The following is a 144179-nucleotide window of genomic DNA, read 5'->3' on the forward strand; positions in this document are numbered from 1 at the left end:
AATACTGTAAGGCCATGCTCAGCAGTGTATAGTTTAATGATGAAATTGAGTTTGTAATAGGGATAGGTTGCAAGCACATTCCTTTAAGGAACTACAGGAAGTATAGTTATTAAAGTTATTTATTCCTACAGAAGAAAGAAGGAGAAAAATAATCAGTTAAAAATGTCTATATTATTCAACGTATAACTTAAGAACATCTAACAATAAAAATTATTTTTGACATATCTTTAATAAACACCATCATGGTAACCGTTGCTATGGCGTATACCAAGAAGGTTGCTTACAGGAAGGAACCTAAGTTTACAAGCCCTGGAGCATGGGGAGAGGTCTCTAGTATTTTCAGTATTAGATAATTCCAAACCTCCTGATTATGGAATCAGTTTGAAAGCAAAAGAGAAACTATCTTAGAAACCATTAGATTTAAGTGCTTAGATACTTATAAGTGTAATAAGTTCAAAATGGCGGAGTCTTATCGACAAATAGGGTTAGCTTTTAGGCTCAAATGTGGCGTAAAACCATAAGTTGTGCCCGCATCGAATCTGCGAACCAGGAGCGTCATGCTGGAATTGTATGGTGTAATTTATAAGAAATGGCGATTTATTTAATCTTACAACCATACATAACTTTCCTAAAAACCTACAAAAAAGTTTTCTTTTCTTTTCTATTCTTTCCAATTGCTACCATTCCAGCGTGCTTCGTTAACGTCATCCACATTCATAACTCTTTTCAACTTATAATCATATAATATTATTACATACATAAAATCACGCCTCTTTCCCGCGGAGGGGTAGGCAGAGACTACATCTTTCCACTTGCCACGATCTCTGCATACTTCCTTCGCTTCATCCACATTCGGGTACTCTTGACCTGAACCTTTGCCAGGACAGTGCCGGGTACTACACGGCTTTTTTTCCTACGTGGCCTTTCAGTCTTTTTGACTGTCGGCTCTGTCTACCCCGCAAGGGTAAATACCTGCATAGAAAAAATAAATTATCTGTTTATAACTTGTACTGAGCTTGAACTCTTCAAAGTTTCTTGTTTCACTAAGAACTTGTTGCTTTGAAGGAATGCTAAATGCGTCGCGGTATAAATTGGTTTAATCTGTGACTTTTGATTTCTTTCTTTATCATGCAAATTATTTTAAGCTTTTAAATGGAAAGTCCTTTTTTTACCAGTATAACATGACCTGTAATCCTTGGGCTTTGACCCTGTACTTGGTAAGCTGGATGTAATCTATTGGCTTATGTAATTAAAAATGAAATAATTTCCGATGGTACTTAAAGATTGCAGAAGAGGTTTATTTATCACTAGCTGGGCCCGCGACTTCGTCCGCGTGGAATAGTTATTTTAGGCATCTTGAAGCCCTCAAGGATTTCCCAATTTCTCCCGTTTTTTTTTCACATTTTCCAATATTTCTTCGCTCCTAATAGTTGATATAACTGTTTTAGTGCATTATCTATCAGTTTTTCAAAAATGTTTGGCTCTGTCTACCCTGCAAGGGATATCGATGTGACTATATGTCTGTATGTATGTATTTTAACACTAACTTAAAATGCTTTTAGCATTATAATGGGTTTCGAACATTTAATATAAACAGAAGCATTATTTACTTCTCATTTGTGGTTAATTTATTTATACTAATTAAAATAGTTTCCAACAGTTACTGGCGTCATATTTTTTTGTCGAATATGAATATAATCCCTGTTGAGCATCGCAATTTTAAAATAATATGGTACATTAAAACTATGCACTAAATATAATTTCCTCAGTGCAATTTTTCGTCAGCCAATTACCACCGCACTATGGCGGACGCTAATTAACTATTAATTCCTCAATAATTTCAACGCCATATACCACCACGTTTTAATTTAATAGGAAATTACGTAATTTAGTGCGGAAAATCTTGTTTTACGGTTCAATTTTTTTTTTCACCTTAAAAAAAGAAAAAGGATTTTAATTTTCACAATTTTCCATGCGATAACTCTGCTATTAAATGTTTTTTTTTTAAGATTTACTGTGGAAGCGTTTCGCTTAAGTATAACACTGAAAGAGTCTGTTGGAGTGGGAAGGCCTAGACTCTAGACGATCGTATCTTGATCAAATCGGAGACGTTCTAGCAAAAGGTCAGGTCAAGAGTACCTACCCGAAAACGACGAGCGAAAGGAGTGTGCAGGGATCGCAAGTGGAAAGATGTGGTCTCTGCCTACCCCTCCGGGAAAGAGGCGTGATTTTTGTATGTATAACAGTGATATTGGATTTGATAACTCAGTTTTGAAAATCTAGTAATATTGAGTCTGAGTTATTTGCAGGAGAACCTGACTTGACTGGATATCTTAAATAATATCCCATGATTACACGTACAATATATAAATACGTTTAGTAGGTTACTCAAATACGCTTCAAAGGTTGTACGGCATCTGTAATTTGACACACATACACACACACACACATAAATTGATCTAGTTACCCAGTGAATCTGATATCTAGCCTCGTGTTTTCATTAACTAAATATAGACTTTTGTCTATGGTTTTCTTCGCGTAAAACATTAAAATCTAACTTTTAGGGTTTATACGGAATTATTTAACTCCTGTTCCTATAGGATAGGTGGTTAATACTACTTTTTATACTTTTTAGAAAGGTGAAAATTTTGTCAAGACAGAGATATACATGAGTTACACTTTTATTCCCAAAATGAGAACTGATCCCGTGTATATTTTTTAACGAAAATGTGCACGAGAAAATGTTGTACGATACGACACGACACGACACGACACGACACGACATGACACGAAACGATACAATTTATCTATATTGCCCATAAAAAACATATGCAGTAGAAACATACATTATGAATGTGTTGAGCAAAGGCGGACTTATCGCTAAGCAATCTCTTCCAGCCAACCTTATGATAGGTAAGTTCTTTTTAATATATGATCTACATACATGTAGTGATAGTCTTTACTATACCCGTAGTTATCTCTTGAGGGGTAGACAGTATCAACAGTCACGAAAACACTGAAAGGCCACATTCAGCTGTATGGTTTTATGATGGAATTAAGATTCAAATTGTGACATGTTGCTAACCCATCGCCTATAAGTGGAATCCCAAGTTAAAATATAAATTTCTTGAAAATTATTTTAAATGAAAGTCAAACTAAAAAAAAAAATCAGTTCAAAGAGCTTTATAATATGCATTTTTTAAAGTCTAAGCAATTTTTCACAGTTATAAAGACACTTAATTTCTGCGTCCCAGACGGCTAGAACAATGCGAGTGTAATGGAACTTAGACTTCTATATTAAAATACATAAATTCCCGAGTACTATCATAAAGAGCTGAAATTGGGCGATTTAAAATAATCTAGTCGCAAATATTTTTCGACTGATATTGAAATTGTGTTTTCTAAGAATTTAGGTGTGACACTGGCCGAAAAATTTTTTGGAGAATTTGGAATAAACGAAAACAGATTTTATTTTAAATTAAGAATCATACATATATAATAAAAAAGCAGAATTTTATATAAATGAAGCTATAAAGCTGAACGTGGCGTTTCAGTCTTTTCGAGACTGTTGGCTTTGTCCACCTCGCAAGGGGTAAAGTCGTGACTGTATTTATATATATTCAACGCAAAAGGAATTTTTCAATTCGAACCAGTAGTTCCTGAGTTTAGCGCGTTTAAACAAACAAACAAACTCTTCAGCTTTATAATATTAGTAAAGGTATCTTTCCTTCGAACCGTCTCGTGTCTCGGATCTCATGTTTGCTCGCTTTACGCCTGGAAATCTAAATTCCAATCAATCGAGATTATATGTTGAACATTTTAACATATGCCTTCCCAATCTACGTTTATTACTTGTAACCTGAATATTATTGAGGAATACATACATACATATGGTCACGTCTATATCCCTTGTGGGGTAGACAGAGTCAACAGTCTTGAAAAGACTGAACGGCCACGTTCAGCTATTTGGCTTTATGATAGAATTGAGATTCAAATAGTGACAGGTTGCTAGCCCATCGCCTAAAAAAGAATCCCGAATTTGTAAGTCTATCCCTTAGTATATTATTGGGGAATATATGAAATTTGTAAGCTTGGCTTAAGCACAATAAAATTCCTTTTTAACTCCCGACGGATAAAGTGAAAGGCGACTAAGGGCCTATAAGCTTCGGATTCTTTTTTTAGGCGATGCGCTAGCAACCCGTCACTATTTGAATCCCAATTCTATCATTAAGCCAAACAGCTGACCGTGGCCTATCAGTCTTTTCAAGACCGTTCACTCTGTCTACACCGCAAGGGATATAGACGTGTTTATATGTATGTATCAAAAAATGCGATCACCTCGCCAGCGTTCTAGTTATTTAACCTGATAAAAATAACAATATTGCAAACCGGAAAGTGTTATTTTCAAACTTTCGGTCTTAATTCGTAAAACAAACACGTTGGCGTGACGACTGGGCATTACTAGGCTAGATTGCGGTGAATTATGTCCCAAAAGCAGGCTAGGACAACGACCTATTATTGCAATAGATAAAACACAAGGTAATTATGACTATTAAATAAGAAAATAACGAATGTCTGCTGATCAAGATGTAGGTACGTACATACATAATATAGATACAATCACGTATGTATATATCCCTTGCGGGGTAGATAGAGTCTTAATTCGTAAAACAAACATGTTGGCGTGACGACTGGGCATTACTAGGCTAGATTGCAGTGAATTATGTCCCAAAAGCAGGCTTGAACAACGACATATTATTGCAATAGATAAAACATAAGATACGAGTATGACTAATATAAGTAATAAAGATATTACAAACAAACAAACAAGGAAATAACGAATGGCTGTTGTTCAAGATGTACATACATACATACATACATTATATAGATATACCTAATTACGTCTATACCCCTTGCGGGGTAGACAGATCCAATAAACTTAAAAAAAACTGATAGGCCACGTTCAGCTGTTTGTATCTAAGTATGATAGAATTGAGATTCAAATAGTGACGGGTTGCTAGCCCATCGCCTAAAAGAAGAATCCCAAGTTTACAAGCCTTTCCCTTAGTCTTACGACATCCATGGGAAAGAGACCGGCACCAATAGAATAGGACCACTCCGGTCCTATTCTTTTTTCTATTGGTGCCGGGAACCACACGGCTTAACAATAACCAAACTATTAAAGACTATGGTGCAATTCACACTAAGTAATAACTTCAGATAAGCAATAAACATTTTATTTGCTATAAGTGCATTGACCCTGTCTAGGGGTTGAACCCCGAAAATACATTAGTCATTCAAACTATTGAACTCAAATACTTAGATATTTTACTTAAGTAAGTACACAAAAGGGTCCTTCTAGACAATTTTCGGTCCGTAATAAATTTAGGTAGCGATTTACTAAACCAAACCAAGGCTAAGTAAGACTAAGGGGTAGGCTCAGAAACTTGGGATTCTTTTTTAGGCGATGGGCTAGCAACCTGTCACTATTTGAATCTCAATTCTATCATTAAGCCAAATAGCTGAACGTGGCCATTCAGTCTTTTCAAGACTGTTGGCTCAACATACAAACATATATATATATATATATATATATATATATATATATATATATATATATGTGTTTTTCTGTTTGATTCAATAAATTATTCTTATTTAGGAATATATATTATTATATTTGTTTTTAATATTTTCTTATAATAATAATGTGGTCTCTACAAAATTATATCTCAATGGGGCATACCAACAGCAAGCTGAATATACTGTAAAAAAGGTAATTTTTATGCTTCGTAAAACCACATTTACGCTATGTTTAATGACTGGGAGTTGATGACTATGTTGACACATAATGTTTTCTTTATTAATTACAGTACAGATTAGATATTGTTTATACCTAGTTGGAGTTAAATATGAAGTTATTATAACAGTAAATGTTTGTATAATAGATATATTATGTAAAGCAGAATAAATGCTGTTGAAATGAGAGCGTTATGGATTATGATCGGTGTGAAATTGAGTGACCGGATAAGGAACAGCGTGATAAGGGAATGTTGTTTTGTGAAGACGTCCTGGCAAAAGGACAGGTCAAGAAACCGCTACCTAACCCTACTCTGCCTACTCCTCCGGGAAAAAGGCGTTTTTTATGTATTCTATTTTTTATTTTAAATTACTTTGCCATAATATTACATATCTATTTAACAAATAAATTATTGTGTTTGACTCGTCTTATTGTGTACACATGAGAGCAATAATTCAAGTAATATTCGTCAATGGTGCCGTGTGGTTCCCTGGCCCAATACAAAAAAGAATCACTCCATCTCTTTCCCATGAATGTCGTAAAAGGCGACTAAGGGACATGCTAACAAACTTGGGATTCCTTTTCTAAGTCGATGGGCTAGCTACCTGTCTCTATTTGAATCTCAATTCTATCATTAAGCCAAATAGCTGAACGTGACCTCAGTATATTCAAGACTGTTGGCTCTGTCTACCCCACAAGGGATAAAGATGTGACCATATGTATGTATGTATGTAATATTCGTCAAAGCATACTCGATACTATTGATGTTGATGATGCCGACTATAAACCTTTCAAAATCAGTTTATGACTCCTGGGTTCGGATATTAGTTTAGGAGATAGGTAGAATAACAGTCGCTCGGTGACCACAGATCATTGTAACATGATTCGAAACGTCCAAATAAAGGTACTTAGGTACGTCACGTGCGCGTTTAATACCTGTAGTATTTATAAATAGTACATACATACATACATATGGTCACGTCTATATCCCTTGCGGGGTAGACAGAGCCAAAAGTCTTGTAAAGACTGAAGGGCCACGTTCAGCTTTTTGGCTTAATGATCGAATTGAGATTCAAATAGTGACAGGTTGCTAGCCCATCGCCTAAAAAAGAATCCCAAGTTTGTAAGCATATCCCTTAGTCGCCATTTACGACATCCATGGGAAAGAGATGGAGTGGTCCTATTCTTTTTTGTATTGGTGCCGGGAACCACACGGCACTATTATTGCACGGCCCGGTTATTATAAATATGTAGTATTTATAAATAGTACTAGCTAAATAGTTGTTTTGCCGTATAAATATCTTTTAAGTTATTTATAGTTAAAAAAAAATGTTAAGAGTGGACAACCCTTATCACTAAGGGGTATGAAAAATAGATGTTGGCCAATTCTCAGACCTACTCAAAATGCTCACAAATTTTCATAAGAATCGGTACAGCCATTTCGTGGGGGTACGGGAACAAACATTGTGAGAATTTATATAAAAGATAATGCAACTTGAATATTTAAAATAAGTTTAGGAGATGTTGATTCTAACCGTGTGGTTCCCGGCGCTTTAGGACAGGACCACTCGAAAGTTTGTTAGATCTGTCTACCCCGTTATATATTTATTTATGTAAGGCAATAGTAAAGGGAAAGAATTTGAATAAATAAATCCTAAAATAAGATATTTTATTGCCATAACAGATATAACTATCAAATTCTTCGTTTTTTGTAGGTCGCGTTTTATTCGTTGCTTATTATAGATGGCGATATTTCCACGCGGACGAAGTTGCAGTTCAAAGCTCAAAGTCTGAAACAAGAAACACCGATCCGGTCGCCTAGGTGCTTATTATTAAGACCTCATAATATATGCGTATGCACAACTTTAAAATGAGCTCACTATAAATATTAATCAAAAAAACAATTTACCATAAACTGAGAACAGGTGAAATTTTAAACTTTCATGAATATTTACGCTGAAATTAGTATTAAGAAAACTTTGACAGTCTTAGTCTCGAACAGTTTAAAATCCTTCTCAACGTCCTTTTTGGTCTTAAAACGAAAGTAATAGGGTTCAAATTGCAATTTGAAATGGCGTCACAGTTTCAACCGTCTACGTAATATTCGAGAATTCAATTTCAGATATGCTGAAACTTACCAATTTCATTCGGATATTTTAATTCCGCCTCCAAAATTGAGAGTTGAAATTTTAGTTTAATGTTATTTTCTATTGCTTCTAATAGAACATATAACATACATACATAATAATCACGTCTATATACCTTGCGGGGTAGACAGAGCCGATAGTCTTAAAAATACTAATAGGCCACGTTCAGCTGCTTGGCTTAATGATATTCAAATAGTGACAGGTTGCTAGCCTGTCGCCTAAAAGAAGAATACCAAGTTTACAAGCCTATCCCTTTTGCGACATCCATGGGAAAGAGATGGAGTGTTCTTATTCTTTTTCCTATTGGTGCCGGGAACCACAGGGTACATACATAACATTACACGCATTACCACATATTTTATAACATTAAATACATTCATATATAAATCACGCCTCTTTCCTTCATCATCCGTCATAGTGAGAAAGCCTTCCAAAAACTCAATGAAAACGCCTTCTAGAAAAAGTAGTAAAAAGGTATGAGAGCTAATGACTAATAAACTTGGGATTCTTCTTGTAATTGGCTACCAACCTATCCTCATTTAAAGCTCAATTCGATCATTGAGCTACAAATGAGTACAGCTTGAATACAGCTGAACGTGGCTTTTTAGTATGTTTGCTCAGTCTTTCCCCCAAGGGATATACATAGATATGACTATATGTATGTACGTATAGCAAACAGTCAATCAAGACAATACAAAATCCTTAAATAAGGACAAATTCGCTTAATTCATGCACAACTACCCTAATCTAAAGCCAGGTATACATTGTCACAGCAAATGTTTGCCGATATAACATCTCAAGCGGCGCTCGCACTACCAGGCGACGCCGTGTATGTGAACAACGGCCGTGTATGTACCGGCCCTACACTATTTGTCATGTCCCCTGCCTGACCTAGTTGCATATCTTTCAACTAAGATCCAGTGGGGTCCCATTGTAAGCGAGAATAACAGTCATTGCTAACGACCTCTGTGGCGCAGCGGTAGTACGCTTGTCTGTGACACCGGAGGTCCCGGGTTCGAATCCCGGCCAGTGCATGATGAGAAAAGAACTTTTTCTGATTGGCCTGGGTCTTGGATGATTATCTATATAAATATTAATTATTCATTATAATATCGTTGAGTAAGTTCTATCTCGTTACACTACACATATCCTAAACTTTCTTCGAGGCTAACTCATTCACGTAACTCAGTAACTTAAAAAAATATTTTTTACATTTTACCTATTTATTATAATGGACCAAAAAATTTATAAAACTTACGTTTCTTGTATGTGAGAATATCATAATAACTTTATTATTAACCCCCTTTCATAATAACTTTATTATTATTTAATTATTTATTTTGATAGGTTTTTAATATGCAATTCAATATTCTGTCAAATTTTTTTAAGCGTCCACCTGTTACCGTTATTAATAATAAGCAAAAAAAATTTAATATTCACACCGAAATTTCTTTTTTATTCTAGTATTGTGATAGCAGCAACGGCAATACATAATTTGTGAAAGTTTCAGCTTTCTAGCCATCACGGTTTATGAGATACAGCCTGATACAGACAGACAGCGAAGGCTTTGGTAATAGGGTCCCGTTTTTACCATTTGGGTGCGGAACAGGACCACTCCATCTCTTTCCCATTGATGTCGTATCTAAGGGATAGGCTTGTAAACTTGGGATTCTCCTTTAAGGCGATGGCTGGTAACCTGTCACTATTTGAATCTCTATCATTAAGCCAAATAGCTCAATTCAGTGTTTCAGGACTGTTGGCCCTGTCTACCCCGCAAGGGATATAGACGTGATTATATGTATGTATGTATGTATGTAACCCTAAAAATATACAGGTCGCTAACACTCGCGCCCTACCTTTACCTCCTTACTTCAAATCTGCGAACACTTAGCTAAATACAACGCAAACTGAAAATGTTCAACTCACAAGGTTTTTACACGGAAACTCGAGTTAAGCTCACCTCTCTTGGATTTCCACGAATCAGCTGGAAATTCTAAAGTTCTTTAAGTGAAATCGCTAGGCTTCAACGGCATTTTGAAGGTGCATGTTCATTTATTTACTAAGTTCAGTTATTTTTGTATTGAAATTCAATAGTAAGCTTCCGAGCTGAACGTAGACTTTCAGTTTTTTACAATACTTGTCATTTAAAGGGATTTAACTAAGAAGGTAATAAAGTATGATTATAAAGTCAAATTGCGAGATAATAAGTTAGGTTAGGTAGTATAAAAACCTAACTCGCCCAATGTAGGATCCATGGTTGAAGGCATACCCCGGGCTCCTCTCCAGAGTGGTGAGGATGCAACCGGGACTAAAGCCAAGAGGAAGAGAGAAGAGTCATGTAAAGCTAAGTTCGCACTGAGAAAAAAATATACTTTTAATTCATCCATTTCTTCAAACAATTTATTAACTCCAGTGGCAAATTTACTACATACATACCATACATATGTATGGTATGTATGTAGTGTATGGTCGACATAGTGTATGGACCAGTATATGGTCTAATTGGCTTAATGATAGAATTGTGATTCAAATACTGACAGGTTGCTAGCCCATCGCTTAAAAGAAGAATCCCAATTTTATAAGAACTACACGCAAATTAATAATTCCAAGTCAAAATTACTTTGTTCACTCATATATCAAGTCTACATCGACAAAGCCATTTTTAAATTAAACTTTAAATTTTACTTTTTTTAAAACCAATTACGGACAGGTAGGTATAGAACGTTATCCATTTATTTATATACTCTGAGTATATCCACACGTTTCAAAGAGATCGTTTGATGTTAGCGAGCCAATCAAATTTAATTACTTGCGAAACTGGAGCGTAATTTTTATTGAAGAATTAAGCGGTAACAATGATAACGAATTAAATAGATTGTAAACTGCGGGGTTTGCTTTCATGAAGGCGCATTTATTTTAATTTCGACTCAATGGGGAAAAAAATCACCTTTTCTTGTGTAATTAGTCATGTACACAATGCACATAATATAAAAAAATGCCACTGTAATGAAGGAAAAATATTTATACATTATTCCAATCAATTAAATAAACAATCTGTAATCTACCCTATATTAGTTTACGTACAGACAGTGCTGTATAAATTTACAGATATGTCTTCTTTTTTACAAAGTGATGTACATTTACACTTATAATCACGTCTTTATATCTGACGGGATAAACGAAGTCAACAGTCTCGAAAGATCGAGATGTGACTCAAAATAATATGTGACCGTTTTAATTAAATAAAAATATTGATCAAGGATGTAAAACGCAATGTCGTGTCTATTTTTTATTTGGTCAATGACATCGTTGAGGTCGGTTGAGGTAAATTGCTGAAAGTTGGACGCACTGAATCTTCAAAGGGACTTGGTACCTGTTTCAGACAATTTTACCCGACTACCCCAAAAAAGAGTGTTATGGTTTTGAGGATATTTAGCTCGTTTCAGCTTGGTCTATGAAACTCCGAATCGGCTTTTTTGATAATTAAATATATTATTGTCTGATATTTTAAGAATATAACATACATATACATTCAGTCAGAAAAGTATCGGGAATGGATTATTTATTTATGGTTCCAAATTCAAATTTTTGTTTTTTTTGTTGTTGTTAGATTGGCACAACTGTTTTCCATTTTGGCGCGGAGTTTGAGTTGCATCTGTTGTTTACATTAAATACAGTGCTATTTTTAGTTATATCATATCTAGTGTGTATTGCTAATTTCATAATGGATAAAAACATCGAACAAAGAGTTTGTCTTAAATTTTGCATTGCCAATGGAATATCGTGTTCGGAGTCACTGAAAATGTTACAGAAGGCTTACGGTGAATCGACTTTATCAAAAACTCGTGCTTATGAGTGGTACAAAGCGTTCAAAAGCGGTCGAGATGTGATGGAAGATTTGCCTCGCTCTGGTAGGCCATCAACGTCTGCAACTGAAGTTAACATCGCAAAAGTGAAGGAAATAGTGACTGAAAATCCTCATTCAACTTTGAGAGAGATAGCCACCGAACTTTCTGTATCTCACGAGTCGATCCGTACCATTTTAACTAATAATTTGGGTATGAAACATGTTGCCGCTCGGCTAGTCCCAAAAGAGCTGAATTTTTTTGAGGACATGCTAGAACGAGTCAATTCCGACCCAACATTCATGAAACGCATTGTTACTGGTGACGAGACGTGGGTTTACGAGTTTGACATGCAAACTAGTCAACAAGCTTCGGAGTGGCGCCTTCCAACTGAACCGAAACCGAAAAAACCACGCCAAAGTCGTTCAAAAGTCAAAGTCATGTTGACTGTTTTCTTTGACTATCGCGGTGTTGTGCACTCGGAATTCTTGCCGGAAGGTCAAACGGTAAATAAGGAATATTATTTGAGTGTTATGCGGCGTTTAAGAGAGCAAATCCGACGAAAAAGGCCAGATTTGTGGAAAGAAAATTCTTGGATTTTGCACCATGATAATGCACCTTCGCACAAGGCCATCATTGTGAACGAATTTTTAACCAAACACTCATTAAATACCATCGAGCAACCACCATATTCACCAGATATGGCTCCAGCCGACTTTTTTCTTTTTCCTAAACTCAAATTACCACTTCGTGGCACCCGTTTTCAATCGGTAGAAGACATAAAAGAGAATTCGTGGCGAGAACTGACCTCAATTCCGGAAACAGCGTTTAAAAAATGTTTTGATGATTGGATTATTCGTTGGAGTAAGTGTATCGTTTCTAAAGGAGTATATTTTGAAGGTGATAAAATAAATTTGGATGAATAACAAACAGTTTGTGTATTATTGATCTTTTCCTGCTACTTTCTTGACAGAGTAGTATGTATATAGTCACGTCTATGTCCCTTGCGGGTTAGATACTACCAACAGTCTTGAAAAATCTGATAGACCACGTTTAGCTGTTTGGGTTAATAATGGAATTGAGATTCAAATAGTGACAGGTTGCTAGCCCATCGCCTAAAGAAGAATCACAAAATTATTAGACATTCCTTTAGTTCATACATACGTACATATAATCACGTATATCCCTTGCGGGGTAGACAGAGCCATTCCTTTAATGGTCTTTTTGGTAATAATAAATTATCCTTAAAATTCAACCCATGCATGATTATAAAAAAAAGAAAATAAAGTAATTTTCAACAACTCTCCTAAATGATATCTAATTGAATTGCCATAAGCTGACGATAAATCTCGTCCATTTAATAATGAGAGTTCTAGAACATTCGGAATATATTCAGTTTTATCTGAATGTAACAAACGACTGGCTTTACTATAGATTCACCCTGATTTAGGGGCGTGAGATAACCAAATATACCCCAATGGTAAAGATTGAGAAAATTTCATCGTATGTATACTTACCTACTTGTGCAATTTTCATTCGCAAAATATTATATTCTGTATATTCTTTATAAGGGCTTTATAAGGGCTTTATAAGGTTTAGTTTTTTTAGGCGATGAGCTAGCAACCTGTCACTATTTGAATCTCAATTTCATCATTAAGCCAAACAGCTGAACGTTGCATACCAGTCATTTGAAGACTGTTGGCTCTGTGTACCCCACAAGAGATATACAAGTGATTATATGTTATATATATATGTACAAAAAAAATACTTTATTTATTATTATTATTCATACCACACAGACGAAGCGCAACTTCGAATAGTATAATTACAATCATTTTTAAATTACAAAGCAAAGGATCTTCTGAAGTGTTATTCGGATTGGAAATTCCAAGATTCCAGAGTCACAATGTCTCAATGAAACACGCGCGAGTAGGGTTCCTTACCATTAAAATTTTCAACAGAATTATCCCATCCTACTTCTTATTATGTGCCGTGTGGTTCTGACACTTTAGAATAGGACCATTCCATAACTTCACTACTGATGCCGTATAAGGCGACTGAGGCTAATTAACTTGGGATTCTTCTTGTAGATTAGAGGCGGTTTTTCACAAAACTTATACGTTACTAAAATTTATTAATTTGTATAAAAAAATATTTTATTACTATTTTTTTAATTTTATTTCTATTACAGAAACCTACTCAGTTATATCATATAAACTTGTTAAAACTTTCTTAACGTATTCAGTCTTGACACTTACTTATATATATATATATATATACCCATATATATTTTAAAGAGAACCCAAAAAACATATTCCCCCCGTTAACTATGTAATAAATGACCCAACCCTTGAACCCTTCATTCAAAAGAGGTTATCGACATTTAATACTGTCTTCCGCCTTTGAAAATCCAAAGAACAATGACCTGTTCCATAGTCTGAAATACAAGAAATTTAATTATTTCGTTATGAATTTAATATTAAGATCGTCAAAGACTGAATGTTTTTGACGTTCAACGTCTTATTCCTAACGTTAACTTTTTAATTAAACCTTTGATAATTTCACATAATTTACTTATTGAATAGGATATTAGAAACATATATACATAGATAAAGTCACGTCTATATCCCTTGCAAGGTAGACAGAGCCAACTGTCTTGAGAAGACTGAAAGGTATGATGGAATTGAGATTCAAATAGTGACAGATTACTATCACATCGCCTGCAAGAGGAATCACAAGTTTATAAGCATATCCCTTAGTTGCCTTTTACGACATTCATTGAGAAGAGATAAAGTGGTCCCATTCTTTTCCTTATTGGTGCCGGGAACCACACGGCAATTTGAAATTGACGCGGACGAAAATGTAGTTAAGAAATTCGATAGCTTTCTAAGTAAAACCTAATGGGTTATTAGTGAACGCCTACTATTTAGACCAATTTCAGCGCAATTTGTTCAGTAGTTTCCTGTAACATCAGTACAGTAACCTTTGCCATTTATGTACTAGTTAGTTGTGTCACGAACTTGTATGTTTATTTGTACGCTTATATCTCTGTAACATAAATAAGATGGTATATCACGGGCGGCCGTGACTCGCAATAACTACATTAATATGGCGTCTCGTGACGTGCGTGGAATTTAAATTTTGCCATAGGGACCTTAAGTGTGCTGCTCTGCATGGCAAAATTTCCATTTTTTTCATTCATTCATTCATAATCATAATCATTTGTTCCTTGAATATGGTTTCAATATAGGTCTTAAGTATTTAAGTACAGTTTCTGTAAACACATATTCCACCTTTGAAGGCGTCGGAATTACCTATATATTTTAAATAAGCAGCGTATAAAAAAAGGCTCTGTCCAATTATGATCATTTTGTAAATATTTCAACTAGCTGTGCCCGCGACTTCGTGCGCGTGGAATAGTTTGGGCATCATGGAAGCCTTCAAGGATGAATAATTTTCCCCGTTTTTTTTTCACATTTTCTAATATTTCTTTGCTCTTTATAGTTACAGCGTGATGTTATATAGCCTAAAGCCGTCCTCGATAAATGTAGTTCCTCAGTTTAGCGCGTTCAAACAAACAAACTCTTCAGCTTGTATAGATAATAATAATAATAAATACCTATGTCAAATTATAATATTATATATAAAAAAAAATCAGCTTTTTTTCCCGAAGACATATTATGGTTATCGCACCATCAATCTCCTGGCGCAAGTCCTGATGCATCCTCACCTCTGTGCGCAGGAGTCCTTGGTGAGCCTAAAGACCATGTCACTAGATTGGTTTCCAATAGAAAAAAGAAAAGGACCACCTTATCTCTTTCCCATGGATGTCATAAAAGGCGACTAATGGATAGGCTTATAAACTTCGGTTCCCTCTTTTAGGTGACGGACTAGCTACCTGTCACTATTTGAATTTCAATTCTATCATAAAGTCAAATAGCTGACCTTGGCTTTACAGTGTTTTGATGACTGTTGGCTCTGTCTACCCCGCAAGGGATATAGACGTAACTATATGTAATTTTATGTTATGCAACAGCATTTCTATCTCAGAAAAGATACAATAGTGGACGCCGCGATAGACCATTCGATCACCAACGCTTTCTTAATTTATTTTATTCTAAAAGGAGAGATATTATAATAATACATACATACATACAGTCACGTCTATATCCCTTTTAGGGATAAACAGAGCCAACAGTCTTGAAAAGACTGATAGGCCACGTTCAGCTATTTGGCTTAATGATAGAATTAAGATTCAAATAGTGACAGGTTGCTAGCTCATCGCCTAAAAAAGAATCTCAATTTTGTAAGACATCCATGGGAAAGAGATGGAGTGGTCCTACTCTTTTTTGTATTGGTGCCGGGAACCACACGGCACAATATAATATTATAATAATAGACAGTTACAATAGGTATTTCTAGCACAGTTCCGGGACAAAACGACAATAAAACACACACGACGCCATCATTATAAAGACAAAAAGGTTTCCATTTGACCGGAGGAAAACGTGTGATAATAATAACCTTCAATATTAATTGAAACCCACATTCTTTGGCACATTTGGTACCTTTTCACCTTTCCCGAGTCATTTGCGGGTTCACACCTTCGTCAGGATTCCAGTTGGGATGCGACCAATGTATTTTGGCCTGTACATTTTATACCAATGACTGTTGGAACTGTTTGAGTTTCAATACACGAACATACACCATGGAAACTCGATATTTTAATATTATTTATTCCAAATAAATTACAATGGTCTTATTCCAACTGGAATCGTGGTGTGACCCGAAAATGACAAAGAAAGGTAAAAAGGACAAGACAGTTGGCTCTGTCTACCCCGCAAGGGATATTGACGTGATTATAATGTATGTATGTATGTTTATTTCAAATCACGTTTTATGACTATTGATAAATATTATTGAAATGGAGTGGTCACATGACTCTTTCCCAAGGATGTTGCAAAAGGCGACTAAGGGACTTAGTCTGTCCAAAAAGCCTCCTTAAAGTTGCTGCGTGATGTTATGTAGCCAAAAGCCTTCCTCGATAAATGGTGTATTCAAAACAAAAAGAATTTTTCAATTCGAACCAGTTGTTCCTGAGATTAGCGCGTTCAAACAAACAAACAAACTCTTTAGCTTTATAATATACATACATACATACATATGATCACGTCTTTATCCCTTACGGGGTAGACAGAGCCAACAGTCTTGAAAAGACGGAAAGGCCACGTTCAGCTGTTTGGCTTAATGATAGAATTGAAATTCAAATAGTGACGGGTTGCCAGCCCATCGCCTAAAAGAAGAATCCCAAGTTTATAAGCCTATCCCTTAGTCGCCTTTTACGACATCCATGGGAACGAGATGGAGTGGTCCTATTCTTTTTTTTTTATTGGTGCCGGGAACCGCACGGCTTCATAATATTATAGTATAGATAACAGTCCATTGTAATCTGGTGTCGTTTCTCGATCGCCGGCGCCGGCCTACTGAATACAACACAATGAAATTCAATTAATCAATATATTTGGGTGCGCTGTTACAATCCAATTTTGAGATTTCATATCCAAATATTCGGTTCAGAGTTTAATTTATCAGGTATCTTTTGTGCCCTTTGCCCGGGCGCTGCTAGCGAGTGGTTTTGATGGGATTATAATATATGTTATATAATATATATATATGTTCCGTGTGGTTCCCGGCACCAATACAAAAAAGAATAGGACCACTCCATCTCTTTCCCATGGATGTCGTAAAAGGCGACTAAGGGATAGGCTTACAAACTTGAGATTCTTTTTTTAGGCGATAGGCTAGCAACTTGTCACTATTCGAATCTCAATTCTATCTTAAAGCCAAATAGCTGAACGTGGCCTATCAGTCCGCTCAGGACTGTTGGCTCTGTCTACCCCGCAAGGGATATAGACGTGATTATATGTATGTATGTATGTATGTATGTTTGTATATATTATTATCTATCAGTAAAAGACCGATTGAAATTTGAGTTATGAATCTTTTCCAGACTGTTGGTTCTGTCTACCCCGCAAGGGATATAGACGCGACTAAGCCTATCCCTTAGTCGTCTTTTACTACATCCATGGGAATGATGCGTAGTGGTTCCATTCCAAAGTGTAAGAAACTACACGACTTTTTATGTAGGTAAATAAATAAATAATTTGTTAAGAAATTACCTACATTACCACACTACGAAATACCTAAAATAAATTCCATTCACCATCACAAAGATATTCGGACTTAGGGCGGGCACAAAAGAATATTGAGTTTAAAAAGCTAAGCAAAATGTCTGCCCCTGAGGCGTTCGGTTAACGAGGCTCCCATTCTGCGATTAGGGAATTCAGCTAGAGTAACGAGCGTCTGGATACATTTTTTTTTGCATTTCTATAATGCCGTGTGGTTCCCGGCACCGATACAAAAAAGAATAGGACCACTCCGTCTCTTTCCCATGGATGTCGTAAAAGACGACTAAGGGATAGGCTTACAAACTTGGGATTCTTTTTAAGGCGATGGGTTAACAACTTGTCACTGTTTGGATCTCAATTCTATCATTAAGCTAAATAGCTGAACGTGGCCATTCAGTCTTTTCAAGACTGTTGGCTCTGTTTACCCCGCAAGGGATTTAGACGTGACCATATGTATGTATGTATAATGCCAGGGCTTGGATGGAATACTATCAACCATTGTGACCCCTCTAAAATAGAGTAATAAAGATGTAGTTACAGGAATAGAAAAGGGTATGTTAAGATGGTTTGGTCATGTGGAGAATATGAGTGAAAGCAGGTTGACTAAGCAGACATACAAGGAGAGTGTGGAGGGAAAGGTCGGAGTGGGAAGACCAAGACGAACGTATCTTGATCAAATTAAGGACGTCCTGGTAAAGGGTCAGGTCAAGAGTACCCGAAACCGCCGAGCATTGCATGAAGAGAGTCATGAATGTGGATGAAGCGAAGGAAGTATGCAGAGATCGTGGCAAGTGGAACGATGTAGCCTCTGGGGAAAGAGGCGTGATTTTGTGTTATGTTATGTTAAAATAGAGTAAAGAAAAATGGCGAAGCAAAATGAGGAGGGAACATCTGCCGCCTTCACAGCCACGATTATGTGAAGACCACGACCGCCCAAGAGTCACACGTGACGTGAGAATGACTTCTGAAATTCTGGAATAGAATTTGACGGCCTCTGTGGCTCAGCGGTACTACGCTTGTCTGTGACACCGGAGGTCCCGGGTTCGAATCCCGGTCAGGGCATGATGAGAAAAGAACTTTTTCTGATTGTCCTGGGTCTTGGATGTTTATCTATATAAGTATCTATCTATATATATAAAACTCTTCCGTTACTGAGTGACTGACTGACAGACAACGCACAGTCGAAACTACTGGTCGTAGACAGCTGAAATTTGGAATGTAGGTTCCTTGGGATATGTAGGGGAGCACTAAGAAAGGATTTTTGGAAATTCAACCCCCAAGGGGGGGAAAAGGGGTAAAAACGTTTCTATGAAAAATCTTATTCCTTGGGTTTATAAACTTGAAACTTGGCATGAACACGTACATAGGCAAGTAAATATGTTTGACATTATAAGTTTTTTCATCTATCTATCTATATATATAAAACTCTTCCGTTACTGAGTGACTGACTGACAGACAACGCACAGTCGAAACTACTGGTCGTAGACAGCTGAAATTTGGAATGTAGGTTCCTTGGGATATGTAGAGGAGCACTAAGAAAGGATTTTTGGAAATTCAACCCCCAAGGGGGGGAAAAGGGGTAAAAACGTTTCTATGAAAAATCTTATTCCTTGGGTTTATAAACTTGAAACTTGGCATGAACACGTACATAGGCAAGTAAATATGTTTGACATTATAAGTTTTTTCAAACTACCCTCCAATCGTGATTTAGGGGGTGCGATTGGGTGACTGATTTATTAACGCACAGCCGAAACCGCTCGGTATAGGAGTCTGAGATTTTGAACAGAGGTTCCTTTAGTAACATAAGTGAGCACTAAGAAGGGATTTTTGAAATGTCAACCCCCAAGGGGGGGAAACGGGATAAACTGAGCCGGGGCTGCGGGAAAGTTCTAACGAGATACCGTGGCCCCGGAACGCAAAGGGCAACTGAAGGAACGAGGTGGGTTTTAGTCAGTAAAAGTCTGACACTCCCTTCCGTTCCACCCAGAGCGGGAGAGGTCATTTGATGATTTCCCATCCTTAAAAAAAAAGACTTTGTATGACAACTTTCAGTCGTCTCTTTAACATACATAATAACATACATAATTATGTACATACATGCATAACATTAATAACATCACGCCTTTAAATCCCTATTTTGTGTTAACACTACCCATACAAACAGCTACGAAATTTGTCCGCATCCATTTTCACCTAAATTCTTAACGTTAATGAGATTTACTTTTTATTATCAGGTCAACCTAATAGCCTCACATGTACGTATAACTTCGTAAGAATTTTCTTTCAACTCCTAACCGTTGAGGAGTTGTACCTTCCATCATCAGCTCATTCACATGGGATGATGACTATCAGACGCAAATACTTAAACAGAAGGAAATCCTGTAAGGCCTCTTCGTCCTATAAATCCTGTTTTTTTTTTCTTTTGAGACGATGATTTTGTCTCGCTTTACTTTTTCTATATAGATTTGTATGTATACTAATATTATAAAGAGGAACAATCTATTTTTTTATATGTTTGTTTGTTTACACATGTAATCGATAAACTCCGAAACTACTGAATCGATTTCAAACATTCACCATTAGAAAGCTACATCATCCCTGAGTAACACAGGCTATATTTCATTCCAGTTGTAACAAGATTTCAGCCTGTGGAAGAAAAAGCCCTGTCGAGATCATTAAAAAACGCTATATATAACCGAATTACACGTGGGCGAAGCCGCGGGCGGAAAGCTAGTTTATTATAAAATATAGTATCGTTGAGTTAGTATCTCGTAACACAAGTTTAGAACTTACTTCGAGGCTAACTCAATCAGTGTAATTTGTCCCGTATATATTTATTTATTTATTTATTTATTAATAGAAACTTATAGGGATTTTCGTATTCATGTTACTAAAAGAGCCTTAAATATGGAAGTGAAAGGTTCAAGAAATAGGGAAAGACCAAAAACGAGATGGATGGACGGCGTAAAGGATAGTATGAGGAGAAAGGGAGTGACCAGTGAGATGGCAATTGACAGAAGTAATTGGCAAAAACTAACATACTGTGCCGACCCCGCGTAGAAAGTGGGAAAAGGTAACGACGAAGAAGAAGAAGAAGGGATTTTCGTATCATGCATACAGAGTCGCGGGTGAATTATAGTGTCATTGTATTTTATCTAGGTACATACATACATATGGTCACGTCTATATTCCTTCGCGGGGTAGACAGAGCTAACAGCCTTGAAAAGACTGAATGGCCACGCACAGATATTTGGCTTAATGATAGAATTGAGATTTAAATAGTGACAGGTTGCTAACCCAACGCTTAAAAAAGAATCCCAAGTTTGTAAGCGTATCCTTTAGTCGCCTTTTACGGCATCCATGAGAAAGAGATTGAGTGGTATTTTTTCTGTATTGCTATTCCTATTCTTTTTTGTATTGCTGGCGGGAACCACACGGCATCTAGGTACAATTAAAGGTAAATTTATTTCAAGCTAGTAACTTACCAAACGTTCACTATTTGGAAGCAACTCGGAGCTAGTGATGAGACTCGTCTGAATTATCGGCATATGGCATCGATAAAACAAAAAAGAATAGGACCACTCCATTTCTTTCCCATGGATGTCGTAAAAGGCGACTAAGGGATAGGCTTATAAACTTGGGATCCTACTTTTAGACAATGGGCTAGCGATCTGTCACTATTGGAAACTCAATTCTATCATCAAGCCAAACAGCTGAGCGTGGCCTATCAATCGTTTCCAGACTTCTGGCTCTGTCTACCCCACAAGGAGTATAGACGTATATATGTATGTATTTATGAAAATATATTTTTTTAACATTTGGTTTAAACATGGAAAAGATAATACCTACATTCTTATATACTTGCTATGTTTACTTCCCAGCTAATAGATATTATAAATGCGGAAGTATGTTTATTTGTTGCTACTACACGCCATATCTACTTAACCGATTTTCTCGAAATTTTGCTAATATATATAATTAAAAGTCTGAAGATGGACATATTTATTATCCTAGTAAATTTAGTTCCCGTGGGATTTGCGAATTTGGTTTTGCGTAGGCGCCGTGTGGTTCCCGACACCAATATAAAAAATAATAGTACCACTCCATTTCTTTCTCACGAACTCGTAAAAGGGGACTAAGCGATAAACTTGTAGCTCTCCTATTAGGCGATGGGCTAGCAACCTGTCACCATTTGAATCTCAATTCTACCATTAATCCTAACTCAGCTGAACATGGCCTATCAGTCTGGCTCTGCTCACCACGAAAACGATACAGACGTGATCATATGAATGAATATCGATACTCAACTGGACATCACTAGTTTAAGAACGGGGGAACCTCTATCGATACATCACCGACGACCGTGACGACCACTGTCTTAAGACGTTCCCAACTGGAAATAGACAGATTTACAGGGAATTCAGACAGTTTATATATTGAAACGATGTTGAAAACTGGGTTCATATTGTAATAAAAGTAATTGTAAGAAATATCAATATATAAAAAGTATAATTATAAATTGTCTTGGATATTTCTAAAAAAACTACTTACATAACGATACCTTATGTTTCTCATATCTATACTAATATTATAAACTGAGTTTGTTTGTTTGTTTGAACGCGCTAATCTCAGAAACTACTCGTTCGTATTGAAAAATATTTTTTGCGTTGAATAGACCATTTATCGAGGAAGGCTTTAAGCTGATAACATCACGCTGTGACTATTAGGAGCAAAGAAATAATGGAAAATGTGAAAACAAAAACCGGGAAAATTATTCCTCCTGGAGGGCTTCAATGAGGCCCAAAATAACTATTCCACGCGGACGAAGTTGCGGGCACAGCTAGTTTATTGATAAAACATGTATGTAATCAATGTACCTCTGAATAGAGGCTGCATTTAGTGTAAATAGTTTTTTTTTTTCGAAAAGTTTTTATTCAAAACCGAATTCAATATAGCTAATCCATGGATCTGCGAAAAAAAAGTGTAGATTAAATCAATGGATAGTTCGTTAAAAACTTGATGGAATTGGTTTTTAGATATTGGTGACGGCCAAAAATTTATCCTAATATTGTTGAGAGAGAACATACAAAAAATCACGCCTTTTTCCCAGAGGAGTAGGCAGAGACTACATGGTACTTATATACAAGGTAAAAATATACATATAACCACGTATTTAACCCTTACGGGGTAGACAGAGCCAACAGTCTTGAAAAGACTGGAAGGCCACGTTCAGGTATATGGCTTAATGATTCAATTGCAATTTAAATTGTATCCCTTGATCCTCTTTTAAAATCTGCAGGATTGTGTGGTTCCCAGTACCAATAGAGAAATAATAGGACCACTCCATCTCTTTCTTACCCATGAATGCCGTAAAATGCTACTAAGGGATATGCGAAATAGGGATTATTCTTTGGGCGATGAGCTAGCAACCTGTCACTATTTGAATCTCAATTCTATCATTAAGCCAAACGGCTGAACGTGGCCTATCAGTCTTTTAAGACTGCCGGCTCTCTCTGCCCCGCAGGGGATATAGACGTGATTATATGTACCTATGTAAGATTTTACACACTATATTTTTTCTTCGCTTCTAGTCCAGAATATGGTCGCTTGCAAATGTGAAAATAAATGAGGTAAGAAATCTGAGCAATAACTTCTAACAGTCGCTTAAAAAGGTAACCAAATAATTAATTATACAAAAAGCATTTGCTACACAGTTCTCGGCCCGAAAACTAACCTAAATAAATATTGTGATTAATTCACCCCCAAAACTATTTTATCGCGTCAAATTATTCAAACTCCTAACAGTCTCGTGACTAATAGGGTGTTAAACCACAGCCTTAGGTTAAAGAAAAGATGAGATATAGAATAGATTTATTTTCAAAATTGGAAACAAGGTATCACTTATTGACGTCACATCACTTTAATCTTACTACCGCTTCCGAAGCGCATGTGTAGAAGAAGCGACGGAACAAACTACACTGTAGAAAAACTATTGTTAGCAGATATATTTTTCGTAGCCTATATAAGGGCTTGCCAGCAGGGTTCGCCCTTTTTTGCCGCGCGACCGTCAAGCCGTCAACACGTCATCTTGGTGATATTTTTCCGTTTTATACCAATTCTATGCTTTCGTTCTTGTGATTTATAATTTAATTAAATAAATTCAATTGTTATTATTAAATAGTCTCGAAATATAATTTTTTTTAATTAAAATATCCCTTCTGTGCTAAAATCAGAAGTGGGATAGGCCTTTAGCCCACAGCTGTCTATTTTAGTTAACAAGAACGAAAGCATAATTTTTACAGTTTTGTATCTTTTTACTGTGTGTATTTTGTGTTCAGTGATTTTATTTGTCAGTTGTGTTAAACCGTAATTATTATGGCCGGCTCCAAACGTAAACATTCAAAAAGTAGGTCGCGTAGACATAAGTCACGTTCTAAAAGTAGGTCACGTTCGTTGCGCCGGAGGCTTTCACGTAGTCCTCCTCGGAATGTACCTTTGCCGGAGACGAGCAGTAGTGATGGTTTAAATGCAATAAAACAAAGTTTAAATGTTATTATGTCACGGTTGGATGCGTTGGAAAATAATAATCCGTCTCGTACTACCCTCGCTTGTAAAGAAAATGTCGTAAATTCTAACGAATCCGAATCACGTGGCAATAGCTATGACCGTGTTAACTTGCGCAGTGCCCCCGTAGATACACAACGACACTCTTCCCTGGTTGACTGTGACGACAATACGTCACATGTCGACAGCACTCTGTCGACGGCGCAAGCGCTGGTTGACGCCATCAAAACATTGGCCCCCCCACGTACACATTATTACGTATCGAATTTTGATCCTGCTATACATGATATAGAGTCTTGGTTTGAAGAGGTGGATCGGGCTAAACTCGCTAACAATTGGGATGATCGTGAATGCTTATCGCGCGTGGCCGGTTGTTTAAAAGGCGATGCAAAAGCCTGGTTAAACGAGTGGGGTTCAAATGACCGGTCCTGGTCCAATTTCAAGCTAGATTTTCGATCTCTGTGTCCAAATAAATTAGACTACGCTAATATTTTATTTGACATAATGAATACTACATCGGATAAGTATAGTACGTATGCCAATATGCGCGTCGCACTTTGCTTAGATTAAGAATAGTAAAAGGTTTAAGTGAAGAATTAATTACACAAATAACCATTCGAGGTATAACTGATGCACAAGTGCGCGCTGCAGCGGCTAACGCCAATCCGAGTCCAGAAAATTTGGTCTCGTTTTTATCTATTTATGTGAAACCTGGCCGCGGTAAACCAGATACTAAGCCTCAATTTAATAGAAAACGTGAATATTCTGACAATCCAAACAATAAATTCTCAACCTTCCAATGTAGTTTATGTGGCCAGGCGGGACATAAAAGTTATCGGTGTTATAAGAAACCGCGTCAATTTGATAATGATTCACCTACATCTACCGCCATTTTGTGTACATTTTGTAAAAAGCCCGGTCATACTCAAGATAAGTGTTTTGCTAAAGAAAGATCAGAGTCATGCAATTAACGAAATGTCAATCTCTGTTCAGAGTTATCCCAAAGTTCGTTGGAAACAAATAAAATGCAAGATGTACCTAGTTTCGGCACTGTAAGGTATTCCTATAGATGTACTTATCGACAGCGGAACTATGAACGTATCTGTTACCATATCGCAAGTACTAAAATATTTTTCGTGCGCCATAAAACCAACCAAGTGTATACTAAAAGGTATTAGCAACCAAGAAATACCTGCAACTGCGTATGTTACTTTAACTATCGAATTTGATGAGATCTCTATAGAAGCTGATCTCGTGGTGGTTCCGTCGACGTGTATGAATACCACTATTATTATCGGTACGGATGTTTTGAACAGAGATGGAATAACATTACGATCTCGGAATAGACAATATTTGACTAGAACCCATTCATCCATGAGAAGATACGTGGCCGCGGTTAGTGAGACACCTCAAGTAAATACACCCCTTCAAGGTAATGTTCGCGATTATCTAATGGAGGTAATTAAAACATATTCAAACTTTTTATTACTGGTACAGCTACTACAACTGTAACTACAGGTAAGTTACACATTAACCTTACCAGTAATACCCCGGATTTGCTTAGCGATGTTTTGAAAACTCACACGGAAGCAGGTTTTTGTTAAACTTAAAAAGTATTTCTCCTTGACAACTGAAGTTGAGTACTTGGGTTGTGAATCAGTCGAGGTCAGGTTAGACCGAGCCCTAATAAAGTCAAAGCTTTAATAGATTCGCCAACTCCAGAAATTGTGAAGCAAGTCAGGCGATAACTAACTAATAACTATCCTACCAAAACGACACTAATCAGGTGAGCTCAGTCAGGAGTTTAATTTAAATGGGGTGCTGAACAAGAAGTGGTTCGTAAGGAACTTGTCGCTATTCTCACATAATCTTAAACCTGCTGAGCATAGAAGTGAACTACAGGAAGAACCTGTGGTCAGAAATGGTATGGAAGTTACAACTCATTCTCAATATTACAAAACATAAAACTAGGCAAACTTCCGCGCTTAATTAACTTTTAGGCATAGAGGCTGTTACTCCTGTCATAAGGTCATTATCATATGACGTCGTGCACAATGACTCTAATAAAAATAGAGGAGCGCGTCGTGAACTAAGTAGGTCTCAGGCTAATGATTTACTTCAATCACATCGTGCCTGACAGGATTCCTATGTCAACCGTCAAAGAGAGGCGCCAAAGCAATACAAACGCTCACCGCGTTATCTTGTAATTTTTATTAAGTTCTCAGTCAACAGGCAAAATGGACTCTGGAATGCGTGGTCCTTATAAAGTAACACGTGTTCTACCTGGTGGAAGGTACGAGCTGCGACTCTGTCTGGGTCGTATGGAAAGCCACCCAAGCTGCCGCAGAGTATATGGTGCCATGGCGAGGCGAGTGGTGCCCCGAATCTTGTGCTGCCTTCTTTGACAATGAGTTCAACAGAATATACCTGTTTCCTACAAAGCAATCATAGCCGTTTTTGTCATATTAGGTTCTTTTGGGGTCCCTTTAACTTACTCCCTTTAAATTCTTGCAAGTCATGACATTTTTCCCTTTCAGTTTTTGACAAATTTACTGACAAACACACTGACTGATGAATTGTAGAAGTATGATGAATAACGTTATGATTGTGGGAATAAAGCAGGTAGTAAGGGAGCCTTAACGGACAGACGTAGAGTTACGTGGTCCTGGACAGACGTAGAGTTACGTGGTCCTTTCCTCTCCCTGTGGACAGACGTAGAGTTACGTGGTCCTGGACAGACGTAGAGTTACGTGGTCCTTTCCTCTCCCTGTGGACAGACGTAGAGTTACGTGGTCCTCTCTTCTCTATATGGACAGACGTAGAGTTACGTGGTCCTGGACAGACGTAGAGTTACGTGGTCCTTTGACATTGACAGACGTAGAGCTACGTGGTCAAATGTTATTTTCCCTTTGGCTTACAGACATAGTGCTATGTGGTCTGCCAAAGTATCAGTTATGTAGACAGACGTAGTGCTACGAGGTCTACATAACTAAAACTAACTGGTCGTGTGAACAGACGTAGAGCTACGTGGTTCACAGGGCTAATATATCTTTCTAGCTATTGTGGTACTGCCTACTAAACGATTCGGCGACTATGTGATCAGACGTAGAGCTACGTGGATCACGAGACCGCTTGTTTTTATAGTTCGTGCAGTGCCACAATACTACAATTTATTTCATTGTTACTATGCGTATATAGTTGCCTTGAATGTTACAGAGTTTCTAAATCCTGTTCGTTACTTTCAGATAATGATATTGATGACGACAGGATTGATCTACCAGCAGGAACCTCACGTGATGACTTAGGTCCCCAAGGTATCTAAGCACAAGTGGTCGAGGACGACCTACGTCAGGAGAGGCCGTGTTAGCAGATATATTTTTCGTAGCCTATATAAGGGCTTGCCAGCAGGGTTCGCCCTTTTTTGCCGCGCGACCGTCAAGCCGTCAACACGTCATCTTGGTGATATTTTTCCGTTTTATACCAATTCTATGCTTTCGTTCTTGTGATTTATAATTTAATTAAATAAATTCAATTGTTATTATTAAATAGTCTCGAAATATAATTTTTTTTAATTAAAATATCCCTTCTGTGCTAAAACTATATATTCTTTGTATCACGTAACAATATAAATGCAAAAGTATATTTGTTTGTTTGTTCACGCGTTATCTACTGAAGTAAATATTCTTGAAATTTCACGTATATATAAATAATAGTCTGGAGAAGGACATAGGATACTTTTCATACATACATACATACATATAGTCCCTTACGGGTATATCCCTTACGGGGTAGACAGAGCCAATAGTTCCGAAAAGACTGAATGGCCACGTTCAGCTGCTCGGCTTAATGATGGAATTGAGATCCAAATAGTGATAGGATGCTAGCCCATCGCCTAAAAAAATAATCACAAGTATGTAAGCCTATCCCTTAGTCGTCTTTTACGACATCCATGGGAAAAAATGGAGTGGTCCTATTCTTTTTTGTATGTGCTACACGGCACGCCTACGGTTTTTACCGGTATACTTTTCATCCCGGTAAAAACTAAAGTTCCCGTGAGATTTGCGCAAAACCTGTATTCTTTTATAAGTGGCGCTAAATTCGCGCGGACGAATCGAGTAAAAGTTAGTCAAACAAAATTCGCTGGCAGTTTCGCCTAATGCAACTATTACCATGATCCAATGTGTTAGGTTCCCCCGCAAAGTTTGCGAAGGTCAGTTGGGAGTCGCTTGGAGTAAAACCTGGAATACCAGGTCCAGGATCATGACCAGTGGTGTACCCTCTCCTCAAGGTAAAAGTGTGACCAGGACTAACGCCGGGAGGAAGAAGAGGAACGTTTGCTATACCACATTAATTCTTACTTGTATTGCCCAATTTGAGAAAACGGCATGTGTTAATATAAAATATATGTAAACAATGTATAATTTTATAATATCTATAGATAAAACAATATATAAAAATAAATATAATTAAAACTATAACATGTGGATTTCGGCTTCTTGGATTTCGTAAAAGGCGATTAAAGGATAGGCTTTTAAATTTAGAATTTTTCATGTAGGCAATAGAATAGAACTAGCAACCTGTCACTATTTAAATTTTAATTCTATCATCATAGCTGTAACTTTCAGTCAATTCGAGACTGTTAGCTCTGTCTTCCCCGCAAGGAATAGAGACGTGTAGTGACGTTTGTATATACTATATGGCTTTCAGTCTTATATTATTCCGATTTCTGTAATTGAAACAAGGGCACCAATTTTCCTCAATTTGTTTCATAGCAATAAAAACCATCTATTTTGTTAACGATGTTTATCTTTTAATTAATTAGAGATACGTTTTATTAATTAAAGATTGTTATCGCACGATATCGACTTTTAAATTGATTAGATTCGAATTTCCATAACAAACATATCGTATTCTCTTTACGGGCAGTTTGTAAAAGTCAATGCCATCAAAAAACATACATACATAATCACGCCTCTTTCCCGGAGGGGTAGGCAGAGACTACCTCTTTCCACTTGCCACGATCTCTGCACACTTCCTTCGCTTCATCCACATTCATAACACTCTTTATGCAAGCTCGGCGGTTTCGGGTACTCTTGACCTAATCCTTTACCAGGACGTCCTTAATTTGATCAAGATACGTTCGTCTAAGTCAAAAACATCCTGTTAAAAACCCAAGTCTCGCAGCTCAGTCTTTCTTCCGTAAAAAGTTGTGAGATCCATGTAATACCAAGTCGGTTAATCTATTTAGTCTCTACTTAAAGGACCTTCTGTCATAAGTTATAACATAACTTATCATGCCATTATTAAAAAAAAGTTGGTGTAGAAACCTGTCTCTGAATCTCAATTCCATCCAAAGATGCCATTTTTACCCATACTTTGTACCTCATTGCCTTTGTTTTTTCCTGTTTTTGTATTTTTCTTTTTCTTATGGTGCAAAAAAGAGTCCATCTATTTATCTATACTTTTGGCTATCTTTTCCATGGTTGTCGTAAAAGGCGACTAAGGTATAAGCTTATAATCTTGGTATTTGTCTTGTAGGCAATGGGCTTGCACCATCTGAATCTCTCATAAAGCCATTCAGCTAGACGTGGCCTTTCAGTCTTTTCAAAACTGTTGCCTCTGTCAACCCCGCAAGGGATATAGACGGGACTTAATCTATGTATGTTCTAATAAAATTTTGGAATTCCAACGCACTTACAAACATAGAAGTCAAATTTAAGCTCTCAAATATTCGACTCGAATCCACCTGACTCCATCTTGGAAATTGTAACGTGTCTACATGCAAATAGAATTCTGAACTAGGCCAAGCTCCTATTGGAACTTGATGCCTTGTAATTGAATTGAAGGAATTCAGAACATGAATTAATAATTCAGTTGGTGCTACTAGTCTTAACGGAGTTAGCAATAGAGAAGCTATTGATTTTAGGCCTTTCTGGCGTCAAATGCACGTCTTTACTTTACAAGACCTTGGGATCAAACTCCGCTCAAGTTCCGCTTCGGAATCTCAATGCCATCAATGTACCATTTACCTGCCGTGTGGTTCTCGGTACCAATAAAAAATAAAGAATAAGACCACTCCTCTTCTTTCCCATGGATTTCGTAAAAGGCGGTTAAGGGATAAACTTGGGATTCTTCTGTTAGACGATGGGCTAGCTATCTGTCACTGTTTGAATCTCAATTCTATCATCAAGCCAAATAGCTTAACGTGGCCTATTAGTCTTTTCAAGACTGTTGGCTCTGTCTACCCCGCAAGGGATATAGACGTGACCATATGTATGTATGTCTACCCCGAACATCGATTAGCATTCAAACTAATATATGTAACTCAGAAAAAAGTCTGCGGCGACTTTAGTAACGACACCTTTGACGTCGCCTTTCCATACCCTGCCTTTGATCGACAAAGAAATGTTAATTTTACTAGTTAACTAAAATTTTAAAAGTAAACGGACCAGTCTGTTTTCAATCTAAACATAGTTACTGAGAAAACACTAACATCCCTTTTTTTAAAACCAGCCATTTCTTTGCAAGAACATCTGGCGATGTCTGAGAGTTCCCAGAGATCTTACTACGTATCTTAAACGATTTTCGCAAATAGTTATTAAACTAGCTAGTCCCGGCAAATGTTGTTTTGCCATGTAAATAATTGTAAAGTAATTTCTACATACATATGGTCACGTCTATATCCCTTGCGGGGTTGACAGAGCCAACAGTCTTGAAAAGACTGAATGGCCACGTTCAGCTATTTGGCTTAATGATAGAATTGAGATTCGAATAGTGACAGGTTGCTAGCCCATCGCCTAGAAAAGAATCCCAAGTTTGTAAGCCTATCCCTTAGTCGCCTTTTACGACATCCATGGGAAAGAGATGGAGTGGTGCTATTTTTTTTTTGTACTGGTGCCGGGAACCACACGGCAAAAATTTTAACGGAAGTAATTTCTGTTTTTCTTAGGGGCGGACAAGCCTTATCACTAAGGGGTATGGAAAATAGATGTTGGCCGATTCTCAGACCTACTCAATATGCTCACAAAATTTCATGAGAAGCAGTCAAGCCGTTTCGGAAGAGTACGGGAACGAACATTGTGACAAGAGAATTTATACATAATATAAGATAAAACATTATACATCAATACAAAACACAGCCTTATCGCAAATTAATTTTTCTCTAGGCTTCTCAATAGACTTGCAAAATATTAAGACAGGACGACTTTCCGTGTGGTTCCCAGCACTTTAGAATAGGTCCACTCCAATACTTTCCCATGGATGTCGTACGAAAAAATGCGACTAAAGCTTATCAACTTGGGATTCTTCTTTAAGGTTAGGCGATGGGCTAGCAACTTGTCACTATTCGTATCTCAATTCCGACATCAAGCCATATTGCTTAACGTGTTTTTTTAGTTTGCGGAACTGTTGACTCTATCTACCCCGTAAGGGATGGAGACGTGATTATATTTGTACGTATGTACGAACGAAAGACGTCAACGTTTCATAGTAAGGGCGTTTACGTTAAGAAAGTATTCTTTTTAAGTGCCAGTGTACCCAAAACTTGTGATGTCAGTTTCAGATAAGTGGCAAGTTTATTTATGGTACTTTCAAGGTTATTTTTAATAAGCAAAGTTTTATTAACTATGAAACTACATTGTTTACTGGTTTTCTTGGTCAAGTTTCAAGATTTAATTGTTTTAGTGAAGCGTTCCTTCACTTTGATAGATTGGAAAACTTACGAAATGTACTAAAAATAAGTACTTATGATGATTTTATACAAAAATCTGTTTCTAGCAGAGCAATCTTCAATTACGAATATCTGTTATCATCTTCATTATCTAAACTTTGAAGACAACTGCTCTTTGTGCCATTAAAATATTCAAAAAGGCGGTTGAACAGACTCATATTAAATTGTTTACTAATTAAATTTACGGGACTCGTGAAAAGTTGAATGTTACAAGACGACCCAAAAACTTTGTTTACTTGGATGACCTAGTGATAGACGGGAGGAACTTGAGTTGATGATACACTTACCACCCCAAGAAAAGAACTAACACATGCTCTTCGCCATTTTAATCTAGACTAATTTTAATAAAGACTGTGTAGTAGTCTTGAAAATATTGAAAGGCCCCGATAAGAAAGGCTTTGCCTACATAATTACATACATACATACATATGGTCACGTCTATATCCCTTGCAGGGTAGACAGAGCCAAGAGTCTTGAAAAGACTGAATGGCCACGTTCAGCTATTTGGCTTAATGATAGAATTGAGATTCAATTAGTGACAGGTTGCTAGCCCATCGCCTAATAAAGAATTCAATGTTTGTAAGCATATCCCTTAGTCGCCTCTTACGACATCCATGGGAAAGAGATGGAGTGGTCCTATTCTTTTTTGTATTGGTGCCGGGAACCACACGGCACACGTAATTACATGTATGTACGTATGTTACATTATCAAAGCAAAAAAAAAACCATTGACAAATCACAACAAAAAATTGGCAACAAAACACATTCATCTACTGAAATATGGATATTTTGGACAAAACAAAAGGCACTCAAATAATCCATCATCGGGATTTAAAAAAAAACCGGCCAAGTGCGAATCGGACTCGCGCAAGAAGGGTTCCGTACAAGAGTTTTTTGTAAAACATGTTTAATAAAACACTACCTGATCATTAAATCGATCAAAAAATTGCTTAAAAATTTCGTTCGTTGTATGCGAGTTGATATTTATATACATACATATAATCACGTATATATCCGGAGCGGGGTAGACAGAGCCAACAGTCTTGAAGACTGATAGACCACGTTCAGCTGTTTGGCTTAATGATAGAATTGAGATTCAAATAGTGACAGGTTGCTAGCCCATCGCCTAACAGGAGAATACAAAGTTTAGAATCCTATCCCTTAGTCTTTTTCAACATCCATGAAAACGAGATGGAAAGTAAATAATTACTTTATTGTTATTTAATTATTTAATTTGAAATGTACGTACGGTACAAGTAAATATTCTGTAAAATTTTTAAGAGTCTTCCTTCGTTATTTACATTGACCATAAAAAAACATGTTTATTGTCTATGAACCCCTTAATATTTAATATTTTTAGTATTTAGTAATTATTTGTTGAAAAAGCGACAACGGTAATACACAATTTGTGAAAATATCAGCTTTCTAGCTATAACGGTTTATGAGAAACGGCCTGGTGCCAGACAGACAGACAGCGGAAGCTTAATTATAGGATCTCGTTTTTACCTTTTAGGTAAAAGATAAACCTTACCTAAAAGGTAAAAACGAGATTTTACCTAACTGATTCTGACTTTACCTAAATGGTTCCTTAATCTTTTAGGTAAAGGTGCCTTGTGCTTCCCGGTACAAATAGGAAAAAGAATAGGACTACTCCATCTCTTTCCCGTGGATGTCGTAAAAGGCAATAGGCTAGCAACCAACAAACAACTATATGAATCTCAATTCTATCATTAAGCCAAGCAGCCGAACGTGGCGTATTAGTCTTTTAGGACTGTCGACTCTGTCTACCACGCAAGGGATATAGACTTGATTATATGTATAGAACCCTAAAAAAAATGTCAAGCCCAAACTGAATGGTTGATTGAGCTGATTGTGCCGTGTTTAATTATTTGGGAGGCGTTCAAAGCCAAGCGAGATCTAATATTCATCTGTGTATGAATATTGAATACTGCTATTTCGAATGCTATGTATTTACATGATGGTGTAAGTCAAAAGAGGATTGGTCGATTCGAGATAAAAATACAATGCCTTTAACGTAAATAAATAATTATTTTTTTATCATGTTATTTTAATTAATTTATTTATATGCTAGAGACCGCCCGCGGGAACTCTGGAATAAAAAGTAGCCTGTATATTATTTTGAGTCTTCAGTAATCGCTTCAGTAGTTTTTGCGTGAAAGAATAACAAACATCCAAACTAAAATCCTGACATACTGACAAACTTTCGCATTAATAATATTAGTAGGTTATAAATATACATCAAGGAAAAAGTAAGAATAGAACTTTAACTAAATAATATCTGTTATGACATAAAAATATACATACTCACGGGCCGTGTGGTTCCCGGCACTAATAACAATAAGAATAGGACCACGACATCTCTTTCCAATGGATTTCGTAAAAGGCAACTAAGGAATTAGCTTATTAGCTTGGGATTCTTCTTTTAGGCGATGGGCTAGCTACCTCTTACTATATGAATCTCAATTGTATCATTAAACTAAACAGCTGAACGTGGCCTTTCAGACTTTTCAAGACTGTTGACTCTGTCTACCCCCCAAGGGATATAGACGTTATTAAATGTATGTATGTATATATCTCTTCTACAACCGCATCACAGTTCCAAGCAAGGTAAGATCATAAGCGGTTGACTGTGTACTATAAGCGTAAGTTTATGCCTTAGACCACACGGAATAGAATTCAATAACCTCTATGCAACAGGGGGAAATCTCAACAATTCCTTCTGCATAACTCGTTGCGTTTAAAAGCAGTTGTCGAATGTACGACTTGCATTGCGACAGAAGTATGCTGGAATTCCTGGCCGAATTACGATTATACTGATTTTTCTGAACGAAGAAAGAATGCGGTGTAGTTCTTTAAAAGGCTTAAGGATTTAATTCGGCGTTTTATTACCGCAATTCAAAATTCAAAACTTTATTCATTGTTATGAGACGTTTCTATATCTATACCAATATTGTAAAGAGTTTGTTTGTTTTTTTTTTTGAACGCGCTAATCTCAGGAACTACTGGTTCGAATTGAAAAATTCTTTTTGTGTTGAATAGACCATTTATCGAGGACTTTTATCGAGCCTTTATACCATCACGCTGCAACTTTTAGGAGCGAAGAACTAATGGAAAATGTGAAAAAAAAACGGGGAAAATTATTCATCCTTGTGGGCTTCAATGATGCCCAAAATAATTATTACACGCGGACGAAGTCGCGGGCACAGCTAGTCACTTAATAATTGTCCTAGCTTTTGGTTTCACAACATTGGTTGGCATCAAATAATTCTGTTACTCATTTAAAATCACTTTCTCTCTCTTCTTAGTTAATCAAGGGAAATCCTTATGCACTAATTCGTCACCCGGAGGGGTAGACAGAGACTACATATTACACTTGCTGCCACTGATTGGCGCAGGTACCATAACATTAAATCCATACATACATATGGTCACGTCTATATCCCTTGCGGGGTAGACAGAGCCAACAGTCTTGAAAAGACTGAATGGCCACATTCAGCTATTTGGCTTAATGATAGGATTGTGATTCAAATAGTGACAGGTTGCTAGCCCATCGCCTAAAAAAGAATCCCAAGTTTGTAAGCCTATCCCTTAGTCGCCTTTTACGACATCCACGGCAAAGAGATGGAGTGGTCCTATTCTTTTTTGTATTGGTGCCGGGAACAACACGGCACATAAAATCATCACGTAACATAAAATCACTCCTCTTTTCTAAACGGGTAGGCACCACATAACAGTAACAGCGGATTCCCCTTAATTCCCACAGGAAAACGGACCAAATCACAAGTAAACATAGATTCCACTACACAACATACGCTCCTTTGTAATGCACTTCCCTTGAGAATTCAAAAGCGGGAATGTCTCCTCAATTTATTGTCAGCGTAATCTCTTATAAACCGCGACTTTTCTATTACTCCATCTAAACATGCAGACTGCCGGATACCCAGGGATTATCGGCACTATCCCGGTTTTTCCCGGGGTGGGAAGCAACGAAAGATTTATTGCAATGAGGGTAGCGAAGTGGATGTACTGATATGTAATTTACGAGCCGAATCCTGGGCTTTCAGAATTCCTTTAACGATTGGTGTGTGGAGCAGTTTCAGCCTGGGGATTTAGAAGTCATTAGCTTTATCCGCAGGTCGGGTGGCCTAATTATTGCAATTTTTTTGTCTAATTGACCTTTTTTTGGGTGTGATTGTAAGTAGAAAAGGTTTTGAAGATATTTTTGACAATCACACAATTTCTTATTGGAAATTAAATTGACATTGATGAACGTGGAAATCGTTATGAATATGGATGACTTATGCAGGGACTGCTGCAAGTGGGAATATGTAGTCTCTGCCTACCCATCCGGGGAAGAGACGTGATTATATGTACATAAGTATGTTGATAAACGCAAATAAATGGTGGAAAAGAAGAAATTTCCAAATAACGTGAGCTTTTATCATCAATCATCCTGGCAATAATCTTCTCCTAAAGAAAGAATCTTCTCATACATATGTACATACATACATATAATCACGTCAATATCCCTTGCGGGGTAGACAGGGCCTACAGTCTTGCAAAGACTGATGGGCCACGTTCAGCTTTTTGGCTTTAAGATAGGATTGAGATTCAAATAGTGACAGGTTGCTAGCCCATCGCCTAAAAGAAGAATCCTAAGTTTATAAGCCTACCCCTTAGTCGGCTTTTACGACATCCATGGGAAAGAGATGGAGTGGTCCTATTCTTTTTTTGTATTGGTGCCGGGAACCACACGGCACGGCAATTCCAGATCTGGAATTCGCCTATGTCTTAAGAGAGGAACCTTAACAATTTGTAGCGGTGAGTGAATGCTGATTCGAGCTTGACCGCCACAAAAGAAAGATCTTCCAGGCTTGGTGTTGTGCCTGGGGAAACTCTCTGACCATATCGAATTATGGATCAATCCGTGAAATCTTTAATACCGCGATGTGAATGGCTGGTGGCGTATGACGTTTGAGATGTCGCGACAGATTCTTCGCTGCTATTGGCTGAGCGCATCGTATTCTTGCTGTGATTGGGTGATGGCGTGTGACGTAAGTGAAGTCGCCACCGTATATGTCGCCTATAACCACGATCCTGCTTCCGTAGCATAGCACGCGCGACGCAGTTTTTATCGCGCGAAGAATTATCGCTAAGTATAACGCTTTTTGTCAGCGATAGTTATACGCGATAAAATTAAAAGAATTCTCACAAACCAACACACAAAATCAAAAAGTATCTATAATGATGTCAGTTATTAAATTTAAAATAGAAGAAAATAAAATAAATTCCCAAACACGACAGTAAAATGAAAAGACGACCCAATAAAACACATCCAGAACACAGCAAACGTAAAACGGAATTCGTTTCAAAAGGTAAACATGTAGTTTTCAGTGGATTACCGAAGATTTAGTTTTCCGGTCTCCACAATGTATGTTTGCATGCGAAATAAATGGCATTCTTTCGTGTCTCGAGAAATAACTGTTATGATGTTTAAAATGGTGTGTTCCTCTTGGATCTTTACTTGTTATCCTTACCTACATATAATAAAAAAATACTGTCTGTACTTGAAAAAAAATGCCTAAATATCAATATAGGGATCTATGTAATATCAAAACAAGCCAAAAATATGATTATTAGAATTTCTGTCTGTCTGTATGTTTGTGCTCGCAAATGGCGGAATCTATTGCTCCGATTTAATTGCGGTTTTTCAGATGTATTAGGCTTGGTCAAATGACATAACAAAACTAGTGTACACATTAAATCTATAACAGCTTTTTTACCAAAATGCCATCAAAACAGATTGAGGTCAAACACACACTAAATAATTTTAAATGGAGCGTTTAGGTAGGTAGATACGTAACGATGTGCAATGCCTACCTGGCTTCAGTCAGTGGTAAGTAAAAATCCAAGTGTAGTTCACGGTGTTTATTGTTCAATACATAATTACACTGGTAACACAAGTACATACAGTTGAAACATAGAAAGTCAGAAGGAGAATAAAAGAAGTTCACAACACACAAGAAAAAGCGAAGGAACAAGTGTTAGAAGCGCAAAGGGAACATGCCAAAATTGTGGTATAAATTCGGTCGGTGTATTTATTTTGTTCTGCCGGTACAAACGTTGTTTCTTATTAACAATTTACACATTTCTATTGTTTAAAGTAATATTTCGAACGAGAAACCTTTTGTCTTTAGTTTCTTTCATAGTTTTGTTACATTTTCTTTGGAAATAAGTATACTGTTGTGTTATTATTTTACGTAGTTTATGTTTTTAAAAGAGTTCATTATTAATATTATTTAACATAGTTTATTATTGATAAATTATTTATGTGCGCAAAGAATACAGGTATTAATTACCCTATATCTATACTTATATTATAAAGCTGAAGAGTTTGTTTGTTTGAACGCGCTAATCTCAGGAATTACTGGTTCGAATTGAAAAATTCTTTTGTGTTGAATAGACCATTTACCGAAGAAGGCTTTAGGCTATATAACACCACGCTGCAACTATTAGGAGCGAAGAAATAATGGAGAATGTGAAAAAAATAATCGGGGAAAATTATTCACCCTTGAGGTCTTAAATAATGCAAAAATAACTATTCCACGCGGACGAAGTCGCGGGCACAGCTAGTACCCTAATACCACGGGAACTAATCGTATAGCTTTTACCACGATGAAAAGAATATATGCGTGATATTATAAAAAAATTACCCGTGAACAGGTAACAAACAAACATACAAACTTACCATCGCATTTATAACAGTATAGTTGGAATGGGTTAGTCTCAATTCGAAAAAAGAGAAAAAAATTAATCCTTTTTTTAGAAACAAAATTTAAACCAACCTATCGTCGTGGTAAAATTTCTAGGTATTTCTAGGTAGGTTTTCTAGGTACACCAAAAAATTTCCTTTCACTATTTGTATATGATTTTGACTCGAAAATTGAATTCCGTGGCTCAGCCGCAGTAGTATCCTGTTAAAAATCCGCCACAAATCCAGGCGTTCAGTATTCTATCGCTAGACCTAGGTATCAGGGGTGAGACGTGCCTTGAAATATGGATCAAAGTATCAACGTTCCATATTTATTGTTTCGTGAAAAAAGATTTAGTGATAGGTACCTATGGGAAAAACCTGGTTAAGTGTTAGTCGGAATCGCGCACGAAGTGTTCCATTTTTATTTGTATATTCACGTTTTTTACCTCTTTATGGGGGGTGTAGGGGGTACTTATAGCCTATATCCTGATCTAGACCACTTCTTTGGAGAGGAACCAGAAATACTCATAAAAATTACCACTATGTGCCGTGTGGTTCCAGGCACCAATACAAAAAAGAATAGGACCACTCCATCTCATTCCCATGGAAGTCGTAAAAGGCGACTAAGGGATAAGCTTACAAACTTGGGATTCTTTTTTCGGCGATGGGCGAGCAACCTGTCACTATTTGAATCTCAATTTTATCATTAAGCCGAATAGCTGAACGTGGCCATTCAGTCTTTTCAAGACTGTTGGCTCTGTCTACCCCGCAAGGGATATAGACGTGACCATATGTATGTATGTATGAGCACTATCTTGAATTGGGTAAGTCAGGTTTTTGCACGAAGCGACTCCGATATTACGAGTAGGTACCTCCTTTTTTTTGCAGGAGAACTCAACTCATATTGGATCATGATTACATATTGCCTGCGGATTTTCAATTCAGCTCTTAGTGTTTAATGATTCCCTGTAAACTTATCAAATATAATAAAGTAGGTATAAAAGTGCCTTGTGGTTTCCGGCACAAATATAAAAAAGAATAGGATCACTACATCTCCCTTGTCATTTACAAAAAATAGACTTTTGTACATATTATAGTTTTTTTTTTGTTATGGTGTTTTGTATGTGTTAATAAATACTTTTTACTTTTTTTACGTAACTATCTCTTTACCATGGATTTCGTAAAAGGCGACTAAGGAACAGGTTTATAAACTTGAAATTCATCATTTTGGCTTTCATTTTTTTCAAAACTGTTGGACGTCTGTCTACCCCGGCAGGGATAAAGACGTGATGTTCGTATGTAAGTATAAAAGTATGAATTAAACTGGCAACCCTAGAAGTTTATCGGACGTGTAGCATGTCTGCAAACCATCGTTTATTTTCCAAGGGCGTGCCGACTGCGTCGTGACACTAACTAGAAAAATATTATCGACTTCAGTTATCTAATAAAACGGTACAGATAGAAATACTTGTATCAATAAAATAAAAAAATAAAAAATTAGATTTTATATACATGAGTCAGCAACACTGATTTATAATAATTTAATTGATTTACAATAATTGTAATAATCTATCTTCACCGTTAATACGACACTAACAAGAAAAATATTATCGACTTCTGTTATCCAATAAAACGGTACAGATTAAAAATACTTGTATCAATAAAATAAAATAAAATATTTGATTTTATATACATGAGTCAGCAACACTAATACTTATAATTTGATTGATTTATAATAATTGTAATAATTTATCTTCACCTTTAATATTAATCATTATAATTGATTATATGACGTTTAAATATAATTTTATTTAAATAGTTGCAAGTATTTTGTTTTAACTAAAAAAGAGGAGCGTCACAAAAGTGTCTCAAAATATCACAAAATTGTGAATAGTGAGCAAAAACAATGTCTACTCAGTAAGAGATAAAGACGTTATACACTATTAATGTATATTTTGTAAAACAAAAATTAAAATAACTCCCAAATAATACCGTTTTTGATGCCTAAATCGTAAGAATACGTCGTACTGGAAATCCCACGCCGAAAGGTATATCACTACATAGTATAAAACAAAGTCGCTATTTTAGTCTGTTTGTCTGTATGCTTAAATCTTTAAAATTACGCAACGGATTTTGATGCGGTTTTTTGTAACAGGTAGAGGTGATTCAAGAGGAAGGTTTTTATGTATAATAACATTTATAATTTTGCACCCATGCGAAACCGGGGCGGGTCGCTAGTATATATATATATATACAGCGTGATCCTTGCCAAGTCAACATATACAGCAAGTATTCAGACGGCATGTACCGCCGCAAACGTACGTGCGCCCCGCGTCATAACCAAGATTATACGGAAAATATTGCTGGGTTATTTGGCTCGGAGTAAGCGGTATCTAGATTTTTGTAGTGCAATTTTAATACCTGTACATACATACATACATATGGTCACGTCTTTATCCCTTGCGGGCAAGACAGAGCTAATAGTCTTGAAAATACTGAATGGCCACGTTCAGCTATTTGGCTCAATGATAGAATTGAGATTCAAATAGTAACAAGTTGCTAGCCCATATCCCCTAAAAAAGAATCCCAAGTTTGTAAGCCTATCCCTTAGTCGCCTTTTACGACATCCATGGGAAAGAGATGGAGTGGTACTATTCTTTTTTGTATTTGTACCGGGAACCACACGGCACATTTATTATTTTTATACTGAAGCTTGCAGATGTCCATATTGCGGTGCCTTAAATACATTTTCAGGGAATAGCGATGTATTGCGTACAGATGTGAAGAAAACTGTTTGTCTTCAATGGATTTTATTACGTTTTGCAGACAAAATCTGAATTAAACCGATAATCAAAAGACCAAAGTTGTTGATCATAAAATCTGGAGAGGGCTAAAACATCTGTTAAGATTTTTGGAATGTTGTGATACGCGCGTTAAAGTAGCGGCTTTATACTCGTAAACGACTGTCTTTTCTTTTTCGGTATTTAAAACTTTTTCTATAAAATTCACACTCTTTGTAGACAACCTAATTCGTTAACAGCATCAACATAACATATAATAACGTCTATATCCCTTGCGAGTTAGACAGAGCCAACAGTCATCAAAAGACTGAAAGGCCACGTTCAGCTGTTTGGCTTAATGATAGAATTGAGATTAAAATAGTGACAGGTTGCTAGCCCATCGCCTAAAAGGAGAGTCTCAAGTTTATGAGTTTATCCCTTAGTCGCCTTTTACGACATCCATGAGAACGAGACGGAGTGGTCCTATCCTTTTCTTTTCATTGATGCCGGGAACCACACGTCACGGAAATAATTATGAAACAAAATTATTGAAACAATTTTCTGGCTCGCCATTACCCGCGGTTGGCGCATGTGTTCCCCCCGCGAATTAGATTCGTGTAGCTGTGTTACTGTGAACTAACGTGTCTGTCTGTATGTTTCTCAATTACGAGCGAATATCATACTACGTGTAGTGTAGGTACCTACATACGTGATGTTGAATCGTCATTTATCACTGTGAAATTTCGGCTATTGTTCAAAATTGTACAGCTCTGAAATTCTAGGTTTGGTTTTGATATATTTCACCGTCTGCGGTTCGTCCTGATGGCGGGATGGTGGAATTATTCGACTCGATGTGTACGTCGAGACAAAATAAAAAAAAAAAAATATTCATTATTATAGGATTTTACCGTGTGGTTCCCGGCACCAATACAAAAAAAAAAAGAATAAGACCACTCTATCTCTTTCCCATGGATGTCGTAAGAGGCGACTAAGGGATATGGTTACACACTGTAGATTCTTTTTTAGGCGATTGGCTATCAATTAGACGCATGAAATATCTCTCTTCTTCCTCCTGGGTTTAGTCCCGGTTGCATCTTCACCTCTCTGGAGAGGAGCCCGGGGTATGCCTTTGACCATGGATCCTATAATGGATGAACATCAAACATCTGAACTTAAAAAAAGGGAACATGTTTCAAATTGAAGTAGGTAAGTTGAATGAACTAATGCTTAGCCGCTTTGTAAACTTGTAATTACTGAAATGAAGTGGCATGCACTATGACGCATCATTATGCTCTGATGAGATTTTAGTTAACATCATGTAGGCTTTTATTTTGAGAATACTTTGAGTTTCTATAGGATGGATTAATGGGTTGTATTATAAAACTATTTGCTGCTGCCTTGAGGTTGAATCATTGGCTATTTATTAAGAAAAAAGTTCATTTAATCCTCATTCATGATGATAATGACATGTCTTGGCACATATTTTGTTTATCTTTATCTCATTTTCTTAAAAAAATATCCTGTTTTATTTGCACAATAAAATTATGGATGGATGTCGTAAAAGGCAACTTAGGAATAGGCTTATAAACTTGGGATTCTACTTCTAGGCGACGAGCGAGCAACCTGTCACTATTTGAATCTCAATTCTATCGTTAAGCATAATAGCTCAAATGTAGCCTATCAGCCTATTCAAGACTGTTAACTCTGTCTACCCCGCAAGGGATATAGACGTGATTATATGTAGGTATGTATGTATGCACAAAAATGAAATGAAAGCAAATGCAGAAAATTTACCGTGAGTTTACGCGATCCTATGTCAAATGTTAACAAAATGCGTTGGCCATAATAGAATTCTGAGGGTGAGAACCGACACTGTTAAAAGCCCTTGCCAAACCGCTAATGGACATAACGCGCGAATTCCCAGACTCGCTTTTACGTTCATTTAAAAGGTTAGACTCCAGCTCTAAATTGAATGAATGAATCGAATTTTCTTTAGTGGGTAAACGTAATATTATAACTAACATTGCATTGAGTGTACTAAAGTAAAAGGCGACTGAGGGATAGGGTAATAAACTTTGGATTCTTGTTGTAGGTGATAGACTATCAACCTGTCACTATTTAAATCTTAATTCTATCTTAAAGCCAAATAGCTGAACGTAGCCTATAGGTCTCTTCGAGACTGTTGGCTCTGTCTACCCCGCAAGGGATATAGACATAATTATATGTATGTATGTAAAAAGTTAGTTTTCAATACCGTGTGGTTTCCATCACTAAAGAATAGGACCATATCTTTGCCATGCATGTCGTAAAAAGCGACTAAAGAATAGGCTAACAAGCTAGGGATTGTTTTTGTCGGCGATAGTCTATCGACCTGTGACTATTTGAATCTCAATTCTATAATTAAACCATACAGCTGAATGTAGCCCTTCAGTCTTTTCAAGACGGTTACCTTTGTTTACCCCGAAAGGTATATAGACGTGATTATATGTATTTATGTACGCAGTTTAATTAATTAATTAAAATCTATAACAAACAACTACGACATTTAAATGCAAAACGTGGTATCTCATTAGTATTTTAATAGAAAACTATTCCAGTTAGACTCTAAAGACCTAGATCCTCAGACTAGATACAGTTAGCAAACACAAACAAACAAACAAACATAACAAAGATATAAACATTAACAGAAATTCGGTTGCTTAAAGCGAAGTTTTGATTAAACAATAATGAATGTGGATGGCTGCCTTAGTTTTAGTATCGCGCATTGATATATGCTTTGATAGACTGCAAATGTGAAAGAAAAATATAGAGAGTGTTAACCAACCACTTGCCAAAAACATTAATGTTTAATGATCATATTGGAACTGAAAAGGTAAAAAATGTAACAAATACAAGAACTGAAGAGAGCTAAAAACTAAAACATCTGATTTTGAAAATACCACAAATCTGACAATATCAACGGAAATTCTGTTAACTTGGAATACATTAATTAATCCGGCACTATTGGAAAAAAAAATAGGACCACTCCATCTCTTTCCCATGGATGTCGTAAAAGGCGACTAAGGGATAGGCTTACAAGCTTGGTATTCTTTATTTTAGGCGATTGGTTTGCAACCTGTCGCTATTTGAATCTCAATTCTATCGTTAAGCCAAATAGCTGAACGTGGCCGTTCAGTCTTGTCAAGACTGTTGGCTCTACCCCGCAAGGGATATAGACGTGACCATATGTATGTAGTACATGACATGAGAGTTTTTGATGACTTTCTTAACCCCTAAGAGAGTACCTGTATCAAATTGCAGGTACCCATCACAGCTAATCTTCCGGCAATTAAAAAAAACAGGGTCAGGTCAAAAGTACCCGAAACCGCCGAGCTTGCATGAAGAGAGTTATGAATGTGGATGAAGCGAAGGAAATATGCAGAGATCGTGGCAAGTGGAAAGAGATTGTCTCTGCCTACCCCTCCGGGAAAGAGGCGTGATTTTATGTATGTATGTATGTATTAAAAAAAACAAATGACATTTGCAATTAAAAAAAAACCCCTAAGAGATAAAAGGGTGTGATCTACAAGTGATTACGTCTATGGCACGGCCCAAGTTCCGCTTAAGGTGCGGCAACTTGTTCCGTAGTGTTGATGAATCGCATCTGAGTTACCTCCTTCCTTAGGATAATGCACACATTTAAGCTGCAAGTTAGTTACCGCTGATAATGCAATGTCGAATCATACCCGCCTTATGCATCTTATGTGTGCCGTGTGGTTCCCGGCACCAATACAAAATGAATAGGACCACTCCATCTCTTTCCCATGGATGTCGTAAAAGGCGACTAAGGGATAGGCTTACAAACTTTTCTTTTTTAGGCGATGGGCTAGCAACCTATTACTATTTGAATATCAATTCTATCATAAAGCCAAATAGCTGAACGTGGCTATTAAGTCTTTTCAAGACTGTTGGCTCTGTCTACCCCGCAAGGGACATAAACGTGATTATATGTACATACATATAAGATGCATAAGATGCATACATACATATGTATGCATCTTATGCAAATCGGCACCTAACTGTATAATGCTTTAGGATACACAGAAATCTGAATATTATTCAGCTGTTCAAAGCCTGTGTTCGACTATTCAAATTTCAATGACATACATACATAGGTACATATAATCAGGTCTAAATCCCTTGCGGACAAAGCCAACAGTATTGAAAATACTGATAGGCCACGTTCAGTTTGGCTTACTTTATAAGAATTGAGATTCATATAAAGTGACACGTTGTTAGCCCGTCAACTAAAAGAAGAATCCCAAAATAAGCTATCTCTTGGCTTTTACGACAATGACATATCTTCAATTATAGGAGGCTATTGCCGTTATATGTTCCAATAGAACGGATGAGTTAGGATTGCATCCAAATCGGTTGAAGATTTTTAAAATATATTTTTTTAAATTATCATCCATGTGCAGACACGGGCTGTCTACTTTTTATGAAAACAATTGATTATCATTAAAATATATTAATGACATTAATAAAATTAAAATAAATAAAATGATACATAACTTATTATATTTAAATTGAATAGTATCAGAATAGTAATATAGTTTTAGTTGTAATTATAATTAGATTAAATAAGTGATACCTTGTATCAAATTTTGAAAATAAATCTATTCCATTCTATTCTAATAGTTACTAGGAAACTTATATATAAATAAATGGTATCCCACCCACCCACGTCTCACACGAATCTGTTTAACCGACATTAAAAAGGAGTAAATCTAAAGTAAACACTAAAAATAAAAAGTGGAATGAGGTAGTCTCTGCCTACCCCTCCGGGAAAGAGGCGTGATTTTATGTATGTATGTAAAAAGGAGGAGTTTCTCAATTCGAAATTTTTGGTTTTAAAAGGTTTCGTGTAACTTTGCCTTAATACGAAGAGCCGCAGTTTAATATTATTAACCCTTCTGCCAAATGTTCCCTGTTTCACGCCAAAACGCTATTATGGACAATTATGCACCATTCAAAGTAAGTGGTATCGCCTCTGAATGGGTTAGACAAATCGGTTCGTAAAACGATATAATTTTATGAATTCGATAATATTGTATGAAATAAGATGATTTGGGGTGAATTGCATGAAAACCTTAGTTATAAGTATAATCTTATGATTCTCTTATGTTAGGTTACAACGGTATAAATTTTATGGGAATTTAAAAGGAAAATGAGACCACTCCATCTCTTTTCCATAGATATCGTAAAAGGCGACTAAGTTATTGGCTTATAAAGTTGGTATTCTTCTTTTAGGCGATGGACTAGCAATCTGTCACTCTTTGAATCTCAATTCTATTATTACCTAAGTCAAAGAGCTGAACGTGACCTATCAGTCTTTCAAGACTGTAAGCTCTCTACACCGCAAGGAATATAGACGTAATTTTATGTATGTATGTATGTGCCAGGTTTCCTGCCGATCGCCTAAATGAAGAATTCGAAGTTAATATCCCTATTTCAAATTACAACTTACAATTTCATTTGGAAAGGAATTAAGTGGTCCTATATTTTTTACTATACATACATATAATCACGTCCATATCCCTTGTGGCGGGGTAGACAGAGCCAACAGTCTTAAAAGGACTGATAGGCCACGTTTAGCTGTTTGGCTTAATGATAGAATTGAGATTCAAATAGTGACAGGTTGCTAGTCTGTCGCTTAAAAGAAGAATACCAAGTTTATAAGCCTTTCCCTTAGTCGCCTTTTACGACATCCATGGGAAAGAGATGGAGTGGTCCTATTCTTTCTTTTCTATATATGCCGGGAACCACACGACGCTATTTAACTAAACACTTAGGCTAGTAATTTAACTAACTAAATTCAAACTTTCCTTACATAATCTGTGCGCTATATGCCATCAGTATAGCGACCGCAAGACTCCAATTGTATACAGTCCTCTGTCGACATAAATTCAGGGGATTTCGGATAAAGCCAGGTGTAAACGAGGTTAACCCGAGTTCGGGTGTAATAAGGTCCCGCGTTCGATTCGGTTGGCCATAATTTTATTTGTGAACTCGATACAAAGGAAAGTTTGTAACTTTTCTTATTTGCCGTGTGGTTCCCGGCACCAATACAAAAATGAATTGGACCACTCCATCTCTTTACTATGGATGTCGTAAAAGGCGACTAAGGGATAGGCTTAAAAACTTGGGATTCGTTTTCTGTCACTATTTGAATCTCAATTCTATCATTAAGCCAATTAGCTGAACGTGGTCATTCGGTCTTTTCAAGACCGTTGGCACTGTCTACCTAGCAAGGGATATAGACGTGACCAGGTGTATGTTTTCTTATTTCATATTTAAACTACATACATATAATCATGTCTATATCAATTGCGGGGTAGACAGAGCTTCAGTCTGACTGATAAGCCACGGTCAGCTGTTTGGCTTAATGATATAATTGAGATTCAAATATTTACAGGTTGCTAGCCTTTCGCCTTAAAGAACAATCCTAAGTTAGAAAGCCTATCTCTTAGTCACCTTTTACGACATCCATGCAACGTCAACTTCACAATTATCCGAATTTAGAATAGAAATAGCTGAACGTTGATAGAGTCGTTAATAGAGCCAAATAGCTGAACGTGGCCATTCAGTCTTTTCAAGACTGTTGGCTCTGCCTACCCCGCAAGGAATATAGACTTGACCATATGTATGTATGTAGAATAGAAATGTGGACGAGAGAATACATTGTTTCATTTGTGTTCTGAACTGTCAATTCTCGACATCAATCAGCCTAGAACCGACCCTTGATCACGTCTCTGTTAACAATTCAACGATTTGATTGTCATGTTTGATGTTATAATTACTTCTAGACAATCTGTTGTTTCATCTGTTTCTTGTCAGCAGCCCCCCTAGAATAGGGGGTAGGTAAATATCATACAAATATAAATATATACGGGACAAATTACACAGATTGAGTTAGCCTCGAAGTAAGTTCGCGACTTGTGTTACGAGATACTAACTCAACGATACTACATTTTTATAATAAATACTTATATAGATAAACATCCAAGACCCAGCCTAATCAGAAAAAAGTTCTTTTCTCATCAATTCGGGATTCGAACCCGGGACCTCCGGTGTCACAGACCACACAGCGTTAACGCTGCGCCACAGAGGCCGTCATGTTTGATGTTATACTAGTAATTACTTCTAGACAATCCGTTGTTTCATCTGTTTTTTGTCAGCAGCCCCCCTAGAATAGGGGGTGAATATCATACAAGTAAAAGATACTAATAACATTTTGTGAGGAGTTAAGAAAGGGTGCCCTGAGCAATTGGCAAATTATGAATGAAAAGCCACGTTTAGTTGTATGCCTTTACATACATACATACATAAAAAATCACGCCTCTTTCCCGGAGGGGTAGGCAGAGACTACCTCTCTTCATGCAAGCTCGGCGGTTTCGGGTACTTTTGACCTGAGCCTTTACCAGAACGTCCTTAATTTGATCAAGATACGTTCGTCTAGGTATGCCTTTATGATGGAATTAATGGAGAAAGTGACAGGTTATTAGGAAAGCTTATATGAATATTAATTAATCTTATCTTATATATAAAATTCTCGTGTCACAATGTTCGTTCCCGTGTATACTCCTACGAAACGGCTTGGCCGATTCTCATGAAATTTTGTAAGCATATTGGTTTTCCAACCTTGACATTTTTTTAAACTAGATTTTACTTTAAAATTATTTGCATGGCAAAACAACGTTTGCCGGGACAGCTAGTTGTTAATTGAAAGTATTATCGAACAACAATTTTAAAATAAAATGAAAACAAGCGAAGATGCGGACAATGGCTTAGTCTAGTTATATTTAGAGATACAAAATTAACGTGTTCCGGAACGCCACTCCTTCACATTTTCTTCATTTATTAAAAAAAATAACTCAACAGTTAATCCTAAGGACGTCGTTGGTAGGAAATATAAGAAATTGCACAGATATAGAATTGATGTAGACCCTACAAATGTAAATAATGAATGTTGAGATTGAGATTGTTTAAATTCAAATGTGGTAAACATTCTATACTTATATCTTTTACGATTGTAATGCTAATATGGTAGCGAAAAAAGAACATAATGTTTATTTTCCGTGAAGATTGTAAAAAAAATGATGTAGTGAAATGCTTATAAACTGAATATACAATCATAAAGCTAATAGTAACGTTTGACGAGTGAATTTGGGCTCCATCTGCCCCAAAAGTATTAAAAAAATGCACTGTTTTATTTTTTCTGCATCACGCATTTTAATATAATACATTAAAATGCGTGATGCGCAGAAAGGCACATATTCAAATCCCATCTAGACCATGTACCAATAACTATTCTCGAGGTTATATTCATTAGTTTGAACTCTAACCGATGCTCTAACGGAGAGGCAAAACATCGTGAGGAAACCTGCACATTTAGGCAACTAGATGTGCAACCATGATCAATCCAATACGGGTCAAGTTTAGAAACAAACACGTGTAAAAACCTGTCCCAATTCAGTATCCATTGTCAAGGCATATCGCGGGCTCCTCTCCAGAGTGATACGAGTAAGTATGTAACCGGGTCTTAAGCCCGGAGTAAAAAGACGGTATCTACCTATGTCCATGTCTGTGAAAGATTGTGTTTTTCATCACAATAATACTCTTTTTTTGTGTTATTTTTCGTCCAATCTTCTAAGTGAGATTACAAACATTGACGTAAAGTTTCCATTTGTATTCAGTGGGACGTTAGGAGAAATATATTTTGTCGCCTTTTTGGCTGTTCACTTGGATCGTTGAACTCACATAATTTCATTATAGACCGTTTCCGTTGGTATTTTCTGTTTATTTATGTATATTGTTTATTTATTGTAGTTTCTATGTATGTACCTATATTAAAATTATTTTAATTATATTTTGGATTGGTATAAATACATATATTTATTTTGTTTGACCCCGCATAAAGTTCTCTGTCAGTCGCGTTTGTTGACTGGTAGATAATGCTTATGGCATTAAGTCCACCAATTGTGCTATACATTTGTATTTTGTGCAATGAAGTTTAAATAAACAACATAAATATTTCGTGATGAAATATAAGCCCATGGTCTAATGGACCATGTATGAAAGGCTGTAACCCAACTTATATTATACATACATACATACTCACATAGATCACGCCTCTTTCCCGGGTAGGCAGAGACCACATAATTCCACTTGCCACGATCCCTGCATACTTATTTCGCTTCATCCACATTCATAACTCTCTTCTTGCAAGCTCGTCGGTTTCGGGTGCTCTTGACCTTTTGCTAGAACATCTCCGATTTGATCAAGTTACGTTCGTCTAGGTCTTCCCACTCCAACACTCACTTCACACTTCCTTTGTATATTTGCTTATACTAAAAAGTAAGTTTAATTGATTGTTTGTTGTCTTTTCACGCGTTATCTACCTAGGACTAATGACTTGACTAATAAACTTGAGATTCTTCTGATAGGGTATGGGTTAGCAAGCTGTCTCTGCTGTGGTATTTGAATCTCATTCTATCATTTAGCCAAACAGCTTTCAGTATTTTCAAGACTGTCTACCCCACAATGCATATAAACGTGACTATACGTACATATAAGAGTTGTACAATGTTAAACCAAGTAAAAGAAAAATCTGAAACCATTTCAAACTGGTCGGTGATCGAACCCAGAAAATTGAACTCAGAGGACAACACTTTATCACCGCGCCAAAAAGGCCAATAATTCCATTTGGATTCCTTGTGATTTGTATATTTTTCCCGCTAGAAATCTATTTTTCTGAAGAACGTTATCCAATGTATTTTTCCTCATAATTTCTTTTTAAAAATACATTTCTTCATATAGATTGTTAGCATAGTAACAGTCATTTCTGCTACAGATCTAAGGTCTATTAATCAACGGCAAATTTGCTGTGAACAAACGGAGTATCCGTACACAAATATATAATTACGTGTACATTTCTATTTTGGTTTATTATCTTGACGTTTAGATAAAACATCGCAGGTCAGGGTTGTTAACTTACTAAATTTTACAATCAGAATTCCTTTTTCAGTTCTTCTTTAATAAATAACAATAATACATCTTAATACTACTTCTTGTAGCTTGAATTCCCTTTTTTTCAATGTGACACCAAAAAGCGCGGCTAACTCAAACGTCAAAAAGCAAAATCAGTGTTGCCAACACATGACAATAAAATACAATTTTTTTTTATAATGTTAACAGAGTGATGGGAGAATAATTTAAAAATCCATTGAATAACCGTGTGGTTCCCGGCACCAATACAAAAGAGAATTGGACCACTCCATCTCTTTCCCATGGATGTCGTAAAAGGCGACTAAGGTATACGCTTACAAACTTGGGATTCTTTTTTTAGGCGATGGGCTAGTAACCTGTCACTATTTGAATCTCAATTCTATCATCAAGCCAAATAGCTGAGCGTGGCCTATCAGTCTTTTCAAGACTGTTGGCTCTGTCTACCCCGCAAGGAATTTGTTCAACCTTTATAAGGACTTCTTGAGAGTTTGGCGATGTTTGAAATGTCCCATAATACCTAATGAATAAAAATTTTGAATTTTGAATTGAATTGATCCATTTCGAATCGGTTTAAGGAGTGGGCGGTTTTCGATTCTACTGAATGTGCAGTAAACAAAAGGGGAATTATAGGGGATTGGGTTAGTTCAGTCAATTATTACGCCTACAGTCTTCCTAAAGGTGCGCTTCCATTGTCTCATACTGAATTTTCGTATGTATATCCTTGATCCTAAATTATAGTAATCACTGTAAGTAAGTACTACTGTTTTATATTTGTAATGTACTCCTTTAGTGAACAATAAAGCATTTACTTAGTTATGGAGTTGAGTATGGAACACTATAATTTACATAGGTACATACATACTTAAAATCAAGCCTCTTTCCCGGAGGGGTAGGCAGAGACTACCTCTTTCCACTTGCCACGATCTCTGCATATTTCCTATTATTTAACACTTTAATTTAAGAAAATCATTATGGAGATTCTATAGTTACGAATTCCAAGTTCCAAAACACAATCTCAATGTTAATTAGTTCACTCAATATCCGCCCGATTTCGCCCCAATGTGGCGCTAGTGTGAAATGTAAGAGTGCTCAATGACGTTTCTTGCATTGACATTGACATTGTATATTGTCATTGTGAGTCGAGAGTAAGCCTGCTGTTAATTGATTTTGATCTAAGAGACAGACGAACAGACTACAGACGACAGAACAGACGACAGTGCTTAAAGAATAAAATAGAATAGAATAGATTTACTTTAAAAATTGGATACAAGGTATCACTTATTATACACTACACTTATAAAACCCAAGAGTAAGAAGCAGGAACCAAAAGTATCTGCGATTCCCATCAAATACATACATACAAACATACATATAATCACGTCTATGTCCCTTGCGGGGTAGACAGAGCCAACAGTTTTGAAAAGACTGATAGGCCACGTTCAGCTATTTGGCTTTAATATAGATTTGAGATTCAAATAGAAACAGGTTGCTAGCCCATCGCCTTAAAGAAGAATCCCAAGTTTATAAGCTTACCCTTTAAAACCCATCAAATGGTTCTCAAAACTCGCAATAAATTCAGATGTTTTCGGTGTCAACGGAATTAGCCCTTTACCGCAGCAGAGCTCGAAGCGCGGAATTGCAGGCGAATTGGTGACTGAAGCCACAAAGTCTATAAATAATTTTCAATTTATACCATTCCCTGAAATGAATTGAAATGCTGAAAATAATGTTTTTTAATGTAGACAATGTGCATTCGTCCACGATTTAGATTTAAGAGATCTATATTTGTAAATTGACGTCCTATGAAAATGCTGCAGTGTAGTTTGTTCCGCCGCTTCTTCTACACATGCGCTTTGGAAGCGGTAGTAGTTATAATTAGATTTAAGTTATGTGACGTCAATAAGTGATACCTTGTATCCAATTTTGAAAATAAATCTATTCTATTCTAATGCTTGTCTGAGTTCTGAGTTCTTTACATTCAGATCATTGATGGCATTAGTCGATCAAGGTTGTAAGGTTACTAAATATATATTTAGATTATAGCAATAAGCCTATTCATATATAGAAATTCAGTATTAAGACCTAAATAGCAATCAGGTTTTAGTTCCAGGAACCCTAATTAGTGGACCTTTGTCCAGGTTATATAAAAATAAATTAGAAACGGTACCCCACCAGGGATATATACGTGATTATAGAAAAAAAATTACATACATACATACATATGATCACGTCTATATCCCTTGCAGGGTGACAGGGTGACTGATAGGCCACGCTCAGCTATTTGGCTTTAAGATAGAATTGAGATTCAAATAGTGACAGGTTGCTAGCATAGTTTAAAAGCCTACCCCTCAGTGGCCTTTGAACATACATGGGCGAGAGATGGAGTGATACTGTTATTTTACTATTGGTGCCGGGAACCACACGGCATAAAAAAAATTACAAATTAAAAAAACAGAATGAACTAGTCGAGTCAATTATTGCGGCCACAATCGGTCGCTTGTGGGACAAATAAAGACAAATCGTCGACTGACTCCGGCTTGTTCCCCGTCGGGACGCCCGTACTACTGTCGCGAAAGCGTTTGCATCTTACATACATACATATGGTCACGTCTATATCCCTTGCGGGGTAGACTATGAGAAAAGAACTTTTTCTGATTGGCCTGGGTCTTGGATGTCTATTTATATAAATATTTGTTATAAAATATAGTATCGTTGAGATCTCGTAACACAAGTCTCGAACTTACTTCGAGGCTAACTCAATATGTATAATTTGTCCTGTATATATTTATTTACATATATAACATTCTTATTACTACGTCTTGCACTACACTACAACAGGTATCAGACCCCATACGCTTGTAAGGTACCGGAGAGACACAAGCTTAAGTTTCTAAGTGGCCAAAGCCGCGGGCGGAGGCTAGTGACTAATAACTATGATCCAAACGCTTTCGATTGAATGATCAGATGAGATGCCGTGTGGTTCCCGGCACCAATAGAAAAAAAAATAGGACCACTCCATCTCTTTCCCATGGATGTCGTAAAAGGCGACTAGGGGATAGGCTTAAAAACTTGGGATTCTTTTTGGCGATGGGTTCGCAACCTGTCATTATTAGATTCTCAATTCTATCTAAAGCCAAATAACTGAACGTGGCGTGGCGTGATCAGTCTTTTCAAGACTGTTGACTCTGTCTACCTCGCAAGGAATATAGACGTGGTTACATGTATGTATGTAAGCAAACTAATAAACCTAAATCAGAATAGAAGAAAAGGCAGGATTCTAACTTGTGCCTCACGCATTTTTATAGGACTCCTTAACTTCTCTACCACCCTTTATCAAGATATTGTTACGAATATCATCACTAATGGAATGAATATCGATAGAAGCCGATAGTAAGAATCCGCACAATGCCGCTAGATTGAAATGCTGCAAGTTAAACTTTTCCTGTTTACTCTCACATTTTTATATTTTTTTTTCCTCTCTATTCGGAGACTATTGTACGGTTCTATTTATTGTGAAGTCTCCGCGGCATCTATCGACTTTGAACTAAAATATTGTCATATCTTAAGATGCTTTGAGATCAACCCCTCTTTGTCAGATTCCGCAAAGGAGGTTCCGTGTTCTAAATATATTTCTTTGGTGATAATGTTTTGTGTAAGCGAATATTACGTTCTACGAAATCTTTACTAATATTATAAAGCTGAAGAGTTTGTTTGTTTATTTGAACGCGCTAATCTCAGGAACTACTGGTTCGAGTTGAAAAAATATTTTTGCGTTGAATAGACCATTTATCGAGGAAGGCTTTAGGCTATATAACATCACGCTGCAACTATAAGGAGCAAAGAAATAATGGAAAATGTGAAAAAACGGGGAAAATTCATCCTTGAGATCTTCAATGTTGCCCAAAATTACTATTCCACGCGGACGAAGTTGCGGGCACAGCTAGTAAAATAATTAAACAAAGTTTGTTTGTCGCGTATTCATTTTAAAGGTTTCTGGTGGACTCTCTTGATATGTAATAGCTTCGGTAGTCGAATCGATAAAATACCCGGTTAAAAATCGGCTTAATGATAGAATTGAGATTCAAACAGTGACAGGTTGCTAGCCCATCGCCTAAAAAAAGAACACCCAAGTTTGCAAGCCTATCCCTTAGTCGCCTTTTACCACATCCATTGGAAAGAGACGGAGTGGTCCTATTCTTTTTTGTATTGGTGCCAGGAACCGCACGGCACGAAATAATTTGTAAGCCTACATATATTTCTTAAGCCTACATACATTTCTTAAGCCTACATACATTTCTTACATACATACATACATACATATGATCACGTCTATATCCCTTGCGGGGTAGACAGAGCCAACAGTCTTGAAAAGACTGAATGGCCACGTTCAGCTATTTGGCTTAATGATAGAACCGAGATTCAAATAGTGACAGGTTGCTAGCCCATCGCCTAAAAGAGGAATCCTAAGTTAATAAGCCTATCCCTTAGTCGCCTTTTACGACATCCATGGGAAAGAGATGGAGTGGCCCTATTCTTTTTTGTATTGGTGCCAGGAACCGCACGGCACGAAATAATTTTTAAGCCTACATATATTTCTTAAGCCTACATACATTTCTTCTGCTTCTAAATGTGACACATATAATATTCCATTTTTCTGCACTACAAGAAGGGATCTATCGGATATTCGTGGGTATTGAGGCGGACCAACCATCGCGGCCAGCTGCCGTTAGAAGGAAATTCCCAGACGCATATCCGAGGATCCTAAACGTTAGGTTGCGACTAAGGTGTTGAGCGGAGCGAGACTACACCGAAAACTTTATGGGATAAGTCCGCCATTGCTAGTGATTTGTTTATTTTATAACTTTGTACTATTTTCTTGTTACTGTGTAAATTTCTATGCAATAAAGATATTACAAACAAACAAACAAACTTACATACATACATATAATCACGTCTATATCCCTTGCGGGGTAGATAGAGTCATCAGTCTTGAAAATAATGATAGGCCACGTTCAGCTGTTTGGCTTACTGATAGAATTGAGATTCAAATAGTGACAGGTTGCTAGCCCATCGGCTAAAAAAGAATTCAAGTTTGTAAGCCTATCCCTTAGGCGCCTTACTTACATGCATACATACATATAATCACGTCTTTATCCCTTGCGGGGTAGACAGACACTAAGGGAATAGACATATTTGTAAAGTGCAGTATTGCCATGATCCAAAATGTTGTAAGATCATGATTATCATCCAAGATTCCTCTTGCATCCTTAGCGATCTTCGTTTCACAGGTAGGAGTACCTTTTTACTACGCTTTTATTAGCTTGGGTTGTATGTATGTATGTATGTAACGGAATCTTTGAGCTTAATTTTCACTGATTTCTAAACGTCTGATCAACTTGGAACTTTGCACACGTATCAAGGACCGATGACAATGCAATATTTTGATAAGAGTTTCTCATTATCCTTATTAAAACTGCCAGGATTAATAAATTCATTTTTAGATCCTTCATATGAGAGTAAGAGAGACAGAGATAGCACCAGTGCCAGTAATCTCCATACAAGAAACCAAGAAGTTCTGACGTATAATGAGTCAAAAAGAGATGTAATATTAAACTAGAATTGAGGAGGAAGGAATTGAGATTCAAATAGTGACAGGTTGCTTGCCAATCACAGAAAAAATGACTCTCCAAATATAAAAAAAATATAGAAATATCGAAAAGCAGTCCTTGGACTTCAAAACAAATGCGTAGAGAGTGCGGCACACACAAAAATGAGATAAAGAATGTTAACTTATTCATCCGCCTATTCATCCGCTTATTCAGCCTCACTATGTCCACACCCTAACCCCGGTCGTCGAGTTAAATCTCCCCATATTCTACATAGGAAATCGACTTTTGAACCTAACTGGAACTTCGCTATATTTTTGTCACAACCGCTGAAAATAGAGGGACTTTAAAAGCTCCGGCTATGGACTCGGGCCGAATTGACCTTTGTAGCGTTGGAGTTTGCTAGTGCTAAAATGGCACAGATTTATTTTTGACCCACCGCAAAAAAAGGGGGTTTTCGAGTTCACCTATCAGCCTTTTTTGGGCCTGTTGGCTCTGTCTACCCCGCAAGCGATATCGTCGTGACTAAAGTTATGTATGTATATTTTAGTGTGAATGATAATTTTCAATTTTCCGGAACAGTTATTTATTATTTATTTATTTTCATTTAAAAATTTATTGCACAAAAGTCGTCGTAGGATATCGTAAAAGGCGACTAAGGGCTTATAAACTTAGATTCTTCTTTTAGGCGATGGGCTAGCAACCTGTCACTATTTGAATCTCAATTCTATCATTAAGCCAAATAGCTGAACGTGGCCATTTAGTCTTCAAGACTGTTGGCTCTGTCTACCCCGCATGGGATATAGACGTGACCATATGCATGTATGTATGTTGTACAAAACAAAAACGTGCCAAATGGCGCTTTAATGCCGTTTGGCATTCTCTACTAGCGAACCAGCTGACCGAACAGAAAACAGTTATATGATGAACTAGCTGTGCCCGCGACTGCGTCCGCGTGGAATAGTTATTATGGGCATGATTGAAGCCCTCAAGGATGAATAATTTTCCCCGTTTTTTTACATTTTCCGTTATTTCTTTGCTCCTTATAGTTGCAGCATGATGTTATGTAAGTATAGCCTAAAGCCTTCCTCGACAAATGGTCTATTCAACGGAAAAATAATTTTTCAATTCAAACCAGTAGTTATTGAGATAAGCGCGTTCAAACAAACAAACGCTTCAGCTTTATAATATTAGTATAGATTATGTAAGACAATACTTATAACAGTCAATACAATTCTTTTCAATTTGTTGTTAAAAATTTCCAATTTCAATTCATCTCGAACACGTTCTAAACTTTAATTCCGCAAGATTCTTCAGTGGATTTGTCGCGAGCATTTTATAATATGTCGCTATAAAAATGCGCTGTCATATTTCTAGAAATATGACGGAAACTTGTTGGAATTTCAGTATACGAACACGACTGTAGATGTAATATCTAGTTTCTGAAATATTATATTGTGACATTGATTTTATTTATAATGTATTTTGTATGTATTTTATATATATGTATCTTATATGTATTTATGTATTTTGTTTGTAATGAAAAGACTGATAGGCCACGTTCAGCTGTTTGGCTTAATTATAGACTTAAGATTTATAATATGACAAGTTGCTAGCCGCATTGCTAATCTCAATTCTATCACTAAGCCAAACAGCTGAGCGTGGCCTATCAGTCTTTTCAAGACTGGTGGCTCTGTCTACCCCGCTAGGGATATAGACGGGATCATGTGTATGTGTGTATGTATGCTAGCCCATCGCCTATAAAAAGGATTCCAAGTTTATAAGCATCCCTTAGTCGCCTATTACTACATTTATGGGTAAGAGATGGAGTGGTCCTATTTTTTTACTTGATTTTTTTTTGTTATACTCTTACAGATTTAAACTTTCGCGTTCCATTTTACTCTTCTTCCTCCTGGCTTTAGTCCCGGTTGCATCCTCACCTCTCTGGAGAGAAGCCCGGAGTATGCTTTTGACCATGGATCCTGGATTGGGTGAGTCAGGTTTTTGCATTATACTATAGATAACTAATATACATAGGTATTTAACATATACTTACGTAAGGTCCTTTATTTAACTCCAAACGTTACAATTATTTTAAAGAGACCTATTGATTCTCAGCTTACAAACCACACATATACAAGCTCAACATACATACAAACATATGGTCACGTCACTAGTGACAGGTTGCTAGCCCATCGCTTAAAAAAGAATCCCAAGTTTGTAAGCCTATCCCTTAGTCGCCTTTTACGACATCCATGGGAAAGAGATGGCGTGGTCTTATTCTTTTTTGTATTGGTGCCGGGAACCACACGACACACAAGCTCAAACAAGAATTATTACAAGCTATAAAGGCAAGATTAAGCTAAACTCAGGTGCGACCGTCTCTGACGTTTGACCAATGACAAGCCGCCGCAGTCGATTACGCTAAATCGCCATTTTGACGCAGCCGCCATCTTGTCTACGACATCACTCACACAGGCAAACGCATTACTCATTCTGCCACGTCCATTGATATTAATACTGTCCGTTTATACATCAATTAAGGAAGTAACATGTGATGGCTCTTGCAATGTTATATTTCGTATGTGTGCCAAAATATATGTATATCACTTAACAATGATTTATGCTGTTTGTTTAATATTTATTTATCTACAACTGTCACAATAATTGCGTTTTGTTATCGAATTAGGGGTTTAACATTCTCTATTATATTTCACATTTACATACAATTAGTCACGTCTATATGTATTGCTGGGAAGACAGAGCCAGCAGTCTTTCAAGGTTAGCAGGCCACGTTCAGCTGTTAGGCTTAACGATAGAATTGATATTAAAATTGTGACAGATTGTCAGCCTATTGCCTAAGTTTATAAGCCTATCCCTTAGTCGCCTTTTACGACACCCATGGGAAAGATGGATCCATTTTAAAATGCCGGAAACGACACGGCACCTACATTACCTACCACATAAATCAACTATCACCCTAACGGTACAGAAATCTTTGAATAGAATAACCATAATAAAATCCAGTAATATTTTATTCTACAAGGCAGTATGTATAAAATATATTTCATTTTCACGAGGTTTGACCCTCAACCAAAAAAAAAAGAATTTCTATTGCAATCACCAAACAATAAAATACATAACGACCAAAACGAAACAATATTTGGCCGCGGAATGGCCCGGAATGGCTAGAAATGGCCCAAAATGGCCAGGAATGGCCGGTGTAGGCTGTACCGCCTGAATGCCCATAACGTGTTGCGATACGGCCATCCAGCCCATCAACGCAACATGTCACAAACTATCTCGTAAAATGTATCTAGCTGGGCTTAGCGGGACACACGGTCCTGAAGGATGAAGAGCGTATGATAGTTCATACGCTCTTCATTCTTCATACACCTCACGTGGGTCTTGCCCTAAGATAACCCCAAACTCATACATTTATTCATATAATCACGTCTATATCCCGTGCGGGGAAGACGAAGCCAACAGTCTCGAAAGTCTCTAAGCCTGATAGACCACGTTTAGCTTTTCGGCGTAATGATAGAATTGAGATTCAAATAGTGACAGATTGCTAGTCGATCGCCTAAAAGAAGAATCCCAAGTTTTTAAACCTATCTCTTAGTCATCATTTACAACATCCATAGGAAAGATGGAGTGATCCTATTCTTTTTTTCTATTGAAGCCGGGAACCACACGGCTGAAACTTATCACTAATTCTCAATTCCATCATGCCATGCAGCTGAACATGACTTTATAGTCTTGTAACTATTACACCTGTTTTCCTCGTAAGAAATAAATCTTAACTAATATTATAAAGCTGAAGAGTTTGTTTGTTTGAACGCGCTAATCTCAGGAACTACTGGTTCGAATGGAAAAGTTTTTTTTGCGTTTAATAGACAATTTATCGAGGAAGGCTTTAGGCTATATAACATCACGCTGCAACTGTACCTTAAGAGCAAAGAAATAATGGAATATGTAAAAAAAACGGGGAAAATTATTTATACGTAATGATGCCCAAAATTCCACGCGGATGAAGTCGCAGGAAAAGCTACTATTTGATAATGGGTGTGTTTTTGTTAAAATCTCCTCAATCGAAATAATTTATTTGTTTCCCTTCCAGCAAGTTGGCACTTCTTGTCTGTCCGTATGTTCGTTGCTAGCTGACTGCAGTATACTTTTACGAGCCAGTCCTTAGGAATGTTATTAAGACGAGCGACATACGAGCAGATATTTCGCGCTCATTATTATATAGTATAATATAGTGAAGGGACCTTCTCTGACTTATAATGTATATAAAATCAGCGACGGCCTCTGTGGCGCAGCGGTAGTGCGCTTGTCTGTGACACCGGAGGTCCCGGGTTCCATTCCCAGCCAGGGCATGATGAGAAACGAATTTTCTCTGATTGGTCTGGGTCTTAGATGTTTATGTATCTAAGTATTTATTATAAAATATAGTATCGTTGAGTTAGTATCTCGACACACAAGTTTCAAACTTACATCGAGGCTTACTCAATCTGTGAAATTTGTCCCGTATATGTTTATTTTATTTATCTGTGTAAAAAAAATAGGACCACTCATTTCTTAATAAATTCGGCGACTAAGGGATTCTTCTTCTAGGCTAGCAACCTGTCACTATTTGAATATCAATTCCATCATTAAGCCATACAGCTGAACGTGACCTTTGAGTCTTTGAGACTGTTAGGTTTATCTACTACGTTTTGGATAAAGACTTCATGTATTTATAACTGTATATATGTTTCTTTTGGGTTATGTTATTAGCTAGAGATTAACCGGTAGTGTATTTGTATCAAAAGGCACCTGTTTATGAGTTGTCAATCAATAGTCTTAAATAAATTATTCAACGGATGTATCAACAGATTTCAATAATACATCAACAGTGCCTGCCTACCCCTCCGGGAAAGAGGCGTGAGTTTATGTATGTATGTATGTATCAATAGTGCCGTGTGGTTCCCGGCACCAATAGAAAAAAGAATAGGACCACTCCATCTCTCTCCCATGGATATCGTAAAAGACAACAAAGGGGTAGGCTTATTAAACTTAAGATTCTTCTTTTAGGCGATGGGTTAGCAACCTGTCACTATTTGAATCTCAATGCTATCTTAAAGCCAAATAGCTGAACGTGGCCTGTCAGTCTTTTCAAAACTGTTGGCTCTGTCTACCCCGCAAGGGTTATAGACGTGATTATATGTATGTATGTAAGTATGTATCAACAGTTTCTTCGTTCAATGCATTCGATATTTCAGATTTACTGCAAATGGCGGAACCCGGGGGAACGGGAGTAATGTTGCCATATAATATTTTTTGAGATCCACCGAGAAATTCCCGGAGCATGTCAAGTGTTTTATTGAGAGGAAAGTTGGATTTGTAGCACTGGCTTTATTATATTGGATTACATAGCTCTTGTCTATACTATATTGTCTTGTCTATTGTAGGCAACCTTCTTGTTATACGCCATAGCAACGGTTGCCATGATGTTGTTTATTAGTGAGATGTCAAAAATATTTTTTATTGTTAAAAATTCTGAATTTATATGTTGAATAATATAGTGATTTTAAACCGATTATTTATCTCCTCTTTTCTCCTTCTTTCTTCTGTAGGAATAAATAACTTTAATAACTATACTTCCTACATCTATATAGAACAGGACCACTCCATCTCGTTCCCATGGATGTCGTAAAAGGCGACTAAGATATAGGCTCGTGAACTTGGGATTCTTTTTTAGGCGATGGGCTAGCGACCTGCCACTATTTGAATCTCAATGCTATCATTGAGCCAAACTGCTGAACGTGGCCAATCAGTCTTTTCAAGACTGTTGGCTCTGTTTACCCCGCAAGGGATAGAGACGTGATTATATGTAAGTATGTATGTATGTCTATATTAATTTTTTTATTTACAGCGATCCGCCCATGCTTCACGCTGGTAAAATTTATAGAAAAAAAATATAATAAATATACAAGGTATATATACTTACATAAAGACGAGGCAAATAAATAAACACATTGTTTGTCCCTCACGGGATAGGCAGATCGAAACATCGAACCATTCTGCCGGCTGCTCATCCGGCACAGAAACATTTGTCGAAGTTAAGTTTCAGAACCATCTCGAAAAGAGAAGAAGGCCACGTTGAGCTGAGATTCAAATAGTGACAGGTTGCCAGCCCATCGCCTAAAAGAAGAATCCCAAGTTTATGAGCATATCCTGGCAAAGGGTTAGGTCAAGAGTACCCACCCGAAACCACCAAGCTTGCATGAAGAGAGTTATGAATGTGGATGAAGCGAAAGAAGTATGCAGAGATCGTGGCAAGTGGAAAGATGCAGTCTCTGCTTACCTTTCGGGAAAAAGGCGTGATTTTATGTATGTACCTATCTATGTTTATAAGCATATTCCTTGATAGACTTTTACAATCATAACTATAAGGTAAGCAGTTTTATGTATTTTAGGACAAATTACATAGATTGAATTAGCCTCGAAATTTCGTTCGAGACTTGTGTTACGAGATACTAACTCAACGATACTATATTTTATAATAAATACTTATGTAGATGAACATCCAAGACCAAGGCCAATCTGAAAAGGTTCGTTTCTCATCATGCCCTGGCCGGAATTCTAACCCGAGACCTCCAGTGTCACAGACAAGCGTACTACCGCTGCGCCTCAGAGGCCGTTTCTTTGCTACAACACAAGACGCTTGCAGTAAATAATACTTACAAAATGTCTATTTACCTACCTCCTTAGATCTCACTATCTTTGCTAAGTTTTATTGTGGAGACAGTCGTTAAGAATTCACAACAATACTTCAATTTACGTCCAGCCATTAAGTATTTTAAAAGTAATTTACATGAAAACAAGTTGCTGTTTTGTATAATACAGATATGACTACTACTTCGTGTTCAATCAGGCAAATAAATAAATACATACATTTAATCACGTCTGTATCCCTTGCGGGGTAGATAGAGCCAACAGACTTGAAATACTGAAACGCCACGTTCAGCTGTTTGGCTCAATGATAGAATTGAGATTCAAATAGTTAGCGGTTGTCGACATCCATGGGATAGAGTTGGAGTGGTCCCATTCTTTTTCTATGGGTGCCGGGATCCACACGGCACGATACGATACGATACGATCATATTTTTTTTTTATTCTTGCTTGATAACCAGTTACTAGATTGTAATTTACTTCTGCTTTACAATGAAAATTCTCTAAGCACTAATTGACACATAGTGTGTTATATCTCATGGACTTAGGTATAGACTATTTAAATGCTAATCAGCGAGATGGCTGAACAAGACATCGCTTTTAACTGACTGATCAATACCTGGTAACCAGGTTACCGAGGCCAAACAGCAGACCTAATGAATATCTACAGATAATATATGTGCTTACACGAATGAAAAATAGATTTAATTGTAAAATCTACTCGTATACTAATATTATAAAGCTGAACAGTTTGTTTGTTTGAACGCGCTAATCTCAAGAGTTACTGGTTTGAATTGAAAAATTATTTTTGTGTTGAATAAACCATTTGTCGAGGAAGGCTTAAGGCTATAACATCACGCTGCAACTGTTAGGAGCGAAGAAATATTGGAAAATATGAAAATCGGGGAAAATTATTCATCCTTGAAAAAAATCTATTCCACGCGGACGAAGTCACGGGCACAGCTCGTCTATAATATAGGTACTTAACATACACGAATGAAAAAAAGATTTATAAATATAATTCAAGTCATATCTTAACATTATAAGAACAAATTTCACTCTTGAATTACATTACAAACAAAATTTACAACAAACAAACAAATTTAACATGCATACGTATTTTCACGTCTATATCCCGTGCGGGGTAGAAAGAGCCAACATTATCGAAAACACTCTCAGCTGTAGGTATGGCTCAAGATGCAATTGAGATTCAAATAATGACGGTTGCTAGTCAACGTCTACGATTACTACTACTACGCCAATTAAGCCTTTTACGATCCTATTTTAAAGAGAGTCAATGCTTTAAAAAAATATGCTTAGATTAAAAATATATTTTTATTTTGGTGCTTGGTAATAAAGTTAACTCTTCAAAGATTACTCGTATGTCAATTTTATAGACCCGTTAAGTTTATAGGTGCACTTTTATAAATTAAATTATCGAATAACCGGAGCTTTCTCATCGCTTTTCATCAAAAGGAAAAATAAAAAACAGAAAATAAATCTCCAGCTCCCGTAGCATGACACGCGCATTATGTGTATGTACATACATACATACATACGATCACGTCTATATCCCTTGTGGGGTAGACAGAGCCAACAGTCTTGAAAAGACTGATAGGCCACGTTCAGCTGTTTGGCTTAATGATAGAATTGAGATTCAAATAGTGACGGGTTGCTAGCCCATCGCCTAAAAAAAGAATCCCAAGTTTGTAAGCCTATCCCTTAGTCGCCTTTTCCGACATCTATATGTAAGAGATGGTGTGATCCTTTTCTTTTTTTGTACTGGTGCCGGGAACCACATACATATACATATATGTACGATTTTTTCCATTAAGTTACAGATATTTTATTATCATAAGCCGTTTCAAAGGAGTACGGAAACGAACATTGTGACACTAGAATTTTATATAATAAGGTTTTATGAGTATGTATAACGTATAGATTAGTAAACAATAACAATATTTTAAACCTCATCCGATCTCATACTAAATGATTTTAGTTCCACAGAGCAAGCCGATGCGTTCACTGCTCTGTGCAGCTTCTAAAGGCTGGCCTGTGTCAAGTGACTCCAGTCTAGTGCTCTCCTGACTTCCACTTAACCGTACTTAGAGGCTACATTAAAAAATCTAGATTTTTTTTTCATCAGTGAAAATGCTTCTAACCTAAGCTTTTTGTCTACATACATACATACATATAATAACGTTTATATCCCTTGAGGGGTAGACAGAGCCTAGCAATAATTTATTATCTAAAAGATATACAATATCTAAATAACCTAAACTTAACACATACATACATACATAAAATCACGCCTCTTTCCCGGAGGGGTAGGCAGAGACTACCTCTTTCCACTTGCCACGATCTCTGCATACTTCTTTCGCTTCGTCCACATTCATAACTCTCTTCATACAAGCTCGGCGGTTTCGGGTACTTTTGACCTGACCCTTTACCAGGACGTCCTTAATTTGATCAAGATACGTTCGTCTAGGTCTTCCCACTCCGACCTTTCCCTCCACACTCTCCTTGTATATCTGCTTAGTCAACCTGCTTTCATTCATCCTCTCCACATGACCGAACCATCTTAACATACCCTTTTCTATTCCTGTAACTACATCTTCTTTCACATCACAACATTCCCTTATCACGCTGTTCCTTATCCTGTCACTCAATTTCACACCCATCATACTCCTTAACGCTCTCATTTCCACTGCATTTATTCTGCTTTCATGCTTCTTTTGCCATACCCAACTTTCACTCCCATACATTAATGTCGGGACCAACACTAAAAACACACCTAAACTTAAACTACTTATAAAAAAAAGATTACAAACTAATATAAAATTAACAAATTGTTCAGTCCCTGCATAACAACAACCTTCGGGAAAGTGCCCAGAAAGCTGGCAGCATTGCCATTTTGAATATTTGTTATTAATTTGAATAATTGTTAGGACTGGCATATTTTTTAAATCTTCTTCTTCTTCAGCCCATATTCATCCACTGCTGGATACAGGCCTCTAGTAATGCGCGCCATTCTCCATAGTTTTGTGCTTTTCTCATCCGCCTCCTTCCAGCAATCTTGACCAGATCGTCCGTCCATCTGACCCACGGTTTACCCACATTTCGGCGACCAGTTCTGGGTCTCCACACCAGTACCACTCTGCCCCAGCTTTGGGCTACTTCCTGAGCAATGTCGGTAACTTCGGATTTCCGATTTTTAAATCAAAATCACTACATAAGTAGTATAAAACAAAGTCGCTATTTTAGTCTGTTTGTCTGTATGCTTAAATCTTTAAAATTACGCAACGGAATTTGATGCGGTTTAATATTGTATATTGTAATATTGTAATAGGTAGAGTGATTCAAGAGGAAGGTTTTTATGTATAATTTAATAACATTTATAATTTTGCACCCGTGGGAAGCCGGGGTGGGTCGCTAGTCTTTAAATAAATAAAAACAATATATGAGAGAGAAAAAAAGATGAGGCATTAAGGGAAACGATATTTTCTTAAGGTATTAATTTGTTAAGTAAATAATATTTCCAATTTCGACACTTAATCTTAATCTTGTTAATAAGGATATGTGTGCCATGTTTTTCCCGGCACCAAAAGAAAAAATAATAGGACCACTCCATCTCTCCCCCATGGATGTCGCAAAAGGTGACTAAGGGGTAGGCTTGTAGGCGATGGGCTAGCAACCTATTTGAATCTCAATTCTATCTTAAAGCCAAATAGCTGAACGTGGCCTATCAGTCTTTTCAACACTGTTGGCTCTGTCTACTCCGCAAGGCATATAGACGTGATTATATGTATGTATGTATGTTAGTAAGTATATTGTGGATCAATAATGGTATCACCCATAACAATTCACGCAGACGAAACCGCATGCAATAGATAGATAAAACTCTTTATTGCACCATAAGAGAAAACATACAATAACTATTTAATACAATAACTAGTTAATACAGAATAACCCGACCACAACGTCGTAGTTTAGAGCAAGGTAAGTATAAACCGTTTTAAAAGATTCAGGTTGCGTCACTCCAGTTAAAAGCTGGCATGTCAAGTGACTCCGTAGTGCCCTCCCAGCGACCGAGCACTTAGTCGTATTTTACAGTTGCTGCGTTACACAAAGATGTTTGTTACCATTGACTTTATATACAATATAGACTTAAAATTTAGTCATTTGACACTTCATTGAATGACTTAGATAATAGGATAGCCGTGTGGTTCCCGGCACTCATAGAATAAAAGATTAAGATCACACCATCTCTTATATATGGATGTCGGAAAAGCCGACTAAAAATAGGCGAACTAGGGATTCTTCCTTTAGGCGACGGGCTAGCAACCTGTCACTATTTGAATCTCAATTCTATCACTAAACCAAACAGCTGAGCGTGGTTCTATGTCTACCCCGCTAGGAATATAGACGTTATCATATGTATGTATGTATGTATAAAAAACGTAGAATTTAAGCCATCTGCAAAACACTGACGAAATAAGCACCATCAACAAATAGCAACGAATCAAACACTACCTACATAAAGCGAAAAATAAAATCATGATTTTATGTATGTATGCATGTGTTTGTAGACGGCCTCTGTGGCTCAGCGGTAGTACGCTTGTCTGTGACACCGGAGGTCCCGGGTTCGAATCCCGGTCAAGGCATGATGAGAAAAGAACTTTTTCTGATTGTCCTGGGTCTTGGATGTTTATCTATATAAGTATTTATTATAAAAATATAGTATCGTTGAGTTAGTATCTCGTAACACAAGTTTCGAACTTACTTCGAGGCTAACTCAATCAGTGTAATTTGTCCCATATATATTTATTTATTTATTGTTTGTATATGGTAAGTGTTATTATTTTTAACCGATTGAAAAACAAAGAGGTTTTCTTACTCACTTCACTTCAATTATTTGTATTTTTTATATATTTTATTCATTTATGTACACAAAATTATATACAGGAGCATTTATTACAGTAATTCTAGTACAAAGGTGTAAGTAATTACAAAAACTTTTTTTTATTAAATATCATTCGTTATCTATAATTATATTAATCAACGCACGTTCCCCTTACCCTAAAAACGTTAATTGGAATGCCTGCGGATTTGAAGATTCAAATGTAAGGCGATATGTTTGTTAGATCCGGTGCCAAGCTTAATTGTTTGTATGTAATTAAAAGGAAAACATTCCTTACGATTTGTTTGTACTGTTTCATGCATAATTTTGTTTGTGAAAATATACATAACGTACAAACATAATAATCACGTCTACATCCCTTGCGGGGTAGACAGAGCTTTGAATAGAGTGAAAAGCCACGTTCAGCTGTTTGCCTTTATGATATAGGTAATTGAGAAATAACGTCTATATCCCATGCGGGGTAGAAAGAGCCAACAGTCTTGAAAAGACTGATAGACCACGTTCAGCTGTTTACATTTATGATATAATTGAGAAATAACATACATATAATCACGTCTATATCCCATGCGGGGTAGACAGAGCCAACAGTCTTGAAAAGACTGAAAGGCCACGTTCAGCTGTTTGGCTTAATAATATAATTGAGAAATAACATACATATAATCACGTCTATATCCCATGCGGGGTAGATAAAGCCAACGGTCTTGAAAAGACTGAAAGGCCACGTTCAGCTTTTTGCCTTTATGGTATAATTGAGAAGTAACATGCATAAAATCACTTCTATATCCCTTGCGGGGCAGATAGGGCTAACATTCTTGAAAAGACCACGTTATTGTAGCAGAGATTTCGACAAGTGGAAAGACGTAGTCTCTGTCTACCCCTCAGGGTAAATGTATGTGTGTAAAGACAGCACACATAACACCGGATATCAAACTGGAAGTCCCGGGCAAAAGTTAGCAAGTACTATATCTTTAATGGACGCCATTTTACAAACCGGAAATGGGATAGTGCTACATGGACGCGGCGGGGTTTGCGGCCAGCTACACTTCCGGTGTACGATGTAACACTAATATAGGGTTCGTTTTAATACAATTTAAATACTGTTTTTTTTTTCTTACATACATATTATCACGTCTATATCCTTTGCAGGCTATACAGAGCCAGTCTTGAAAAGACTGATGGGCCACGTTCAGCTATTTGGTTTAATGATAGAATTGAGATACAAATATGTAGAGACAGATTGCTAGCCCATCGCCTAAAAAAGAATCCCAAGTTTGTAAGCCTATCCCTTAGTCGCCTTTTACGACATTCATAGGAAAGAGATGAAGTGGTCCTGTTCTTTATTGTATTGGTGCCGGGAACCACACGGCTATAAGTACTAAGTTATAAGTACTAATAATGATACAGCTTTACCTGAAAAAATCGCATCAGTCAAAAACAGACGAAAAGTCAAAATCGCGCAAGCTAAGATTTCACGGATTTCAGCGTTTATACAACCTCCGACACAACATCGTCTGCCGCGCGGTTCCCCAGGCATAACACCTAGCCTGGCGGAAGATCTTCCCTTTGGTGGCGGTCGAACATCAACAGTCCGTGAAATTTCACGATGAACGACAATATACACAAGCGAAGCTACAGGCAAAAGCTAGTGTTTAATGAAAACATAAAAAAAGCTGTCCTGTGTAAGTGCCGTGTGGTTCCCGGCACCAATACAAAAAAGAATAGGACCACACCATCTCTTTCCCGTGGATGTCGTAAAAGACGACTAAGGGATGGGCTTACAAACTTGAGGTTCTGTCCTGAACCTGTCACTATTCGAATCTCAATTCTATCTTAAAGCCAAATAGCTGAACGTGGCCTATCAGTCCGCTCAGGACTGTTGGCTCTGTCTACCCCGCAAGGGACAAAGACGTGATTATATGTATGTACGAGTATGTAGGTATGTATAAAAAAAAGCTCATAATATTTTAGTTCCACCCTCGCCCGTACCGGTGATCATCGAAGCTCATGCACTTAGCATTAACAGCTTTTATCGTGATGAGAGTAATGCGGTAAACCCCCGCATGCATTGATAATCAGGCTGCGATGTTTTTTGTAAGATAGTGGTTTAATTTAAAACCTAAATATATAAATGAGCGGCCGTATTAAATGCCGTGTGGTTCCCGGCACCAATATAAAAAAGCTCGTTCCCATGGATGTCGTAAAAGGAATAGGCTTATAAGCATGGGATTCCTCTTTTAGGCGATGCGCTAGCAACATGCCACTGTTTGAATCTCAGTTCTATCATTTAGCCTATTAGCTGAACGTGGCCTATCAGCTTTTCAAGACTGCTGGCTCTGTCTACCCTGGAAGGGATATAGATGTGATCATCTAATTAATGAATATATAAATGTCGCTTGGTAATGATGAAGCCTAAACCTCTGGGTCGAGATTTGAAATTTACTATACAAATAAGTTTCCTTATCTGGCGTTAAAAGAGAGAATTTAATTTTTTTTTAAATGTGGTATGGACACACTTGGCCAGTTTTTTTTTTTATTTTTATGCTGTTTGTACAAATCTATATATATAAAACTCTTCCGTTACTGAGTGACTGACTGACAGACAACGCACAGTCGAAACTACTGGTCATAGACAGCTGAAATTTGGAATGTAGGTTCCTTGGGATATGTAGGGGAGCACTAAGAAAGGATTTTTGGAAATTCAACCCCCAAGGGGGGGAAAAGGGGTAAAAACGTTTCTATGAAAAATCTTATTCCTTGGGTTTATAAACTTGAAACTTGGCATGAACACGTACATAGGCAAGTAAATATGTTTGACATTATAAGTTTTTTCAAACTACCCTCCAATCGTGATTTAGGGGGTGCGATTGGGTGACTGATTTATTAACGCACAGCCGAAACCGCTCGGTATAGGAGTCTGAGATTTTGAACAGAGGTTCCTTTAGTAACATAAGTGAGCACTAAGAAGGGATTTTTGAAATGTCAACCCCCAAGGGGGGGAAACGGGATAAACTGAGCCGGGGCTGCGGGAAAGTTCTAACGAGATACCGTGGCCCCGGAACGCAAAGGGCAACTGAAGGAACGAGGTGGGTTTTAGTCAGTAAAAGTCTGACACTCCCTTCCGTTCCACCCAGAGCGGGAGAGGTCATTTGATGATTTCTCATCCTTAAAAAAAAAGACTTTGTATGACAACTTTCAGTCGTCTCTTTAACATACATAATAACATACATAATTATGTACATACATGCATAACATTAATAACATCACGCCTTTAAATCCCTATTTTGTGTTAACACTACCCATACAAACAGCTAAAAGGAAACAAGTGAAGAGACGAAATTTGTCCGCATCCATTTTCACCTAAATTCTTAACGTTAATGAGATTTACTTTTTATTATCAGGTCAACCTAATAGCCTCACATGTACGTATAACTTCGTAAGAATTTTCTTTCAACTCCTAACCGTTGAGGAGTTGTACCTTCCATCATCAGCTCATTCACATGGGATGATGACTATCAGACGCAAATACTTAAACAGAAGGAAATCCTGTAAGGCCTCTTCGTCCTATAAATCCTGTTTTTTTTTCTTTTGAGACGATGATTTTGTCTCGCTTTACTTTTTCTATATAGATTTGTATGTATACTAATATTATAAAGAGGAACAATCTATTTTTTTATATGTTTGTTTGTTTACACATGTAATCGATAAACTCCGAAACTACTGAATCGATTTCAAACATTCACCATTAGAAAGCTACATCATCCCTGAGTAACACAGGCTATATTTAATTCCAGTTGTAACAAGATTTCAGCCTGTGAAAGAAAAAGCCCTGTCGAGATCATTAAAAAACGCTATATATAACCGAATTACACGTGGGCGAAGCCGCGGGCGGAAAGCTAGTAATAAATAATAAATAAATATATACGAGACAAATTACACAGATCGAGTTAACCTCGAAGTTAGTTCGAAACTTGTGTTACGAGATACTAACTTAACGATACTATATTTTATTTTATAATAAATACTTATATAGATAAACAATCTGAGAAAGTTAGTTTCTCGTCATGCCCTGACCGGGATTCGAACCCGGGACCCGGAGGTCCCGGGTTCAGGTCACAGGCAAGCGTAGCACCGCTGAGCCACAGGCAATCGATACATTTTGGGCAAAATCTATATTATTATGATACATAGTGCCGAGTGGTTCCCGGCACCAATTCAAAAAAGAATAGGACCACTCCATCTCTTTGCCATGGATGTCGGAAAAGGCGACACAAACTTGTGATTCTTTTTTAAGCCATGGGCTAGCAAACTGTCACTATTTGAAACTCAATTCTATCATTAAGCCAAATAGCTGAAAGTGGCCATTCAGTCTTTTGAAGACTGGTGGCTTTGTCTACCCCGCAAGGGATATAGACGTGACCATATGTATGTATGTATGTAATGATACCGAACTGTTTGTAAAAGCCGACAGGAAGTTAGGGCGCCAGGAAACCGCACGCCGCAGCTTCCAAGCTCTTCCCGATTTCCGGATTAGGGAGCTTCCAATGTGCCAAAGGTCGTTTGTATATCTTTGAAAACTTTTTCCCGAATATCTTAAATATATATAAAATTCCCGTGTCACAATGTTCATTTCCGTACTCCTCCGAAACGGCTTGACCGATTCTCATGAAATTTTGTGAGCATATTGAGTAGGTCTGAGAATCGACTAACATCTAATTTTCATACCCCTAAATGTTAAGGGTTGTCCACGCTTAATTTTTTTTTAACTACAAATTACTTAAAAATTATTTATATGGCAAAACAACGTTTGCCGGGACAGCTAGTATTATATAAAGTTCTCGTGTCACAATGTTCGTTCCCGTACTCCTCCGAAACGGCTTGACCATTTCTCATGGAATTTTGTGAGCATATTGAGTAGGTCTGAAAATTGGCCAACATCTTTTTTTATAACACTAAGTGATAAGGGTTGTCCACCCTTTACAATTTCTTTTTAACTAGAAATTAATTAAAAAAATATTTAAATGGCAAAACAACGTTTGCCGGGACAGCTAGTATCTTTACATCAAGCTATTAGCTTTTACTCGCAACTTCACCTGCGCTAATTTAGCGTCACCCACAATGTAGGTGTCGAACATTCAACCATGAAAAAGATATGGAGTGGTTTCTTTTCTAGAAAGTAAGACTAAACAAACCAACATGTTATTTAGCAGTTATAAATTTATTGCCGTGTGGTTCCCGGCACCAATAGAAAAGAATAGGACCACTCCATCTCTCTCCCATGGATGTCGTAAAAGGCGACTAAGGGGTAGGCTTATAAACTTGGGATTCTTATTTTAGGCGATGGGCTAGCAACCTGTCACTATTTGAATCTCAATTCTATCTTAAAGCCCAATAGCTGAACGTGGCCTATCAGTCTTTTCAAGACTGTTGGCTCTGTCTACCCCGCAAGGGATATAGACGTGATTATATGTATGTATGTATGTATAAATTTAAAAACATCATTTTACTGTGATGACGGACTACGAACACAGTACATCGTGGCCCAACTCACGCTTAACCATTTAAAACATGATCCGCAAAGCGGGCAATACAAAATAATTAAAAGAGTTTTGAAAATCAACTTAGTTATATTCAATGCACAGTCCTGAGTTGTCATTATAAAAGACACATTTTCTTGAATTTCTTGGCCTTTCTCCATTATCACTGTGACCATGACATAAAAAAATTACGCTGGATTAGATTAAAAATGATGAACACAAGAAGAAAATTAATATAGATCATTTATGCCAGTTTTTGTTCTTATAAAATAATGTTTCAATTGATTATTTTCTTACAGTATTTTTTGCGCGTCTTAATAAAAAATAACTAACTCTTCTAGTAAATGAATTATTTACGGTGTTCATTTAAGCTAGCTGTTTAATATTAGAAATTTTTATTTTAGCAGGCTTATAAACTTGGAATTCTTCTGGCACTTCTGAATCTCGATTGCATTTTTAAGCAATCAAGCTAAGCGTGGCCTTCAAGTCTTATGACTAAAACGACTCTATCTAAAATATAATTCAGCTGTTCTAAATCTAAAATATAAGGGATAGTAATTTGATAAACATGTATTGGAAGAGATATCCTCCGAAAAAGGCAGTCTGTGAGAGAGATGTTTATGAGAAAGAGAGGCTAAGCGACTAATGAAATAGAAAGAAATATGCATAAGAAAATAAAAGAATTTCTTATATTCAACACCACTAAATTCTTCTGGAATAGACATACATACATACATACATATGATCACGTCTATATCCCTTGCGGGGTAGACAGAGCCAACAGTCTTGAAAAGACTGAATGGCCACGTTCAGCTATTTGGCTTAATGATAGAACCGAGATTCAAATAGTGACAGGTTGCTAGCCCATCGCCTAAAAGAGGAATCCTAAGTTTATAAGCCTATCCCTTAGTCGCCTTTTACGACATCCATGGGAAAGAGATGGAGTGGTCCTATTCTTTTTTGTAATAGTGCCGGGAACCACACGGCACTATTACAAAATAGAATTGGAATAGAATTTCCAATTATTTAAGACATCACAATCGCAAGATTTTTTTTTAAAGAAATTTCTTACCAAAATGTTCAGACCAGTATAAGTAGATAGTAGTCAATGGTTGGTCGCAGACGTGCCGGCGTCACATGAGTTTAATGTCCGCAGATATGAAATAACTTTATTGCTGAACACAGCCAACGTCGCTGTTTAATAGATACGTTCCACATTTTATAATTTGTCATAGTTGACATAAAAACGATCGTAATTTACACTCGTCCATTTATTATTTAATTAATCTGCTTTTCTTTAGGAACTTATAAAATGCATAATCAAATGTCCGTAGATATGAAATAACTTTATTGCTGAACACAGCCAACGTCGCTGTTTAATAGATACGTTCCACATTTTATAATTTGTCATACGAGTAGTTGACATAAAAACGATCGTAATTTACACTCGTCCATTTACTATTCAATTAATCTGCTTTTCTTTAGGAACGTATAAAATGCATAATCAAATGTCCGTAGATATGAAATAACTTTATTGCTGAACACAGCCAACGTCGCTGTTTAATAGATACGTTCCACATTTTATAATTTGTCATACGAGTAGTTGACATAAAAACGATCGTAATTTACACTCGTCCATTTACTATTCAATTAATCTGCTTTTCTTTAGGAACGTATAAAATGCATAATCAAATGTCCGTAGATATGAAATAACTTTATTGCTGAACACAGCCAACGTCGCTGTTTAATAGATACGTTCCACATTTTATAATTTGTCATAGTTGACATAAAAACGATCGTAATTTACACTAGTCCGTTTACTATTCAATTAATCTGCATTTCTATAGGAACTTATAAAATTCATAATCAAAGACATGGTAACAAGGGATACATACATAAAATTACACCACTTTCCCGGAGAGGTAGGCAGAGCCTACATCTTTCCATTTGCAGGAAGGCAGCAGAAGTATGCAGGGATCATGTCCCTGCATACTTCTTTCGCTTCATCCACATAGATATAATAAGTCTCTTCATGCAATCACGTTGTTTCAGGTACTAGGTACGTTATATGCTAGACTAACTTACATACAAACATACATATGCTCACGTCTATATCCCTTGTGGGGTAGACATAGCCAACAGTCTTGAAAAGACTGATAGGCCACGCTCAGCTATTTGGCTTATTGATATTCAATTTTTTTTTAAATTGAGATTCAAATAGTGACAGATTGCCAAAATCAGAAAAGAATCCCAAATTTGTAAGCCTATGCCTTAATCGCCTTATACGACATCCATTGGAAAGAGATGGAGTGGTTCTATTCTTTTTTTGTATTGGTGCCGGGAACCACACGGCACCACTTGTATCAACGTGAATAAAATATCAATGAACCCAACACCCTCCCGTTTATACACATGAGCGGCTTACGCATCGAAGCCCATATAATATCCGATATTTTTAGGGCGAAAGAAATGTACCACGCTACATTGCCGACATGACTCGATGTTTTTACATAAATTGTTTTAATAATAATGCCGTGCGGTTCCCGGCACCAATTCAGTCTTTCTCATGGATGTCGTAAAAGGCGACTAAAGGATAGGCTTATAAACTTGGGATACCTCTTGTAGGCGATGGACTTTCAATCTGTAGTGATATGAATCTTAATGCTATCATCAAGCTAAACAGCTGAACGTGGCTTATCAGTATTTTCAAGACTGTTGGCTCTGTCCACCCCGCAACGGATATAGACGTGATTATATGTATGTATGTAATACAACGCAAACGTTATCGTAACATGTGGCCCGTCTGACCTCTTCAACCTAGGGAAACCTAACTCATATTGGATCATAGGAACAGCTGAACTAGTTGAGTGTGCTTATTCCCTTAGTCGTCTTTCACGATATCTAATGGAAAGAGATGGAGTGGTCCTATTCTAAAGTGCTGAGACTTTAATTTATCTACACTAATATTATAAAGAGGAAAACTTTGTTTGTTTGGTTGTAATGAATAGGCTCAAAAACTACTGGACCGATTTTAAAAATTCTTTCACCACTCGAAAGCTACATTATCCACGAGTAACATAGACTATATTTTATTTTGAAAAATAATAGGGTTCCGTAATATATTTGGATTTTTCGGACACGAACTGAAAAAAATCAACCAAAAAGTTACTTATTTTGCGTACGCTGCCTTAACTACAAAAGATAGAACCATAAAATGTTTTAATTAATTGTAGATCTTATAAATATGTACAAAAAAGTCCGTAACACACTATACCTATCTATGTCGAGTGAGGCACAACAACCACATTTTTATTTAAAAATCTTGAATTTTTTTTTGGTCTACATTTAAACGCGTTTTTTTTTACTCATGCTATTAATCCTTATCAAAATAAATAATTTCAAAAATAAGTACAATTTATGTAGATAATATTTGGTCTTTGAATGATTAAAATTGGACGTTTGGTTTTTAAGTTGTGGTGAAATTAAAATATTACGATTTCTGCTGCACGGCCCGGAACTGCAGGCAGAAGTGACACTTTTGCCGGGAGCAAGACTTAGTTAGCCGCTTTGCGGGCGGTCCTTTAGTTAGTTCTAACAGAGATATACATATTTAGTATCGGCTGTGCATCCGTGCGAAGCCGGGGCGGGTCGCTAGTGAGTTATAAAGAGTCGCAAACCAATGTGACATTCACGCTACGCGTCAGAATGTTGAATTGGCGGGGAATTGAGAGGTTAACACTCCGCTGCCCCCACTCCCAGCCAACGCCAAAATCTATTAGCCGACGGGTAATTTTATATTGGAACGATCCGGTAGACCAATTATGTTAATAGATCACCTGCGCTTGGCTTGTAAAGGCTTTTCACATAACATTGCTTAATTTAAAAGAACCCTGAAAATGTTTTTTGTTCAATCTCGATCAATCGAGTTGTATATAACATACATATATACATAAAATCACGCCTCTTTCCCAGAGGAGTAGGCAGAGACTACCTCTTTCCACTTGCCACGATCTCTGCATACTTCCTTCGCTTCTTCCACATTCATAACTCTCTTCATGCAAGCTCGGCGGTATATAATCCTACGAAGATAAATGCGAAAGTTTGTGAGTATATCAGGATGTCAGTATGGATTTTTGTTACTCTTTTTCACGCAAAATCTACTGAAGCGATTGCGATGAAATTTGGTATGTATGTAGGTATATGAAGACCCAGAATTACATATAGGGTAATTTTTATCCCGGAGTTCCCACAGGATTGATTGTTAAGTTATGATAGGGTTTCCACGCGGACGAAGTCGCGGGCTGCCTCTAGTTAAAGCATAAAGCTAAAGAAATGTGCTGCATTGGTAGTGGAAAGTGTCTACCAGAGAAACTTAAAAGCACATCTTACTGATACGCCAATCATCCTCATTGGTCATAATTATCCTTTAAACTTTTTGAAATAGCTTTAAAATAACCCAGACTAGACTCTAGGCTGGGTTGATAATATTGTTCTAATACCTACTCTTATATTTGGTGGTATGTGTTTTGTGGTGTGACACATCTTGTCTAAGTTTTTAGTTCATATTTTTTTTATTTATTGCTAAATTGCTTATTATTTGTATTTATTGCTTACCACATAAGAAGAGCGGGTTCTCCAAACACAAGTATTTATACTTAGGTAAATGAAGATCCCATTCTAAACGAGATACTGTAAAGGAGTTAAAACAAATTCATTCATTCACATTTCATTTCATTCATTTCAGTTTGATGGAGTCAGGGAAGTCCTAGTGAAAGGTCAGTTCAAGAGTAGCTACGGTAAACCGACGAGCTGGTAGGAATGTGGATGGAGCAAATGAAGAGTTCGTGGTAAGTGGAAAGAATGAATCTGTCTGGAAAAGACGTGTGATTTTATAGAGTGATTTACAAAATACTATTTTTATACATACATTCATACAGTCACGTCTATATCCTTTGCGGGGAAGACAGAGCCAACAGTCTATAAATGACTGAATGGCCACGTTCAGCTATTTGGCTCGATGTTAGAATTGAGATTCAAATAGTGACAGGTTGCTAGCCCTACCTGTCACTATTTGGATCTCAATTCCATCATTAAGCCGAGCAGCTGAACGTGGCCATTCAGTCTTTTCGGGACTATTGGTTCTGTCTACCCCGTAAGGGATATAGACGTGACTATATGTATGTATGTAATCAATCAAGAGCCAAGTTATTGACATGCCAATCAGTGGAGTCACACTGATCACGATTAGGTGCAAAATCGTGACATCTGTAGACAGTTTAAGCCCTAGAGATCCGTGTTTGCTATATACTGTCAGCAAGTGCTCGTCGTTAGGCTAAGTAGTGACAATCTGCTGGTAAGAAACGTCGACATGATTTATGTGAACATACATACATATGGTCACGTCTATGTACCTTGCGGGGTAGACAGAGCTAACAGTCTTGAAAAGACTGAATGGCCACGTTCAGCTATTTGGCTATATGATAGAATTGAGATTCAAATAGTGACAGGATGCTAGCCCATCACCTACAAGAGGTATCCAAAGTTTATAAGCCTATCTCTTAGTCGCCTTTTACGACATCCTTGGGGAAGAGGTGGAGTGGTCGTATTCTTTTTTCTATTGATCTACCCCGCAAGGGATATATACGTGATTGTATGTATGTATGCCTGCATGTTTGTTGGAAAGTTGTCGCACCACAATAAAATATAATTAATTTATTTATTTATTTAAACTTTATTGCACAAAAAACAAAAAATTTACAAAAGGCGGACTTAATGCCGTTTGGCATTCTCAACCAGTCAACCAGCTGACCAAACAGAAAAAAACTTTAAGTTGGTATAATGTGTTAGTGAGTTCATAGCTTTATTCGTCATCCATTTCTATTAACATCGGTGGTCGATACTCGCACGTCATTTTAGATTGTTCGTCGAAATGGCGAATTTCGGCGGAATCGGATGCTTCACCGTTTGGCGGAATTAACCAGCGGAAAATTAGCATTCAGGTAATTGAAATTTAAGTTTAGGGGAATATAGGCCTCATGCTCTATAGCGGTCTTTCATTTTGGATACATTGTTGATGAATTATTATTGTCGGTGTGGGCATTTTGGAAAGCGTCAGTAGCAGGAGTGTTATGGTAATTCATACAGTGTTTGTATCGCATTTAGTCTGATTTAATCGTTTTAGACAATGATAAAAATTATCTATACTAATATTATAAAGCTGAAGAGTTTGTTTATTTGTTTGTATGAACGCGCAAGTCTCAGGAACTACTGGTTCGAATAGAAAAATTATTTTTGCGTTGAATAGACCATTTATCGAAGAAGGCTTTAGGCATTTTATAAGGAGCAAAGAAATAATGGAAAATGTGAAAAAAAAACGGGGAAAATTATTCATCCTTGAGGGTTACAATGATGCCCAAAATAACTATTCCGCGCGGACGAAGTCGCGGGCACGGCTAGTAAATTATAAAAAAAAAAATAGAAAAGAGAGAATAAAATGGAATCGATAATTTACAAATTGTGTTGTGCCTGTAAATTGTTAGCCTACGGCAACGTGCCCAGAAGGCTGGTTGCATTTCCACGTTGAATTGCAATGCTTATTATTTGTACAAAGATTTAGTATTTAAGATTTACACACACATACATACATAATTAAGGACGTCCTGGTAAAGGGTCAGGTCAAAAGTACCCGAAACCGCCGAGCTTGCATAAAGAGAGTTATGAATGTGGATATAGCGAAGGAAGTATGCAGAGATCGTGGCAAGTGGAAAGAGGTAGTCTCTGCCTACCCCTCCGGGAAAGAGGCGTGATCTTATGTATGTATGTACAGTACATACATACATATAGTCATAGGTTGGGTTCTTATCTCTCTGGAGAGCAGCCCTTGGACTAGGATCCAGATTAGGTAGGTCAGGTTTTGGTATGGTCATGACCAGATGATGTATGATGCCTTGTGGTTCCCGGAACTTTAGAATAGGATCACTCCATCTTTTTCCCATGGATATCGTAAAAGGCGTCTAAGGGATAGGCTTACAAACTTTGGGATTCTTCTTTGGGACGATGGGCTAGGAACTTGTCACTATTTGAATCCCAATTCCATGTTTATGCCCTAAAGCTGAACGTGGCCTTTCAGTCTTTGTGAGACTGTCGGCTCAGCCTCACCCGTAAGGGATAAAGACGTGTTTATATATATGTATGTAGATGATATATCATTGGTTTTATTACTAACTTTGCGATACTTTTAAAGTTTTCTTGTAATTCCACGTGTTTGTATCTCTCATCTCATCAGGCCGCAGATGTTCCCTGATATTAAGGCGCCGCATTTTGAACACTTAAGTAAATTACCCCCACACCCCTCCCTCAAAATGTCTAAAATTCACACAGTTTATTTCCTCAGGTGATTTCCAGTTTGATGAGGAATTTTGAATGACTTTAACAATAATAGCAGTTTTTTTTTTAAATCTTTACCAAAGGTTTTCAGCAGAGCGTCAGACTTCGAGACCTTGGAAAATATTAATTAACTAGCGTTTAGTTGGAGCTTAAGTTTTTAGTGGGATGTAAAGTACATATTTATGCACAATTTCAATGGTTCAGTAGATAACCTTTATATAATAGCAGCGATGAGTCTAAATCGCGCAATCATAGATTCTTCAGACTAGCGACGATTTTTGACATACATACATACAATCAATCACGTCGCTATCCCCCGCGGGGTAGACAGAGCCAATAGTCTCCAAAAGACTGTTAAGCTACGTTCAGCTGTTTGGCTCAATGATCATAGTATTTTGGTGCATATATTTTGACAGATTTGTCTCCTATATATATTATATTCCTAGCGAAGGAAATATGCAGAGATCGTGGCAAGTGGAAAGAGGTAGTCTCTGCCTACCCCTCCGGGAAAGAGGCGTGATTTTATGTATGTATGTATTTGTCTCCTAGTTACTACCCGTATTTAAAATCCATGCACATTCCATTATTACGGACAAAGCGGGGTCATCAAAGCTAATTCAAACCACAAGGGCCGTTTGTATGTCCTTTGATAACAGTATTGATTACAGGCTTCTGTCTATGCTAATAAGGATGGCAAATCACACAGGACTCTGTTGTCGATAGGGTTCTATACTTACCAACCTCAATCTATATAAATATAACTCGCTGTTAACCACGGCCCTTTCCGACATACATACATACATATAATCACGTCTATATCCCTTGGGGTAGACAGAGCTAACAGTCTTGAACTGACTGATGAGGCTACGTTCAGCTGTTTGGCTTTATGATGGAATTGAGATTCAAATAGTGACAGGGTGCTAGCCCATCGCCTAAAAGAAGAATCCCATGTTTATAAGCCTATCCCTTAGTCGCCTTCTACGACATCCATGGTAACGAGATGGAGTGGTCATATTCTTTTTTTTTATTGGTGCCGTTAACCACACGGCATTCCTTCCGAATATAACTTAAATTCCTGCTTTTACGTTTCCGTGGGAATTTCCAAAAAAAGCGCGAAATTTCGTCACAATCGGTTAAATTTAATTTGTTGCAAATAAAAATACAAATACAAATACAAATGTTTTTATATGAAAGAGGACACTGACTGACTGTTTGACTGACATATCTAACGCAGAACGCACAGGCCCAATTGGACTTAGTTGCCACATGCCACAAAAACTGGATTTACCTAATTTGTTTAAATGAATGAAATTCACTCATTTTCTGATTTTCTCATTTTCTCATTTTCTCATTTTCTCATTTTCTCATTTTCTCATTTTCTCATTCTCTCATTCCCTCATTCGCTCATTCACTCATTCTCTCATTCACTCATTCTCTCATTCACTTATTCCCTCATTCACTCATTCGCTCATTCCCTCATTCACTTATTAACATGTGCAGGTTTCTTTACGATATTTTCTCATACCAAACAGGTGAACGTAGCCGTTCAGTCTTTTCAAAACTACCTCGTTGACTCTGTCGAACCACAAGGGATAGATAACGTGACTATACATACATACATAAAATCACGCCTCTTTCCCAGAGGAGTAGGCAGAGACTACCTCTTTCCACTTGCCACGATCTCTGCATACTTCCTTCGCTTCATCCACATTCATAACTCTCTTCATACAAGCTGACTATTATATGTGGATATATTTTGTGAGATGTGTAAGTAAGTATTTTATCTCTTTGTTTACAGATTCCAGTTGAAAACACTCGTAGGCCCTGTGGTCTCGCCAACCGCTGTTTCAAAGCAGAGCTAGGGAACATAATCCACTATATTTGTTTAGCTAAGCGAGCCAAAGTTTAATCAGGCGGACCTCGGCTTAATATTCACACAGTTACATGGAAATTTACTGGTTGTGGTTCGAGCGTTATGAGTGAAGACAGACTTTGTTTGTAATAATTTATCAAATTTAGAATGAAGTTGATTGAATGAATGAATGAATAAGTCTTGCAGACAAACAGAAGAACAATGTTGTGGGGATGTAGTAAATACTATTAGTATACATATGAAATATATACATAAGATTACCTACCATATATGTTATATTGTACCGAGATTTCACGAGAAAATGTATCCATCTCTTTCTCTCTCATTATTTAGTTCTTTCCAGCCATATAAATAAGTGTTTCCGAGTCATAATTAAATTTTTTTTAAGGGTTTTATGGTTTTTGAGCGATTTCTTGAATATTTGATATAAGTACATATAATTTACATAAATATGATTTGTTTGTCTGGTTGTGTTATCCTGACGCTTTAATGCTTATTTTTATTAATATAATGATAGCGTGTGGCACCAATATAATAAAGAATAGGACCACTCCATCTCTTTCCCATGGATGCCGTAAAAGGCGACAAAGGGATAGGTTTATAAACTTCGGATTCTTGTTTTCGGCGATGGGCTAGCAACTTGTCACTATCTGAATCTCAATTCTATCTTTAAGCCAAACAGCTGAACGTGGCCAGTATTTCAAGACTGTTGGCGCTGTCTACCCCGCAAAGGATATAGACGTGATTATATGAATGAATAAATTTACTAACATTTCATATCTCTCCTCTTACTTACGTTACCCTGTTAACAGCTCAGGTCATGGTCATGTGACACTTAATAAAAATTATAAAGACGGTCATCATAAACAAATCTTTGATCATCACACATCGCGTAAGTACTATAATTCCACGTGCTCTCGAGTTTCGCTACAGTATATTATTGTCTTTGTTTCTATTATTCCATACTGCACCCTAACTTGTGCACAAAGAGCTTTTAATTGCTTGGACGAAAATAGGGTATATGATGCTAGAATGGCAATGCACTGATGAGTTGCATTGCATGATAATTTGTTGGTAGAGTAGTGTTAAGGGCGAACTTGGGTTAGAATTAAGTTTAGTCTAAACATTTCAAGGATTGAATCACTTAAACAGATTGTGACTAGATTTTGTGATATTCACTACGAGAGATATCTAATACTCGTATTACATACTAGCTGTGCCCGCGACTTCATCCGCGTGGAATAGTTATTTTTGGCATCATTGAAGCCTTCAAGGATTAATAATTTACCCCGTTTTTTCACATTTTCCATTATTTCTTCGCTTCTAATAGTTGCCCTGCAACTGGATCGAGGAAGGCTTTAGGCTATATAACTGATGTTACATAGCCTAAAGCCTTCCTCGATGAATGGGCTATTCAACACAAAAAGAATTTTTCAATTCGAACCAGTAATTCCTGAGATTAGCGCGTTCAAACAAACAAACTCTTCACTTTATAATATTAGTATAGATGAAGTTTGTGATCGATATTTTCTGAATTTGTATTTAGTCTAGGAGATGAAGATTTTCCGCTTTCATTTTGTATGAAATTTCGCCAAAGTAAACGAAATCTCATTTTATTAACAATGTTTATACTATTACTCAAAGCCTTAAAATAGCTAACTTCTTCATCATCTGGTCTTTTCTACCCTTCAACTACTTTGACCACAATCTTCAATTCTGAAACTTATATATCCACATTCATAACTCTATATTTGGCACAGATATAGAGTTATGAATGTGGATGAAGCAAAGGAAGTATGCAGAGATCGTGGCAAGTGGAAAGAGTTAGTCTCTGCCTACCCCTCCGGGAAAGAGGCGTGATTTTATGTATGTATGTATATAGAATAACTTTCGAGAGTAACATTTCGGCATTTCTGGAAATTCGATTTCTGAAATAGGAACTCATATTTATATGAAATCGATTGAAATTTATATATCAGAAATCGAATTTCCAACGCACATGAAAACTTTTAAATAGTATTCTAAAATGAATGCGTCACTAAATTTGTATGAAAACTCGAGCGTCTTAAGGTAACTTAAAGCTGTGCTAGAGGTAACAGTCTCATAAGTTGAGAGAATCCTTATTAATTATGTATAGCCAAAAGTCTTTGCCTGCGGCGGGTACTCCTTATAATTGTGGAAACTCTCACCGTTCCTGTATTAAAATGTTGTTCCTTTTGTCACCACTTCATTGGGGTCTTAGTAATTTTTTTTATAGAACTTTTTCCGTGTGGTTCCCGGCACCATTACAAAAAAGAATAGGACCACTCCATCTCTTTCCCACGGATGTCGTAAAAGGCGACTAAGGGATAGGCTTATAAACTTGGGATTCCTCTTTCAGGCGATGTGCTAGCAACCTGTCACTATTTGAATCTCAATTCTAGCACTAAGCCAATCAGCTGAGCGTAGCCTATCAGTCTTTTCAAGACTGGTGGCTCTGTCTACCCCGCTAGGGATATAGACGTGATCATATGTATGTATGTAATTTTTTCACTAACCAGTAGGACGACCTCTTGAAACGTAGATGTCTGTCATTAGCAACTACCGGAGTAAAGTTAAAATTGGCTATAATACTACCCAGATCTGAAGTGTTTGTTGTAAAATTACGAGAGAGTGAAACGGCATAATAATTGAACGTTTTCACACGAAGAACGATTTGGTTTTTAACAAGCTGTGCCCGCGACTTCGTCCGCGCGGAATAGTTATTTTGGGCATCATTGAAGCCCTCAAAAATGAATAATTTTCCCCGATTTTTTTTCACATTTTTCATTAATTCTTCGCTCTTAATAGTTGCAGCGTGATATTATATAGCCTAAAGCCTTTCTCGATAAATGGTCTATTCAACACAAAAACACGAACCATTAGTTCCTGAGATAAGCGCGTTCAAATAAACAAACAAACTCAGCTTTATAATATTAGTATAGATTTCCATTCATATTAGGATGTTGAACAGATGCAAATGAATGAGCTTCAATTTTGAATTTAATCAGATCTTAACCTGATGTTTAATGTCATTTAGGTGTATAACCTTACATACTTACATAAAATCTCGCCTCTTTCCCGGAGGGGTAGGCAGAGTTTACATCTTTCCACTTGCCACGATCTCTGCTTACTTTGTCGCTTCATCCACATTTTTTATTTCTTTATACAAGCTCGTCGGTTCCTTCCACCTTTCATTTCCTAAAAAGAAATTGTTGTTGAAATTGTGAATTTTACTTTTTCACACAAGTATTGTCCTAATATACTCGTATATTATATATGAAATAATTGATGCATTTCCCGCATCAATTATTTTATAAGATACTATATATACTACTCTATACTCCGATTCCAAATACAACCAAAATCTTTCAAACTATTATTTTTTGTTTAGGTGACGTCCAATTATATATACCTACGGGACAAATTACACAGATTGAGTTAGCCTCGAAGTAAGTTCGAGACTTGTGTTACGAGATACTAACTCAACGATACTATATTTTATAATAAATACTTATATAGATAAACATCCAAGACCCAGGCCAATCAGAGAAAGTTCTTTTCTCCTCATGCCCTGGCCGGGATTTGAACCCAGGACCTTCGGTGTCACAGACAGTGCGTACTACCGCTGCGCCACAGAGGCCGTCTAATTACGTATCTAAGTATTTTTTCCTAAGATAATTTCGTAGTTATATAATTATTAAAAGGGTCTACTCTCCGGTACAAAGCGGAACCAACACCTCTCAAACTTCAAGTCTTAAGTTCGGGATTAGCGACTGTCGGAATTGAGCGATGCAACGCAGCCTTATCACAGAGCAAAGCAGACCGAGCCAGTCACCGGTTTGACTGCATCTTCCATACATATAATCGAGTCTTTATCCCTTGCGGGGTGGGTAGAGCCAAGAATCTTGAAGAGACTGATAGGCCACGTTCAGCTGTTTGGCTTAATGATAGAATTAAGATCCAAATAGTTACAGGTTGCTAGCCCAAGGCCATAAAGAAGAATCCCAAGTTTATAAGCCTATCCCTTAGTCGCATTTTAATCAATTTTTTAATTCAAATTATACAAGTGGTAAGTAATGGTGTATTATATTAATATGCTATTAATACTTATGGTACCTATACAATATACATATATATCATCACGTCTCACCTTTACGGGGTAGGGAGAGCTGTTTTACAAAGACTATAACGTCACGAATTAGTACCAAATTTTGATTTAAATCTTGTCACTGCTATAATAGTAGTTTATATAATATGTGTAAGGAAGGATCATATAATTATGTTACAATGTTGAAGATAATCACATCTAGGAAGCATATTTCACAATTTAAGACAAGATTGGTCTTAAAGTGAAACATTGTAGGACTGAAATTGAGCTGAAATTCAAAATGATTTAAGACTATTCATCCTGTCTACCCCGCAAGGGATAAAGACGTGACAATATATGTATATGTATGTGTGTTGAGTTTTATACTATTCGGCGAATTTTGTGACAACCCATTGGTAACGGGTTCTATCCCCGGTCAAGCCTTGATCAAGAAGAACTAACTTTTTTTACCACATGAATCTGTATAATTCGTCGGTTAGTATTTATTTATATAGTATTTGTGGTTGACTGGAAGAAATCCCATTGGGGATAAGTCCGCCATTGTACATATTCTTCTTAATCCAATAACTTTTTTGTAATTTGTTATATTTATTGCTATAAATACTTTACAAACAAACAAACAATATTACACTAAGACCGAAAACTCCCACAAAGCTAGTCAAAATACAAGGTGACAATAAATAACCTCCCCCCTACCCCTACCCCTACCTACCCCTCCGGTAAAGAGGCGTGATTTATGTATGTATGACAATAAATAAAACCAACTTGGCTAACGTCATAATAAAAAAAAAATACAAAACCAATAACGCAGGGGCACAAACAAAAAAAAAAGTACTTCCAAATCTGTTTTTGAGTTAATGCGAAAAAGTTTCACACAAAACCCGTGAATTGAGTTTGGCCCGAATCAAACTTGGGCATCCCAGCGGCTATCTCACAGACATAGTTCCAGCTAGACCCTGCGTATCGATGTGCGGAATAAAGTTTCATTTAAATTCTCGTGGAAATTTCAGGACATACATAGTACATAAAATTACGCTTTTTTTACGCTGGAGAGGTAAGCAGAGACTACATCTTTCCACTTGCCACGATCTCTGCATACTTCCTTCGCTTCATCCACATATGAACTCTCTTTGTGCAAGTTTGGCGGTTTCGGGTACTCTTAATATACATAAATAAATAAATCTGTGTGTGGTTCCAGGAAAAAAAATAGGACCACTCTATCTCGTTCCTATGAGATCATAAAAGGCGACTTAGGGATAGGCTTATAAACTTGGGATTCTTCTTGTAGGCGATGGGCTAGTCAATATTTGAATCTCATTTCTATTACTAAGCCAAATAGCTGAATGTGGCATATCAGTATTTTCAAGACTATTGGCTCTGTATACTGTGATTATATGTACTTAAATAGCAGTTTTTAACAGTGGAAGAATTATCATGATCGGATCAGTATTTCTGAAGATTAACTCTTACAAATCAACAATCAAATTCACAAACCTTACTTGTTCATATTATTAGTATAGTTATTAAAATATCTTCCAAATATAGTCTAATCAAGCGATTTTGTTACTTTCACCTTGTCCCTGTCGTTTTGACACGTTTATTTATACATACATACAGTGCACTTGCGGTATCTACCTATTCCTATGTCTATGAACTGTCCCAAAGTCCCAAGTAATTGACATATACACTGATTTGTATAGGCACAACATTTGGACGCGAATATTTGAATTTAACGACTGTTGGTATATTTGTTTGAATCTTTCACGCCTTAGTAGCTTTTGTCTGTAACTTGGTTCCCGTGGGATTAACGTTTCATCTTTAGCTGCCTTATTTTATAACTATCCATATATATTTATTCAAATTTTATGCACGTAAAATGTACAACAGGTAGACTTAATGCCACAAGGCATTCTCTGGCAGTCGAACCATTTTATACTAGGACACGAGAATTATATATACATATAAGATATACGAAAATGTCAGGGGCAATTGAACAATTCGTTTGTAAAAAAAATAGGTTTTTTTATTTGATTCAAATGACGAAAAGTTTCTTAAAATTTTATTCACACAGGAAATTAAAGGCAAGTTTATAAGACATGTAATGTACAAGACATTAAAGTATTTTTGATATATTATATATTTATATAATTGCTATGCCAAAAGAAAAAAAGTATTTCAGTATTTGATTCACAGATCATGATGGAAATGGAACGTTCTTTGATTACCAATTACCAATATATAAAACTCTCGTGTAACAATGTTCGTTCCCGTACTCCTCCGAAACGGCTTGACCGATTCTCATGAAATTTTGTATGCATATTGAGTAGGTCTGAGAATCGGCTAACACCTATTTTTCATACCCCTTAGTGATAAGAGTTGTCCACCCTTAACATTGTTTTTAACTAGAAATTATTGAAAAGTTATTTATATGTCAAAACAACATTTGCCATATAAATAACTTTTAAATAATTCAATTCTATCACTAAACCAACCAGCTGAACGTGGCGTTTCAGTCTATTGATAACTGTTGACTCTGTCTACCCCGCAAGGGATATAGACGTGATTATATGTTATGTTTTAACAATAAAGTAAGCATCAAGTCCCATACTTTGTTACAGTCAAATCAAATTAATGTAATTCACGTTAGCACTGTTGCAATTCAGAATGGCGATTCGGCCATAGCTCGCAACTTTACGACTCCCTAAAGCAATAAAAATAATGAAAACAGTCGAGGAATATCCCGGACTGATAGGAAGACTCCCCGGGGACGCCGCCATCATCACATCCCACTCTTAAAGATTAATTATGGAATCCCGGAAAAGTTTCTCCTTGTCCGTTATTAAATTCGGATTTTAATAATTACGCAGATAACGTTATTCGCGAGAGCTGTAATTAATGTATTATTTCGGAACGAGCTGATAGCTGAACGGTTAAAGATTCCGGGACTATAGAATACATACATACATACATATGGTCACGTCTATATCCCTTGCGGGGTAGACAGAGCCAACAGTCTTGAAAAGACTGAATGGCCACGTTCAGCTATTTGGCTTAGTGATAGAATTGAGATTCAAATAGTGACAGGTTGCTAGCCCATCGCCTTAAAAAGAATCCCAAGTTTGTAAGTCTATCCCTTTGCTGCCTTTAACGACATCTATGGGAAAGAGTCGTTAGGTCTAGTGGTCCTATTCTTTTTTGTATTTATTTAAAAGGCGACTTAGGGATAGGCTTATAAACTTGGGATTTTTCTTCTAGGCGTTGGGCTAGCAATCTGTAACTATTTAAATCTTAATTCTATCATTAAGCCAAACAGCTGAACGTGGCCTTTCAGTCTTTTCAAGACTGTTGGCTCTGTCTAACCCGCACGGGATAAAGAGGTGGCTACATGGATGTATGTATTAGGTATACTATCAAAAATCAAGTAGATAAAATCAACTAAGAGTACTCTAAATAATATTATGATGATGTTTTCAGGCCACAAAATTAAGTTTATCTTGAAAAATGTTCGCATATGCTACACTTTATGGGTTAAAAGCCTTAGGATCAAAATGCTAATGGCGGTTGTCATAATAAAGTGATCCCTAGGGAGCGCTCGACGGGATTATATATTTTTCTCCTGTGTAATTTTAACGTAGTATCAACGCGTGCCGTATAAAGGAAAGAGCGTCATTGGTCGAATCGGTAAGATGTCCGGTTAAAACGCGTGATACGCAAAAAGGCACAGATTCGATTCCTACCTTTCTATTTTAAATTAATGAATTAATTCTATTTTAATTTCCTCCCACCCTAAGGTTGACTGGAAGAGATTGCTTTAGCGATAAGTCCGCCTTTGTACCTCATTACCTGTGTTTTTTTTCTGTTTTTCTTTTCTTTATGGTGCAATAAAAAGTCTATCTATCTATCTACCACGACTGGTATCGAAGTTATGTACATCAGTTTGAATATTAACCGATGCTCTGTGAGGAAAAAGATCCTGAAGAATCCTCCACAGCACATTTCGGCAACTGGATGTGTAACCATGATAGATCCATTATGGGTTAGGTTAACCTGCAAAAGTATCGGAGGTCAGACGGGAGTCGCTTCGTGGAAAAACCTGACTCACCCAATCCAAGGTACCTAGTCAAAGGCATACCCCGGGCTCCTCTCCAGAGTGATGAGGTTGCAGCCGGGACTAAAGTCAGGAGGAAGAAGAACGCGTGCCGTTTAAAGAGTGTCGGTGGTCCAGCGGTTAAAACTTCATACTTTTACGTGCCAGTTCTAAAGTGCGCAGCTTCGAATCCAACGTCACTAATACCCTTGTCTCAGTTATATGAAACTTCTCTTTAACTCTCAGTGGAGGTTAGTTTTAACCTCTTACTGTCTTTACGTGATCCCGGTTACCTGATACAACCTTCATCTCCTGGGTCCGCCTTCGACTTCTCTGTTTCTTCTTGTTTCCATTGATGCCAGGAACCACACGGCACAATTAATTTCCACCAATAAATGTTATTCCATAAGCCTATAAGTCACTCAACAGTCGTAAATTTTCCAATAAAGAGCGATGAATATCTGCAATATTCATTGTTCCTTGAACCATTGTCGAATGGACATAATTTATTTGGTGAGAGAATACGTTTAATGTTCTTTTTAAAAGACTTTAATATTAAATAGCAATTCAAAATGAGTGTGTATATTTTCAAATGCGATTTGTTGGTGATAGGAAACTTTGAATTATATTAAGCTCAGAAGAATATACTCGTATGTAGATAAAGCATTCCAACTGATATTATAAATGCGAAAGTAAGTTTATTTGTTTGTTTGTTACCCCTTCACCCGTTACCTACTGAACGAATCTTCTTGAATTTTTGCGTATATATAATTAATAGTTTAAGAAGGACATGGTAATTTTCATCCCGGTAAAAACTATAGTTTCTGTGAGATTTGCCAAAAACATGAATTCTTTTGTCGCTGGCGCTAAATTCGCGCTTGTAGTTGGAGATAAATTCGCGCGGATGAAACTGCGAGTAAAAGCTTGTACTACCTATAACTTTTTGTTGTTACCACTGGAACTATGTATATATTAAGAATTTTGCGTACTTATTATTAAAAATAACCTTGTAAATATACCTAACCAATCAATACATTGATGTCACATCCCTTAGTAGACTTTTAACGAAATCCCAATCAACACCTTCCGTGGCTTTCAAAAACAAATTCCGAGGTTGCTATAAATCTCCAAACATTCCCATTCAACAGCTATTGTTGGCCCAAACATTGGATTCTTTGTTACGAGCTATTTAGGGTCCCCTGGCAAAATGGCCGCGCCTTTCAGCTTGTCATGCGCTGTAACTAAAACAAAATCCTACTAATATTATAAATGCGAAAGTTTGTGTGTCAGGATGTCAGTATGTATGTTTGTTACTCTTTCACGCAAAAACTACTGAACCGATTACGATGAAATTTGGTGTGTAGGTAGTTGAAGACCTAGAATAACATATTAGCCACATTTTTAACACGGAGTTCCCGCGGGTTTGATTCCACGCGGACGAAGTCGGCGGCGGCCTCTAGTTCTTGTATAGTTTCTGAAATCAGAGTTTTTTTAATCATTATGCTCAGCTTTGTCCTCTTAGATTAGCATAGAAACACTTGTAGATTAGCATCCCGCCCACCCATAAAAACGAAGGGGAAATTATTTAACTTATTACTATTCGATTAACTTAATTCCAAAACGAGGTATATCCTTTTTAAGACTGTTGGCTCTGTCTACCACGAATAGGATAAAGACGTAAAACATGCATGCAATGTAATTCCCTCTCAATTAAAATAAGACATACAGATCCTTTGCTAATAAATCCGCTTCAAACTTGACCATATTTTCTTAGCTACTTTCAATTCTATTACGTGGAAAATATTAAATTAGGTCAAATTATCGTTTCTTTTTTAATTCACAGCTTTCGCAGCTCACTTGGCGGGATTTCCTTTGTAAAGCGCTTTTATTTAGATTAAATTCGGTATTTGCGAATGTCTTGGATAAATTAGCAATTAAGGTCAGACGAAAGCAGATGGGAGATTAGTGGTGGGGGTACTTTGCACAAGATTGCAAAAAATGAGACTCAACTGTTTTTTTCTACGGACACAAAGCAATTGTTTTTTTTTCTTTCTTTTTTAAAAGTAGTTGTAGTTATTATTAATTTAAATATAATAATTTTAATTATTATTTGTAAAAAGTAAGATTCCGTATTTTATTTGTTACTAGAAATTAAAATAAATATCTATTGAATGTTGTCTCGACCGTAATGCGAGTCCCAAGATTTTTCTTTTGTTATGAATTAGTGTCGTGTGGTTCCCGGCACCAGTACAAAAAAGAATAGGATCTTTCCCATGGATGTCGTAAAAAGCGACTTGGCTAGGCTTACAAACTTGGGATTCTTTTTTTTACGCAATGGGCTAGCAACCTTTCGCTATTTGAATCTATCATTAAGCCAAAAAACTGAGCGTGGCCTATCAGTCTTTTCAAGACTGTTGGCTCTGTCTACCCCACAAGGGATATGGACGTGATCATATGTAGGTATGTATGTTTGTATGAATTAATGAAGAAAAAAGTTTATTAAATAAATAAAACCCCCTTGATACATTATTCTTAAATTAAGATTATTCATTTAGGCTGAGAAACTAAACGCTATTAGCCTATGTTAATAGAATTAATTGCGTTTAGTTTTTTTAGGCGATGGCCTAGCAACCTGTCACTATTTGAATCTCAATTCCATTATACTTACTCGTAAATCCATACAGCTGTACGTGACCTTTTAGTCTTTTCAACACTGTCTGGCTCTATCTACCCCGACCGTCTACAACAACAATCAAATCCAGACTAAAAATCCAAAACAAACAATGTTTATTAACCTTTCCATTAGTCACCTTTTACGTCATCTATGGGACAGGAGTGGTCCTATTTTGTAATGCCGGGAACCACACGGCAATAACCATAGTTCATGAGATTCCCACAACCCAACGAACATAAGTCCGCAATGCATCATAGTGAGATGATAATCTCAGAATATTGAACTCATAAATCGGACGGAGACAGGCGCCTTAAGGTGTTAAAACTTGAAATGCCGCCAACTATATTAGGTTAGTTAATTTCACGTTAATATTCAATTTAATTTAAATGTTATTATAAACTAGCTGTTGCCCGCCACTTCTTACGCGTAGATTTCGAGTTGAATCTACAATAATCTATACATTTAATAAAACAGTAAACATATTTTCTCTGTACATTTAGTATTTTTGACTGAAATGGATAGAGGGACACTTAAAATGAATAATAGAAAGCAAAAATTTTTTTTTTTAATTTCTTGTCAGTCTGTATGATCACGATTATCTCCGAAAGTGCTGAACCGATTTGCTTCAAACTTTCACCAATTGCTTTGTTTTAACGCAGAAAAATATTTAAAGTTGGTTTCATTAAAATCGGTTCACCAAAAAAAAAGTTATCGACATTTGAATGACCTCAAGGCATGAGTTTGCCTAATAAATAAGTTACGAAATTTGAAATTCAAAGTCATTTATCATTTTACGACAGAATAATACCTAAAACGTATAAATATAAGTGAAAATCAGTTTGATAATATAGGTTATAGGTTTTGCCGTACATAACATATGTAATTCTCACGTAAAAAGATTTTTTAGTCTACTTTAATTTCGACAACACCGCAGCGGCCCCAATGGTCCAGTGGTTGGTGCGTCAGACTGTGAAGTTGACGGTCCAAATTCGAGCCCCAACAAAAACAAGATATTTTTTTATTTCACATTATTGTAGATTCAATTCGAAATTTACGCGGACGAAGTCGCGGGCAACAGCTAGTTTAAAATAAATAACAAATTAGATTTTGTATTACTTTATAAATTTGGACACTGCATAAAGGTATTTATTTATGACACTGGAATTCACAAAATAGGACCATTTGCTTTTTATTAGATACAAAGTGTGTGTTCTGAATAAAATTTAATTCGGAGAAAAAATAAAAAAATTTCATCTACTGTACTAGAAAAAAAAACGTGGCTATAAACAAAATAACTGCCGCCGAATATTCGACCTTCTTTAGGAATGGGTCGTCCAAATTGGACGAACTTATATAACCTAAGAGCACAGATGCGAGGAGATATGATGACCTTGATTTGTTCAACTTATCCATAAAGTCATATAAAAAAAGTTTAAAGACACATAATTGTTGAGATTAATAAATGGCTTTTTGGTAAATTTTTCACCTAATTAATAATTATTATGTCTATATCTAACACACATATATAATAATTTTCTTGTTTTAGTTAGTTTGTTTGAAGTTAGAAAGACAGCAAAATTCTTTGTTAAGTTTATAACTAAGTCGGTAATCAATTTGTACCGGAAAATTAATTAACATATGATGTATTTTACAAACATTCGTGAAACTTTAATAATGGTGGTAAATTCATTCGGTTACGTTAAATTACAGTATACAATTGTACATCAGTTCTTTCTATTTTGTCGGTATATTTTTGTGGTAAATAAATCAAATACTGCAAAAGTAAAAATTTAATCAATAATTTTGTAATAATTGCAAAGTTATTTGGTTAATAAGACAAAGATAAAAGACGACAACGCTCAAAAGAAACTGGCAGAAAGGGTTAACTTAAAATGTTAAATACTCAAAAAGAATAGGACCACTCCATCTTTTTCCCATAGACGATTCTTATTTAAGGTGATGGGCTAGCAAACTGTCACTATTTGAATCTCAGTTATATGATAAAGCTTAACAGCTCTGTCTACCCCGCAAGGGATATAGACGTCAGATCACGTCTATATTTATATATAAGAATGAATAAATACATTGTTTTTGTATGACTTCATCAAAATAAAACAAAAGTGAACTTTATTGTATAATGCAATCTCATCCTGGCAACTTTTGGAAGAAAACAACATCTGCTTCTATCTTTGATCATGATTTCAGCAGAACAATCTTATTAGCGAGGTTCGTACTGCCACTATCTAGATTTATTCAAAACCGCAACCAATCCCGACAAAGTATATATTTTTAATCAATATATGAGATATGAGCCGTGTGGTTCCAGGCACCAATAAAAATTAAGATCTTGTTCCCATTGCTGTCGAAAAAGGCGACTAAGGAAAAGGCTTATAAACTTGGGATTTTTTTCTTAGGCGATGGACTAGCAAACCGTCACTATTTGAATCTCAATTCTATCATTAAGCCAAGTAGCTGAACGTGGCATATCAGTCTTTTCAAGACTGTTGGCTCTGTCTACCCCGTAAGGGATATAGACGTGATCATATGTATGTATGTATGCTATTCTATTCTAATGATAAAATCCTTTTATAATGAAATAAATCGCCGTCTCCATTAACTCGGACCAACCCGCCAAGTCGCGATAATCACAAATCCGACATTTGAATGAAACAGCAGAACGCAATCAATTTGAACCCTCCGAAATTCTTGGAGAATTATATCGTTCAACCGGTCTTTTCATTCGTTCATTGACTAGATTGTGTTTCTATTGTATTGTGATTTTGGTCATTAATTTTGCGATTCAATTCGGTTAGTGAAGTTTTTGTCGGCCGTATCTTTATTTAGCTTTCTTTTGTAGGATGACCTCTGAAGATCTATAAATTAATTAACTAGTCGCTCGGCGCCTACAAATATGTGAATATACTAACCCAAGCTACAAACTTGTAATTTCTATTGACAGATCCTACGTACCTGTTAAATTTCATCAGTCAATTGTGAAGTTGATGTTATTGAAGAAAATGCTGCAGTGCAGTTTGTTACCGCTTCTTCTGCACTGACGCTTTGGAAGCGGCAGTAAACTTAGTTTTAGGTGACCAATGTTGTGAAATCAATAGACATGACAATTATTAAGTTATTTTTGAAATGTCCCATAATAATTAATAGAAATTAGAAATTTGACACACAGTTTGTTTGTTTATAAATACTTAATTGTACATAACAGATTTTTAGTTGTACAAAGTATGACATAAAAATAATTGTCCAACGGATACATATATTACATAGTTAAGGAGTACCTACAGTGGAATTAGTAAAATATATGTTATTTAATAAGTAAACAGAAATTTCGTCAAATAATATGATTTCATCACCTCTTATTTTACCAAATAAATAAATATATACAGGACAAATTACACAGATTGAGTTAGCCACGAAGTAAGTTCGAGACTTGCGCTACGAGATACTAACTCAACGATATTATATTTTATAATAAATACTTATATACATACATACATACATAAACTCACGCCTCTTTCCCGGAGGGGTAGGCAGAGACTACCTCTTTCCACTTGCCACGATCCCTGCATACTTCCTTTGCTAAATACTTATAAATACTTCACTACATAAGTACATAGTATAAAACAAAGTCGCCCATTTTGTCTGTAGTCCCTTCGTATGCATAAAACTTTAAAACTACGCAACGGATTTTGATGCGGTTTTCACTAATAGAAAGAGTATTTTCTCCGACAGGTTTTTATATATAATTGAAATACATTGAATCTATATTAGCTGAGTTATAGCGATTTATTTCCAAGAAGTCAGAAAAAAAATCTAATTGAAGATTGCATTTGTGCGTGCGCCGCTTATACCGTTGAATACAAGTAAGAACAATGTATAGCAAAAACATTGGTCTTTATTAGTTCTACAAAAAAGTCCGCGATGACATATATCCAGCTTTTTTATTTAAGTCACAAAAACTACTTTTCTGTATTAAAAAAACATTTAATTCGTTGGGTGATGTTTAACTGGTGATATAACCAATAATACATATTATCCTTATCAAAATAAGTAAGTTCATCATCACGAGCATTTAATTTAGATTATTTTTGCAGTTTACAGTGTGTTATTTAGACATATAGTTTAGGAGATATCACGATATTATATTTCAAAAAATGTAGACAAAGTTAATCTTCTATAAATAAATGTAAATAAAAAATAAGTAAAAGTAATAAAATGTAGAATGTAAATAATTTAAAAAGTAAACAAGAAAATAATAGTTAGATGTATATAACAAAAGTAGGTAAGTACATAAAAAAAACAAAAAATATAAAAATACGGTACATAAAAAATAAATAATATTAAAAAGTAGGTACTACGACTTTGATCTATACATATAAGACAAAAAAAAATCTGTACATTACTTAAATATGTTTTCCAAAAACTGATAGGGGGGGGCGATCAAAGAAGAGTCACAGAAACCAAAAAACATTTTAATATTTTAAACGCGGTTAAGGGAAAGAGAAGTTATTGTGAATTGAAAATTAGTATCCAATATGTGTTGGTGCGTTGACTGTATTTGTCGAAGTAGCGGGATACACGCAAACGAAGTTGCGCGGGTCAGCTAGTATATACATAAACAAATAAAAATTACGACATAAACTGAAATCCAAGAGAACCCGAATAATCACAAAACGGCGGTATTTCTCTGCACAATAAGTCTCTGATTGTATACATCATTCAACTGTAGTATTTCGTAATATTGTTGTTGCGCGACTGCAAATTGGCCGCCGAGTTCTAAAGAAAACATTTTAAACTTAAAATCTGTACATCTTTTCGTTCTCCACAAACAGAAAAATCACGATTTCCTTACGGGGTAGACAGAGAAAACTATGATAACACTGAAAGTTCATGTTAAGCTGCATGACCCTAATTAATTCACACGCCTCTTTCCCGGAGGGGTAGGGAGAGACTACATCTTTCCACTTGCCCCGATCTCTGCAAACTGCCTTCGCTTCATCCACATTCATAACTCTCTCTTCATGCAAGGTCGGCGGTTTCTTATCTGTTTGCTATTTTTTTGGTAGTTTTGCTAGTTTTTAGTGCCGAGTGGTTCCCGGCACCAGTACGAAAAAGAATAGGACCACTCCATCTCTTTCCCATGGGTATCGTAAAAGGCGACTAAGGGATAGGCTTACAAACTTGGGATTCTTTTTTAGGCGATGGGCTAGCAACCAGTCACTATTTGAATCTCAATTCTATCATTAAGCCTAACAGCTGAACGTGGCCTATCAGTCTTTTTAAGACTGTTGGCTCTGTCTTCCCCGCAAGGTATATAGACGTGATTATATATATTTATGTCTTTGTTCCAAGCAAATCTTCTGTTTTGCTAATTTTTTGTACAATAATAAATTAAAATACACACCAAACATAAGCTTTTATGTTAATAAACTTTACGAACATTATCACAGGTCAATTAATAGGCGGTTTTAAACATATTTCGTGTTGAAATTATTAGGGTAGTAACACATATTATGCAAATTAGAATAAGGCTTGGACACGTAACTCAAGGGTGGACTCACACGTAGGCGTGAATCTAAATTAAATAGGGCGGACACACGCTACTGTGACGAGTTTGTTTCATGCATTTAATAACCTTACCTTAATAAGTGTGAATATACATTATTGTTTGACGGCCTCTGTGGCGCAGCGGTAGTGCGCTTGTCTGTGACACCGGAGGTCCCGGGTTCGAATCCCGGCCAGGGCATGATGTGAAAAGAACTTTTTCTGATTCGCCTGGGACTTTGATGTTTATCTATATAAGTATTTATTATAAAATAAAGTATCTCATAACACAAGTCTCGAACTTACATCGAGGCTAACTCAATCTGTGTAATTTGTCCTGTATATATTTATTTATTTATCATAAATCACGCCTCTTTCCCAGAGGGGCAGACAGAGATTACATCTTTTCAAGCCACGATCCCTGCATACTTCTTTCGCTTCATGCAAACGTACATATAATCACGTTTATATCCCTTGCCAGGGTCGATAGGGCCAACAGTTTTTAAAAGATTGAAAGGCCACTTTCAGCTGTTTGGCTTTCATAAAAATACATGTATTAAAATATTTTTTCTTTATAATATTAACTGGCGACCCGCCCCGGCTTCACACGTAATTGTATGTCTTTTATATTTTCTTACATACCTACATACATACATATGGTCACGTCAATATCCCTTGCGGGGTAGATAGAGCCGACAGTCTTGAAAAGACTGAATGGCCACGTTCAGCTATTTGGCTTTATAATAGAATTGAGATTCAAATAGTGACAGGTTGCTAGCCCATCGCCTAAAAAAGAATCCCAAGTTTGTAAGCCTATCCCTTAGTCGCTTTTAAATCTTGTTACTCTGGCTGATTATTTTTCACCAAAAATGCACGAGGCCGCTTATGAATTTTTCACTTCAATAATATAGAACAGCGACCATTATATACGTGATAAGGTTCCGTGTGTTTCTCAGACGTTGACCTACTGTTAAGACTACAGTGAAAGGCCGGATGCACTCTCAAACAAGTTTTAGACTCTGTTTAGACGGTAGAGAAATGTTGTCTGGAAATTAGCAACCATTTTGAAATTTAAAAAAAATGACGATCGCAATTGTAAACATAAAGACCAGATCGTATTTTATTTATAATGTAATAATGGTTTTAACGAAAATATACAGTTCTAAATTAGTAGAGAGTGGAGTTTAAGTTGCATTTGTTGTTATATATTTCCCGTAACATATACTTTTATTTCAAAGTGCATGAACAAATGTCCTACCTCCTTAGTAACTCAACGTAGATTTATTTTTAAACTAGTGGCCGCCCGCGACTTCGTCCGCATGGAAACCATATCAATCCCGCGGGAACTCCGGGATAAAAAGTAGCCTATATGTTGTTCTGGGTCTTCAGCTACCTACATACCAAATTTCATCGTAATCGGTTCAACAGTTTTTGCGTGAAAGAGTAACAAACATCCATATTGACATACAAACTTTCGCATTTATAATATTATTAGAGGCCGCCCGCGACTTCGTCCGCATGGAAACCCTATCAATCCCGCGGGAACTCTGGGATAAAAAGTAGCCTATGTGTTATTCTGGGTCTTCAGCTACCTACATACCAAATTTCATGGTAATCGGTTCAGTAGTTTTTGCGTGAAAGAGTAACAAACATCCATACAAACTTTCGCCTTTATAATAGTAGTAGGACTAGAGGCCGCCCGCGACTTCGTCCGCATGGAAACCCTATCAATCCCGCGGGAACTCTGGGATAAAAAGTAGCCTATGTGTTATTCTGGGTCTTCAGCTACCTACATACCAAATTTCATGGTAATCGGTTCAGTAGTTTTTGCGTGAAAGAGTAACAAACATCCATACATCCATACAAACTTTCGCCTTTATAATAGTATAGTAGGATAGGATATCTTAGTAGGATAGACAGAATATATGTAGTGGGATAAATTTAATAATTATTATTATTATGTATAACTATGGTAGTTTGTAGCTTTTTACTTTTTGACAAACCTTCTTATTCTTATTAAATTTAGGAGAACTCTTGCCGTTAAATGGAGCTTCCTTCGTTCATCTCCTTTCCTTGTATTTTTTTTTTTACTTGCAATAATGTTATAAAGTTTAATTTTTACGAAACAAAATTAGTAAAAAAAAAATTAAGCGGCGTGAAAATGTGTCAACGAACGCCAATTTTCTGAATAAAATATAGATTTTTTGATTAAATAAAGAGATACATTGCAAAAAAAATCCTATCCTACTACTATTATAAAGGCGAAAGTTTGTATGGATGTATGGATGTTTGTTACTCTTTCACGCAAAAACTACTGAACCGATTACCATGAAATTTGGTATGTAGGTAGCTGAAGACCCAGAATAACACATAGGCTACTTTTTATCCCAAAGTTCCCGCGGGATTGATAGGGTTTCCATGCGAACGAAGTCGCGGGCGGCCTCTAGTACTGAAATAAGCCAAGAGGAACCCTTAACCGACGATTTGTATAAAAATTTCGATAAATATAATAAAACTAGCTGTTAACCGCAGTAGACGGAGACACGTAGGTATAAATCAATGGATTTAACGTACTTTACAGGTAATTCAATCTGCAAGTTGGCAGCCCCGTCGAGTCTGGGAAACTATTTCGTCAACTTGTGTAATTCAAGGGATTATGCCGAAATTAATTCAGTATTGATCTGATAAATTAATCCGCTGCCTTGCAAACGTAAGATGAGAGAGTTCTATTAATAAATTGTAAAGTTTCTTAAATTTATGGTGCATACATACATACATATTGTCACGTCTATATCCCTCGTGGGGTAGACAGAGCCAACAGTCTTGAAAAGACTGATAGGCCACGTTTAGATGTTTGTCTTAATGATAGTATTGAGATTCAAATAGTGCTAGTCCATCGCCTAAAAGAAGAATCCCAAGTTTATATCCTATATCCCTTAATCGCCTTTTACGACATCCATGGGAAAGAGATGGAGTGGTCCTTTTCTTTTTTATATTGGTGCCGGGACCAACACGGCTAGAACTTAATTTATGTGTGGCTATTATATTTTTGCCGTGTGGTTTTAGACACTTTTGAATAGAACCACTTTCTCTCTTACCCACGGAGAACGTACGGGGATTGAGAGATAGGCTAACAAACTTGTGATTCTTCAAGCAACCTGTCACTATTTGAATCTCAATGCTCTCATTAAGACAAACAGCTGAACGTGGCCTATTAGTCTTTTCAAGACTGTTGGCTCTGTCTATCCCATGACTAAATGTACGTGTGTGATAATTCCTTGAAATTCCGACGATACTGGTAATTAACGGAATTTTTCACGCTGGCTTTTTTTTAGTGCGAGGGAAACGTCATCGTTCAGAAATTGTAGCCTTTACTATCATTGTAAACAGAAACCGATCAAAAATAATATTTAAAAAAAAAAAACAAAAAACAACACGATTTATTCAAAGTGGCGGTAACTTCAAACGACAATTGTCCGCCATTACACCGGAAATGGCGGGAAATGTAATTGGTAAGGAAAACAAAATGCCAAGTGTGAAAAGTTCCATATGCATGGTTCTGTATGTCTGAAATTATCACCTAATGTATTCAGAATATATTTTGTTACTCAGATTTAATTACAGGATAATTTCATTCTCATTTTATTAATATATTTTTTTGAATACATACACTTATCAGCCACTCCATCTCTTACCTATGGATGTCTTAAAAGGCGACTAAAGGATAGGCTTTATAAGCCTATCCTTTAGTCGCCTTTAGGATTCTTCTTTAAGGGGATGGGCTAGCAACCTGTCGCTATTTGAATCTCAATTCTATCATAAAGCCTAACAGCTGAACGTGGATTATCAGTCTTTCAAGACTGCTAGCTCTTCTTACCCCGCAAGGGATAAAGACGCAATTATATGAATGAATGAATGTCAAAAATTATTAAAAAATGTCAAAATCTCTTCCTTAACCATAATCTACATGTATAGATTTTTATCAAGAGAAGAGTTTTATCTATCTATATTGTGTGCTGATACTAGAAAGGAGTTTATAATCTATATATCTAAATATATATATATATATGTATAATGTCACTGAATGTTTTGTCATTAATCAATCCTTGAATAAAGAGATGTAGGTACACTGCACTGCATGTTTAATTATCTATACTAATATTATAAAGCTGAAGAGTTTGTTTGTTTGATTGTTTGTTTGTTTCTGTTTGTTTGTTTGAACGCGCTAATCTCAGGAAATACTGGTTCGAATTGAAAAATTATTTTTGTGTTGAATATACCATTTATCGAGGAAGGTTTTAGGCTATATAACATCACGCTGCAACTTTTAGGAGCGAAGAAGTAATGGAAAATATGAAAAAAAAACGGGGAAAATTATTTATCCTTGAGGGCTTCAATGATGCGAAAAATAACTATTCCACGCGGACGAAGTCGCGGGCGCAGCTAGTATCTAATAATAGGGAAGAAGTAAATACTACCAACAAAACTTCAATCTATCTATAGTACCTACCTATTATACATTTATTTTTAAGAGACTTATTTGGGTCACTTTGTCTTATTAAAATCCAGGTTTCCATGGCAGCCTGGGTCTAAGTCGTCACCAGACGGTTGTCATGGAAACTGTATAGGCCCTTGGCTGTTTCAAAGAATTTGCCACAAACGGTTAATTTTAGAACTTGTACTAATATAATAACTAAATTTTAGATTCGTGGGAGCGTAGGAATTCCAAATAGAGTGGTTTATCTTAATGGCATGTCAATGACAAAGTAAAGTTTTATTTATATTTCATGTGCCGTGTGGTTTCCGGCACCATTAAAAAAGAAAGAATAGGACCACTCCATCTCTTTCCCATGGATGTGGTAAAAAGCGACTAAGGGATAGGCTTATAAACTTGGGATTCTTCTTTTAGGCGACAGACGAGCAACCTGTCAATATTTGAATCTCAATTCTTATCATAGCTGAACGTGGCCATTCAGTCTTTTCAAGACTGTTGGCTATGTCTACCCCGCAAGGAATATAGACGTGACCATATGTATGTACCCTTTTATGTTGATTCTCAGTTTATATTTGTAAATACTATACCAAAGAACCGCTGAAATTACAAACACAGATGTTGCCGCAAAATAAAACGCGCAACCCTGAAAAATGTGAGCTAAAAGCCCAGCACATGCAAATTGTTCAGCGCAGTTTAGGTGCATTTTTTAATTACTCCCCAGCATGCAAGAATAAATTAGAAAAAGTCCAAGAACTATGTATATATACCGTCTTATTCTGCACTACTCTAATTTATTCCTCTAGTTTGTAAATGAGTCTCGAGTGAGCTAATTTGCGCATTTTGCAATTGAGAAAGATGTTGCTAGTTTTTTTTTGTTTTTTTTTTTCGAGAGAAAAATGTTGTCTTTTCTCGCCGTTTTTATGTGAGATTTTCTTGATTTTAAACACAAACGTTTTTACAATTGCAGTGAGTTTGAAATTAAGTCGTTGAAAATTTTATGTGGTGAATGTTTGCAATATCTGATAATATACAAATAGTAAAATAGTAATAATATTTTGTCTGTACATTTAGTATTTTTGACTGAAATGTCAATAACAGGTTCTCACTGATACAAAACACTAATACAAAGAGAATGAGAATATTAATCTCTAACATTCAAAAATAACTGTTTCTAAAGAATTAAATAGAACAACAATGAATAGGACCACTCCATCTCGTTCCCATGGCTGTCGTAAAAGGCGACTTTTTTGGGCAATGGACTAGCATCCTGTACTATTTGAATCTTAATTCTATCATATATAGCTATACAGCTGAATCTTTACAAGACTGTTGCCTCTGATAAACACGTGGCTATATGTGTGTATAGATGTATGGATGTATAACTCCAACAACAGTTTAAATAAAAAAAAATCTTAAATACCATTTCTCTAGTTGACCTTTAAAACATATGACCGTCCAACAAACCCAGCGTCCAAAATCAGCACACCCTGATTATAACCAATTTCTATAAATAATGAAACCCAATGACTATTAGACCGTGCCGCTCCCTCTACTCACCCGGACGCGTCCCAAAATCGAGTTTCTATTAATCGGGAACCCCCGAAATTCGCTAAATCACCCGACCCGGTTCGAACCGGTTCAAACTAGTGCCGGTTGCCGGATGAAAGCCGAGTCCGAGGGACTAATCACATTAAAATTATACCCCCCTTTTTCCGCGCCGTTTGCAATTGAAAAAATCGTGGGATTCGATAAAAAGGATATTTTTGTGACGAAATTGGTTTAGATTGTTAATGGTTCTGTGAACGTTTGGGGAATTTGGTAATTAATTAATTATTATTTTTTTTGCGTTTTGTGTAAGACGATCAAGGATCAATTTACCTAAATAGGTTTTACCAACTTCAATCTATATAAATATAACTCGCTGGTAACCACGGCTCCTTCCGAGTTTAACTTTAATAACCGTTTTAAAGTTTTCATGGCAATTTCCAAAAAAAGCGCGAAATTTCGTCACAATCGGTTAAATTTAATTTGTTGCAAATAAAAATATAAAAACACATTTTTTTTATATATGAAAGAGGACACTGACTGACTGTTTGACTGACAAATCTAACGCAGAACGCACAGACCCAATTGGACTTAGTTGCCATATGCCACAAAAACTGGATTTACCTAATTTGTTTAAATGAATGAAATTCACTCATTTTCTTATTCACTCATTCACTCTTTCACTCGTTCACTCGTTCACTCGTTCACTCATTCAATCGTTCAGTCGTTCACTCATTCACTCATTCGATTATTCACTTATTTACATGTGCAGGTTTCTTTACGATATTTTCTCATACCATACAGTTGAACGTAGCCTTCCAGTCTTTTCAAAACTGCCTAGTTTGAACGTGAAACGTGACTATTATAGTATGTAAAATAAATAAATATATAAAAATAAATATATACGGGACAAATTACACTGATTGAGTTAGCCTCGAAGTAAGTTCTAGACTTGTGTTACGAGATACTAACTCAACGATACTATATTTTATAATAAATACTTATATAGATAAACATCCAAGACCCAGGCCAATCAGAAAAAGTTCTTTTCTCATCATGTCCTGGCCGGGATTCGAACCCGGGACCTCCGGTGTCACAGACAAGCGTACTACCGCTGCGCCACAGAGGCCGTCTAGAGTCCGTATGTGGACATGTTTTGTGACATGTACGTACATATGTATAAGTAGATATTTTATCTCTTTGTTTACAGGTTCCAGTTGAAAACACTCGTAGGCCCTGTGGTCTCGCCGACCGCTGTTTCAAAGCAGAGCTAGGGAACATAATCCACTATATTTGTTTAGCTAAGCGAGCCAAAGTTTAATCAGGCGGACCTCGGCTTAATATTCACACAGTTACATGGAAATTTACTGGTTGTGGTTCGAGCGTTATGAGTGAAGACAGACTTTGTTTGTAATAATTTATCAAATTTACAATGAAGATTACAAATTGACAAAAATGATTGAATGAATGAATGAATAAGTCTTGCAGACAAACAGAAGAACAATGTTGTGGGGATGTAGTAAATACCAATAGTATACATATGAAATATATACATAAGATTACCTACCATATAGGTATGTTATTGTACCGAGATTTCACGTGAATATGTATCCATCTCTCTCTCTCATTATTTAGTTCTTTCCAGCCATATAAATAAGTGTTTCCGAGTTAAGCATACATAATTAAATTTTTTTTTAAGGGTTCTATGGTTTTTGAGCGATTTCTTGAGTATTTGATATACATATAATTTACATAAATATGATTTGTTTGTCTGGTTGTGTTATCCTGACGCTTTAATGCTTATTTTTATTAATATAATGATAGCGTGTGGCACCAATATAATAAAGAATAGGACCACTCCATCTCTTTCCCATGGATGCCGTAAAAGGCGACAAAGGGATAGGTTTATAAACTTCGGATTCTTGTTTTCGGCGATGGGCTAGCAACTTGTCACTATCTGAATCTCAATTCTATCTTTAAGCCAAACAGCTGAACGCGGCCAATATTTCAAGACTGTTGGCGCTGTCTACACCACAAGGAATATAGACGTGATAATATAAATGAATTAATTTTACATTTTTTAATATCTTTCGCCTGACTTACGTTGCACTGTGAACAGCTCAGATCATGGTTGTGGCACTTAATAAAAATTATAAAGACGGTCATCATAAACAAATCTTTGATCATCACACATCGCGTAAGTACTATAATTCCACGTGCTCTCGAGTTTCGCTACAGTATATTATTGTCTTTGTTTCTATTATTCCAAACTGCACCCTAACTTGTGCACAAAGAGCTTTTAATTGCTTGGACGAAAATAGGGTATATGATGCTAGAATGGCAATGCACTGATGAGTTGCATTGCATGATAATTTGTTGGTAGAGTAGTGTTAAGGGCGAACTTGGGTTAGAATTAAGTTTAGTCTAAACATTTCAAGGATTGAATCACTTAAACAGATTGTGACTAGATTTTGTGATATTCACTACGAGAGATATCTAATACTCGTATTACATACTAGCTGTGCCCGCGACATCGTCCGCGTGGAATAGTTATTTTTGGCATCATTGAAGCCTTCAAGGATTAATAATTTACCCCGTTTTTTCACATTTTCCATTATTTCTTCGCTTCTAATAGTTGCCCTGCAACTGGATCGAGGAAGGCTTTACTATATAACTGATGTTACATAGCCTAAAGCCTTCCTCGATGAATGGGCTATTCAACACAAAAAGAATTTTTCAATTCGAACCAGTAGTTCCTGAGATAAGCGCGTTCAAACAAACAAACTCTTCAGCTTTATAATATTAGTATGGATGAAGTTTGTGATCGATATTTTCTGAATTTGTATTTAGTCTAGGAGATGAAGATTTTCCGCTTTCATTTTGTATGAAATTTCGCCAAAGTAAACGAAATCTCATTTTATTAACAATGTTTATACAAATGTTTATACAATTACTAAAAGCCTTGAAATAGCTAGCTTCTTCTTCATCTAGTCTTTTCTACCCTTCAACTACTTCTCTTTGACCACAATCTTCGATTCTGAAACTGATCACTGGATTTTAACAAATTTTGGCACAGATATAGAATGTGGATGAAGCGAAGGAAGTATGCAGAGATCGTGGCAAGTGGAAAGAGGTAGTCTCTGCCTATCCCTCTGGGAAAGAGGCGTGATTTTATGTATGTATGTATATAGAATAACTTTCGAGAGTAACATTTCGGCATTTCTGGAGATTCGATTTCTGAAATAGGAACTCATATAAATCAACGCACTTGAAAACTTAACAAGGGAATAATTCTAAAATGAATGCGTCACTAAATTTGTATGAAAACTTGAGCGTCTTAAGGTAACTTAAAGCTGTGCTAGAGGTAACAGTCTCATAAGTTGAGAGAATCCTTATTAATTATGTATAGCCAAAAGTCTTTGCCTGCGGCGGGTACTCCTTATAATTGTGGAAACTCTCACCGTTCTTGTATTAAAATGTTGTTCCTTTTGTCACCACTTCGTTGGAGCCTTAGTAACTTTTTCCGTGTGGTTCCCGGCACCATTACAAAAAAGAATAGGACCACTCCATCTCTTTCCCACGGATGTCGTAAAAGGCGACTAAGGGATAGGCTTATTAACTTTGGATTCCTCTTTTAGGCGATGTGCTAGCAACCTGTCACTATTTGAATCTCAATTCTATCACTAGGCCAATCAGCTGAGCGTAGCCTATCAGTCTTTTCAAGGCTGGTGGCTCTGTCTACCCCGCTAGGGATATAGACGTGATCATATGTATGTATGTAACTTTTTCACAAACCAGTAAGACGACTTCTTCAAACGTAGATGTCTGTGATTAGCAACTACCTGAGTAAAGCTAAAATTGGCTATAATACTACCCAGATCTGAAGTGTTTGTTGTAAAATTACGAGAGAGTGAAACGGCATAATAATTGAACGTTTTCACACGAAGAACGATTTTGTTTTTAACTAGCTGTGCCCGCGACTTCGTCCGCGCGGAATAGTTATTTTGGGCATCATTGAAGCCCTCAAGGATGAATAATTTTCTCCGTTTTTTTTTCACATCTTTCTTTATTTCTTCGCTCCTAATAGTTTCAGCGTGATATTATATAGCCTAAAGCCTTTCTCGATAAATGGTCTATTCAACACAAAAATACGAACCATTGGTTCCTGAGATAAGCGCGTTCAAATAAACAAACAAACTCTTCAGCTTTATAATATTAGTATAGATTTCCATTCATACTCTTCTTAGGATAGTGAACAGATGCAAATGAATGAGCTTCAATTTTGAATTTAATCAGATCTAAACCTGATATCTAATGTAATTTAGATGTATGTCATTACATAAATCCATAAAATCTCGCCTCTTTCCCGGAGAGGTAGGCAGAGTTTACATCTTTCCACTTGCCACGATCCCTGCATACTTCTGTCGCTTCATCCACATTTTTATTTTTTTATACAATCTTATCCATTACCATACATTTACTGGAAAAAAAATCATTGTTCGAATGAAATTAAATGATGAGAAATGCATCAATTATATTATAAGGCTCTATACTCCGTTCCAAACACAACCAACATCTTTCAAACTTATAGATAGATATTCAAATTATTAGTTTATTTTAAGGTGACCTCGAATTATGTATCTAAGTATTTGTCCTAAGATAATTTCGTAGTTATATAATTATTAAAAGGGTCTACTCTCCGGTACAAAGCGGAACCAACACCTCTCAAACTTCAAGTCTTAAGTTCTGGATTAGCGGCTGTCGGAATTGAGCGATGCAACGCAGCCTTATCACAGAGCAAAGCAGACCGAGCCAGTCACCGCTTTGACTGCATCTTAGATACATATAATCACGTCTTTATCCCTTGCGGGGTAGACAGAGCCAACAATCTTGAAGAGACTGATAGGCCACGTTCAGCTGTTTGGCTTAATGATAGAATTAAGATTCTAATATTTACAGGTTGCAAGCCCATTGCCTAAAAGGAGAAGAATCCCAAGTTTATAAGCCTATCCCTTAGTCGCATTTTACGAAAATTATACAAGTGGTAAGTAATGGTGTATTATATTAATATGCTATTAATACTTATGGTACCTATACAATATACATATATATCATCACGTCTCACCTTTACGGGGTAGGGAGAGCTGTTTTACAAAGACTATAACGTCACGAATTAGTACCAAATTTTGATTTAAATCTTGTCACTGCTATAATAGTAGTTTATATAATATGTGTAAGGAAGGATCATATAATTATGTTACAATGTTGAAGATAATCACATCTAGGAAGCATATTTCACAATTTAAGACAAGATTGGTCTTAAAGTGAAACATTGTAGGACTGAAATTGAGCTGAAATTCAAAATGATTTAAGACTATTCATCCTGTCTACCCCGCAAGGGATAAAGACGTGACAATATATGTATATGTATGTGTGTTGAGTTTTATACTATTCGGCGAATTTTGTGACAACCCATTGGTAACGGGTTCTATCCCCGGTCAAGCCTTGATCAAGAAGAACTAACTTTTTTTACCACATGAATCTGTATAATTCGTCGGTTAGTATTTATTTATATAGTATTTGTGGTTGACTGGAAGAAATCCCATTGGGGATAAGTCCGCCATTGTACATATTCTTCTTAATCCAATAACTTTTTTGTAATTTGTTATATTTATTGCTATAAATACTTTACAAACAAACAAACAATATTACACTAAGACCGAAAACTCCCACAAAGCTAGTCAAAATACAAGGTGACAATAAATAACCTCCCCCCTACCCCTACCCCTACCTACCCCTCCGGTAAAGAGGCGTGATTTATGTATGTATGACAATAAATAAAACCAACTTGGCTAACGTCATAATAAAAAAAAATACTTACAAAACCAATAACGCAGGGGCACAAACAAAAAAAAAGTACTTCCAAATCTGTTTTTGAGTTAATGCGAAAAAGTTTCACACAAAACCCGTGAATTGAGTTTGGCCCGAATCAAACTTGGGCATCCCAGCGGCTATCTCACAGACATAGTTCCAGCTAGACCCTGCGTATCGATGTGCAGAATAAAGTTATCCATTATTTTCAATTCTTGTGGAAATTTCAGGACATACATACATAAAATTACGCTTTTTTCCGGAGAGGTTGCCACTAAAAAAAATAGGCCCACTCCATCTCGTTTCTATGGATATCGTAAAAGGCGACTTAGGGATAGGCTTATAAACTTGAAGTTCTTCTTTTAAGCGATGGGCTAGTCAATATTTGAATCTCAATTCTATCACTAAGCCAAACAGCTGAATGTTGCATATCAGTCTTTTCACGACTGTTGGCTCTGTATACTGTGATTATATGTATTTAAATAGCAGTTTTTAACAGTGAAAGAATTATCATGATCGGCTCAGTACTTCTGACGACTAACTCTACAAATACAAATAAACAATCAAATTCACAAGCCTTACCTGTTCATAATATTTTTATAGTTACCTATGAAAATATCTTCCAAAAATAATCTAATCAAGCCATTTTTTTCTCTTTCACCTTGTCCCTGTCGTTTTGACACGTTTAGTTATACAGTGCACTTACGGTATCTATCTATCCCTATGTCTATGAACTGTCCCAAAGTCCCAAGTAATTGACATATACACTGATTTGTATAGGCACAACATTTGGACGCGAATATTTGAATTTAACGACTGTTGGTATATTTGTTTGAAGCTTTCACGCCTTAGTAGATTTTGTCTGTAACTTGGTTCCCGTGGGATTAACGTTTCATCTTTAGCTGCTTTGGTCATATAACTATCCATATTTATTTAAAATGTAAAATGTACAACAGGTAGACATAATGCCACAAGGCATTCTCTGGCAGTCGAACCTTTGGACCGATATATATAATATACTAGGACACGAGAATTATATGTACATATAAGATATACGAAAATGTCAGGGGCAATTGAACAATTCGTTTGTAAAAAAATAGGTTTTTTTATTTGATTCAAATGACGAAAAGTTTCTTAAAATTTTATTCACACAGGAAATTAAAGGCAAGTTTATAAGACATGTAATGTACAAGACAATAAAGAATTTTTGATATATTATATAATTATATATTTATATAATTGCTATGCCAAAAGAAAAAAAGTGTTTCAGTATTTGATTCACAGGTCATGATGGAAATGGAACGTTCTTTGATTACCAATTACCAATATATAAAACTCTCGTGTAACAATGTTCGTTCCCGTACTCCTCCGAAACGGCTTGACCGATTCTCATGAAATTTTGTGAGCATATTGAGTAGGTCTGAGAATCGGCCAAAATCTGTTTTTCATACCCCTTAGTGATAAGAGTTGTCCACCCTTAACATTGTTTTTAACTAGAAATTATTTAAAAGTTATTTATATGGCAAAACAACATTTGCCATATAAATAACTTTTAAATAATTTATAGCGGGCAACATTGTAGGCCCTTCCGGGGAGACATCGCGTCACCCTCCACCCCCCTCGTCCATACCACGCCGTTCCCAGCGCCCGCGTCGAGGACCGCCCGTGCGCCTCATTGAACAAGTCAGTCTTTAAACAACGCGCGGACCGGTGCGGTATGCACCTCTTATTAGCGAGCGAGTTTTGTTATTTCTTTTTATAAGTTACCGAAGTAAAGTTGTTATCCCGTAGTTGGCTTTTACTTCTCAATCTCGCCCCGCTATATTGGCGCTCCAACGTGTGGGCCGTGTGCTCTTTTAGTTATTCGCGTGTGTTGTTGTGTTCTACGACGGAAAAACGCCGTTTGTCACGTAGTCACGAAGACTCAAAAGCTGGACATAGCTTCGCGACAGAAGTGTCTGTTATATTCCGCGAACAGCATAATTTATTTAGGTTTTGTATCTAAACTGTTTTGTGTACCTATCGTGACAGCGTGTCTGTTTGTTCCCACGATAGTGGACAGTTTACGAACCTAAATACCGTTTTAATAATACAAAAACTTACCAAAAATAGTTTCGTGTACCATAAAAAAAGAACCGTTGTTTGGGTACGTGAACAGTTAACGTACCTAAATACTCTTTTGTGTTGAGACTTTACCTACCTGCAGTGAACAAAAACTTACCAAAAAGTTTTAGTGTACCCAAAAAAAGAAACCGTTTGGGAACCTATCGCGACAGTGTTACTGTTTTGTTTTGCGATACATGTGTAGGTACTACAATACTTACGACTTTTTTTTACGCGGCCTGACTTTTTAAGACTTTTTATACAACTATTGTGTGTGTTGGACATTATTTATAAAGACTGGTGAACGTTGTGATAGTGCGTCTGGACTTTCGTGAACTCTTATTTCGACATACACGTATTGCTTCATCGTGTTACCATGGTGCTTACGAGATCTCGCGCAGAGAGTTCGTCGGCGGGCGCTGCTCAAGCTAATGTGGTGGCGTCGCCGCCGCCCACTCCGGAGGCTGTACAACAACCTGCACCTGCGCCGGAGGCTGTTCCATTGCCTCCGCTTGCTCCGATCATGATAACAACCGAGCAGCTGAGATTTTTAATGGAAAGGGTAAATGGCCCACCATCTGTAAGTAGTTCCTTACATGGTAATTTCGCAAAATGCACAGCACGATTCGACGGCGAGAAGTCTAGCAACGTGGAATCTTTTGTAGACGCCATAGAGGTCTATAAAGATTGTGTTGGAGTAAGCGACGAAAACGCCTTGCGTGGCTTGCCTATGCTACTCACCGGGTTGGCTGCGACATGGTGGCAGGGTGTGAAGGATCATACCCCAACCTGGTCTGCCGCCATCGAAGCACTCAAACAAACGTTTGGACCAAGGTTGCCCCCACACAAAGTTTATCGGAAAATATTTGAAAGGGAACAGCGTAGTAACGAAGCTACAGACCTTTTTATATGTCACATCAGGGCATTAATGTCACAGTTACCCCTTCATTCCCTGTCGATGACCGTGCAATTAGATATGACGTACGGTTTGCTACATCGACGTATTCGTGAAAAGGTTTCGCGTTTGGAATTTTCTACCTTCGCTGAGCTTCTTACTATGGCCCGTCGTGTTGAAGATATTTTGGATGAAAGCCGAACATCGACCAGCGATCTTAAACCGTTATGTTCGACGGCAAAGCCTACTACTGTACCCATTTCTCCGACGGCTTCGCAGTCGACAGTATCTTATAAGAATAAAGCTCGGCCACACTGTAATTACTGTAAAAAGTATGGTCATCTGAAAGATGCCTGTGAAAAGTTAGCCAAACAGAAACTTGGCACTGATGGAGAACCACGCGTCTCAACTATCACGTGTTTCGGGTGCGGTGCGCCTGGCGTGATCCGATCCAACTGCTCGACTTGTAAAAAGACAGGACCGGTTCCGTCCGTATCAACTTCCTTTCAATCTGTTTCTGCAAATAGTGTTAATATAGATTCGCGAGTGCGACCTTTGTTAGAAATAGAAATTTATGGTGAACGTGGTAAAGTGCTTATAGACACAGGTGCCAAACATTGTATAGGCAGTGTTAGTCTTAGAGCTCATTTAGTTAAGTATGGCCATAAGTTTGAAAATGTATTTACTGAGCTTAAATACGCGGACGGGCGGACAGTTGCGCAAATTGTTGAACGTACGCAAGTTAGGGTTAGGGTGCGCGATGTCTCTTTAGATGTTAAGTTTATAATGTTGCCCAATGCTACTGAAAGTTTGTTGGGAATGAATTTTATTCAGGACGCTGGCATGGTATTAGATTTTTCTCGCGGTATATGGTTTACGAACCACGATAGGGCCCCTCAGCCCATCGTGTTTGAACCTAATGGTGGTAGGTCATACGAACCTCTGCATTGCTCGTCTGTGGATCTTCGCGAGGATGAAGGATTCCACTTAGGTAAGGACGAACGACAGCAGCTGTCCAACCTTCTGAATGTCAATGAGGACATTTTCACTACAGGGGGAGGACCCACTCAGTTTGCTGTTCACCACATTGATACCGGAGATGCCAGCGCCTTAACGCGTTACGTGGGTAAATCTCCTGTTATTGCGCATCAGCGCCATCGCGGTAGACCAGCCAAGTCACAGTCGGGTCGACCATGTAACTTGGAGGGGGAGGATATAGCGGGCAACATTGTAGGCCCTTCCGGGGAGACATCGCGTCACCCTCCACCCCCCTCGTCCATACCACGCCGTTCCCAGCGCCCGCGTCGAGGACCGCCCGTGCGCCTCATTGAACAAGTCAGTCTTTAAACAACGCGCGGACCGGTGCGGTATGCACCTCTTATTAGCGAGCGAGTTTTGTATTTCTTTTTATAAGTTACCGAAGTAAAGTTGTTATCCCGTAGTTGGCTTTTACTTCTCCATCTCGCCCCGCTATAAATTCAATTCTATCATTAAACCAAACAGCTGAACGTGGCGTTTCAGTCTATTAATAACTGTTAACTCTGTCTACCCCGCAAGGGATATAGACGTGATTATATGTTATGTTTTAACAATAAAGTAAGCATCAAGTCCCATACTTTGTTACAGTCAAATCAAATTAATGTAATTCACGTTAGCACTGTTGCAATTCAGAATGGCGATTTGGCCATAGCTCGCAACTTTACGACTCCCTAAAGCAATAAAAATAATGAAAACAGTCGAGGAATATCCCGGACTGATAGGAAGACTCCCCGGGGACGCCGCCATCATCACATCCCACTCTTAAAGATTAATTATGGAATCCCGGAAAAGTTTCGCCTTGTCCGTTATTAAATTCGGATTTTAATAATTACGCAGATAACGTTATTCGCGAAAGCTGTAATTAATGTGTTATTTCGGAACGAGCTGATAGCTGAATGGTTAAAGATTCCGGGACTTTAGAATACATACATACATACATATGGTCACGTCTACATCCCTTGCGAGGTAGACAGAGCCAACAGTCTTGAAAAGACTGAATGGCCACGTTCAGCTATTTGCCTTAGTGATAGAATTGAGATTCAAATAGTGACAGGTTGCTAGCACATCGCCTAAAAAAGAATCCCAAGTTTGTAAGCCTATCCCTTAGTCGCCTTTAACGACATCTATGGGAAAGAGATGGAGTGGTCTTATGCTTTTTTGTATTGGTGCCGGGAACGACACGGATGTCGTAAAAGGTGACTAAGGGATAGGTTTATCAACTTGAGATTCATCTTGTAGGCGATAGGCTGACTGGCAACCCGTTACAGAATCTCAATTTCATCATTAAGCCATACAGCTGAACGTGGCCTTTCAGTCTTTTCAAGACTGTTGGCTCTGTCTAACCCGCACGGGATATAGAGGTGGCTATATGGATGTATGTATTATACTATCAAAAATCAAGTAGATAAAATCAACTAAGAGTACTCTAAATAATATTATGATGACGTTTTCAGGCCACAAAATTAAGTTTATCTTGAAAAATGTTCGCATATGCTACACTTTATGGGTTAAAAGCCTAAGGATCGAAATGCTAATGGCGGTTGTCATAATAAAGTGATCCCTAGGGAGCGCTCGACGGGATTATATATTTTTCTCCTGTGTAATTTTAACGTAGTATCAACGCGTGCCGTATAAAGAAAAGAGCGTCATTGGTCGAATCGGTAAGATGTCCGGTTAAAACGCGTGATACGCAAAAAAGCACGGATTCGATTCCTACCTTTCTATTTTAAAATAATGAATTAATTCTATTTTAATTTCCTCCCGCCCTAAGGTTGACTGGAAGAGATTGCTTTAGCGATAAGTCCGCCTTTGTACCTCATTACCTGTGTTTTTTTTTTCTGTTTTTCTTTTCTTTATGGTGCAATAAAGAGTCTATCTGTCTATCTACCACGACTGGTATCGAAGTTATGTACATTAGTTTGAATATTAACCGATGCTCTGTGAGGAAAAAGATCCTGAAGAATCCTCCACAGCACATTTCGGCAACTGGATGTGTAACCATGATCGATCCAATATGGGTTAGGTTAACCTACCAAAAGTTGCGGAGGTCAGACGGGAGTCGCTTCGTGTAAAAACCTGACTCACCCAATCCAAGGTACCTGGTCAAAGGCATACCCCGGGCTCCTCTCCAGAGTGATGAGGTTGCCGTTTAAAGAGTGTCGGTGGTCCAGCGGTTAAAACATCATACTTTTACGTGCCAGTTCTAAAGTGCGCAGCTTCGAATCCAACGTCACTAATACCCTTGTCTGAGTTATATGAAACTTCTCTATAACTCTCAGTTAGGTTAGTTTTAACCTCTTACTGCCTTTACATGTTCCCGGTTACATGATACAACCTTCATCTAACTGCTTTAGACTCCTGGGGCCGTCTTCCAACTTCTCTGTTTCTTCTTGTTTCTATTGATGCCAGGAACCACACGGCACAATTAATTTCCACCAATAAATGTTATTCCATAAGCCTATAAGTCACTCAACAGTCGTAAATTTTCCAATAAAGAGCGATGAATATCTGCAATATTCATTGTTCCTTGAACCATTGTCGAATGGACATAATTTATTTGGTGAGAAAATACGTTTTATGTTATTTTCAAAAGACTTTAATATTAAATAGAAATTCAAAATGAGTGTGTATACAAATGCGATTTCTTGGCGATAGGAAACTTTGAATTATATACTCGTATGTAGATATAGCATTCCAACTGATATTATAAATGCGAAAGTAAGTTTATTTGTTTGTTTGTTATCCTTCACGCGTTACCTACTGGACCAGTCTTCTTGAATTTTAGCGTATATATACGCAAAAATTTAAGAAGACTGGTCTCTATGGTCTATGGTCTCTATGGTCTATTGGTCATAAATAGTTTAAGAAGGACATGGTAATTTTCATCCCGGTAAAAACTATAGTTTCTGTGAGATTTGCCAAAAACATGAATTCTTTTGTCACTGGCGCTAAATTCGCGCGTGTAGTTGGAGTTAAATTCGCGCGGACGAAACTGCGAGTAAAAGCTAGTACTATAACTTTTTGTTGTTACTTCTGGAACTACCTATATACATATATATATAAAGATTTTTGCGTATTTATTATTAAAAATAACCTTGTAAATATAACGAATCAATACGTTGATGTCACATCTCTGAGAAGACTTTAACAAAATCCCAATCAACACCTTCCGTGGCTTTCAAAAACAAATTCCGAGGTAGCTATAAATCTAAAAACATTCCCATTCAACAGCTATTGTTGGCCCAAACAGTGGATTCTTTGTTACGAGCTATTTAGGGTCCCCTGACAAAATGGCCGCGCCTTTCAGCTTGTCATGCGCTGTAACTAACACATAACCTACTAATATTATAAATGCGAAAGTTTGTGTGTCAGAATGTCAGTATGGATGTTTGTTACTCTTTCACGCAAAAACTACTGAACCGATTACGATGAAATTTGGTGTGTAGGTAGCTGAAGACCTAGAATAACATATTAGCCATTTTTTAACACGGAGTTCCCGCGGGTTTGATTCCACGCGGACGAAGTCGGCGGCGGCCTCTAGTTCTTGTATAGTTTCTGAAATCAGAGTTTTTTTAATCATTATGCTCAGCTTTGTCCTCTTAGATTAGCATAGAAACACTTGTAGATTAGCATCCCGCCCACCCATAAAAACGAAGGGGAAATTATTTAACTTATTACTAGTGTCCGACCGAAGGTCTATTTTTGGCCGAAGCCGAAGCCGAAGCCGATTAATCGGCTATCGCCACAACCTTCGGCCGAAGCCGAAGCCGAAGCCGAAGGTTTATATTCTCTCAGCACTCAGTAATTAATTTTGTTCAATATTGTCTACAAGCTATAATATTAAAATCATTTCAAAACCTCAATATTGAAGGTTTATATATTGACTGTTTCATATAGAAGTTGATGATATGTATATCAAAGAGGTGGTTGGTTTAGAGATAAACTAGCTGTTGCCCGCGACTTCGTCCGCGTAAATTTCGAGTTGAATTTTAATCATACAGTCAGATACAGACAGACAAAAAATGTAAAAAAAAAATTCTCTATCCGTTTCAGTCAAAATATTAAATGTACAGAAAAAATATTTTTACCGTTTTATTATATGTAGTATTTTGATTTTCAGTTTTTTTACATAAAATACTCAAACAATACAAAAAAAAATATTTTTAATAATAAAAAATATCTTGTAATTGTTGGGATTCGAACTTGGACCGCCAACTTCACAGTCTCACGGGCTAACCACTGGACCATCGAAGCCGTTGCGTTGGTGTCGAAATTAAAGTAGACTACATACATATGGTCACGTCTTTATCCCTTGCGGGGTAGACAGAGCCAACAGACTTGAAAAGACTGAATGGCCACGTTCAGCTATTTGACTTAATGATAGAATTGAGATTCAAAAAGTGATAGGTTGCTCGCCCATCGCCTAAAAAAGAATCCCAAGTTTGTAAGCCCATCCCTTAGTCGCCTTTCACTTATATTTATATGTTATAGGTATAATGTCGTCGTATAATGATAAATGACTTTGAATTTTTAATTTCGTAACTTATTTGCCGGCATACTGATGCCTTGAGTTCATTCAAATGTCGATAACTTTTTTTTTGTGAACCGATTTTGATGAAACAAACTTTAAATGTTATTCTGAGTTAAAACAAAGCAATTGGTGAAAGTTTGAAGTAAATCGGTTTAGTACTTTCGGAGATAATCGTGATCATACATACAGACAAGAAATTAAAAAAAAATATTTTTGCTTTCTATTATTCATTCTAAGTGTCCCTCTATCCATTTCAGTCGAAAATACTAAATGAACAGACAAAATATTTTTACTGTTTTATTATATGTATAGATAAAAGTTTGTGATTTACCTACTGGTAAAAATAATGATTTGATTTCTTACAAAAACACTCGTTTAAATACACGTACGGACTTGTTTTGATGCATGCAATCAGCAATGTGATATTTTGACAGTGACTCCCCGCCGCCTCATGACTTTCGTAACAGTTCGTTCAATCTCGACGGTCGCTCGGACCTTCGGCGAAACCTTCGGCTTCGGCCGGATTTTGGGCCGAAGCCGAATGTTTCGCCGAAGGTGGATTTTTTGGCCGAAGGTGGCCGAAGCCGAAGCCGAAGCCGAAGCTTCGGTCGGACACTACTTATTACTATTCGATTAACTTAATTCCAAAACGAGGTATTTTCTTTTTTAAGACTGTTGCTCTATCTACCACGAATAAGACGTATAACATGTATGTAATGCAATTCCCTCTCATTAAAATAAGACATACGGATCCTTTGCTAATAAATCCGCTTCAAACTTGACCATATTTTCTTAGCTACTTTCAATAATAATATTAAATTAGGTCAAATTATCGTTTCTTTTTTAATTCACAGCTCTCGCAGCTCACTTGGCGGGGATTTCCTTTGTAAAGCGCTTTTATTTAGATTAAATTCGGTATTTGCGAATGTCTTGGATAAATTAGCAATTAAGGTCAGACGAAAGCAGATGGGAGATTAGTTGTGGGGGTACTTTGCACAAGATTGCAAAAAATTAGTCTCAACTGATTTTTTTTTACGGACACAAAGCAATTGCTTTTTCTTTTTTATGAACTAATGAAGAAATTAGTTAATTAAATAAATTAAACCCCCTTGATACATTATTCTTAAATAAGGATTATTAAGAAATATAGTATATATGTATACTCACTTTTAAATTTTGAATATTATAAGTTGGAGTATATATAATAATATATATATCATCCATTCATATAATCACATCTATATCCATTGCAGAGTAGACAGAGTGGAGAGTCTAGAAAAGACTGAAAGGCCACGTTCAGCTGTTTGGCCTAATGATAGAATTGAGATTCAAATAGTTAAAGATTGCTAGCCCATCGCCTACAAAAAGTATCCTATGTTTATTAACATTTCCCTTAGTCGTCTTTTACGTCATCTATGGGAAAGGTGTGGTCCTATTTTGTAATGCCGGGAACCACACGGCAATAATAATTCAATTTGAGAAAAAGGGAACTTGTATCCAGTCAACAAATTATAGAGGTTTCAACCATAGTTCATGAGATTCCCACAACCCAACAAACATAAGTCCGCAATGCATCATAGTGAGATGATAATCTCGGAATATTGAACTCATAAATCGGACGGAGACAGGCGCCTTAAGGTGTTAAAACTTGAAATGCCGCCAACTATATTAGGTTAGTTAATTTCACGTTAATTTATAGCAAATTTCTGTAAATTTTGAGGAAAGATTAAATTCAATTTAAATGTTATTATAAACTAGCTGTAGCCCGCCACTTCTTACGCGTAGATTTCGAGTTGAATCTACAATAATCTATACATTTAATAAAACAGTAAACATATTTTGTCTGTACATTTAGTATTTTTGACTGAAATGGACAGAGGGACACTTAAAATGAATAATAAAAAGGAAACATATTTTTTTTTTATTTCTTGTCTGTCTGTCTGTATGATCACGATTATCTCCGAAAGTGCTGAACCGATTTATTTCAAACTTTCGCCAATTGCTTTGTTTTAACTCAGAAAAACATTTAAAGTTTGTTTCATCAAAATCGGTTCACAAAAAAAAAGTTATCGACATATATAAAAGTTACGAAATTTAAAATTCAATGTCATTTATTGTTGTACGATAGCATAATACCTGTAACATATAAATATAAGTGAAAATCAGTTTTGGTTTGGTTTGTCATTTTTAGTTTGTTCGCCTACTTTAATTTCGACCCAATCGCAACGGCCCGATGGTTCAGTGGTTGACGCGTGAGACTGTGAAGTTGACGGTCCAAGTTCGAGCCCCAACAAAAACAAGATATTTTTTTATTTCACATTATTGTAGATTCAACTCGAAATTTACGCGGACTAAGTCGCAGGCAACAGCTAGTTTAAAATAAATAACAAATTAAATTTTGAATTATTTTATAAATTTGGACACTACATAAAGGTATTTATTTATGACACTGGAATTCACAAAATAGGACCATTTGCTTTTTATTAGATACAAAGTGTGTGTTCTGAATAAAATTTAATTCGGAGAAAAAATAAAAAATTTCATCTACTGTACTAGAAAAAAAAACGTGGCAATAAACAAAATAACTGCCGCCGAATATTCGACCTTCTTTAGGAATGGGTCGTCCAAATTGGACGAACTTATATAACCTAAGAGCACAGATGCGAGGAGATATGATGACCTTGATTTGTGCAACTTATCCATAAGCTCATATAAAAAAAGTTTAAAGACACATAATTGTTGAGATTAATGAATGGCTTTTGGTTAATTTTTCACGTAATTAATAATTATTATGTTAATATGTAACACACTTACATTTTTATAATAATTTTCTTGTTTTAGTTAGTTTGTTTAAAGTTAGAAAGACAGCAAAATTCTTTGTTAAGTTTATAACTAAGTCGGTAATCAATTTGTACCGGAAAATTAATTAACATATGATGTATTTTACAAACATTCGTGAAACTTTAATAATGGTGGTAAATTCATTCGGTTACGTTAAATTACAGTATACAATTGTACATCAGTTCTTTCTATTTTGTCGGTATATTTTATCAATAGTTGTGTAATAATTGCAAAGTTCTTTGGTTAATAAGACAAAGATAAAAGACGACAACGCTCTAAAGAAACTGGCAGAAAGGTTTAACTTAAAATGTTAAATACTCAAAAAGAATAGGACCACTCCATCTTTTTCTCATAGACGATTCTTATTTAAGGCGATGGGCTAGCAAACTGTCACTATTTGAATCTCAGTTTTATGATAAAGCTTAACAGCTCTGTCTACCCCGCAAGGGAGATAGACGTCAGATCACGTCTATATTTATATATAAGAATGAATAAATGAATAAATACATTGTTTTTGTATGACTTCATCAAAATAAACAAAAGTGAACTTAATTGTATAATGCAATCTCATCCTGTCAACTTTTTGAAGAAAACAACATCTGCTTCTATCTATGATCATGATTTCAGCAGAACAATCTTATTAGCGAGGTTCGTACTGCCACTATCAAGATTTATTCAAAACCGCAACCAATCCCGACAAAGTATATATTTTTTCATCAATATGATATGAGCCGTGTGGTTCCAGGCAACTAAGGAATAGGCTTATAAACTTGGGATTCTTCTCTAAGGCGATGGGCTAGCAACCCGTCACTATTTGAATCTCAATTCTATCATTATGCCAAATAACTGAACGTGGCCTATCAGTCTTTTCAAGACTGTTGGCTCTGTCTATCCCGTTAGGGATATAAACGTGATCATATGCATATATGTATGCTATTCTATTTTAATGATAAAATCCTTTTTTAATGAAACAAATCGCCGTCTCCATTAACTCGGACCAACCCGCCAAGTCGCGATAATCACAAATCCGACATTTGAATGAAACAGCAGAACGCAATCAATTTGAACCCTCCGAAATTCTTGGAGAATTATATCGTTCAACCGGTCTTTTCATTCGTTCATTGACTAGATTGTGTTTCTATTGTATTGTGATTTTGGTCATTAATTTTGCGATTCAATTCGGTTAGTGAAGTTTTTGTCGGCCGTATCTTTATTTAGCTTTCTTTTGTAGGATGACCTCTGAAGATCTATTAATTAATTAACTAGTCGCTCGCCACTGACAAATATGTGAATATAATATACTTACCCAAGCTACAAACTTGTAAATTCTATTGACAGTTCCCATATACCTGCTTTTCATCAGTCAATTGTGAAGTTGTTGTTATTGAAGAAAATGCTGCAGTGCAGTTTGTTACCGCTTCTTCTGCACTGACGCTTTGGAAGCGGCAGTAAACTTAGTTTTAGGTGACCAATGTTGTGAAATCAATAGACATGACAATTATTAAGTTATTTTTGAAATGTCCCATAATAATTAATAGAAATTAGAAATTTGACACACAGTTTGTTTGTTTATAAATACTTAATTATACATAACAGATTTTTAGTTGTACAAAGTATGACATAAAAATAATTGTCCAACGGATACATATATTACATAGTTAAGGAGTACCTACAGTGGAATTAGTAAAATATATGTTATTTAATAAGTAAACAGAAATTTCGTCAAATAATATGATTTCATCACCTCTTATTTTACCAAATAAATAAATATATACAGGACAAATTACACATATTGAGTTAGCCTCGAAGTAAGTTCGAGACTTGCGCTACGAGATACTAACTCAACGATATTATATTTTATAATAAATACTTATATAGATAAACAAATAAAAATGACGACATAAACTGAAATCCAAGATAGCCCGAATAATCACAAAACGGCGGTATTTTTCTGCACAATAAGTCTCTGATTGTATACATCATTCAACTGTAGTATTTCGTAATATTGTTGTTGCGCGACTGCAAATTGGCCGCCGAGTTCTAAAGAAAACATTTTAAACTTTAAATCTGTAGATCTTTTCGTTCTCCACAAACAGAAAAATCACGATTTCCTTACGGGGTAGACAGAGATGATGTGATATGCTATGATGACACTGAAAGTCCATGTTAATTCACACGCCTCTTTCCCGGAGGGGTAGGGAGAGACTACATCTTTCCACTTGCCCCGATCTCTGCATACTTCCTTCGCTTCATCCACATTCATAACTCTCTCTTCATGCAAGGTCGGCGGTTTCTTATCTGTTTGCTATTTTTAGGTAGTTTTGCTAGTTTTTCGTGCCGAGTGGTTCCCGGCACCAGTACGAAAAAGAATAGGACCACTCCATCTCTTTCCCATGGATATCGTAAAAGGCGACTAAGGGATAGGCTTACAAACTTGGGATTCTTTTTTAGGCGATGGGCTAGCAACCAGTCACTATTTGAATCTCAATTCTATCATTAAGCCTAACAGCTGAACGTGGCCTATCAGTCTTTTTAAGACTGTTGGCTCTGTCTTCCCCGCAAGGTATATAGACGTGATTATATATATTTATGTCTTTTTCCAAGCAAATCTTCTGTTTTGCTAATTGTTTGTACAATAAAAAATTAAAATACACACCAAACATAAGCTTTTATGTTAATAAACTTTACGAACATTATCACAAGTCAATTAATAGGCGGTTTTAAACATATTTCGTGTTAAAATTATTAGGGTAGTAACACATATTATGCAAATTAGAATAGGCTTGGACACGTAACTCAAGGGTGGACGAACACGTAGGCGTGAATCTAAATTAAATAGGGCGGACACACGCTACGGTGACGAGTTTGTTTCATGCATTTAATAACCTTACCTTAAGTGTGAATATACATTTATTGTTTGACGGCCTCTGTGGCGCAGCGGTAGTGCGCTTGTCTGTGACACCGGAGGTCCCGGGTTCGAATCCCGGCCAGGGCATGATGAGAAAATAACTTTTTCTGATTCGCCTGGGTCTTGGATGTTTATCTATATAAGTATTTATTATAAAATATAGTATCGTTGAGTAAGTATCTCGTAACACAAGTCTCGAACTTACTTCAAGGCTAACTCAATCTGTGTAATTTGTCCTGTATAGGTATATTTATTTATTTATTATAAATCACGCCTCTTTCCCAGAGGGGCAGACATAGATTACATCTTTTCAAGCCACGATCCCTGCATACTTCTTTCGCTTCATGCAAACGTACATATAATCACGTTTATATCCCTTGCCAGGGTAGACAGGGCCAAAAGTTTTTAAAAGATTGAAAGGCCAGGCCAGGCCAAACAGTTCAGCTGTTTGGCTTTCATAAAAATTCATGTATTAAAATATTTTTTCTTTATAATATAAACTGGCGACTCGCCCCGGCTTCACACGTAATTGTATGTCTTTTATATTTTCTTACATACCTACATACATACATATGGTCACGTCTATATCCCTTGCAGGGTAAATAGAGCCAACAGTCTTGAAAAGACTGAATGGCCACGTTCAGCTATTTGGCTTTATGATAGAATTGAGATTCAAATAGTGACAGGTTGCTAGCCCATCGCCTAAAAAAGAATCCCAAGTTTGTAAGCCTATCCCTTAGTCGCTTTTAAATCTTGTTAATCTGGCTGATTATTTTTCACCAAAAATGCACGAGGCCGCTTATGAAGTTTTCACTTCAAAAATATAGAACAGCAACCATTCTATACGTGATAAGGTTCCGTGTGTTTCTCAGACGTTGACCTACTGTTAAGACTAGAGTGAAAGGCCGGATGCACTCTCAAACAAGTTTTAGACTCTGTTTAGACGGTAGAGTAAAGTAGTCTGGAAATAAGCAACCATTTTGAAAATTAAAAAAAATGACGATCGCAATTGTAAACATAAAGACCAGATCGTATTTTATTTATAATGTAATAATGGTTTTAACGAAAATATACAGTTCTAAATTAGTATCGGGAGAGTGGAGTTTAAGTTGCATTTGTTGTTATATATTTCCCGTAACATATACTTTTATTTCAATGTGCATGAACAAATGTCCTACTTCCTTAGTAACTCAACGTAGATTTATTTTTAAACGAGAGGCCGCCCGCAACTTGGTCCGCATGGAAACCCTACTAATCCCGCGGGAACTTTGGGATAAAAAGTAGCCTATATGTTGTTCTGGGTCTTCAGCTACCTACATACCAAATTTCATGGTAATCGGTTCAGTAGTTTTTGCGTGAAAGAGTAACAAACATCCATACATCCATACAAACTTTCGCCTTTAAAATAGTAGTAGGATCGTAGTAGGATAGACAGAATATATGTAGCGGGATAAATTTAATAATTATTATTATTATGTATAACGGTAGTTTGTAGCTTTTTAATTTTTGACAAATAGGAGAACTCTTGCCGTTAAATGGAGCTTCCTTCGTTCATCTCCTTTCCTTGTATTTTTTTTACTTGCAATAATGTTATAAAGTTTATTTTTTACGAAACAAAATTAGTAAAAAAAAAATTAAGCGGCGTGAAAATGTGTCAACGAACGCCAATTTTCTGAATAAAATATAGATTTTTTGAAAGGTTTAAAGGGATATATTGCAAAAAAAAATACTGAAATAAGCCAAGAGGAACCCTTAACCGACGATTTGTATAAAAATTTCGATAAATATAATAAAACTAGCTGTTAACCGCAGTAGACGGAGACACGTGGGTATAAATCAATGGATTTAACGTACTTTACAGGTAATTCAATCTGCAAGTTGGCAGCCCCGTCGAGTCTGGGAAACTATTCCGTCAACTTGTATAATTCAAGGGATTATGCCGAAATTAATTCAGTATTGATCTGATAAATTAATCCGCTTGCCTTGCAAACGTAAGATGAGAGAGTTCTATTAATAAATTGTAAAGTTTCTTAAATTTATGGTGCATACATACATACATATTGTCACGTCTATATCCCTCGTGGGGTAGACAGAGCCAACAGTCTTGAAAAGACTGATAGGCCACGTTTAGATGTTTGTCTTAATGATAGTATTGAGATTCAAATAGTGCTAGTCCATCGCCTAAAAGAAGAATCCCAAGTTTATATCCTATATCCCTTAATCGCCTTTTACGTCATCCATGGAGAAGAGATGGAGTGGTCCTATTCTTTTTTCTATTGGTGCCGGTACCAACACGGCTAGTACTTAATTTATGTGTGGCTATTATATTTTTGCCGTGTGGTTTTAGACACTTGAATAGGACCACTTTCTCTCTTACCCACGGATAACGTACGGAGATTGAGAGATAGGCTAACAAACTTGTGATTCTTCAAGCAACCTGTCACTATTAGAATCTCAATGCTCTCATTAAGACAAACAGCTGAACGCGGCCTATTAGTCTTTTCAAGACTGTTAGCTCTGTCTATCCCACAAGGGATAAAGGCATGACTAAATGTACGTGTGTTATAATTCCTTGAAATTCCGACGATACTAGTAACTAACGGAATTTTTCCCGCTGGTTTTTTTTTTTTGATAGTAGCGAAAGAAACGTTATCGTTCAGAAATTGTTGCCTTTTACTGTCATTGTAAACAGCAACCGATTAAAATAATATTTAAAAAAAAAAAAACAAAAAACAACACGATTTATTCAAAGTGGCGGTAACTTCAAACGACAATTGTCCGCCATTACACCGGAAATGGCGGGAAATGTAATTGGTAAGGAAAACAAAATGCCAAGTGTGAATAGTTCCATATGCATGGTTCTGTATGTCTGAAATTATAACCTTTATGTATTCAGAATATGTTTTGTTACTCAGATTTAATTACAGGATAATTTCATTCTCATTTTATAAATATATTTTTTTGAATACATACACTTATCAGCCACTCCATCTCTTACCTATGGATGTCTTAAAAGGCGACTAAAGGATAGGCTTATAACATTGAGATTCTTCTTTTGGGGGATGGGCTAGCAACCTGTCGCTATTTGAATCTCAATTCTATCATAAAGCCTACAGCTGAACGTGGATTATCAGTCTTTCAAGACTGCTAGCTCTTCTTACCCCGCAAGGGATAAAGACGCAATTATATGAATGAATGAATGTCAAAAATTATTAAAAAATGTCAAAATCTCTTCCTTAACCATAATGTACATGTATAGATTTTTATCAAGAGAAGAGTTTTATCTATCTATATTGTGTGCTGATACTAGAAAGGAGTTTATAATCTATATATCTAAATATATATATATGTATAATGTCACTGAATGTTTTGTCATTAATCAATCCTTGAATAAAAAGATGTAGGTACACTGCACTGCATGTTTAATTATCTATACTAATATTAAAAAGCTGAAGAGTTTGTTTGTTTGATTGTTTGTTTGTTTGTTTGAACGCGCTAATCTCAGGAAATACTGGTTCCAATTGAAATATTATTTTTGTGTTGAGTAGACTATTTATCGAGGAAGGTTTTAGGCTATATAACATCACGCTGCAATTTTTAGGAGCGAAGAAGTAATGGAAAATATGAAAAAAAAACGGGGAAAATTCATCCTTGAGGGCTTCAATGATGCGAAAAATAACTATTCCACGCGGACGAAGTAGCGGGCACAGCTAGTATCTAATAATAGGGAAGAAGTAAATACTACCAACAAAACTTCAATCTATCTATAGTAACAACCTATTATACATTTATTTTTAAAAGACTTATTTGGGTCACCTTGTCTTCTTAAAATCCAGGTTTCCATGGCAGCCTGGGTCTAAGTCGTCACAAGATGGTTGTCATGGAAACGATATAGACCCTTGGCTGTTTCAAAGAATTTGCCACAAACGGTTAATTTTAGAACTTGTACTAATATAATAACTAAATTTTAGATTCGTGGGAGCGTAGGAATTCCAAATAGAGTGGTTTGTCTAAATGGAATGTCAGTGACAATGTAAAATTTTATTTATGTTTCATACATACTTATTATACGCCTTATCACGCCTTTTCCCGGAGGGGTAGGCAGAGACTACATCTTTCCACTTGCCACGATCTCTGTATAATTCCTTCGCTTCATCCACATTCATAACTCTCTTCATGCAAGCTCGGCGGTTTCGGGTACTCTTGACCTGACCCTTTGCCAGGACGTCTTTATTTTGATCAAGATACGTTCGTCTAGGTCTTCCCACTCCGACCTTTCCCTCCACACACTTCTTGTATATCTGCTTAGTCAACCTGCTGTCATTCATCCTCTCCACATGACCGAACCATCTTAACATACCGTTTTCTAATCCCGTAACTTCATCTTCTTTCACATCACAACATTCCCTTATCACGCTGTTCCTTATCCGGTCACTCAATTTCACATACATCGTACTTCCTAATGCTCACATTTCCAATGTTTCATTAGAATAGAAAGCAAAGATTTTTCGCATTAACAAAAATAGGTTCTTATTTTTTATTGATAAAATAGGCTTGGGTTTCCACTTGTAGGCGATGGATTAGCAACCTGTAACTATTTGAATCTTTTTTATAAAATTACAGATTTGAATGCGTTTATCCTCAATCTTGAATCTCAATTCCATCATGAAGCCATACAGCTGAGCGTGGCCTTTCAGTCTTTTCGTTACTGTTGGTTCTGTCTACCCCGCAAGGGATATAGACGTGACCATATGTATGTACCCTTTTATGTTGATTCTCAGTTTATATTTGTAACTAACTAACCAAAGAACCGCTGAAATTCAAACACAGATGTTGCCGCAAAATAAAACGCGCAACCCTGAAAAATGTGAGCTAAAAGCCCAGCACATGCAAATTGTTCAGTGCAGTTTAGGTGCATTTTTTAATTACTCCCCAGCATGCAAGAATAAATTAGAAAAAGTGCAAGAACTATGTATATATGCCGTCTTATTCTGCACTACTCTAATTTATTCCTCTAGTTTGTAAATGAGTCTCGAGTGAGCTAATTTGCGCATTTTGCAATTGAGAAAGATGTTGCTAGTTTTTTTTTGTTTTTTTTTTTCGAGAGAAAAATGTTGTCTTTTCTCGCCGTTTTTATGTGAGATTTTCTTGATTTTAAACACAAACGTTTTTACAATTGCAGTGAGTTTGAAATTAAGTCGTTGAAAATTTTATGTGGTGAATGTTTGCAATATCTGATAATATACAAATAGTAAAATAGTAATAATATTTAGTCCGTAAATTTAGTATTTTTGACTGAAATGGATAGAGAGACACTTAGAATGAATAATAGACTGAACTGACTTTAATTAAGGTATGTTATATAAAAAGCATGTGATTGAGTAATACTTCACATACAGCAAAAGTACTGGAGAATAATAAATACTATAAATTTTTCTTTATTGGAGACAACATCATTAACAATCCTGTTTTTCCTACCCGTAAAAGCATTTATTTATTTGGAAGACCAACACCTCTTTTTGAAGCAAATGGTCAATAACAGGTTCTCACTGATACAAAACAATGAGAAAGAAAAATATTGATCTCTAAACATTCAACAATAACTGTTTCTAAAGAATTAAATAGAACAATAATGATTAGGACCACTCCCATGGAAATGTCGTAAAAATGGTTGTAGGTAAAAGGCGACTAAGAGATAGGCTTATAAACTAGGGATTCTTTTTTTTTTTTTTTTGGGCGATGGGCTTGCATTGCATGATGCTAGGATCATCCTGTCACTATTTGAATGTCAATCTATATATATAAAACTCTTCCGTTACTGAGTGACTGACTGACAGACAACGCACAGTCGAAACTACTGGTCGTAGACAGCTGAAATTTGGAATGTAGGTTCCTTGGGATATGTAGGGGAGCACTAAGAAAGGATTTTTGGAAATTCAACCCCCAAGGGGGGGAAAAGGGGTAAAAACGTTTCTATGAAAAATCTTATTCCTTGGGTTTATAAACTTGAAACTTGGCATGAACACGAACATAGGCAAGTAAATATGTTTGACATTATAAGTTTTTTCAAACTACCCTCCAATCGTGATTTAGGGGGTGCGATTGGGTGACTGATTTATTAACGCACAGCCGAAACCGCTCGGTATAGGAGTCTGAGATTTTGAACAGAGGTTCCTTTAGTAACATAAGTGAGCACTAAGAAGGGATTTTTGAAATGTCAACCCCCAAGGGGGGGAAACGGGATAAACTGAGCCGGGGCTGCGGGAAAGTTCTAACGAGATACCGTGGCCCCGGAACGCAAAGGGCAACTGAAGGAACGAGGTGGGTTTTAGTCAGTAAAAGTCTGACACTCCCTTCCGTTCCACCCAGAGCGGGAGAGGTCATTTGATGATTTCCCATCCTTAAAAAAAAAGACTTTGTATGACAACTTTCAGTCGTCTCTTTAACATACATAATAACATACATTATTATGTACATACATGCATAACATTAATAACATCACGCCTTTAAATCCCTATTTTGTGTTAACACTACCCATACAAACAGCTAAAAGGAAACAAGTGAAGAGACGAAATTTGTCCGCATCCATTTTCACCTAAATTCTTAACGTTAATGAGATTTACTTTTTATTATCAGGTCAACCTAATAGCCTCACATGTACGTATAACTTCGTAAGAATTTTCTTTCAACTCCTAACCGTTGAAGAGTTGTACCTTCCATCATCAGCTCATTCACATGGGATGATGACTATCAGACGCAAATACTTAAACAGATCTATGAAATTGTCAAAAACGTAATTGCCTGTAAATTTGAGGTTTGCCCTTGATTTCCCTGGAATACCATCATCAGATCTATAAAAGCGAAAAACACTCATTTAGGAATCACGAAATCTCGAAATCTACTGAGCCAATAAAGATGAAATTTATCAGAAAGGTAGATTTTAATTAGGAGGGATGCACTAAGAAAGGATTTTTGGAAATTCTATTCCTAAGGGGGTGAAATAGGGGTTGCAAATTTGTATGAAACTTCGTCATTTTTAGTATTGGACACCAGAAAATTGTGATTTAAATTTACGGTTAGATTAAAATAATAATTCATTAATTAGATTTTGTAAATTGCATTTCTAAGGGGGTGAAATAGAGGTGGTAAGTTTGTATGAAACTTTGTCATTTTTAATGTTGGACACATGAAATGTTAGATTTGTTTAGTAAAAAATTCGAATACAGTAATAAGATTTTAAAAATTGCATTCCTATCCCGGTGAAATAAGGGTTGTAAATTTGTATGAAATTTCGTCAGTTTTAACGTTAGGCACATGAAATTTTAGAATTAAATTTTGGTTAGTAAGAAATAAATCATCAAAACATTGGATTTTGAAAACTGCATCTCAAGGACGAAAAATAAGGGTTGGAAGTTTGTATAAAACTTCGTTTTTTGATGGGTGTCGAAGTGCGAGAAGTCTTAAATATTGGTTAGTAAAAAATACGTATCAGTTGCGGAAAGCAGGATGGCACTAAATAGGATGGGATGGGACAGGATAGGACTGGACGGGGCAGGACGGGACACAACAGGTTGGGAGAACGAGAGGAGACGGAACAAGACGGGAGAAGCCATATGAATTTAAATCAAATATAAACTTCACAGTCCCGCACGATACGGGATTAAAAAATGGGTGAAATTATATGGCGTATCCTTATAATCGAAAATACATTTGCGCGGGCGAAGCCGCGGGCAAAAGCTAGTTCTATCATATAGCCATACGACTGAATGTGGCCTATCAGTCTTTACAAGACTGTTGGCTCTGATAAAGACGACTATATGTATGTATGGATGTATGATTCCAACGACAGTCTAATTAAAAAAAACTGTTCATAAATTCCATTTCTCTAGTTGACCTTTAAAACATATGACCGTCCAAAATCAGCACACCCTGATTATAACCAATTTCTATAAATAATGAAACCCAATGACTATTAGACCGTGCCGCTCCCTCTACTCACCCGGACGCGTCCCAAAATCGAGTTTCTATTAATCGGGAACCCCCGAAATTCGCTAAATCACCCGACCCGGTTCGAACCGGTTCAAACTAGTACCGGTTGCCGGATGAAAGCCGAGTCCGAGGGACTAATCACATTAAAATTATACCCCCCTTTTTCCGCGCCGTTTGCAATTGAAAAAATCGTGGGATTCGATAAAAAGGATATTTTTGTGACGAAATTGGCTTAGATTGTTAATGGTCCTGTGAACGTTTGGGGAATTTGGTAATTAATTAATTATTATTTTTTTTGCGTTTTGTGTAAGACGGTCAAGGATCAATTTACCTAAATAGGTTATATTAGCTAGCTTAAAAATGAAATAGAATAGAAAAAGAATAGGACCACTCCATCTAATATTTCCCATGGATGTCGTGAACTTGGGATTTTTCGTTTAGGCGATGGGCTAGCAACCTGTCACTTCTTGAATCTAAATTCTATCATGAAGCCAAACAGCTGAACGTGGCCTATCAGTCTCTACAAGACTGTTGGCCTGTCTACCCCGCAAGGGACATAGGCGTGACTATATATGTATGTATGTATGTAATAAAAAATAAAAATGTCAAGAAGTTCGGTTCAGTTGATAACGCGTGAAGAAAAAACAAACATACTTTCGCATCTATACTAATATTATAAAGCTGAAGAGTTTGTTTGTTTGTTTGAACGCGCTAATCTCTGGAACTACTGGTTCGAATTGAAAACTTCTTTTTGTGTTGATTAGACCATTACCGAGGAAGGCTTTAGGCTATATAACATCACGCTGCAACTTTTAGGAGCGAAGAAATAATGGAAAATGTGAAAAAAAAAGGCGGAAAATTATTCATCCTTGATGATGCTCAAAATAACTATTCCACGCGGACGAAGTCGTGGGCACAGCTAGTTTAAAATAATCGTTAGTATCTTACACACACCCATATCAAAGTATTCAATTACTTCAATTTTATTAATAGCCCGGTAACAAATTAACAGCCGACAACTGACTAATTACCAGCTCGGAATCACTCCAATTTGAAAGCAATTTCTCGAAATGGACTTTTCATCCATCAGAACGATCGGCGAAGACATTTGAGCAATTCCCAAAACGACTATTTCTAGAAAGGGTATAAGTATTTAATAAAATTTTTTTAAACGAGATTATTTCTGAAAGCAGTTTTGTGATATTAGATTTCTGGTATCTAAGAGGAAGTATGAAAGAGGCCCTAATGAAAAAGGTTATCGAATTCTGAATAATATTTATTATCACGTGCTGTGTGGTTCCCGGCAGTGCCGTGTGGTTTCCGGTACCAATACAAAAAAGAATAGGACCACTCCATCTCTTTCCCATGGATGTCGTAAAAGGCGACTAAGGGATAGGCTTACAAACTTGGGATTCCTTTTTAGGCGGTGGGCCAGCAACCTGTCACTATTTGAATCTCAATTCTATCATTTAGCCAAATAGCTGAACGTGGCCATTCAGTCTTTTCAAGACTGTTGGCTCTGTCTACCCCGCAAGGGATATAGACGTGACCATATGTATTTATGAATGTATTTATTATCAATCACCCACGCAAAGGTTCTCTGTTTAACTCTTAGATAATGTTATTAGCATTAAGTCCACCTATTGTAGGGTATGGCGTCTAAGGGATAGGCTTATTGGGATTTTTTAAGGCGATGGACTAGCTCAATGATAGAATTGAGATTCAAATAGTGACAGGTTGCTAGCCCATCGTCTAAAAAAAGAATCCCAAGCTATCCCTTAGTCGCCTTTTACGACATCCATGGGAACGAGATAGAGTGGTTCACTGAACGAACAAACGTTCAATGAAATCAATATTTCATTGTCAAATAATCATTATTAAGAGACTAATAAATTATATGTGCCGTGTGGTTCCCGGCACTAATAGAAAAAATAATTGGACCACTCCATCTCTCTCCCATGGATGTCGTAAAAGGCGACTAAGGGGTAGGCTTATATACTTGGGATTCTTCTTTTAGGCGATGGGCTAGTAACCTGTCACTATTTAAATCTCAATTCTATCTTAAAGCAAAATAGCTGAACGTGGCCTATCAGTCTTTTCAAGACTGTTGGCTCTGTCTACCCTGCAAGGGATATAGACGTGATTATATGTATGAATTTATGTATTAATTATATCATTTGTAAGTTTTTTATAGTACCTAACAGGTTTTTTCTCAATTGATCTAATAGTAAAATCAAGCTCGCCCCGGGAACAATTTCCATTCCCCGGGGGCGAATCCCGGCCGCCGAGACAGTCCTGGTAATTACTGAAATCATTTGTTATTGTCATCCGCGAACTTTCACAATTTTTGTTGCTTTCAAAGCTCTGGGAATTGTTTGTGAGCCTACACAAATGAACTAAGTTATGTTGGTTTAGTGAATATTTTGATTTATAAATATTTACTCATAATTTTAAACGCGGCACTGTACCTAAATCAATTTATGCGGTGTGATTCCTGATACTTTAGAATTGGACTAATGCATATCGTAAAAGGCGACTAAGGGAACGGGTAATAAACTGATGATTTTTCTTTACCATGGATGTCGTAAAATGCGACTAAGGGATATCCTCATAAACTTGGGATTCTTCTTTAAGACGACGGGCTAGCAACCAACAAGCCAAATAGCTCAATGTGGTTCAAGATTGTTGGCTCTGTCTACAACGCAAGGGATATCGACGTGATTATATAAATATATATGTGTATGTAAACTGTCTTATTAATTCTTAACCAGTTGTATCTTGTCTCAGCCTTTTATTTAATTTTCATTTAGTATTTATAAAACCACCGAATCAATTCTTGTATTTTCACCGAATCAAATCAGTGTAATTTGTCCCGTATATATTTATATTTATATATTTATTTATTTATAATTCTCGTGCCTTTCAGTTTTTTTCGTATCCAAAATTTAAAATAGGTTATACACATCTCTAGCTATTCATAACCTTCTTCTGCTTTCAATCTAAATGCATGCTTCAAACGGTCAGACACTATTCAGGGCGACTGAAAGGGACTCAAAGACGCCACTGAGGCAAAGGTGTTGACTGATGTGTGTATACACCTTAATGACTTGGTGGAGGAAATGTGATGGGTAGCTTTCCATTTTTTTCCGCTCTGCCTTCCCCTCCGGGAAAAAGGCGTGATTTTATGTATGTATAATTAAGAGGTGCCGTGTGGTTCCCGGCACCAATATAAAAAAAAAATAATAGGACCACTCCATCTCGTTCCCATGGATGTCGTAAAAGGCGACTAAGGGATAGGCTTATATAATTACTTAGGATTCTTCTTTTAGGCGATGGGCTAGCAATCTGTCACTATTTGAGTCTCAATTCCATCATAAAGCCAAACAGCTGAACGTGGCCTATCAGTCTTTTCAAGATTGTTGGCTCTGTCTACCCCGCAAGGGATATAGACGTGATTATATGTATGTGTAATTAAGAGTCTGGAGAAGAACATAGTGTACCTTTCTTCCCGGTAAAGACTATAGACAGATAATTTAAACTGATTCTCGCCGACTTTATTGATAGAATTGTAGCGGGAGCGATGATTCGGCTCGACCGCCACCAAAGGGAAGATCTTCCGCCAGGCTAGGTGTTATGCCTGGGGAACCGCGCGACAGACGATGTTGTGTCGGAGGTTGTATATATAGCTCCAATCCGTGAAATCTTCGCTTGCGCGATTTAAGTTTTTCGCTGTTTTTGATTAATAGCGTCGCGTAATTTTATTTTTTATTCTTGTGACTTGTGGCGTACAGATTTCGCCACAGAATCATAGAATGATAGTCATCTCAATTCTATCATTCCGCCAAACAGCCGAACTAACATATCAGTCCTTTCAAGATTGTTGGCTCGGTCTACCCCGCGAAAGATATATATACGTGACTATAGGTATGTATAGATAGAACAAAAAGTTCCGTCTGTCTGTCCATATCGACCCCCGAAACAAATAGAAGACGCGTCAAGTAGCTGGCAACACTGCCGAGAATTGGTTTACGTGACTGGTTTCATTAATTCGCTGTGACATTATGGCGGACAAATTACTTCCCGCTCATTTAGTATTAATCTTCTCAGCGTGCTATTTATATATCAATACGTATAATCACGTCTGTATCCCTTCCGGGGTAGACAGAGCCAACAGTCTTGAAAGGCTAAATGGTCACGTTCAGCTGTTTGGCTTAATGATAGAATTGAGATTCAAATAGCGACAGGTTGCTAGCCCATCGCCTAAAAGAAGAATCCCAAGTTTATGAGCCTTTCCCTTAGTCGCCTTTTACGACATCTATGGGAAAGAGATGGAGTGGTTCTATTCTTTTTTGTATTATTGCCGGGAACCACACGGCACTACGGCCAAGTTTATTAGCCTCTTTTTATTGGGGATTTATGAACTGCGCGAAAAGAATGTAACGAATGAGAGCAGGTTGACTAAGCAGATATACAAGGAGAGTGTGGAGGGAAAGGTCGGAGTGGGAAGGCCTAGACGAACGTATTTTGATCGAATTAGGGACGTCCTGGCAAAGGGTCAGGTCAAGCGTACCCAAAACCGCCGAGCTTGCATGAAGAGAGTTATGGATGTGGACGAAGCGAGGGAAGTATGCAGAGATCATGGCAAGTGAAAAGATATAGTCTCTGCATCTCTATGTATGTATGCGCGGAAAGAGAAACAGCTGGTATATAAGTTTCTATGTTTTTATTTTGCTACCTAACCACCATGGTAGCACCACCAATCTCTCAGACCAGTAGTGGTACACCTAGAAATCGATCGAAGACTACTAGACATACATATAGTCACGTCTATATCCCTTGGGGGTATACAGAGCCAATAGTCTTGAAGAGACTAAGACTAAGAGACGAGTCTTCTAATTTGATTCGTTCGAAACCAATTTGATAAAAAAAAGTTTTTTTTAATCTGCCCGCGACCTAAAGCAGAGTTTAACCTAATTTATTTCCAATCACAACGAACAATGTCTATTCTTTTTCAACTTTCTTAGAGAGACGTTACGCCGTGTGGTTCCCGGCACAAATAGAAAAAAAGAATAGGACAACTCCATCTTTCTCACATGGATGTCGTAAAAGACGACTTAGGGATAGGCTTATAAACTTGGGGTTCTCGTTTTAAGCGATAGGCTAGCAACCTGTAACAATTTTAATCTCAATTCTATTATAAAGGCAAACAGCTGAACGTGGCCTACCAGTCTCTTCAAGACTTTTGGCTCTGTTTACCCCACAAGGGATAGAGACGTGACTATATGAATGAATGAATGAAAAACTAACTTTGAACTTTTCATATTCCGATACACCATAGGATTTAAATAGAAAGTATTAACAGTAGAAAATGTGAGGTCCTACAACGGTTTTTCAATTAATGAATAAATCAAAGGCCAATTTCTCTTCTTGTACCGCAGAACTAAAACAAACCTCGGCAGGTACGCACCATTCCCAAGAATGCTCTCCACATACAACAAAATGAATGCAAAATTTAACCTGGACATCTATCATGACTCCCTTCCTAAGCTAAAGTATTTAATTCAGTCATCCCATGAATATTGATATTTTACTCACTTGTTGTAATTAATGCCTAATACTGAATATTAATTATTTGCCCTTGTATATATTTTATTAATGTTTAATTGAAAATGAAGTATAAAATTATGTTTTTTAAATTTAAATCCTTGCATAGATATTGTTTTTAATTTGTTATTAATATAATTGCATGATATTTGTACCTACAAATTAGGACTTTAAGCTTAATTTTGGAAATGCTGTGTCACCTATAATTGGGTTGCATGCTAGCACACTAAATGTAATGTTTATTGTAAACGTTTGTCATGTAACCTGTTGGTGTACCTAAATAAATAAATAAATAAATAAATAAGAACCCTAAAATCTAGTCTTCCAATTTTGTATCAAGTGAAAATTTAATGCAAAGCCCAACTTGCATAGCTTAGCACGTTGAGATAACTAGACCTAAGCTAGACTTCAAGATTCGTGGCTTTCGAGCGCTTGGCTAAAGTGTATGTACTTGATTAGCTAAGTTTCTAAAGCCTGGAGAGGACTTGAAAGGTTTCCTTCTGTTGAACCCGATAGATTTGCTCTTACTGATAATCACATCTATATCCCTTGCGGGGTAGACAGAGCCAACAGTCTTTAAACGACTTATTTATATAAACTTGGCATTCCTATTGATAGGCTAGCAACCTGTTACTATTTAAATCTTAATTCCATCATAACCCCATACAGCTAAACGTGGCCTTTAAGTCTTTTCAAGATTGCTAGATCTATCTACCCCGCAAAGATATTAGACGTGACCATGTGTATGTATGTATTCTCCTTGCCCCCAGAGCACAGATCCCGGATTCAACACTCGATCAGAAAAAACGAAGTTTTTGTTATTAATGTACGTATTATGCCTTGAGCATGTTGAGTTAGACCTAACTAATGTTCAAAAACATAACATATAATCACGTCTATACCCCTTGAAGGGTAGACAGAGCCAACAGTCTTGAAAAGACTGATAGTCCACGTTCAGCTAATTGGCTTAATCAATGATAGAATTGAGATTCAAATAGTGACTGGTTGCTAGCACATCGTCTGTAAGAAGAATCCCAAGTTTATAAGCATATCCTTTAGTCGCCTTTTACGACATCCATGGGAAAGAGATGTCCTATTGATGTGGTCCTATACTTTCTTTTCTAATGGTACCGAAAACCACACGGCACTGTATATACCACGACAAATAATGAGAGGAGGCCATTTTGGTACAATATGTTAATGTATCTGTTCTTGATATATTATTATGTACTAAACAAACATTTTTTCTTTCTCTCTATTATACAGTCTCTTCCATGCAAGAGACTAACGGCCCTTGGACCGATAAGGAGTAGTGGTACCTAAGTTAGAAGTGCAAAATGGAACCCACCTAAATACGTAGCAGACTTAACTGATTCTAAGTAATTACAACGAGTTGGCGCTGGTGTGGCGTTACCATGAACTATATTAAGGAAGGTCACGTAGTTTACTAGCTATCTAGGCACTGTCCTACCCTAATAACATACATACATATGGTCACGTCTATACCCCTTGCGGGAACGAACAGCCTTGTAAAAGACTGAATGGCCACGTTCAGCTATTTGGCTTAATGATAGAATTGAGATTCAAATAGTGATAGGTTGCTAACCCAACGCCTAAAAAAGGATCCCAACTTTGTAAGCCTATCCCTTAGTCGCCTTTTACGACATCCATGGGAAAGAGATGGAGTGATCCTATTCTTTTTTTATTGGAGCCGGGAACCACACTAAACCTAATAATCTTACTAAAATTATAAATGAACGTATCTTGATCAAATTAAGGACGTCCTGGTAAAGGGTCAGGTCAAAAGTACCCAAAACAGATGAGCTTGCACGAAGAGGGTTACGAATGAGGATGAAGCGAAGGAAGTATGCAGAGATCGTGGCAAGTGGAAAGTGACAATAGTCCCGGTTGCATCCTCACCAATTTGGAGAGGAGACCGGAGTATACCTTTGATCCTGGATTGGGTGAATCAGGTTTTAACACGAAGCGACTCCCATCTGACCTCCGCAACTTTTGCAGGTGAATTTAACCCGTATTGGATCGATCATGGTTGCACATCCAATTTCCTGAATGTGCAGGTTTCCTCACGATGTTTTGTCCCTCATCGTAAGTCGGTTTGTTTTCAAAGGTAACTTATATAGGTTTCAATATTAAAATGGTCAATTAACCAATCATCCCTTGCTATTCCACTATAAGGATGTATGTGCGTTTGTTACACTTTCACGCAAAATCTACTCGACAGATTTTCATGAAACTGCAGTATAATATAACTTACACAGAAGGATCCATTTGCCTTATTTAAGAATCCCGAGTTTATTAGCCTATCCCTTGGCAGCCATTTACGACATGCATTTGAAAAAGATAAGTGGCCGAATTCTAAACTGCCTGGAACCACACGGCACAATTGCGTCACGACAGTGTTAAAAATCTTATTAAAATTTCAATAAAGTTTTCCAAAAGGTGTTTGTTATCCCTCACAAATCTCAGTTATCCCTATATCAAACGAGTTTAATATTCCTTGGAATAAATCCGGCCACCTCCCGACTAACGACTCTGAAATGTACTATCAATACTGAATTACACAAAGGAAAATCCTGTTAAGCTCGTACCTTACTATTTTGAGAGGGGCTCGTGTTTAATTCTATGAGTTTAAAGATCACTTTGTTATTTAAGAAGACTTCGACTGAGATGACTTGGGACAAATCACACTGATTGAGATGTTTAACAAAAAACGGAATTTATAAACGTCAATTTATTTAGCACTAGTTTAGTTACCCGCTGTTTCATCCGCGTCGATTCAGCGCCATTTACAAAATGCAACGAATATAATTCCATCACTAAGAAAAAAAAACAATGAATTTAACGCAACCAACAAATTAATACAGGGTTTCGCAAATTCAACGGGAACTATAGCTTATACCGGGATGAAAGATACCCTATGTCCTTCTTCAGATTCTTAATTATTTATACGTGATATTTCAAGATGATTAATTTTAGGGATAACCAGTGAAGAGGTAACAAACAAATTTACAATATAGCGAGATTGAAAAGTAAAAGCCAACTACGGGATAACGAACTTTACTTAGGTAACTTACGGTACGGTAACAAGAAGTGCATTCCTCACCGAGCCCGCGCGTTGTTTAGTGACTGATTTGTTCAATGAGGTGTCTAATTTTGGTTTAAATATACGTATAAGTTTAGTTACATTTTATAATAATAGATGGCGTTATCCCATTTTGAAACGCGATATGGTTTTGCTCTGATACAAACATAAAAATAAATGAGAAATAAAAATGTATTCATGGCGCGCGGGCGTTAATAATAACTTGTTAAAATAAATTATTAACATTTTATTAGAAGAAAGAAGTTTTGTATGTGGATGAACCGAAGGAAGTATGCAGAGATCTCCGGGAAGAGATGTGATTTTATGTATGTATGTATTTAGAAAGAAGTTATGAAAAAATCTTTAAAAGTCGGTAAATCGCTTTCCGTGTTGTTTCTGCCACTTTAGAATAGAACCACTTCATATAATTCCAATGAAAAGGCGATTAAGGGATAATCTTATAAATTAGTTTCTCTTGCAACCTGTCACTATTTGAATCTTAATGCTTATCATAAAGGCATACAGCTGAACGTGGCCTTTCAGTCTATTCAAGACCGTTGGCTCTGCCTACCCCGCAAAGGTTAATGTGACTTTATGTATGCATGTAAGTAGGTTTGAAATTGTGACTAATAATTAACCGTGCCGTGTGGTTCCCGGCACTATTACAAAAAAGAATAGGACCACTCCATCTCTTTCCCATGGATGTCGTAAAAGGCGACTAAGGGATAGGCTTATAAACTTAGGATTCCTCTTTTAGGCGATGGGCTAGCAACCTGTCACTATTTGAATCTCGGTTCTATCATTAAGCCAAATAGCTGAACGTGGCCATTCAGTCTTTTCAAGACTGTTGGCTCTGTCTACCCCGCAAGGGATATAGACGTGATCATATGTATGT

Source organism: Amyelois transitella, chromosome 19 (assembly GCF_032362555.1).
Source record: "Amyelois transitella isolate CPQ chromosome 19, ilAmyTran1.1, whole genome shotgun sequence".
In the NCBI taxonomy this organism is placed as follows: domain Eukaryota; kingdom Metazoa; phylum Arthropoda; class Insecta; order Lepidoptera; family Pyralidae; genus Amyelois; species Amyelois transitella.